Source organism: Opisthocomus hoazin, chromosome 3 (assembly GCF_030867145.1).
Source record: "Opisthocomus hoazin isolate bOpiHoa1 chromosome 3, bOpiHoa1.hap1, whole genome shotgun sequence".
NCBI lineage: Eukaryota > Metazoa > Chordata > Aves > Opisthocomiformes > Opisthocomidae > Opisthocomus > Opisthocomus hoazin.
The window spans coordinates 29,116,866-29,261,044 of NC_134416.1; the positions used below are offsets into that span (position 1 = coordinate 29,116,866).

Below are 144,179 nucleotides of genomic sequence, written 5' to 3' on the forward strand. Positions count from 1 at the left end.
CTGGGTCTTCTTCAAAATCTTTGCTGGCCGGTTCAGATGAGGCTTACTGGCTAGCACTGTCTTGATAGGCTTGATGGTAGTCCCTTCCAGCAACACCCCTTCACACACCTCAGACCTCATTTGGGTGGCAGTGAGTACTACGTGGGGATCTGAATGCTGCTTTTTTGGAGATGTCCTCTCACCACCCACCTGGCTGTATGGGCATGCTGTGCTGGTGTGCTTCCTTGCAGAGCCTCAGCATCTTCTGCCCATCTCCAGCTCCACCAGAAGGTCATTGTGGAAAAGGGAAGTATGGCCCCTTTTTCCTCCACTGCTACCTTGTTGCTTCCTTTTCTCGTGACCTAGTCACTTTGCACTCTCCCACCCGTTTTTCCCAAAGCAATGATGGAGAAACTAAGGCTGCCTTATGGTGGGCGAGTCTCAGCCTTCAGGTCTCTTACGCTCATGGGTCTTGGCCCTGCTACACACAGGGGGGTCCATGAGGCTTGAGGCGAGCGTGGGCCCATGTCAGGGGTGAGACGCTGACCTCCCCACTCAGCACTATCTCTCAGAGGGCTGTGCTGAGCCCTCGGCCACGGGTGTCCGAAAGGCAGGGGTGGGACGCAGACATGCAGTCTCCCTAGCCTGTCCACCGTTGGGTAACCTGTACTTGGTCCCCACCACCAGCTCCAGCAGTCAGATAAGCAACGGGGCTGGAGACCACCACCTGGTGGTTGGGAATGAGGTGGAGAGTGATGGAAGGATGACACCACGCAATAGCTCACAAAGACCCTGCAGAAGCTCCCCTCTGACTGGGCACCCCATGCGGGTCCCTGCTCCCCCTGGCCAATCACCACGTGTGGATCGTTGTGTCATACCGACATCCGCCAAACTGAGTGGTGGCATCCCCATCAGTCACTCGCTGGAACACAAATACCGTCGATTTAACACAGTGTTGTCCCAGGATTGATGTCTCTCAGCTTAGCCCCTGGTGTTTATTTTTGATAAATGCCTCAGTTTCGGCTCACATCCACCCAGCAGCTGGGGACTATTATACCGTGACAACCTTCTATTCCATTGTCACAGTGTCAGATGCCTGAAAAGGATAATAGGTAGATATTTCTGCTCTTTGGATGTTAAGAAATAAGTGGCGTTCCAATTCCTTATTTAGTTACTTCTTAATTTTAATGAATAGCTTTAGTGATAATTACCAGATTCCTATATTGATAAAAACTGGCACATTCTGCATGTTAATAATAGCACAAATTTGATATTTATGAACTGCTGTTCTTTTGCAAATATAGACATTTGGTAATCATCATTATGATGATAAAATTCATTAAAATTTGAGAAACACCTATTATCCCTTCTGCCCATCATCTTTTAATTAAGTAACACAAAGAGATTTTGTAAGACTTTCCTAGTCACACTGTATTGTTTCTGTAAGAGAGTCTCTATGTATTAAAATACCTCCATTTCAGTTTTGATCGACTTAATAGAAAAGACCAAAAGAAGATTGACAGTAGATATTCCAAAATGTATTTATTTCAGACATGTAAAAAAATTTAGCCACACTTAGTTCAGTACAAACTTGAATCTTTTTTGGGTGTAGGCTCAAGTTCGGGTGTAGACTGGAGGCTGTAACAAAGTTAGAGTCTATGTTAGGATTTAGTAGTTTGCAATAGGAGAAAACTTTTGTGGTAATTTATTTTTCAGAAATTTCTAGCAGTGTGAATACTGGAAAATTTGTGAGGTCAGTCACTCACATGAAAAGTTCAGCTGTATCTGAAATAATAAGTAAGTCCTCTTTTGAATTTAGATTTGGCCAAGAATCAAAAACGCATGGGGAAGGGTCAGATTCAAACACATTCAAACAGTTCAGGCATTTGAACAGGTTCAGCCAGAGCTTTCAGTACTTGCCTACTCCTGGTCTGCATTATAACTAAAAATTTTTTTATTTATTTTGAATGGCATAAAGATATAAGCAATACTAAAAATTAGTTTTTACTTTGTATCTCTTAGATGTTCATATCTGGACAGAAAAATTTCTTTAAGTAATATAAGTGTTTTGTTATTATGACCACGACCTTTAGAACTATATACACAATAGGCACAGTTTGTATTATTTGATAATGTCCTAAACTAAAATCTCATCTTGTTGACACACACCTGATTTTGTTTCATTTTTAATGAAATTTTTTTAAAATTTACCCGACTTAACCAAGCATTTATACAAAATTCCTTTGATGTTACCTTTGTCCCCAGTAGAACTGTCAAAAATACTGCTGAGAACTTATTTTAAGAGTGTTATAATATTTCCCTTTTATTCCTGATCACTTTGATGCTGGAGAATACTTGTGGGGTTACCACTCAAAGCACCAGCAATTTTTCCATGGAAAGATGCAGCCTGTGTATATCCTATCTTTGTCTTTCAGTCTTAACTAGGGCCTAATATGCTAACAAATCTAGGCAGATTCTCATGCATACTGTGATATATCATCACTGTGTTCAGCCAAGAGTGAAGGAAGCAATTTTGTGAGGTCGCAGGATGGTCAATGCTCTTCTATTTGAGTTTTTCTTGGGTTCATCTAGATAATTTTCATCTCAAAAGGTTGTTCCCCTTCTTTACTTAGTTAATTTCTTCCTCTACAAATCTGACATAACTCATTTGAGGAAAGCCACATAGGAGTATCTTCTTCCAGACACAGTCTGGTGTCATGCAGAGGCTATGATGACACGATCACAGGGAAACTCATGAAAAAAACCTCATGAAAGAGGAGAATGAAATATTTTCTCTTACTTAGTCCAAACTTCACTCTCAAATTTGTTTGGAAATTACTGGAACTCACTGGGGAACTAAAATCCCCATTAAAAAAAAAAACAAAACAAAAACCAACCACCAAACCATCAAATAAACACCACTAATTTAATAAAAAATAAGTAAAATCTCAAAAACTGAGATAAATTGTCCTAAATGCAAAGATTTAGAGTTGAATACAATGCTGCACTGCTACCGGGGATTTGCTTCCCTTCTATTCCCACCATTCTCTAAGGGTTGACTTTCTCCGGCAAACTGGAGTCTCCAGTGATGCATGCTGAATTTCTTTGCAAACATTTTACACAACTCTTGGTAAATATACCATTTTTTTTCTTAGAAATGACAGATAAAACAAGATATTGTAGCACAGTCTGTTTGCCAATCCTCTGCTCAAGCACTGTCTTTCACTAATAATAATAAAAAAGTGATGGAAATATGATTTATATCCCCAGAAATTTCCAAGGGACTGCCAAATGTTGTTGTGAAGCACCCTGCTCTTAGGCAGCCACTGTAGTGAAAATGTTCCCAACATCTTTCCAACACAGCAAGCAGAAATAATGTAATATTCTTCCTCCAGATGCATTACATTGTTAAGCACTTAATCTCAAGGACCTTTTTGAAGTTCAGATAGTCCTACTTTATTCATCATCTAGTGTTTAGTTTAAAGTAACAAATGATTGAGCTGAAAGTCTTTCAGGAACAAAATTCCTTTTTTCCCCATACATAAACAGAGTTGCAGCCTTTGCATTTTTTGCCATCTGGCCCGCAGTGTGAAATGACATTAGTAGCATGTCAGGTTTATTCTCTTTTCAAAAAAAAAAAGAAAAAGAAAAAGAAAAAGAAAAAGAAAGAAAAAACTTAATCCTAATCTATAGTATGAAGAGTATTAAAATGAAACATCTGCCTCACTGAAATGAGTGGATGAACTCTGAAGTCTGCAAGCTGCTGGAGTTTGTCAAGTACATGTTTACATTGCTGACTCTTGTAAACTTGCAGGATGAAGACAAGAAGTCTACAAACTGAAATATCTTATTCAAACGTTTTTAAACATCTGTTTCAAACAGAAAAGGCCAGAACAATTAAGAGGCATGGTGAATACAGGCAGACTGAGGACACAATAATATTATAACTTCGGTTACATAACAAAAGACAATGGCAACAGAGGTTTATGTTTGGCGTCTAACTGTAGCACCATCCAGAGTAAGGACAAAATATGGTCAAATGTCCCTTAAAAAGTTTGCTTTTACTTCAGCATCTGCTGATTACAAAGTCAAATAAATTCTGTGCTCCAGGGAACAGCTTTGAACACCACCTCCTGGAGTTCAAAGATGGAAGATTTCTCAGGAGCTTTGTATAACCAAGAAGCACGTGACCAACAAGACCGTACTGTTCAGCAAACAGAGTTTATCCTTGCTATCAAAGGCTTTTTGCTTCAGATTCAAGTCCTAGGATATAAAACTTTTTTAATCACCAGTGTCAACTCGAGATGTTGCCACATACCGAATAGAAATCTTGTCACCTTAAAAAAACATCCACAGATGATTAATAAAAAGGTGGCAGATTTTTTTGACTCTTACTTTTTGAGAGGCAGCCAAAAATGAAATATAAAAACACAGTATCTTCCTGGTCAGTATTCTTTTTTAAAAATCTTCTTAATCGTATAATTTCTTGTATCATTACTTGACTTTGTGATACGATATTTTCTTCTGAAAATCATCAAACTGCTTTGGATTCTGCTGGGACCTAAGTACTTCTGCTATAAAGCAGGAGGAATTGTTGGATTTATTTAATTCCTTAGCTTGAGTAAAATTAAAATATTCCACCACTTTAAAATGCCTTTGAGCCAATGAAGCAAAGTCCCAGGAAGCTAAGCAGGGTGGCCATGGCAAAAATACGGCCACAGCACATGTATGGCCAGGGCTGTCCATACCATTTATTGCTAGCACAGTCCCCAGTCCATTATCAGCACATGCAGCTAATATGTAGGTGTGCTGAGGGAGATCAAACAGGACTAGGATTGCTCCCAGCAGGGATTATGTAGGACAAAACCACTTTTGTTTTCTTTTTGGGGAATAGGAGGAGATGAGAATTAAATTTAATGATAAGGATACAGATGTTCCATTTGCTTTGAAAGCTAGCAAATAGTCCTTGGCCCATTTTATTTCTTAGTATCTGTATGATAATTTATTTTAGCTAGCATTATCACAGGAAACAGAATTTGACTGTCTATTTGATTAATTTGAACGATGCAATAATATATTTGCACTGCTTCACCACGTTATCTTGGGAGGATTAATTCCCAGTGACTTAACTTCATGTTTACGCACTAGGGGTAACGATGCTTGCTTGTATTTGCAAATGAATGACACTGTTATGCACTGCATCAGACCAGAGCAGGATGAAGTGTCTACCTGTGAAGGAAGCACGTGTCCCAGGAGCACCGTCTGGGCTGCTCTGCTAGGAATGTCCTGTCTAGGTGCTAATGTATAGACACCCATGAAGTTTATCAGGGCAGTCACATAGCAGCACAACCTAGATTAATGTTGGACTTCCAAGGAGAGGAAGGAAGAGGAAAGCATGAAGGAGAAGAAGGCTGATTTATAAACTAATGATAAAGGAATGAATAAGGCCCCCTCATCCATCGCCCACTACAGGGCAGTACAGGTCTTTGTTCTGTAGACATAACTCAGGATACAGTTTATACCAAAGAATGCAGTTAAGCTTCATAGTTGTGTTCATATTCATCTTTAACATAGTTATGTGATAGGTTTGAGATAGATTTTAGTATCATCTTTTTAATGTTGGTGCCTCATTTAATGTATCTGCATGTTATCTCAGCCTTGCTAAACTCATAGTCAGTATTACTGACTACAAGTCTTACTCTTTATTTTCATGGTGGTTGCCCTAGAATTCCTTTCAGGGGGAGCACCCCAGTAGTAAGTCTTCACCAGACATATGTATGTCAAAGACATGATTTTCCCAGAGACTTTGCATCACTTAGACAACAGCTTGGCTATCCTTTTAAAGTGCATCTTCAGCTTCTTTGTGCTTCCTCATAGCCAGATCCAAGACTAAGGACTGAGCTGCTGTTGCATTTTAGTTCATCTTTTAGGGTCCCTACACAAACTGGGGCTATATCACACAAAGACAGCATATTAAAAGAACAGCCCATACAGGAAAGAACATAAATCTTTGGAGGGCAGTTTAGATAAGGTATGTTTGAAGTAACTTAAATGAAGAGATTACTTACCCAAATAATAATAATAATTGCTTCTGTAAAGCGCCTTTTTGTCTAGGAGGTTCTTAGAGTCTTCATAGACTTTATACCATTACATGTTCCTGTAAATATTTTTTACTCTGAGTTTGAACAGAGAGGTGGTGGTTGTGCATTTTAACAGGGAATTTTGGTGGAAAGCAATCTAGAATCTGATGCAGATACTGGAATGGGTTGTTTATAAAGGTGTCCAGCAGTCAGTTAGGTAACTTGCTTAAAAAAGCCTCCCGCAGCACTAAGAACCACTGGTCACTACTTACTGAAATAAAGGAGCACCATTTTCAACACTTCTGGTTAGCTGCCCTTGGCTCAGGTCTGTTTCTGTTGTAACACCTGGTGAGATCATCGCTCTTGAGCACACGATCCCAACTTAATGTGTAAATATATTTTCTCCATCAAGGTGAAATTTTCTCTATCTCTTTTTTGATTAATGCTTTTAATTTCACTTGAATGTAATACCCTCTTTTGTGTAATTGTTCATTTATTAAGGAAAAGATTGTTATAGCAAACTTACGTACTGGACTTGCCGACTCCTTGGCTGTCAGTGAGTAGTGTTCCTAATTTAGCCCAGAGTCCAGTTCAACTAAACACACTGGAGTGAAATCTTTCAGTCTGAAAATTTAAGAGCTTAAGGGGTATGTGGAGTCCTCATTCACTTAGTAAATCTGTTCCTACCGAAATCACAAAGCTTACACAATTACCAAATGTGCAGGCATGCCTGATGATAGAAGCATGTCTCTTAAACTTAGAAACAAACAATCACACAGTAGTTAATGCTTTAAATGCTGTTTAGATGGGAAAGAGAAGCTAAATACCCACAAAGAACTTTCATTTTCTAACTGTTTCTTGCAGCTAATGCAGTCATATATAAACACAAAGCAGCCTTAACACGTGGAGTACAACTTTCTTTAACATATCTTATGGGTTCTCAGCTCATCAGATTGAATTTCAGACAGAAGGCCAGAACAATTCAGACAGTTTAGAAAATGTACAGTCATAGAATCTTCTTCTGTAGCCATAATTCCAACCAGCAGTAATGTATTGCCTTATTCTACGTAGTGATATAACATGTACATGTAAATATATCTTGTGGAGATATGTGACTATGCCATGTGCAGAACAGGCTTAAGAAAAGGTCATTTATTGGACTGTATATATGCTGAGGGGAAAATACACTGAGAAAGAACCAACAATCCACCTCACTAAAAATATGCTGCCAGCACACTGCCTGGGAGAGGGTATGACAAGCCCCCACGATGCTGGTACACAAAACTGCATTTTGTGGAAGGACTTTCCACAGAGCTGCAGTGATGCTGACAACCAGAGGCAGATTTGTCATTCTGAGCACTCAGGAGCTGTGTCAGCTCCACACGAATGCAAGTGCAGCACAAAGACCACTGGATCCTCCGTTGAAGTCAGTGGAGTTATACAAATATATAATTTATTAAAATCTTTAGCTAGGCACATGGTTTCTGTTGTAGTGAGGATGCAAGAAGCATTGTTACCTTCACTTCACTCTCTGATGAGGTAAAAGGATTGATCAAATACATCACATGCTGTCCTGCCTTGTTATAGAAGAAAGAAAAAAAACATTTCTGAGAAGATAATGTTGTTGGAGAGTTCACTCTTCCTCTGTGGACGGAAAATTATCCCTCATCAATGCTAAAATAATTCAACTGATATTTAATATTAGACCTATATTTTGTGCATGTGTACAATAATCTCCTAGCACAATTTGAATCAATAGAAGTAAATATTAACACTAACGTTCTTTGCTGCAAACAAAACAGAGGAAACCTTTGTACATGTAAAAATAGTGGAAGGAACGGTGAACATCAAGATGAATTAAGTGGGGAAATCTTTCTTTCCTATTCACTGTTTTGGCTGGGAACAGGGAAGACTGAGGAAGGTGTCTACGAAACCCACACTCCAGACTGAGATTTAAAATCCACAGACTTCTCATTTCATCTACTGAATTTTGACTGAAAGAAAGAAAGCTGGTGATATGGCAGCCTTTCAAAAGCACCAATATTTGCAAATAATTGGAAAAGTGAGGCGTGACTAAGGCTTTTGTAAGTTACAGTTTTCTGAATGAACTAGAATTTCATGCAATGGAAAAAATATAACAAAATATTTATAGTATAGCCAAAACATGGTAATTGACTAAAGGCTAAATATTTTTGCAAAGACTTCATTCTATATAAAAATATGGCAAAAGGTGAATAATATAGTGTACCTCAGTGTCTACGGTGCTATTGTTAAGGAAAACATCCAATTAGCCAAACATCTTCTACCGATCACGGCATTCTTCATCTTGACTGTAACTTGACAGAACTCTCTAAGTTCTCCTACAGAGGGCTTAATACTTCCCTGGTGAATTGCTGAGGTCTTCTCAAATGTAAAACATTTCATGAAGAGCCAGGCTTTTCTAATCAGGTTGCTTCTGCTTTCCAGTTTTATCTAAAAGACACATTATTGAAAACATTTTCCTTTCACAGGAATGTTGTCTATTGTTTATATAGGTATCACGGAGAGATATGTTTGATACAAATTGTTTCAGCTGGAAAGAGCTCTGCCAAAGAAAACAGACAGGCAGCTGTTTGCATTGCATATAAAAATTTTGTTAAATACGGCTGCACCTGTGTAAACACAAATTTATTTCCAAGAAGTACCCCTGCAGCTGCAAAAGCTTTCAGACGTTGCCAGACAAGTTATTTTTATTAAACCATGTAACATACTAAATAGTTCTTTCAATGGTTGTCATGCCTTAAGAACATGTAACATAAAAAATCTTGTCCATTTTCAAGGAAGGTATTTTTAATTTTTATTTTCAAAAGCTAACAGAGCAATGGGCCTGCTTTATAATTTAGCATTATGCTGTATTAGTATGAAAATTTAAAGCAATGCATAGATGTATATACTGCATGAACTGTATGTGCACACGTATGTAGCGTGTTAGATTTTGTTAGTGCTTTGGTTTCTGCCTGATCCAGAGTCTGTCAGAGGTGATAGAGAGATTTTTACCGCCTGCAGCAGGCCGTGAATCAGAGTTAACTTAAAATGCCTGTGTCTGGCCGAGGTATTGTGTTTTCCCTGCTTCACCTCCTGAAAGCATAAACAAACCAGACTATTTAAAGACTGGGAGATGCTGGGAAAAATGTGGGGCAGTGCACTGCCTCTTCGCAAAGCCGGAGCCCTTTGTCTCCTCCCAGCCGGCGCAGACACAGATGCAGAGCAGGCAGCATGGCCACCGCCGTCCTCTTCCCATGGCCTGCAGGGATGGAAGCTGGGCAAGGTGCAGGGTCCCTCCCACCCAGCACCCACCGACAGGCTCACGCTTCAGGGAGAAGGGAGCAGAGGGGTGAAAAGTCTTCTGTGCACGCTGGAAGCCTGCTTGGATTGTTAGGAACCTGTAACCAAATGAAATGGCCAAAGAAAGCAGCATGGCCATGCAGTTGGCAAGCAGGACGGACCCAAGTCAGGGCTTTCTGGCTATAAGGCAGAATTTCTTCCCCTGCTCTGGTCACCCTCGAAGACACAAAAACACCTTGCCAAGGCGGGTGCAAACGGGTCTCCGGGGACGGTCTGTGTGACCAGCGGACACAGTCCACATTTACGAGCACACATTCTCCAACCTTTAGGAGCCTCTGGGGTAGGATTAATCGACACTGTGCGCCCGGGCTCTGGGTTTCCCTGTGCAGATGCACATTATGTAATTTGTCTGGTGTATTTGCACTCACTCTGAGGTCCATTCTGCTGCTGTGCCAGACTTGGACTGAAAATACATGTATCATTATTTAAATCTATATGCATACACATTCAGTCTATGTGCAACACATCAAGAGGTCTACCTCTTCTTAATAAGTTCACAGATCTCCCACTGACATTTATTTTAGTTATTTATATCAAATCATTTTCAAGGAGAATAGAAGCTCTTTTATACACTGTAGGCTGTATGAATGGCTTCTCTAGAAAGCTGAAATCAATAGCGCTTAGTGATTCAATTGGTGTTCGGTGCAGCGCCGATTCAGGGTAAGGGAGCCTCGCTGGACAGGGTAATATGGTGCCAATGAGCCTACCCGAGCTTAGCTCTCCTTCCTGTCTCTCGAGGAGGATGCAGAGGCCAGGGTGCTAGGGGCACTGTTTGAATTACAAGTATAAGCTGAACTAATAGCCTGTGTTTTAATTTGGAAAGAGATCCAGCCATACATACTTCTTTTTTAAGGCATATTTCTTGGTGATTAATGTGCAAATGCGAACACACACAGACACACATCTATAAATACACTTTTTAAAGGCGTTTCTCAACCCTACCTGTGCTCCCAATTCCAGCACAAGGGAATGGATCTTCAGTAAATGCCACGGTACCTTTTCTCTGCAGCCTCCATCTCATTTCCCTGTGAAGGTCTTGAAGGCAAAACTAATTGGCAGGTAGGATGTCACGGAGCTGCCACAGCAGCATTCAGGGCGAAATGTAAGCATCAGAGCAGGGTCTTACCAAGTTTAACTGGAACACAACCTGAATCAGCAGCACTATTCTTCACATTTGCAGGAAGAACAAGCCTGAAATACGGAGAAGCAGTCTAGCTGTAGCTGGCGTGTATCTGCTTGACATAAAGCAGTCAGATTTCACACGCTGCTCCGTTCTGACCCTGCAACTCTGAAACTGTGGGGAGGACAGTGAGCCTAGTTAGGAGAGGGAGAAAAATGAAGCCTACAGATGTAGGAAAGAGAAAAGAGCAAAGCAAGTATGATAAAAAGTGATCACCAATGCTTGCTTGAATTCCGAAGGGATGCCGTTTCTATTCTTCATAAGCGAGTCACCTTTGGCTCCCACAAATCTTTGGAGAATGTTTTCTTTGAACATGTCTGCAGTGACAAGGATTTGAATTTGCCATGCTACATCAGACAACTGCTTGCACGTGGCTAGCACCAGATACATAAGAAAAATGTATATGGGGCCTACAGGAGGCAAAGTTAGATATAATTTGACCTTCAGAAGATCTCAGGCAAGTCAAAAAAGCAGGGATTCCCATAAATTTTGCAGGCTGAACTTTCAGGTGCCTGCAAGAATGACGTATTGAAGTACTGTGATTCTGGAGAATCTTGCTATTAAAGTGAGCTGCACGTATGCATAAGAACAAGAAAAATTTGTTGTTCACTACTGAGGAAATCTTTACTATTGTTTCATAATTTCAACAGTTGGTCAACGAGAAGAAACAATTAATGAAACAAGACGAAACAAGAAATAAGAACAATTTTCAAACAAATAAATGTTGAAATATGTTTATGTTAATGTAAATGTTAAAATATTAATTCAGCCACAACTGAGAAGTGAAGATATAAAAATAGTAAATCACACACACACACACAAAATCAAAACACAAAAAAATCAAAACACAAAACCAGCAGGGGAGCAGGGAAGAGAGAAAAAAGCCCTGATCCAAAAAAACACCCTCCCACATTCACATTTCTGCTGGTGGGGGAAAAAATATAAACCTCAGATTTTATGTGCAGCTCTCCTGCCTTGTAACAGATGAGTTTATGCAGTAAGCGTCCATCCCAGAATCAGACTGTAACTACAGAAGCACAAGACTGGATTATAATGTGTCCAGAGCCTGTGAGCACTACGAATGAAGAGTAAACTAGTTTCTCTGACATTTGTGTATGAGTGAAACTTTGACCCATGGTCTGGAATTGGTTTACTCCATACCCATTCTGAATGGCTATAATGTCATGTGTGGGCTTGGCTTTTGTGAACAGCATATTCTTTATTAATTTTTATGAGAGCTGGCTAGTTGGGGGGAAAAAAAAAACAACAAAGAAAGAACAGAAAAATAAAAAGACAAGGTCATTCTGTCTCCAATATTCTTGGTAAGACTTTCACATTCACAAGGAGGGAGGCTTGTCTCCACTCAATGGCACAACATTCTCCTTGGGCAATAAGGATGCAGTCCCATGTCAGAGGGCGGCAGTAGGGTACAATGCGGGACGTACAGTTTCCTCAGTGGGAGGCATGCTGCCATCAGTGATGGAAAAACCCATGGCCATCAGTCTTCCTGCTGAACGGGTAAGGAAACTGATGACAGCGATCAGTTTGTGTTTTTTCCATCCAAACAAGAAAGACCATTTTCCTAACCGTCTGCGGTGTCCAGGATGTACAAGAGTCCTTCTGGTTTCTTATTCCTGGGAGAAAGCACAGCATGACTGCACAGCCAGCCCTGTGCAGAGCAATCATGAAAAGCATTGTCCAAGTGGTAATTCATATTTTATTGAAGAATGCCCTAAAATATAAAGTGTTGGTTGATTATGGGTAACCAAATCATGCTACATGTCCATAAGCAATAGTAATAAAATATTAAGAGTTTTACAGTGTAGCAAAAAAAGGTAAAAATATAGACCCACATACTTTTGATTTAGTGGCTTCAATTTCCCTTTTTGTACATTAAAAATGTATATAGGAGCTGCCATCTCAGTTGCATAGGAAATCAAGCCACTCTATTTTTTGAGAAACACCAACCTAAGTACAGTTGATTTGCCAAGTCACAAAGATTTGCCTGACTAAGCTACGCATAACTGAGTCACGCTCATGATCCTTCCTTAAATAATGAATTTAGAATCCTTATTAGAAAAAGCATTGCTGTCTAGCACCTGGAGATAAACTATCTGTAGAAGTCTCTCGAAAAAGATAGAAATAAGTTGCTTAATAAAGTCTAAATCATTCCTTAGGTTAGCTAATAGAAGCACCCGTGGTTATAAAATTAATCAGTCTCTGCTATTACAGCAAATTGGTGAAGATTGTATTGACACATCTTCATCTGCATGTCTCATCAGAGGTGTCCGTGCCATTTAGCTACAAAACCCTGGAGGCTTTACTCTGCACAGAATCTTATAATACTTCAATTAAGGGACACCAAGCTGCCAGCCAGACAGCAGAGCATTTATTTCTTGATGACTCCTTAAGTTGTGCCACAGGCCTATCATTAAGAGAATATTTTTCACAGCATGTTGCAAAGATCCTCATGCCATTAAAAGGAATTGAAAAAGCATCAATTTGTTGTTTCCACCTAACATAGATATTTTTCATTGCTGGAACAGCCATTAAAAACAATCTGCTTTATTGCGTTCTGAAAAGATCACAGGAAGTACACGTTGTGATTTATTTTAAGTATGACATTAGTATTAAAAGCATAGTGAATCTGAAGTATTTGAAATAAATACTTAAGAAAGCAAAGTATTAAATATGGTTTCTTTAAAAATTTGCTGAAAAACCCTTTGCCATGTTTTCATATGAGACCTTCAAACAGAGATTCTTAAATGCCCTTGAGGGGATATTTGTTTTTTGAGAGAGAATAAGGCCCTTTTTGGCCATGTGATATTCAGAACTAACGAATAAACCCATATAACAGATACAAAACTGAAAAATTAATTTTTGTCCTCATATTGCTCCCATGGCTGTGATCTTTCCTCAAGGTGGGGTAATACAACCTCTAGGTCAGGGCATAGGAAGCTTTACAAGGAATATAATATACATATTGAATAAATTACACTTTCTCTAACAATTGAGGATAAAGCTGCAAAGGCATTGCTCGGCCACTTACAGTACTTAATTTCAGTAGTAGGAAAAACTGAGGGCCTCAAAAGCACCTAAATCCCCAGGTGCCTACCTTTTCCTAGACACCAGGGAATTGCCAACGTGCCTGCCAGTGTGGCAGTCCAAGCTAAACTTCCTGACCTGTTGTGTGCCTCACCCCCGGGTGATCTGGAGACCAGCAAGCCCACACCAATCATTCCTGCAAACTCTCATCTAGGGCTCATTCCCAGACCTGCCTCCTCACTGGACATGACTCGAGACATTACAGTCTATCTGAATGATATGCTCAGTTTTATTGATTTTGTTGGTACTGTATGAGGCTCTCCTCTTTTTTTCTCATCATCACTCTGCCTGCTTTAGAGCAAGAATGCAAGCCCTGGTCTCATACATTTGCAAGGGATCCTCCATCTGCCAGAGCGTGCTCTCCTCTAGGGTAGGTCACCTCTAGTGTCTCCTGTGGGATGTATTTTGCTTTGCATTGCACTATAAAGGCAAATAAGAAAAACAAGAGGCTCGCTCCCTCAGTCACTGTGCAGGGAACTCATATGAGCATCACAAAAATGGGGTTCAATGCTCAAAATCAGGCACTATAGGGATCTGAAGTGAGGTTTCTTGCATCCTGAGTGACTCCTTCAGCCATTGTGCTATCAATGACCATGCTGCATCTCTTTTTTGATCTTCCCACTTTACCAGGCAGTTTCTTAAATTATTTTTTAACCCTGACTGCCTCACATACAGAGGGGTGGATAAGAGCCTCTCAAGACCCCACACAACCCCTTACATTGCCATTTTCTCCTGAATACAACCACTCCTGTCTCTGTGTGCTAGGATATCTTTCCAAGGTACTTAACTCTGTTCCTGCCTGAAGGAAAAGCAACTTCAGTTGTCACTGAGTATTAAGCCTTCCCAATGCTCAGGTCCCGGGTGACCTGATCCCTTCCACACTAATGCTGTAATTTTACTGGAAATTTTGAAGGATGTGATTCCATCATTTTACGTTTTAAGAGGAACATCACCCTCTCCCTGGTGCTGGCACAGCTATTTGTGCAGTCATGAATCATAGAAACATAATCATAGAATGGTTTGGGTTGGAAGGGACCTTCAAATATCATCTAGTTCCAACCCTCCTGCCATGGGCAGAGACACCTTCCACTAGACCAGGTTGCTCAAAGCCCCATCCAACCTGGCCTTGAACACTTCCAGGGAGGGGGCATCCACACCTTCTCTGGGTAACCTGGTCCAACACCTCACCACCCTCATAGTAAATAATTTCTTTCTTGTATCTAGTTAGACCTACCCACTTCTAGTTTAAAGCCATTACCCCTTGTTCTATCACTCCATGCCCTCGTAAAATGTCCCAGCTTTCTTGTAGGTCCCCTTCAAGTGCTGGAAGGCTGCTCTAAGGTGTCCCTGGAGTCGCTCTTCTGCAAGCTGAACAATCCCAACTCTCTGTCATGAACATCAGCTGGGCAAACAGTAAGAGTTAAAGGTAAACTGGCCAAAAAATAATTGGTTAGCTTTCAGCCAGATAAATCCTTGACCTGGTCAAGGTATGGCTCCACAACTTTTTGGGTGGACATAAGCCAGGGTCGGCTGAGAAGGGAGGAACAGGCAACGTGGGGCAGAGCAGAGCAAGAATCCTTTTACAAGGAATAGTGCCAAATGAAACTATTCTCTCCTGGAATTTTACTGCTGGTACACAGTCGAGTTAGAGCTAGGAAAGTATAAAATAACATAACCTGATCTTGCAAAATTTGCCTCTTGAGCATCTCTAACACAGAAATGAAAAGTAGCACTGAAACCCAAGTATTTGTCACTCAAATCTGATTCCTCAAGTGGCTGTTTCAGTGTAAAATGTTTATTTAATATAGACCAAAATGCAATCAATGATATTAGCCACTGGTTTGTCTGGCCTTAATCTTGATCCTGGAATCACAACTCCTGTGAGTAATCCCACAAAATAAAATAAGATTCTTAACATGATTAAAAGCTGCTTCCTCAAGTAAAAATTTCTAGGGTTAAGCCTCTTATTTGTAGTAAGTTGTTTCGGGATGAGCCATTAACAAGAGCCATCTTCATTTTAAATGAGCACTAAACTATCATGTTAATATACTCTTGAGAGAGAGACAGAGATTAAATTATTTGGCTTCCTATCCTTATTCACATATGTGAATTTCTGAAAACATATATATTGAAAGGAGCAGCATTTGCAATTTCATCTCCTCTCCAATTAATTTATTTAAAACCAACATGTATGTCGAGTGTCAATTTTGTGCAAAAAAATACACCGTAGAACGAGGGCCAGACTCCATAGCTCTAATTCATGTGAATAGTCTTGCTTGTGTGAATAGTCCCATTGGTTTCAATGGACTATTCACACCAGTTCAATGGGATTATTCACATACACAATACCCTATGGTATTTGGGATGAAAGGCACTATATAAATGTAAACTATTATAAAAATATTAATAATATGCATTTTTTGTTACAGCAAAATATGCGTTTACCCTGGTAGTCATTATAGGCGATAAGGTAAATCACGCTTGAGCTGAGAAACTCCTACTACACATCCAAAACACTTATTTAACTGTGCTACTAATAAGTAGGTTTTTTGTAAAAATACAAATACACATTTACATGAACGGAAATGCGACATGCATTTATGAAAAAGCTTTTGAGAGCTTTCAGGTAAATACTATGTCTGTTTTCTTATTCCATAAAGGCAATTTACTTTCTTTTTTATTTTTTAGAATAAACAAAATACAAAGGTCCAAATTCGTCTCTGCAGTAGTTCTATTGACTTCAGTTGGGTTTTACCAAAACCAGGAAGGCAATTTCACACAAAGGGTATCACAAAAATCTCTACTGCCAACCATTCAAAGGGCCAATTTGCAACGTGTTGTGTGCAAGCAGACCCTGCAAACCAGCATGGAACCCTTCAGCAGCTTCAGAGAAGCTGAATTGCACATTAGGCAATATTCACGTTTCTAATGCCAAAACCTAGAAATCTATAGTTATCATAGATCCACAGAAATTCATAGATATCATTCATAGACTGCAGTAATAATAATAATTAGAGCAAAATTGACAGACAAGTTACATCTGAAGAACCTTTCCCAAGTAAAATAGTGTATTAAAAAAGCTCTGTGGGGGCACATCCACAGCCCCTGTGACTCTGTGGTCTTCAATTCAAAGTCAGCCAACTCCTAAAGAACAAAAAAAGGGAGAGAAAGCGCGCGAGTGATGTACAATTTTGTGCCTCCCAAACCAATAGCTGTGCAGTGAATTAACATCACATAGTCTAGGAAATCAGTCACTGTCAGGGAAACAGTCTGTTAATTTATTAGTTTGTTATTACTTTATTTTATCTTTTATTTATTTCTTACCAATTGTCAGGATACCCAGTAAAGCAGTGAGTATAACACAAATCCCGGTGGTGGCCCTTCGGGTTGAGAGTCAAGCCTTTTGGGTAACCAGCACAACAACCTAGAGTAATGGAACCCTAAGTTTGTGCTACATGGGGCAGCTCCACAGCCCTTCTGCACCCTCTTCCCACTTCTTACTCACTGCATGGGACAGAAAATTGGTCAGAGATGACGGGGCTGGATCTTCAAACCTGTCCTCCAGGCAGAAAGCTGTGCACTGTTGCTGCCATCGGTGACCGCTTAGGCTCAGCAGTTCTACCAGTGTATTTTGATGTGTTTTTTCTGTTCCTCTGCATTGTGTTCTGACTAATGTATATTTACAAAGACAAGAAAGGTGGGGACACTACGTGTAGGTCTACGTTACCAACTGGTATGACACAAAGAAGTAAGGACAGGGGTTTGACTTACTGGAAACTTGTACGGGTCCTGTATTGTAAGTCCACATTATAACTTCAATGGTGAGGAAGTTTGGACAAGGTACCAGTCCCAGGCATACGCCATCTGTGCACAGAGGACAAACTGGTGGAGGATCCTGCAGCCACACTGTAGGTGGACCACCCAGAAGAGGCCTCAGTGTGTGCCTTCAACTTTGTTTCCAGTAAGAGGGAAACTTCTTCAAGTACAATGGTGTGTCTGAATGTATGTTGCATTACTTGATGTATAGGCATAAGGCAAATTTGCACCCAAAAAAGCCCTCCTGTTTACTACATTGACACACCCAGTGGAGACGTTAAACTTCTCCCTTCTCTATTCCCCACTCCCAGTGTTATGGTGATGGCACCAGGCCATCTTTACATGTTGTGCTGCTCTACTTCTTTCCAAATCCTCCATCACATGTGTCAGACTTGAGAAGACAGAGAGAATGCACAAGGGTGAGAAAGGAGAAGCAGAAGCTTCTCCCTGACAGAAGCCCTGCCATGTAGCCCAGTCCCTTTTACATATCCCTCTACATTTTTCTGGCATTAATTTTCCAAACCCATCCAAACTATGCTGGGCTTCCCAACTGAATAATAAATTAATGTTTACCTGAATTAGAACTACACTGGAATGACTGCAGTCACAGCTGAACCTGAACCAGAAACATGCTGATTCACATCCCTTGATTTGCCTCCTTTCCCTGGCTTGCCTTTGCTTTCTCCTTCCTCAGATGAAGTTCTTCATCTGATCTCTACATGCGTTCTTTCAATTTTCCATCCCATCTCTTCATGTCAGGAAAAAAAACCCAGAGAAGTGCATTATACTAACAAGTATTCCACAGCAAAATTTAGTGGTCCCTGGGACTCCTCTCTCTTCCCTTTCTCCATTCTGCAGTGTGGCCAGATGATTGATCAACTGGAAAGAAGAAAGTTAACACAAGGACCAAAAATGAATGGAGATGACAACCAAGAGCTGCCCAGCCTAGAGAAGAGAAAGCAGGTATGATGTAGTGGCCTGGAACTCACACAGTCTGCCCCCTGGGCTTAGTGACTGGGGAAAGGCAGCTGGATTCCCAAGCCCCATCAGGCCATGGGAAGATATGAGAGGTTAAGAAGGAACTGTGCTTTGCGCTCAAAGTCTGGGCAGGCTTCAGTCTCTTAGAAAGATCAGGCAGACCCATTCCAGTGGTTTCAAAAGGGCCCACGAAAATCTGGTATTTTCATCAGCATCATATAAAGACTGGTATGTTCATCATCTTTACTGACTCTGTTCAGGACTTCGTGCCTTATATCTGAAGGCAGAATAATAAGCAGGTGGTAAGGAAAAGAAAATATAAACCACCATTACTTAGTGGCTTCTTAAGTCAAAAGTCCCTTTGGGTCAGTTACGTTTAATAGGTACTAATTAATCTATCATACATAAAAGTCTAATCTCTTTTTGAAAAAAAAAAGAAAAAAAATCACTTTTTGTCTCCACACTATCTTGTAGCAATGAGTTCCACAGCTGAAACATATTTTGTTTGAAGTCTGCTGCCTGAGCCCCCTCAAGACAGTGACTCAAGAACCAATCTCTTACCCTCTGCTTTTGTTTATCTCATCTTGCTCCTGCCCCTTACTACAAAAAAAACTATTTTCCTATGTTAAAAAAGTTGCCTTTCAACTGCCACCTTATTTCTTTTCTTGCTGCTTCCATTTTGAAAATCTAGAGTTTTTTCTGCTCAAAAATTATTCTGAATCCTCTTCAACCTGACTTCCACACCATTAAAGCTGGCAGATTGCACTTGAGACTCCCATGAGGCTATTCGGACCACTGAGGCACCGTATAAAACAGAAGCAATGGCAGTAATACCTCTTCCAGATGTGTTTTCTCTGGGAACAGCAAATCTTCACAAAGCTGCACCTTATTATTCTCCACACAGCCAGCCTAGAGTTCTCCTTTTCTGTGAAACTTACAGCAAACAATGCAGAGACTGCTGCTTGTTTTAATGTTTCATTTAACTTCCTTACATCCATCTGCCATATCTTCTTTTATCCTCTGAAACTTACTAAAACATGTGTTTTTGTCCCAAGCTTGTGTCTCTCCTTGCACACAGCACTGCTGTGCAGCTGAGATTCCCAGATGCCACCAACCTGCGAGTGGTACTAACAACTCCACTTCTTGCACCCATTTGGTTGAATGTAGAACATGTGCACATTTCCTCTTCATATGCAATGTAAATAAAATTCTGTCACAGGTAGAAGGGCACACTTCAAAAAATCCCAGGTACCTGTTGGTAGGATGCCAGGTATAAATGTTTGCATTTTATCCCATTCAATCACTCGTTTTTACGATATTTTAGCACTCCGTTCATGAAAGGGACAAAGCTGAGACTTCTTTCCCCTCCAATAATAGTTTTGGTGAGACCTAAAGCCATTTTTCATTCTCACTGCAGATTAAGGGCGTGGCCATCGTGACTGCTTGACTGGGGTTACCACCAAACAAGGGACTGAACTAGTGCATGAGATGCTCGTACTTGTTACACCTCCATCACAGAACTGTTGTCCCTTACCATATGCCATTTCTACTCCACAGTGACTGACAAAAAATACAGGTGCTTAAGCCAACAGTGGGTCTCCAGTCCTTCAGCAATTCTTTTCCACTGTTCTGTGGGCAAATATCTTAGTCTCTAGAACGCCTCAGTTTCATTTTTTTGTCTGATGCCTAGTTTAGAAACAAAGGGATATCTGCCTACCTATCCATGTCAGTTGTGATTGTGATAGGCCTTTCTACTTGTAATGCCTTTTTTAGTTTTCTATGAAACATACAAACACAACAGCAATGACCAGCTTTGCCCCCAAACATAGAAATGTATTTTATAAACTATTAAGTATTAGAACCACATTCTTTACACATACAATATGAAACACATGTACTAATCTCTGAAGATCAAATTCTATGTAAGCACAGAATGAGAGTAACAAAATTATACAATGAATAAAATGGGGAAAAGCAAGACATAAGTACAGGTGAGTGTGTGGGAATTTTTGACGCCAAAAGGAGAAAAAACTACGAGTATTGACCCTGATCATGCAGACGTTGATTCGAGCAACATAGGTCCTCTGTGCAGAGATTTGTTTCAGCATCCGAGGTTCTGAAACCAGAAATATGTGAATTTCCAGCTGATTCTTTCCCTTTAAGAAGCCACCATAATTGAGTCATGAAAACTTTTTAATCTCTGCAAAAATGTGCTTGTAAGTAGACTAATACCAGAAACATGGATGCTCCTTCATGCTGGACCTTTAGAAATAGACTTGCAAGTCACTGTCAGATGATTTGTTTCCATAAGATACCTCATTTTTCTTACATAATTTTGGCAGCTCAAGGCATGAGCATTATCTTGACCTAAAAGAAAAAAAAATAATCTTCATATAAAGAGTGTTGTCTTATTCTGGCAAAACTCCCCCACGAAAGAACTGATGTGCTTCAAACACCCCACTAATGGTACAGTAAATTACATTTTCTCATTTGGAACATTGTAACAGATTTCTCTGCAGAGTGATTTATCATGAAACAATTAGGAACCCTAGGGAATTAGATGACCATTTTAAATTTTATCAGCTTGTTTCAATAAACTGTTAATGTGACCCTAATGTTTGGGAAGCACTTTAATATAATCAGATTTCAGTTGTTCAATCTACTGACATTAATGGCTACCTCATTAATCATAGGATTCTCACTGAGACCTCAGAGGCTGTGCTAAGTTCAGTGGACCAGTTCCTACAATAATAAAAACAACAGGCAATTTTCAAAAGGGAAAAATTCTCACTTTAACTGCAAAACTCTGGTTTTTGTTATCCTTCTGGAGGTGACAAGGTCATTTAATAACTGCCCAAAGCCTGGAAAAACAAGATTTTTGTGTAGTTCAGCTTTGGTCAATTAAAAATGATACAGTCAGAAGAACTGCAGTCTTTTGCTGTAAACAAACAATGGCAGCCTAAGATGTAAAATATGAGAGGAAAACTATGTAATAGCCCATCTACAATTGGCTGTAACGGTTCAGAATATCTACCCTATGCGCCCAAGGACCATGGTGTTTCCTCCCTGAAAGCACTTCCATGGTGATGGCTCCCACCTTGCTGAACAATTACTAATAAAGCTTACTAATCTGTAAGGCATTGCAAGAATACTGCAGTGGCTCCCCTGCCACCACCAAAAATGTTGTTATATTCTTTCCAAATATCTTGTTTTTCTGAGTAGCTTAATGGCAGACAATATGAATAATACCAAAGGCTTGCCACCTTATCCTTTGATACATCAGTGACAATTCTGCTGTCACATGCCCTCTTAGACAGTGAAGATACACGGTGCTAGGATTTGCGTCTCAAGGTCCAGGGAAATTTTTATGACTGTCCTTATAAAGGACCTTAGGTGTCCTTATAGAATACATTAGGAAACACACAGTCATATTTCAGTGCAAACCTTGAAGAGGTCTAGGTATGGTTTGAAGGAAAGTTGAGTCCTCTGCGTGGGCAGACAAAAAACCAGCCACTTGAATATTTCTTTTCTTTTGTTCAGAAAGTTAGTATGAAAAAAGGTGTGGGCACAGGATGTGAGGAGATACTAAAACAATTTCTGAGAAATTAAAACAGCCACAAAAATTACTAGTATCATAAAAAGCTGTAAACTGAATTCAGCAGAAGTAGGAGTATTTCTGCTCTAGTTGCACAAGTTGGTTCAGCAGCTGAAGGCTTGTTTGTCAGCCTTTGATGGACAGCAGAATGGTGGAAACTTCCATTGCCTACAAAAGAAAGCACTTTTTCTAATAAATTATATTCTGGAAATGAAGGAGCCAATAATTGCTCATAGCTCTAACACACAGCCTGAGAAAGCAGTCAGCATTGAAACAGTTAATTTTAAAAGTTGATTTTAATAGGTCTTGGTTTCCTTATTGATAATGCAATCTAACTTAGGTATATATAATTGATAAATTATTCACCTGACAGTCAATACAGTTAATGTGTACTTAGTTTATTTGCTGAATTAATCTGTCCAAAACAGGAAAATGGTAGCAAGCCAAAAAGGATTTGTACAGTATTGACAAATTTATCCAATAGGTTTTTGGGGCTTTTATAAAATTAGGTTTAACAAATTAGAGAGTCAGTTCTTTAAGAGATTAACAAGGATCATGCATTTTGATTCCTACTTTGTTTAGCAATGAAGATAATAAAGACCAGTAAATTACATCTGTTTTTCTAAGGCATTTAAAATACAAAAATATTACTTTGATCTTATCAGACAGACATGTTCATTGGAGGAAATGCTAGCAGCATTTTGGGTAGACTGGAAGGCAGCAACGTAAAGCCACACAGCAGAGGTGATTATTTCTACAGCATCCGAGCAAAGGATATCGCATTCTCAGATATGTTTCCAAGGTCAGTGAAAAAAAGCAAGGAACGGTAAAGACTCCTGGATCACTAAGTCCACATCCTGGCTATCACAAGAACCACACCAGGCACTCTCCTTAATGTCTGTCTTAAAAAGGGTTGGATTTCTTGCTACAAATACTTCCATTGAAAGCTACTCCAGTCCTTCTGCTCTCAAATGGTTAGACATCTTCTTAGTAATCAAATAAAAATCATCCATAGTAAGTTTTGTCATTGTACTACTCTTTTTTAAAAGTATTCCCATACTCTTTTTGTTATTTGACTAGCATTATCATCTAGCTGAAATATTTTCCTGCCAGGCATTCCCATTCCCTCAGTATATATCCTACTAGACGCCAAGTCTTCTAATTCAATGCCATATGAAGTATTTCTTATTTACCTGAACATCCAAAGCTTTTCGTTGTCTGTTTCAGATTAATCTAATTCTGCTGGAATATGGCTGATGAGTCTTGCAGAAGTTGTCTCATTAGAAGAAAAGCTAATATTGGGGTGCAGAGAGCTATGATAAACTTATAATGGAGTGGTGGAGTTATAATTAGTATAGAAAAGCAGATTCTGGTATTAAAAGACTGAAGCTGCTGTTCTGAGTCAGCCAGATACACATACATGTGGCTATAGCAGAAACGGTATGGGGATGGCAATTAGAGAAAGATAACTCCCAAGGTAAGTTATTGTATAACAAACTCTCAAAAGATTATCTTCTAGTCCTCTATAGGTTTTTTACTTATGAGAAAAAATCCTATGAACTTCCCCCACCCAATATAATTTAAAAGGGCCAATCTGAGGGAGTCCAGATTAGCAAAAGGGCAGAAGTACTGCAGTGACAGCTGTCATTGGAAGCGAACTAAAAATCTTGAAAGGTTCTGTAGTATAGGACCTGTCTATAATATGTAAGTGCCGGAAAAAAAGGGAGGGAAAGAGCTTCATGGAGGTGACCAAGGCAGGAAAAAAAAAGTAGCTGAGAACGTAGCACAGCTTCAGGCACAGGAGGTCAGAATGAAGGCACAGGAAAATGAATGGCATTACAAGATTTGGAGAGACTGAGTCACTTTAATTTTGACTAAAATCCTTAAAAAAAATTTCAAGCCATAATCTGTTAGTGATTATACATGTGGCCTTGGCTGACGGTCCTGTGCAGGAGTTACCTGATGTATGGCTTTAGTCAGAAAAGTGATATTTTTAGTATGCGTTATAGGCAGTGACCCATCACAGCGCAACACATAAGATTACCCACTGGAACCCAGTCTTTTTGCTCCAGGTGATTTTGTTTATAGTTTGTGCGGGTGCAGATGAGGCAGTGAATCTAGGCTAGCACATGTAGAGTCGAACAAACGGAGCACCCGCCTTCTGGACCATGCTTTGAGACAGAGGGGGAATTGTCAGTCGAGCATCTCACATTGAAAAGCTATGACAGGCTTTAACGGGACACTTCACTCCAGGACACAGCTCCGGCTGTTTGCTCTGGGTTATGGGAGGGAGAACAGTAAGGGTTGGTGTTTCAAGGGAGGATGGTGTTGTTTGGATTTCATTTATTTTGCTATTTCGGGTTGTTGTATGGCAAGGAATGGCTTTGAACTCTTAACTGTATATTTTGTTTTTATCAGAGCACAGATCTGTCTTGTCCTTTCTCACTCCCCCCTCTTTTCTCCTACAGTCCTCACTTTACTGCTTTCTTCCCTCTCTCTTTCCTTTCATCTTCCACCCTGACAATAAACAGTCTGGAGCTGAATCCAGAGAGCAGAAATGGCTCTGATTCCCTCCCCACCCTATAAGGATCCCAATAAAACTTTAAAATGGCATCCAGATCTTAGCCGTGTGGTACAGCGTCTGTCTCTAGCGAAGAAGAAAGCAACCCAGTGTGATTAGTCAAGGAGAAGGATTTTCCTCGAGCAATCCTCCACACTAAAGAAGGTGCTCCCATATTAGCAGGAATGTTTTTGTAAGAGGAAATGAGCACTAGGAATGGAAGAAGCAGCAGCTTGGGAAGAGGTGGAGCCTGTGTAGAAAGGATGATGAAGATGCTAAGGATTAAGAGCCTGGTTGCCTCTTGATGCACCAGGTATTTATGTCAGTAATTCTCATTAGGTTTAATGTGAATAACAGTCACAAATCCCCTGGGGACCGAGAGAAGAACAGATTCCTTAATGTTTCCATGAGGAATACTTTGAAACCTTCATAAAACATTCATATTTGATGGAAAGGAAAACCTACTTTAATAAAACATATTTACCACTATTATACAATCAGCTGTTGGTATTTTATCTACTTGAGTATCTTGTACAACTTGCATTGCCAATGTATATTATAAGGCTTAGATCACTTCATATTATTGGTTTATCTAACATTAACAGTTCATTTTACTGTAACCTCAAAATGGAGTATTTTAACTAAGTACGCCAGAATGAACCGAATTTACAGAACAGTTTCTTTTTTCTTTCTCTAAGACCCTATTTCTGAATGTGGCTTCAAAGGCAGACAACTGTACCACAAAAGTGTTGAGTTTGAAGCAAGTGTTATCTAAGGTTTATTTTAGCACCCTAAAGGAGGTCACAGTTAGGTTGGGGTCCCTTGTGCTGGACACTGAACAAATGCAGCAGACATTCAGAGGGGTAGTTCGTTGACTAAAAAGGGGTGTCACGAAACACCTGACATGCCCTAAGGTATTTCACCTGGCTGCTTCAGCAGGCCAAAACGTCCTGCAGGCTCTGTGCCTTATGTGTCAGTCCTGTGGGGAGGCTCTTAATACCCCATGGCATGCAAAATGGCATTAGATGCCTATGTTCAGGCAACTTCATCCCACCTTTAAAACATCTGCTGCTTGCAGAATGCATCCAGGGACATTCCGCTTGTGACTACACACCCTTAATGTCCTTTGACCACAGATGGCACAGGACATTCATAAAACAAGGCACACAGCTACTGAAAATACTCCGGGTTGCACATACACTGGTACTGAAATAGATACAAACAATTCAGAGGAGAGCAAGAAAAGCAAGCTCTGCTCCACAAAAGCCTTTCTCTGTCCTGGTGTAATTATCTTCATATAATAAGAACATTCCAAGTCAAACTAATGAGTATGTATTGCTCATGAAATTTTACTTACCATAGGTTATTTTTAATTCATGTGCATACATTTTGGAAATCAAGGATAAAATCTGTCCAACTTCCAGTGCAGCTGGGTAAGTACAGGTGTGATCTCCAGTGTTTTATATACCTTTTAATGGCTGCTGGCATTTCACCCTTCGTGAAACGAAGAGTAGCACACACTTAAAGCTCACATATCATGAGTAAAATCTGTCACACTTCTTGAGGAAATGTTAAAATGTTCAACATCCGTGTTCTCAACAAGTAAATAACACATCATAGGGCTACATTATGACCAGATTATATCTATTAGTTACTGCTGTGCACCATGTAAATCTCCAGATTCCCCTGGGAAATGAGAAAATCATTTCAGACTTCAATAACTAACAATCAGTTATTGCTCTGGGCAATAATAAAGCTGAATGCAATTACCTAAAGTGAAGTTAGCAGTGTAACAAATGAAATACAGATTTCTTTCTCTCCTAAAATAAATGTAGCATCTCCTCATCACACACTACTGCATGGTATAATAGGGTCTTCAAAACAATGTATTGTCTGAACAGCCTATTTGAGATTTGAAATATATGTGATTAAAACTTATAAAAGTTACTTTTTATGACATCACTTGCATGATTAGTGCTGGAAAAACACTAACGGCTATGAAACTGCAAAAGTAAAGCACTCATTCTAGGAAAACAGATTTCAAAAGAAAATTCTTTGCTCCCAGTAGTCCTCCTCTTCACACAGTAAAGACAATTTACCCCAAAAGGGAAACAGAAAATTTCTGTTCATAGAATTCCTATGATCAGAGTTTTCTCAAAACAGGTTAGAGTTGTAAATGCAGGACTTCAGTCCTCATACTTCTCCTACCTTCTGTCACATTAATTTATTTATTCTGCTAACATGAAAATGTACAGTCTGTTAAGGGGGAAAAAATGTTTTTATTTTAAGCTGATTTTTAAATGAAGTGTTTAAGAACTGAAATCCCCAGAAGCTAGAACTTTCCTTAACTTAGGACTAGATTGCATAATATAAAGCACATACATAAATGCAGAATGAGGATTTTTGCATATAACTCTGTAATGAATATTTTTTTCAGTAATAATGAAGATACCAGATGAAAGAAAAATATGTCAAAAAAAATTCATAACTAAGAAAAACAAAGTTTTTCAGCTATGCTACCTTTTGCCTTGTTATGTTGGTTAAGTATTAATTCTCCATGCTGAATTACTGCTAATGAATTATTTGCATGTACTGCCTCTTTGTCACTACAGAATTTAATTATCTTGGAACAGATTTCCCAGTAGAAAGTTAATACTAATTCCTGATCTTTTGAGAAATCAGCTTTTTATTTATAAATACAGGTTGGGCTTGAACCAAGAACGTTCCTGTTATTTCCAGCTACTTAAGTCTTGTTTTATGCACGACATTGAAGAAATAGTTTCTTTTTATGATACTGGGTATTTTTTGTACCTTATTTTAAACTGGTGTGGACATTTTTTAACAGCTCCCTGGAAGCTAATGACCCCCTTTTCAAACTGTGTCCACTGTTTTCTTGTTGCAGGGTAGCTCATTAGTGTTACATGAAGCTCATTTTCAGAAATTTTTAGGCAAATAATATCTTTTTGTTGTATATGGTGCATAGCTCAACACATCATTACCAGTATTACTAATAATATATTTATAAAATGTGTTGAAGCAATTCCAGTTGCATTGGGCTGCCCTTCATTTGGGTAAATGTTTTATTGGAATAAAGATATTGAGTCAGTGGATGCTCTAAGCAGATGAAAATTAAAAGATGGCTCACTTTGGCTCTATTAACCCTGGAAATATCCTTTTCAGGTAATTTTAGCTTGTATCTATTTATTTCACCCTGATATAAATCTCATTAACAAAAAATAGAATACACGCAGCCATTAAAGCAGGGCAGCATCAAGCAGAGCCACGATATGCAGCAGTTACGATAAAACATTACAGAGCAAAGCTGCATCATTTCGGTGCAGTATTTTCTCAGTTAACTGGAGCAGTGCCTGGCAATTATTTGTAAGGTTTGAGGAGTTCCAGCTTGTTACTGCTCTACTCTTATTCCACCCCTGCAAAATCAGGAGAATGGAGATGCTCTCCATGAATGCTATCCACCATTATGACCTTAAGATTAAGTGTCCAAACTCTGGATCTGACAAAATTTAAACGGAGCTTTCATAGGGGAGAATGAAACTCACAAAGCCGTACTGCGGTCAAGGGGAATTAAGGAACTAATTACCTTACATCTCTGGACTCGTGGATAGTGTAAGTGGTTTGAAGTGCTGACAGAGAAAGCATCCACATTATCCTTCTGCAGTGTGTCAATCTTTACCGAAGGGAAAAGGTGCTTGGGGAGGCAGCCTCGGCAGACAGAGCGTGCCAACCGCACAGCGAGGGACCCCCCGCTGCCTTTCCTCCTGGCAGCAAAAAAGGACCGACAGCAACTATGGTCCAGAGGACTGCCGTGAGGTCGCTCCCATGCTTCAGTGGCCTGCAGCCGTGATGCACCCCATCAGTTAAGGCTATCAACCTAGAAGACCTGCTTTCTAAACGTGAATTTGTTATCAAGCTAAATAGGAAATTTTGGCAGTCTGCTTGTGTTTGTGGGAAGAAATGGCAAAGCGTGACTTTCCTAATAACAAAACAATAGAGCACGCATAAAGATATTAAGAAATAGATGGTGAACCAAAAAAATAGCTATTATTGAAGATACACTTGTACTGAGGTTTTGCAGGGAATGACAGCAGACCACACATGCATAAAGATTTTTGCCAAAGCTCCAGCTAGACATACAAATTCATTTTGATAAAAAATGAGAACAAAAAGGTTGGCAGGTAGTAAATAACATTGAGGATGGAATTAATACAGAGTAATAAGAATCTGTTGCTAATCTGGGACCACTAAATTTTTGAATGAAGCCGAACAAGGAATTAAAAGCGATACCTACAAAGGTGGGAGGCGTTATCCCCCAAAACAATGATTTGAAGCTACTGTGGTCACTGATTCCAAATGATTCAATGCAGTTTGCCAAAACGAAGCTTTGACAAAGCACATACTCAGTTGTTGGACACAAAATCATGCAATAAAGTAATGGTCAGGGTTAATGACATGCTTTAATTCTGAATTTATCACTGATGGGATCATTTTTGGAATAACTCATGCACCTCTATCATCTGTATTTTTAAAAGCATTTTGAAAAATTAGATAGACTGAAGCACACAGCTGTAAAAATAATGTGAGAGCTGAAGGAAATTCCGAACAGTAAGAAATCTTAGTAAAACTTCCCAAATTTCAGTAAGTACAGTTTATTAAAAGGAGGGTTAAACTGTGGTCTGATTATAGTGTATAAGCACCTTCATGGTGAAAAGATACTGAAGACTTTTCCAACAGCTAAAGACAGAACAAGAGCCAATGGGTGAAAGAGGAAATCAAACAGGTTCAAATGAGAAAACAGGAACAACATTCCTTGGCTGTTATTTGTTGGGTTTTTTTTATCTTAACCATGAAAGATATTAATTGTGGGACAGACTACAGCAGAATAATGACTGATTCCCCTCCTCTGAATTTCCATGACTCCTTTGCAGAATGTACGACGCATTTCCTTCAGACTCCTGTCCCTCTGCTCAGCAAACCTCAGCACAACAGTAAGTGGGCAAGTTCTAACAGCACAGGATGTACACACCATGAAAGCAGATGATCTAACCTTCTCTTCTGACTGTAAACTACGAATGTGCGGAATGTAGGTAACATTGCATAGGTGCCCATGATGAAGTATACTTTGAAATACATGTGACCTGTCACGATGAGTGAGACAAAACTCTGCTGGAGCCATACTTTGTAGTAAGTCATGTAGTAAGCCATACTTACTTACTAGTCTGAATCAGGTATTCATTTAATTGAATAATCTTGTTACCCATCCATAAAATATATGAAATATATAAAAATCTAATATTGCCCAACTAAAACAAATATTAACTGAGAAGAAATATTTTTAAGTAGCGTTAACTACTAACTGTAATATAAATGCTACTTTGATGGTGGTAACCTTAAAATAACACAAAATATTTTTTGAAAAGGAGATGAATGTTGTATTTATCCACTTGAGATGCCATTCTACACCTATACACAGTTTTACCATATGGTAAGGTATGGAATTTCTGGCTAAATTACAAATTCACTGTCAGGAAGGAGCAAAAGCAGGGCTTCCCCACCAGGCAGGTTGGCCAGGAGCTGCCAGCAGCCACAGGGTTGGCACTGCCCTCAACAGCAGGACCCAAACGCACAGCATCTGTATGTGACGGGCAGAGCAAGGGAGATAGCTGGGTCCACTGACCATCCCAGATAAGGCAAAGCAAGGAAGCAAGTCCACGGCCCAGCAAGGACCTCTGTTTTAAACCTACTGCCTGATTTTTTCATTTAGTGTCCTTTTCTTCTTTATTTTCAGGAAGCAGCAAATAATTGCTCCTTATTTACACTCTCTCTGCAAGCCATGACTTTGTGTTGCTTTCTCATGTTATGTCTTTTCCAGGATGAAGAGCTTTAATCAGTTTAATCTTCTCTTGTACAGCAGCCCAATCCTTGTTAGCCACCTCCGTAATGTTTTCTGGTTTTATGTGTCTTTCCTGACACAGGCTGACAAGGCACAGTATTCAAGATGCAAACATGTTGTTGCATATTATGGTACATTGATGACTTTCTTTTGTTCTCTGTTCCTTTCTAAACCACTCTGATTATTCTACTTTGATTTGTGGACTTGTTGTGTGGGTCTGTGCCAGCTAGCTCTCTCCCAAACTATTCCCAAGCACAGTTCAAGCTTCCTGAAGCAAGAGCCGTGGTCTGCCAGGAATAACAGGTAGCCTGTTTGTAGCAACACTGTTTGAGGTTAGAGGGAATATAGCACAATGTTATGGGCCTGTGACATGACCTCAGAGTCAAAGAACAATTCTGCCCGAACCTGACATACAAATGTGTTTAGGAGACTAGGAAAAATGTGGGGCCATTGCTCAGTGAGACAGGGGCCCTGGTTACACGGGACATGGTAAAGGCTGAGGTACTGAAGGCCTTTTTTGCCTCAGTCTTTAGTAGCAAGATGGGCCTTCATGAACCCTGGGTCCCAAAGACCTGGGGAAAAGGCTATAGCAAGGAAGATGTACCGTTGGTGGAAGAGAATTAGGTCAGGGAATACTCAAGCGAACCGGACACACATACGTCCATGGGCTCTGATGGCATACACCCATGAGTGCTGAAGGAGATGTCATCGCAAGAACACTCTCAACTGTCTCTGACTGGCCACGGTAACCGGCAGAAGTGCCTGAAGATTTGTGGAAAGCAAATGTCACTCCTGTCTTCAAGAAGGACAAGAAGAAGGATCCAGGGCACTACAGGCCAGCCAGCCTCACCTCAGTCCCTGCAAAGGTGATGGAGCAGCTTATCCTGGAAAGCATTTTCAGGCACATTAACAACAAGAACATCATCAGGAATAGTCAGCATGACTTCACCAAGGGGAAGTCCAACTTGATAAACTGCTATGGTGAAATGGCTAGCCTGGTAGACTAGGGGAGAGCTGTGGATGTTGTGTACTGGACTACAGTAAGGCCTTTAACACCTTGCCCCATAAGGTCCTTGTCGACAAGCTGTTGATGTATGGGCTGGAAGAGCACTTCAGTGGGTTGAAAACTGGCTGAACGACTGGGCCCGGAGGGTGGTGATCAGTGGCACGAAGTCTAGTTGAAGGCCAGCAACTAGCAGTGTACCCCAAGGGTCAATACTGGGTCCAGTCCTCTTCAGCATCTTCATTAATGTTCTGGATGATGGGGCACAATGTACCCTCAGTAAGTCTACTGATGACAGTGTTATTGTCCATCATTTGTACGGATAGTTATTTTTCCCATGGTGTATGTGTAGTTCTTATTTCTGGATTTCATCAGCCATTTGAAAATCCAGTCCCTGAATATCATGGGATGTTTCTGCTAATCTTTGAATTTTTACTTTTGATTGCTTTTAATTATTTTGTATAATCACAAAATTTTCTTGCTTTAGTACTGAGGCATTTAGGACTGTATTGAACAGCATGGATCCCAGACAGATCATTGAATATGTCACTATTGCACTGGTACAAAAACAGAGCTATTATTTCTATTTTTTTTTTTAGGCTTTAAAAGTAATTGTCATTTTACCTCATAGCAACTCAGCTGTTCTGGCTATCCAGTTATAATATTTCGACCAGTCATCTTTTTAGCCACATTTTTAGGTGACTCTTTCAAAGGACTCTAACAGATGCAGAAGGCATGACGCTCACCTACAAAAATTATGAGTATCTGCCCCCATATATGGCATCAAGCCAGTTCTATTTGCTATTGTCGTTTCAACCGTTTCCCTTGGTACAGAAGTCAGATGTGTTGGTCTGTAGCTCCCAGCTCCTCCCAGCTGCGCTTTGTGCCTCACTTCCCCGTGCTATCACTTTATCTTCTAGGCCTGCAATGAAGTTGAACTAGTTTTTGTTTCTGAATCACTCAGATACGGGTGATATGAAGGACTATAAGGCATTTAAACTATTGAGAGAAGTCTACTAAGTAGCAAAAAAGGGAGACCACAAAATAAACAGCAATAAGAAATGAAATCATTATTTTTAATGTGCTGAATAGAAGCATAGAGTATAAAGCTGAAAGGGATGACTATCACCCCCTAGTTTGCTTTACAGCTGCTCCAAAGCCAGCAGACATCCTCACAGGAAAAGGCCTCCTAGTCTGGGAGGAAAAAAAAACACCTGTTCAGTAAAACAATGGAGATTCCATCTGGAATCCATTTGGAATTGGGAAATGCACATATATATACAAAATTATTACTGAGGTGTGTGTGGATGTTGTAGCGTCCAAAATCAGTTCATAAGAAGAGACAATCTCTACAACACAATAAATCTGTTAACATCGTAGAATATAAATAAGGAGTCTTTTTTGTTCCGCAAAGTTCCCAAACAAATCACAGCTTACCTCTGTCTTGTAATAGGGCCTGTTCCGAAGACCTTTGAAGTTCCCAAATGACTCAACAGATTTTGGGTCTGGCCCTAAAGCAGTAAAACCTTTGCTGAACGGTTATAGATAACCACTTAGTCAGTGCTGGCTTAAGAAAAGAAAAAGGAAATAAATTAAATGCATCTTCCAGTGACATAAGCCTCATGAAGAATTAACTAGGATAAGCACTTATTCTAGTTTGTGCACTGTTGTTCTGAACAATGCAGACAAAAATAATAATTAAAACATAGCTTCATGCTGAGATGAAACTTTCAAGAGTCTCTACTGTGTTAAGCTTATGATTTTTCTGGTTTTGTATCTGCAAGCATAATTATGTCCCAGAGGCAACAGGAGCTACTACTTGTCAGTTCCCATTTCCCCCTCTGATAGGAGATTAATTTCTTTACACAGATATCCAAAAGTTGATGCCAGAGCAATAACAATAATGTAAACAAGTCTTTTATTCTTTTAATCTGGAATGCATAATTTAATGGCATAGTTGTATAAATAATGAAAATACCACATCTACTTTAGACAATTAAGGGTAAACTGAAGGTAACATTTAATGTAGTATTGATTGACTGTATCAACAAAAAGACGGCAGACATCAGTATGGATGATAGCAGTTAGGAAAATGCTACCAAGTCTATCAATACAGATTAAGTAGGGGTAGGATGGAGCAGACTTGATTGCTCGGAGTACTGGTAATGGAATATGGAGCCTTTCACCTCCAGCACACTGACTCGAGCCAGCCTAGGTCAGTCTGTGACTGAAAGTCATTACCATCAGATGGCTCTTCAGTGAAATGAGTTTGTCCTAATGGCAGGCTGTCTGTGTCACAAAATGCACCATCTATCATGACTGACACTGCGTTGAGATTTTCAGCTGAAGGCTGGAAGGAGGGAGGATGGGCTCCACGTCCCTCCCTCCCTATGGGGAGCAGGGGTGAGGACCGTTTTCCGTCGTTTCTCTGCTACAGGCTATGCTGCGCAGGTTTTAGGAACATCTGATCGTGGGGACTGTGGTGCTAAATACTAAACAGGCAAAGAGCAAGGGGAAGGTACCTGTGCTGAAAAGACTGCAATTGAAATATGAGACATGACATCAACTAACAGGCAGAAATGGTAAATATGGGAGAAGCATGGTTAGAGTAGGCTCAGGACAGCAGCGGCCTCAGCACATGTGCTGCTGTGCTTGTGTTGTCGGTTGGATTTGAGAGTAACACTGCTACATGGGCGAAAGCACAACAGGGTTGTTGTTAAAAAAAAACATGAATGTAAGCACAGTGGAAGTATGTATCCCAGGTTAGTCAGAAGTGAGAAGCAACACATTAAAGCTAAGTGAAAACAAGAGAGGATAGGAATAGAGGATTTCAAAAAGAAGGCAAAGTGTGTACAGAGCTGGCGCAGAGATGGGAGACTTTGGAGAGTCGCAAAGTGGGGAGTGACATGGACAAAGGGATGAGCTAAGGGGATTACTTCTTCCAGCAGCAGTCCTGGTTGGATATGAGCAGAGCAAGACTGTATCTGTCAAAGCCACCAGAAATGACATTGTTAGGAAGTGACAGCAGCATAAAGAGAGTTTTAGCTTTGTGATTGAATGGGGAATACTGCACCTCTTAGAAGTTCTGGAGAAAGGTATTACCTGAAAGATTTAACGATAGCCTGAATAGTAGCACCAATTAAATACCTGTTTTATTGGCAACATTCAGGCTGCAGTCCTGGATGAGAGATGGGGCAAAACTCACTCATAGCGATGGCAAAATTAATGTAACAAAAATAATTAAGAACACTCTTTCACATCTTTGAGCTTAATCTGGTGGTTAGACATATATGAGGAGACATCAGGTTAGACAGTCGACAAGTTGTTGCATTTTGGGGAGTTAGTTTTCTGCATGTTAATTTAATCTGGGTTGTCAACTTGGAACAAAGACGTCGAGCATCATTTTCCAAGCTTTTATCTACTGAACTCTAAAAGATCAGGGACTGCTTCTAGGAGCTCTGCAAAAGATAAATAGGAAAAGGAAGCCTATTTTCAGCAAGCTTAACTTCTATTCAAAAATTTTTCATAAATCGTAAAGTTAAAAACCACTGCATAGAAGGAGAACAAAAAAGGACAGATTCTTGTCAAATTGTCAGAGTAAGCTGAAGATCTTGTGAAGAAATGAAAAGTAGGAGCAAAACCAGGAAAAGACTGTCCCTGAAAACAACGGGCAATATATTTTCTTCAAAATTTAGTGAAATAAAACTATGCAAGTTTAAAAAACACTTCTGTTTTTTTAAATTTGTCTGCTCAAGGGATATGGCACCAAACTGATGGGTGTGGCAAGATCAATAAAATATTCCTCTCTGATTGATATGCATATCAGTTGTAGTTACATATTTAGTAATTGCATCCCTTGATCCTTGTGTCTCCCCGTAAAAGACAGATTATAAATACCGTCTGACACATATACTCCACCCAGGCTCCTTGTCCAACAAAACACAGCAAGCTTGTCAGTAGTACTTTCTATCATCTAAATGTCAACTGCCCTTCTGACCATTCCACCAACATGCATGCCTTCTCTGCAGAAGAAACTATCTTCAACCGCAAACTTCTCTGCAATGGGAAACAAACGTTTCTCCCATAAAAGAATTCCTATCAAGAATGAAGAAATTAAAGACAGCGAATCTAAAAATGGTGAAAATTCCTCAGTGGTTGTAGAGCTCCTTATCATGAAGACGGAATTCCTTATCACTTCTTCTTTATGGGTTGAGTATCGAGGCTGCTGGGCATACACAGGTTCACTACTTAGAATAACCTGGTGGTGAAATGAGTATCGCAATCAGGTGAAATCAGGTGAAAATGAACTAGAATTAAACGTATTTTTCTACAAGGACTCACAAGGACAAACTCCTCAGCAGCTGTTCAGACAATGCAAAATATTGTTGAAAATTCTGAACACACAGAAGCTAGAAGAAACAGAGGTGGTGCCCACAGTGGGTGTGAGACCCCCTGTCCCACGGGGTACAAGATACTCTGGGAGGAAAAGGTAAGGTTGTGTCCAGTGAGCTGCCATGTCCAGAGCAGCTAAATACCCTTAGTGTGAGATTTCTTGAAGAAAAGGTACAAATAAAGCTTTGTGTCTCATCACTCGAAATCAGGATTGGCTGCATTTCTAAGCAAGCTGTTTCATTTCAGCCATCCATTAAGCTTGCTACAGAAACGACTGGAGAAAACCCTGTGGTTTGGTACGCATGCCAGACAGAAACTCATCAATCAACTGTTCTGTAGGCTCGTTCTCCACTCTGTATGCGTGTCATCTAGAGAGATGGGAAAGTTCAGCTGGGTACGGCTTTCACTTCCCAAGTTGCAGAGGTAAACAAGTGCAAATATTTCTTTTTTGCGTATCTTCCCTTACAGGGGAGTGTTACACTTGGTTATCAACTGCCACTTTGCAGCAGGCGACGCGTGCACTTGCAATACTAATCAGTAAGCTGTTCCGAGAGCCAGTGTCTGAACTCCTCGCACCGAAGTAAATGACTTGGCTGTTGCAAAGAACCCAGCATCATCTCAAGGTGGTCAAAAGTTACCTGACAGGGTTAATCGTTTCCCATAGGTGTGTTTTTTAGGATCCTAAGCGTAAGTCCCCGCAGAAGCCGGGTTGCAGCGGTGATGATGTGAAGGCGGCTGGCTGCTTTTCATTTTACGCGTCAGGAGCAACATTTCTGACACAAGGTGTCAAAAGAGCGGTACAAACTGAGCGGAGGGTGCGAAGCGCGGATGCTCCAGGGCCGAACTGCCAGCCACCCACAAAGCATCTCCCCCAGAAAACGTCCCGAGAGGCCCGACAGGCGCAGGCCGGCGGCAGCCAGGCCTCCGGGCGGGCGGGCCGGCGCTGCCCGAGGACCTTTCCGACACACCTGCGGGCGCAGGTGCCGTGGGAGGGGCGGGGGCCGGGCAGCGCTCCCGCCGCAGGTGCCGCGGGGCCCGGGGCAATCCCCCCGCCGGCGGGCTCGGTGCCCCGGCTCCGCGCAGGCCGCTGCCCTGGGGGGAGGGCGGGCGAGAGCGGGAGGCGGGGCGGCAGGGGCGCTCGGGCAGGAGGCGGCGGCGGCCCCGCCAGCACAGGAAGTCGCCCCGCCGAGGGAGGAGGGAGGAGGCGGAGCTCTGCCGCTCGGCCCGAGGTACCGCGCCGCTTCCCGGGGTGAGCGAGGGGCTGCGGGCGCCCGGGGCCGGCCGGCACCGCCGGGCCTGCGGTTGTCACAGCAACCGCCCCGCCGCTCCTCCGGCGCCGCCGTTGGCCTACGGGCAGGCGCCCTCCGCACTGGCGGCGCGGGCGGCCGGCCCGCTGCCCGCCGCAGGCCTCCGCTGCCATTGGCCGGGAGAAAGCGCTCGCCTCCGCGATTGGCCGGAGCGCGCTGCCAATCGGGGCGGAGCTGCGGGCGCCCTGGTGCTGCCCTGGGGACGTGGGCGGAGGGTCCGGGAGGGGTCAGCGGCCGGGGCCGCCGCCGCCGCCATGTTGGGTGTGGGCGGGAAAAGCCGCCTCCCGCCGGGGGCGTGCGCTGTGCCTGGGAGGCGAAAGCGGGCCGGTCTCCTCAGGGCTGGGGCACGTCGGCTACGTGGTTCGCTTCCTCTGCGCCTGCAGGCGGCTGGGGCCAGACCAGGCACTTCGCCAGGCCGTCACCGGCCGATCTGGGGGGAGGTACACCCCTTGCCCGGGGATCTCCTCAGAGGGCTGCGTTCGAGGCTTGGCCCCGGGGGCTGCCAGGCTGGCTGAGCTGACAGGAGCCTGCGGTGCCTCCGAGTGAGGGCACGCCGCAGCTTTTCCTCCCGAGCTCAACTCCTCATCTGCTGCCCGGTGTGGCTTGGGGCGTGTGGGAACCCCGTCCGTGTGAGGTTTGCGGGTGTCTGGGAGCTGGACAAACAGCTGCTCTGTGTGTGTGTGTAGGCTGAACCCCCCCACACGCAGAGGGACCAGGAGGTGCTGGAGCCGCGACGCGTGTGGTGTGTGACAGGGCTCTATGTGGTGAGCGGGCTGTGCGTCTGCCGTAAATCTGATGCAGCCTGGGCTTGTTGAGCTGGCTGTGTTTACCTTGCAGGCATGATGTGTTCTGGGTACATTGGACTCCTTTGTGTTTTTGGCTGAGTGCGGTGGTCATGCTTACGCTCAGAAAATCCTGGACAGAAGTACGGGAGCCGCAAGATTTCTAAATGTGAAGTGTTGGCAGGGATTTCCGCCAGTGTGTTCGTGTGGCTCTTAAACTGCTCCGCCTTACGTCAGCCTACATAGTTATTAGGGCAGAGTGTAGTAGCAGAAAGCCTCTTTAAAAGAGCTTGTGGTGTAACTGGGCTGTACGTGTGGCACACACATTCACACACGGTAATTCAATTACATGTCATACAGGGCTTAGATTCTTTGCTGTTGGGGACGAGGCTCGTTCTAAAGAGCTAGTCAGAATGGAAGGGTACCTGTTAATAAAGATATGTTGGCTTTCTTCCAGCCTTTGCTACTGATGTTTGACTTCCATGGTGGAAAACTACAGAAAGCTATGTTCAGGGGATACACAAAAATCTACAAGTATGGGGAAAATGGAATCGTTTCTTAAGTAGTGCCATTTGGCACATCTTACTTGGCTGAATCACTTCAACCTCTTGGTACAAAACAGGCTAGGGACGAACTTTGTTGTTCAGAAAATAGCTTGTCTGCTCACAAAGGAAAAATTTGGCAGATGCTTTTGTTGGCATGATTATCTCTGATCATGAATTAGCACAATTTACCCTTCTAGGACTTGTTTTCTGTCTTCATGGAAGCCGTGAAGATGTAAGCCTGCTTCAGGTCAGTACTCTGAAGTGTAAGCATAGAGAAAATGAAGTGTTGACTTTGAAATAAATTAATCACACCAATACAAACGGTTGACACTTTTTTTTTTAGGAGAGGGCAATTGCTCACTTTTTTCTGTTATTCTTCCTTCAATATGTAATTCCTTTTTGTAAGTTATTTTATAATTTATGTATAGTCTTCTAGCGAAACCTGTGTGAGCAGGGATAGATGAACCCACGTAGGTGATCTCAGGAGGTCCCTTCCAGTATCAATGATCCTGTAAGTCTGTGAATTTGATTTATTAGTTTAACCAAGCAGAGATTACAACAATATTCTACAATTGACTTCTTAGTCTGTCTAAAATAGCATTTTGTATCTGCAAAGGCAATATAGAAAATACTCAGTTGTTTTGAAACAGATCTGGGAGCTCTTCACATATCTAGGTTTTGAAAGATTCCTTCAAAGCAAATTACTAAAACAAAGATTTCTGTTAGCATTGGTAAAACTCCTCTGGTAATTAACTTTAAATCTTGTATTGCTGTGCATACAAACACCTATATCTGTTTCTATAAAGTTCTGTAAAAACAGGACTATCCCTTCCATTTTAGATGCAAGCAGCTGAGTTCCTGAATGCAGTTACTGGGTCACATTGAATGAACAGGATTTCTCCATGCATCTTTCCTTGAAAATAGGCTTTAGCAAAAGGTAATATGCAACAAAATACATTGTTTTCTTTGTAAAATCAAGAATAAAGGGAGTGCTTTTATTACTTTTTAAAAATTTATTTATTTTCATGAACATGAACTGCACAGAGTAAGTTTATACGCATTGGAAGATTCCACATGCACCTCTGCCAGTTCCCTAACTTCCTCATAGCTCTTGCCATTACACTCTGTGGCCTCTTCAGAAAAGGAAGCCAATATGTGTGTGAGTTTTATTGCAGGTGTGAGAAAATCCTTTAACTTGCTATTAGTCACAAATGCAGAATGAAGACTAGTTGTGTAAGCTAATATGTTAAGCTGTGATATTGCCCAGTGTATACGTAGGATTTACTTGGTTCAGATATTTCGGCCAAATCCTGCAGGCCAGTCTTAAAGGACGACTTAAGATCAGTGCACTTGACGGTAGTACCTCTAGGAGGCATCTAATTTTAGTAGACTCTACATGGAGAACAAGATGAGGGGCTTTTTTTACAGTGCAATGAAGACATTTCCCTTAAATTTATCTGTGAAATTTGTTTCTTGATAGGGTGAATTAGTCTTTTTGCTTGGATAGTTTTAAAAATCTTTCATGAGAAACCAGGCAAATCCTGTCAAAATTAGTCATAATGAGTTGCAGTTGGAATTTTAGAGTTTCTGCGAGATTTTTCTGATGACTAAGAAGTTCTTGGTTTTGTTTTCCTTTGGGATATTTCCATATTAATCTAAATTTTTCATTAGGCAAGACAAGCTGTGAATTATAGATGAGGATAGGATACTTTGAACAGTCTTTATATGTTGCTAAAGCAGGCTAATGTTACAAAATGGGGTTACATGTTAAAAAGACCTAAACCTGTTTAATATAATCTTGGAGAGCTGAGTTGCTCTATTAAGTACTTATTCTTCATAAGTAAATTGTTGTGTTTACGTGTTATGAGATACATAAAGAGAACGAAATGTAGTTGCAAGGTGTAGGCAAAGAAGCTAATGATTTTCATTTACAGTAGAAGTCTCCCTCGGTCCTCCGACCTTCTTACGATACTACTGTTGTAATACAGTTATTCCTGGGAAACAGGATTCTGAAAGCTTATGTTTTCTGAGACAAACTCTGCTTCAGATTTTTCTACTCTTGTAGATTTTTTCATTTGCTTGTAGGTTTACTTTTTATTGAAGAAAGACTGTGAAGAGATTTACAGAACACATATAAGCTGATCATTTTTTAAAATAAAAAATGAAGTGCTTTTCAGTGAATGGCTATCCTCATTTCAAATGATGTCTGCAATGATTAAATATTAAAATGATCAATGGTTTAAATTAATATAAAAACTTCTCAAGATATTATTACAAAGATTAACATTTTTAATGTTTTAATACTTCCATAGTTTATCAATCACAGGCACAGTGAAACTGTTTTTAGTTACCAAGATGATGATCTCATATATCATTGCGGTATTATGCACATCATGGTGTCATTGGTAGAGGAGACGAAGAAACACAATTTATGTTATGACTCTTTAATAATCAGTTTTAGTCTTGATGTATTTTTTGACACAGGTAAGATTATTCCTTTTTTTTTTTTTTTACCCTTTGGAAAGAAGGTAAGAAGGAAAGATAGTTCCAGAAAGACTGTGGTGGTTGCCATTTAAGAAAGAACTCTTGCATGTAATGACAAACATAGATGGTCACTGGTACAGAAGAAGAAAAATCACTTGCATGTGTTTTTCCAAGTAGGACTTGCATTAATGCAGCTTTAATATCCAAAAATTATCTGCAGCAGCCTGTGATTCCTGATACGTTTTTATTCATTAGAATTATGTTTGAAGGTCATGGGAAAATGTCTAGGCACCCCAGGTGCTTTTGTATCGCTAGCTGCAGATAGATACCCCTGTAATTCTGAGTAAACACTTACTCCAGGCATTCTTGACATGGACAGTGCTAATCCCTTTGTTTCCCATTTCTTCCACATTGTTTTAGCAACAAGGCTAAAAATCAGCATTAGCAATTTTAAACTTTATTTTTGCCTCTGTAGCCACATATGGCAATGATACAATGGAGCTTTGTACAGCACAGTTTATTGTGTTCCAGGACTTTTTGCAATGTTAAAGATGCTAATTCATACATCAACAAAATATTGCTTATTTGTGTGTTGTTGTTGTTCTTGGCATCGTCCTTCATCCAGTATGTTTTACCATCAAAACCAAGACAGAATTGGAAAGACATGGTGTGATGAATTAGCAAATGTAAACCCAATAGCAGGTGTAAAGAAGGATACGAGGTAGTCAGGAGAGGAGGGGTGAAGTAGAGATCCAGGAATAGATGTTGAGCTGGTGAAGTGAGTAAATAGGGAAAGACTGTTCTGACGGCAGAAGCTTACGGTGGAGAAGTTGCTTACACCAGAAAGGGCAAGTATGAGAGAGGGAAAGAGCAGAGGTTAGTGCGGGGTTAATGTTGAGAACAGTATTGGGAAGTTAAAATCCAGAGGGCAAACTGAAGCACACCATTTTGTACACAAGTTTCTTGTCAGCTACTAATGCTGTTATTTCTATTCTTAAGTAAGACAACAAAATAGAAGATGGGGTTACATTGCCTGTAGTTGGTTGCCTCTAGCCAGAAAGCCAAATTTATCCTTGTGTATTTCCATTGAAATAAAATAAGTAATGGAACAAAATAACCTTTTATGTTATGAACTGTTTTTTTATAGTGGGGAGACAGATTGGGTTGGAAATGTAGTTGATTTCAGAGTTTCATTTGTTTTCTCTATGGCTGTGCTGTGTGGTGTAAATGAAGAAAAGGTTAAGTTTACCCATGATAATTCCCTCTCACATTTACATTATCAATCAGCCTTTGTAGCTTTTTGTGCTTTTATCTATTGTGTTTTCATTGTAATCTTTACATATGAAGTTCTCAATTCTACAAACTCTTATGTTCAAATTTATTCACGAATGGCTCTGACAGATGTGCTCCGGAAGCCTTAGATGCTGTGGTTGAAGATGCTGCCAGCTGGTCGCCTTCTCCCCACCCCTCAGGCTGCAGCCTGTACTGATGAGCCGGCGGTACCTGCACCTCAGTCACTGGAGTTTGCTCCCCTCACCTGAACTCTCATTTCTTTTTTGGGTGGCTTGAGCTGATGCATAGGCTGGGAACGGGGTCCTGGGTCCTGGGGGCAGAACATACCCCCTCTTGTTGCCCTTTCTTGCAGGCTGCCCATCCCTCGCAGAGAGGTGATGAAACACCTGGGGGCTGCACATCTTAAAGCCTCTTGAACACCCAAAGGTTGTTTGTGAGACTCCCTGTAGTTTCAAGTTAAATGTGTTTTAAACTTTCTATTTTAAATCATATATTTTCAACTTGTTAGGGTACCATGTCAATGCGGAGGATATTTCAGTACTTGGCTTTACCATATCACCTTTTCTACATAAACTCTCACATCATGGTTTTGCCTACTCTTAAAAGTGATAGCGCCTAAAAGCTCATATTAAAAAACATACATCTTCCCTGTAGTACTTATGCCATAGGAATTGTTCAGTAGGAAGTTTTAGTGTTGCAGTCGTGTGTAGAGCTGATTACGCTGCTTCCAATTAAGATTACACCACTTACTTCACTGCTAGGCCAGTTTTCTGTTACTTGCATTCTTGACAAAAGGAAGCAGTTAACCTGAAGCAGCATATTACTTGTTTTTGTGTCCTGGCTGTCAAACTGAAAGTACACTATTTATATAGCTAACATTTAAACTTGATTAGGTCCTTGATTTACTGTTTGTCAACTAAAATTAATTTAAAAATTAGGACTGTACAGTAACAATAAAGTGGATAGAGCTCGTGAGCTGCCAGCACTCAGAAGTAATGGCTGGAGGCCACTGTCAACAGATGAGAGGTTGTGGGGACTTTCTCCGGCATTCGTGTGGGGTGTGATGCTTTTTGCTGTTCTAGTCAATTGTCTGGGTGTAAACTTAAAAGCAATAGTGACAAACGACGGATGGCTCAGTGACTGCTGGATTGGTGCAGAAGGGATGAAGTTTAAGTATGGCTGAGATCACGGGAACATGAGTCTCTTAAAATGCAGTTTGTCTGCAAGTGTGTCAAGGAAGGAGGAATGCTGGATGTGTGTGCAGAATGGAAGATTTTTATCTTGTAAAGCTGTGACTGTGGGAAGCTGTGGGGTTTGTGACGAAGCGCCTGTAGCCAACGGGGGTTCGAGTGCAGGGCGGTGGCAGGAAGGATTGGTGCTGCCTGGTGGAGGTGGGAGCAGAGGCAGGAGGATTGTTTAAATCCCTTTAATAAGACCCGTGCTGGAATGTTGCATCTGGTTGCATTTCTGTGAAAAACATGTTGTGAAAAATTTGAAAGCATGATGAAGGTCCTGGAAGATGCAGACTTACTTCTGTTAATGGTATTGCCTTTGGTAGTGGGCTTGAGAGTGGGTTCAAGCTTGCTGTGATGTTTCTGACCACACATCTGCCTTGCCTCACCCTTGTTGGACCTCAGCAAGCTCTCTTGGCTGTCTTTCCCGCCTGGCTGCTGCAGAGGCCCTGCTGCATAGATGGTGTTGGCTGTCCCAGGCGAGGCTGTGCTGCCTCAGTGGGAATTTGTCATTTCTGCCCATTGCAGAGGGTGTGGAAAGCATTGTTTCTTTTTTGCTGTATATATGCCTCATGGAAGGCTTTCTCTAATATGTTTTTTTGAACTTTAGATTTTGATGTGATTAAACTTCAGTGTGTTTTAATGGAACCACAAAGAACTGCGACAACTAGTAATTTGGGAGTTTTTTGATTCTGCCATCATAATATGGTCAGAGCATTCTTAGATTGCTGTTTACTTTTTTATTTTTGAAAGATAGGGTAATGTGAAAGCCTGGATTATTTTGGTATCTTTCTGGGTGTACAAAGCAGCAGACACACAGGCTAAATAGAAAGAGAGTATTCTGGAAAAATTATTATGATAGAGACAAAACCTATTTAAAAAAACTTCAAACTAGTTTCATTTTAATTACACCGGTGGGGCTAAATAATATTAGTAACTTCTGTTAAAGTGACAGGTCATAATAATTTAAAACAAAAGGTCCCAGCACACTTACTAATATTCTTTATTGCTTCAGTGAAATACATCTGAAATGATTTACAAAGCAAAACTTCTGGATGATTTCTTCCAGTTCTACGTGGGAAGAGAGCCTGTTTATCTTCATGCATGTTTATATAGACCCATGGAAATTGTGATCTAAATGTGGTTGCCGTACTAAAACATAGCCATATATGCAGAGTAAAGAATTCAAAGCACTTGCATTCTGTCATTTATTGCACACAAGTAATGTATATTGTATAGGCTCGGTTCAATTCTGTATCCTGACCATAGAAGGACTCTATAGAATGTGTGCTGTATCTTGAGGAGACCTTCAAGGGGAGAGAATGGTGTGTGTAGGAAAAAGCTCAGGGCAATGCCTCTCTGACCAAACTTGTCTCTTGTCTGGTTTTGAGCCTTCAGACTTAAGCGCTGTCAGTACTGGAAATAGTGAAGAGCTGGAAAGATGTTTCCTCTGTACTATATTGGTATAGATTTTCATTAATTCACCTCATTAAAAAAAAAAAAAAAAAAGATTGCAAAACAGTATGGAGACAACTGGGACAGCTGTAAAGCTGAGTGCGTGGGAAAGAGTATTTTGGAGATTAAAAACAGAAGCAACTTAGCTAAAGTCCTTTTCAGAGTTGACCCAGCTCTCCTTAAACCTCTTAAGCTTGATTACAGGGTTGTACAGCTTTTGGTACAGTGGTGGTCGGACTGTGCAGTCATAGCAGGAAGAGAACAGACCCGTAGTTTCTTGTGATGTTGGTGTTGAATCTGTTTGTTTGTTCTTACACAAGCCAGTCTAACCTCATTTTACTGTATGCTCTAGCAGGGTTTTTTTTGTTGTATGCAGTCTACAAGGCTAGATTTCCGGCGGTGTATCCCCCTCCTCCTAATAAAACTTTATGGCAGTGCTGAAGCATGCATTCTCCTTTGACTCTAGCCAAGGGCACGTGCAAACCCCGAGTGCTTAGAGAGATGCGCTCAGGAAATTAGAGCGAGTGGAGCAGATTATCGCTTGCCATTTTGTCTCGGGCTAGGGTTTCTGAAGAGACACTTGCAAGCTCATAGCTACTCATTAAATGATCTCCTTTAGGAGTCTTGTACCTATTCCATTCCTAACTAGTTTAAGGTGTAGAAGTCTTTCGATCAGAGGTATCTTTTAGGCCAGAGAAGGCCAACCTTTCACGTGTCAGAACACAGAATCTTAGAAATGTGCCGTCTCCAAAAGCAGCAACCCATGAAAAAGTGTTCAGTCTTGTATTTCACTAGTATTTTTACAGTAAATAGAATTTCATGTGTACTGCATGACTTGAAACATCCCAAGGATTACTTTTTTGAAGTGTGTTAATCACCGTTAGTGTCATCCTTTTCTTTGTCATTCTCCTGAACAGTGAACTCTGCAGCAAAATTTCTTCCTTGTGACACATGCACACGCTTTGGGAGCAGCGGGGATAGATGGGGATGCAGTCTCATCCTGTCCTGTGTTCTTACAGCGAAAGCAATGAAAGGCACCCAGGCAGACATTTGCACAAATGGTTGCATCCAGGACCTTCAGAAGTTCACATGACTTTCTGCTAGTTCAACTGATACTTTTCTGATGGTTGACAATTTTTCTTTTTGCTGCCTCTTCTTCCGAGCTGCATGCCACACTTGTCTCCGCTGCCTTAAAATGAGGCAAGTAAACAGTTTACTACATTTTCTGATGGCTATCAAAGCTTATTTCTTCATTTGGCGTAATAAAAGTTTTAGCCTGATTTTGGTCCACTCCTTTAATTCAATTTTTGCTCAAGATTCAGAGTTTTGATAGGTATCAATGATGTTATATTCCCTTTTTAGCCAAATAGAACATAAAGCTCCTCAAGAGATGGTATCATGTACACTGTTGCTCTATTCTTTGTCTTAAAAATAATTTCCTTTAGTGGGATCTCTAGGTGAGTTTCAGGAGAGCCAAGTCTTAACCAATTTAGATACAAACTGCAGAGAGTGCACCTGGCCGATTGCTTTGAACTACTTTGGAAACTACTGAGCCGATGTTATTTAAGCCGTATTAAACTCTTCACCCAGTTATGGCCTAATCCTTCAAAACCACTAGAGAAGGACTTGGTTTTGAAAATGCTGCTGCTCGCATCTATGAGTCTGTTCACTAAGCCTGAGTATTAAGCTCATTATTAAGTGCTGTAGGGCTGAACTTTACATTTGATATGTTAACAGTCATCTACTGGTTTTCACCTCAGACAATTTTAAAGAAAAAATACAAAAAATAATACATCACATTAAGGCTGAGGAAATACATGTCAGCTTTATCTTCTGATCTTTATAGGGAAGATCAACAGGTTATTCTGTCTTTAGTCAGTTATTGAAAAAATATAAGAAAACATAGATGCCAAAATGACCAAATTAAAACTCTTTAATGTTTCTTTTGCCTGGTGACTAGAATAGATCTATTTATTTTTTAAGCTGAGTTTCTTTCCTGAATGCCTAGTACAGCATGTAAGACAACAAAAGTGGCATGAAACTATTTTTCTTCCTTCATAGATCAGTCTAATACTTATTGAGCTGCAGTAGATTCAGAGAATGGAAAGAAACCCACATTCATTCTGAAGGCTGGATGGAAAGATTACCTTTTAAGTCCTCTCGAACACCAGGTTTAGTAATGGAACTAATAATTCAGTTCTGCTGAACTGTTACGATTAGGTCTACGTGTACTGAAGTGTTATTTGCTGCTGTCATTTGCAGGCTGCTTTCAACTTTTGCGTGCTTGCTCAAGGTAAGAAGTGAGGCAATCATTAGGCTGTAAACATGGTGACCAATTCTAGCAATTATTATGACTTCAAGTCATGTGTGATGGGACATCATATTACATGACAGCAAGATAGATGACAGAAGGGCACATTTGTCTGCCTCCTGGCTTTGTGCCTGTGTGGCTTATTTGTGGCTGTTTTCTCATCTGGTTTTCAGTGGTTAGGTTGATCGTCAAGCAGGAATGGACTATTTGCTGAGAGCTGTTTTTTTTCTCAAATGATAGACAAAATTCAATCCTAATGGAGTCAGAATAGGTGGGCTATCAATATTAGAATTAATGGGGAAAAAATTAAGCTGAAACTTAGCCTGATGTGCTTTAAAAAGCATTTTTTTAAAAACAGGATGAGTGGAACGGAAAAATTCCAGCAGTTTCAAATTGTCTTGTTTTGATATATTTCTTCAAAGAAACTATTTCAGTTTTTAACTAATTCACTCATAGTTGTGGATTTTTAGTGGTCCAGGATAATGCAAGCAAAAAAAAGGCACAATAGAAACAAAAAAAATGCTCAATATTGAATTATTTGTTGTTCTACATTTTGTGTGTGTGTGTGAATAACTTCAAAAATTACAAGATTTATTCTCGCTGAAGGTCATATCCCATTTTGCAGTATTGAAAAAGTCATGAAATAGACTTTCCATCCTCTGGATGGTTGTGAACTGTAGTTTAAAATAGATATGCTAAAGGAAAGTGTAATTACTCTCCAAATACTTCTTCTCGCTTAAGGAAGAAATAAGAATTTCATTTCCATCAAAAATGAGCCTAAGCTTAAAATCTACAAATGAGGAATTAACAAATGTACATCATTTAAGCACCCAGGCTTATAGCGAGCTATGACTTTTGGCAGTCCCAGGAAAGGAGTAACATCTGGAAAAAATTGAATTTTTGCCACTTCCCAAAACTAAAGAGAAGGGAAAGTAGAGGGGTTATTTCCTGGTTTAAAGAAGGGAAAGAAGAAGTGGCTCCTGCCCTGCTGTAACACCTGGGAGGGCAAAACAAAGTGTGAGGTTTTGGAATAAGACCTCAGTGAAACCACGTGGCACTCTATTAAATTCAAGAATTGTAACTTCCTAACATATTAGAAGTGAAGTGCTTAGGCAGACTGAGCTGATTTGGAAATTTAAGGCCTATGACCTGTAGCTTTATACCTGTTATTTAAATTCCCTACTGCATCAGAGGAAATGAGTGCTGAAGGGGTGTGTGGTGGAGATCAAAGAGGGAATAAAACTGCCTGGGTTTAACTGAACCACAGAATGCTCGCTGCTGCCGCTTCAATTTCAGGGACAGTGCAAATAATTGTTTCTTGTCGTTGCTCTTGACTCAGTGAGCTTTTAACTTGCGACGCAGAGAGCGCATGCGTTGTTGCCATCTCATGCAGGCGTGGTGGTGGCGGTGGTGATGTCCCCCGTGCTTTCCCACAGGCCACAGAGGTGGCTGTACCGCATCTGGGGTTGCCCCTGTGGAGGCTGTGTCCTTCTATGGTGGATGTGCCTCTGGGCATCAGGATGGTCTGGGTGCCCATTTTCTTCCCACTCTATGGTTTCTACCATAGACCAGGAAAAGAAAATTTTAAACAGATTCTGTTATTTAGAAGAATATTATTCTGAAATACTGCGTATGGTGTCATTTATCGTGTAGTTTTCCCTTTAGCAGAGATTACTCTTTCCTCTGGGAAATACTGCATTTTGAACTGTCTGGCAAGGCAGAATTGAACCATATATATGCTTTTTTCCTTCATGAACTTCTTTAAGGATATTTTCTAGACACACCAATGCCATCATATATTCATAAAAATGAAAAAAAAAGTTCATCTTTGTTTGGATTTTTAAATTTGTTCAGATGAAGACTTGTCTTCATATTAAAATGAACAGATGGTGTGGCTCTACTCGTCTCTCAGGTGAGTAGGGAATTTGGTTCTGAAGTCAAATAACAAATCCTGATAATGAAAAGTAAATGTAAGGTGCATAGAATCACTACAAATAGGAATATTCTTTTGTAAAATGTCACATTGTTTTTACAACAAGTATTACACCAATTGTTAAACACATATCTTCTATATAAGTAATGTATTTATAAGTGAGTTTTGGCCTAGTACATTTTGATTCTCCTTCCTGTAGAAGCTCTACTGGGAATGGAGGAAACCTTTCATATTTTTAATAGCCTGTCTTTGCTTAAAAAACCAACTTTAGGTAAGTATGAGTTCTTTTAAAAACATCTTAGTCAATTTTGCAGTCCTTGAAATTTTCACTTTTTTCCTGGCTGTCATGAATACATTTAATGATAATCTTTTCAGCTCTTTAGATATTTAAAAACATTTTACACCTAGCAAAAGTAAGTAGACTTTTTGCTAAAGGAGCAAATGCAAATATTTGGGCCTAAATAATCCCACTGAATTGCTTAGAGGCGGTTTAGGAGCATAGCAAGAAAGCAAGATTGCCAGAGGCGGTTTGGATTCCTCACCATTGCATCTCTCTCTTTGTTCACTGTAAAGGGAGTGGAGGTGGCCTCCCACATAACTTGGGTGTCTCACTTACCTTCCTGAAATTAGGTGGAACTAATCTGGCCTGCTGATGAAATTTCTTTTGCGTAATATGTTGCCTCAGGATTTGGAAACAGTCTGAAGAATACGCTGAGTGTTCATATGGACTATTACCTGTGTACTACATTTGTTAAATAAATTTGGAGCTCATTTCATGGGTTTCGTAGGCGTTGTGTAACTAACAAGCGACGGAGCAGCTCCTTTCCCTGAAGCGCAAAGGGGGCTTGCTGGAATTAACAGTGTGCGCTTTGTTCCTAGTGCTTACATGAATTTATGAAACAGGCTGGTATATGTCAAAATAAAAGCTGCAGTTCCTAGATGGTTTTAATCTTGGGATATTGTACAGTGTTTTTTATTCTTGTGTAGAATGTTAAGATTATTTTATGAATGTTTGTTCCAACTGGAGTTATGGATCCCATTTTTTTGATTCGTTTTCCCTGATTTAACTGAATTTAAATCACCTCTGCTGCTCTCAAGGTTAAATTAAATAAAGAAATGCTAAATTCCTTTTATTAAAAGAAAATGAAGTTAATTCCCAAGGAAAGTAGAGCTACATTCCGCAAGAAGCACCATGGCCAGGTACTTTGAAATAATAATCTCATCCTTTGAGAGAGACTTTCCAGAGGAATGGTGAAGACTACTGTAAGACTTATCAATAGGACATGAACGATTTTTTAAAAATTTTTTTGTTTGTTTGTATTTTTTTCTTAAGTAGCAGTAGTAAAGGTTTTTAAATTCTTTCTCATGGTGTTATGGGTTTGTGTGGCAAGGTTTTGGTAGCGGGGGGGCTATAGGGGTGGCTTCTGTGAGAAGCTGCGAGAAGCTTCCCCCGTGTCTGATAGAGCCAGTGCCAGCCAGCTCTAAGATGGACCCACTGCTGGCCAAGGCCAAGCCAATCAGCGACGGTGGCAGTGCCTCTGTGATAACATAGTTAAGCAGGGGAAGAAAAAAAAACTGCTGGGAAAAATGGCAGTTGAGAGAGAGGAGTGAGACGATGTGAGAGAAACAAGTCTGCAGATACCAAGGTCAGTGAAGAGGGAGGGGGCAGGACGTTCTCAAGATGCTGGAGCAGAGAGTTTTCCCTTGCAGCTTGTGATGAAGACCATGGTGAGGCAGGTTGTCCACTTGTAGTCCATGGAGGTCTACGGTGGAGCAGATCTCCACCTGTAGCCTGTGGAAGGGACCCTATGCCGGAGCAGGTGGATGCCTGAAGGAAGCTGTGACCCCATGGGGAGCCTGTGCTGGAGCAGGCTGCTGCCAGGACCTGCGGACCCACAGAGAGAGGAGCCCATGCTGGAGCAGGTTTGCTGGCAGGGCTTTTGACCCGGTGGGGGACTCATGCTGGAGCAGCCTGTTCCTGAGGGACTGCACCCTGTGGGAAGGACCCACGCTGGGGCAGTCTGTGAAGAGCTGCAGCCTGTGGGAAGGACTCACGCTGGAGAAGTTTGTGGAGAACTGTCTCCCGTGAGAGGGACCTCAGGCTGGAGCAGGGGCAGAGTGTGGAGGAGTCCTCCCTCTGAGGAGGAAGGAGCGGCAGAGACAGCGTGTGATGAACTGACCATAACCCCCATTCCCCATCCCCCTGCGCTACTTGTGGGGAGGAGGGGGAGAAACGGGATTGAAGTTGGTCCCGGGAAGAAGGGAGGGGTGGGGGGAAGGTGTTTGAAGATCTGGTTTTATTTCTCACTATCCTACTCTGATTTGATTGGTGATAAATGAAACTTCCATTTCTCCCCAAGTTCAGTCTGTTTTGTCTGTGACAGTCACTGGTGAGTGATCTCTCCCTGTCCTTGTCTCGACCCTTGAGCCTTTCACCATATTCCCTCTCCCCTGTCCAGCTGAGGAGGGGGAGTGACAGAGAGGTTTTGGTGGGCACCTGGCATTTATCCAGGCCAAACCAAAAGACATGGCTAAAGTAAGGTTAAAGTATTCAGCTGCATTATTATTGCAATTTTGTCTGCAGATTACTTTCACTGCATTTCTTCCGCTGCTGTACAGACAGACCTTAGTTACCTCACTTGAGCAGTACACCAAAAAAAGCCAATAAAAATAACCAACAACAATGATTTCCAGAATACCTACATGCAGACAGCTTCCCAATTTAAAGGCTGTGCTACCAGTTCTTTGAAATAACTTGATGTTCGCAGAGGATCTGATGTGCTCCTTGGATTTTACCAGAGGAGGATAAAAGGCTATTTTTGCTCTCTTGTAGCTAGTAAGGGGTTTAATATCCATTATTTATTAAACTGTAAGCTATTGAATTGACTGGTAAAAGACCAGTTCTTTCACTGATATCAGTAAGCTTTGAATCATATTAAAAAATAATTTTGTTATGAGTTCAAATAATCAGCCTGCATTGCATTCAACAACAACAAAAAAAAAAAGAGGGATTTTTAAGTTAGATACCCATTTGCAATTAAGGATAAGGTACTTCTGCATATATGCAGGTACTCATAGTGCATTCACCTGCATTTTGAATTACAGCTGAAGACCTGGCCCAGTACTTTCACATTCTGTAGTGTTTCTTTTCTGTCCTGAATTTTTACTTGCTTTTCTCTCAACTGACATCAACAGCTATATTTCAGCAACAAAACCAGTCATTTCATTGACTATTTCTATTTCTTTTATTTGCCCTCTATTAATATTCAGGCAGCTTATCTTTGAAGTATACAGACATACTATCAAATATCACTGCTAAAAAAGTTTGTACACGTGCAGGTATGTAGAACTTTGAGAACTCATTAGTTCACACTTTAAGCCTTGTCATTGTTACTAATCATTTATATTGTACCATAAATGCACAAAGTGCAGTCTTTTGCTATATAGTCCATGTACGTATTTCTTACTAGTATTTCTAGTCATTCATAGTATGTTTCTATTTCATGAGAGTGATTGCTTTGAATTTTTTTTGGTTGATACAGGAGGTGTATGCATCAAGGATAGTGAATTGGGATTTAAACATTCCCATGGCCAGACCTTGAATGGACGTTTAGAACTGGTTTTTATCTCACAAAATGCTATTGACAGTTGCAGGTGATAATGGGCAATTTATTGTGTGTATTAATTATTATCAGGCATTGCTCATGAGTAAAAGAGGAGGAAAAGAAAAAATCGTGTGTTCTTCCAAGGGTGTAAGCCTCCAAAGGTGAATTACTAGAGCGGAAGAGGGTGATAAAACAGTGAAGGGAACCACAAAAACAAAGATGTCTTTTGACCTCGTAGTATCTCTGAAACAATAACAAACAAAAAAATCATTCCACTGGGCTTCGCTTAATTTTCTTAAAACCATCTTTTGTAAAAGTTTGAAAGTTGAGGAGGGCTCACGTTGGCTTCAAACGATCTGAAATTACTCTTGGAAGTATTTTTAGTAGCCTGTGAAAAGAGTAGTGACAAGCTCCTTTGTGTGTTTTTGAAATGGTTGTGTAGTCATTGAAATTCTGGGGACCTGAAGGCTGCCCGGGGTGCGCGCGGCACAGTGTGCTGCCTGTCGCCTTGGTTTGGCAAAGAAATAGGGGAAAAGCCACATACTCCACATCGGAGACTGCAGAGTGGCCAGAGACAGCTGGGAGAGACTTGAGTGCAAATTTCATTTACAGTAAAGACTGATTATTCTAGGATGACCATTACTATTTTAAAAGGGAAATGGTGCTTTTTGATTTTTTTTTATGAATCGTAAATGTTCCAGGCTTTTCCTTTATGGGAATTTGATCAGAAAGTTATGTTGGAAACCACTCCTACAGCAAGGTTCATAAATAATAAATATTATCTCTTATTAATCCATATTTTAGTTTAACTCTGGCTCGTGGCAAGTTGCTTCCTCAGGGAATGCAGGATTCTTTACAAGAGAAGGTGATGAGCCACAGCCCCTGAGGAATTAAATTGTGAAAACAATCTCCATTTCGTACATGCTAATATAGATCTGTTATTCCCTTTCCACATCTATCACAACACATTTTAAATTGTGGCTGATCTTTTATGCAAATAGCTGTCTTATTAGACATAGCGGCTGTATGTGCTAATGTCTCCATGGGTTTCTCTGGCCTTTGCTATCTAGCCATCAAAGCGGTGTGAATCAATGATGATTACTGCGTCCCTTTGAAGAACAAAGAGGAGTCGAGGTTCTAGATGTGGGAGTTGGTGACACCAAGCCACGCGGGCGAATGGGAGCATCTCTGTGGCTCATATTACGTTGGGAAATAATTTTTCCCTGTGTTCCCTTGTTGTTTTTTATTGGCACTGCTAAAACTGCAAACATCTTTCACAGCTGACGTTTTGTTACGAAACATTAGTGGGCTATTGGAATTGCAAAAGGCAAGTCAAAACAGTCTCTAACAGTGGCATAAAAGAAGCCAAGAACGAGTTTTGCAGTGTAAAATGTAGCTGTTATCTCCTCAAATAGCTGAAAGTTCAAATGTTACTTTTATTTTCCACTCTTGTTATCATGATGTGAACGTTATGTGAGAAATCTAACTCAGTCGAGAAAATAGCTGGAAAGTGTAATAGAGGGGGAAAAAAAACACAGTGGATCACAGTTCACTGCTTATGTGTTTTGCATAAAATGGGAGTGTTATCTGAATTAAACTAATGTATGGAAACATTAGAACACTATAGCTGAGTTTTCTGTTCAGATTAAAAAGTAACAGTATTCTTTTATACCATATTACTACTCCTAAATAACTTTTAAAAAGCTTGCTGATTTTTGAGCACAAAAGTTCATTCTATGCCCTGTGTCCCACCATTTAAATGAAGGAGCCTTGCTCCATCTGTGGTGTTCTGTTTTTGTCCCTTGGCATTAAATGCCAATAATTCTTATAGAATAAATAAAAAAGTAACTTTGTGGGTTTTCAGTGCGCCAGTCACTGATGGGATCATTCCCGCAGCTATACTTTGAACGTTGTCTGAAACGATGAAGGAAATAATGGTGGGTGTTTAAGGTTATGATGGTGATGGTAGCCCATTCAGCAGTGTCTTGGCATGCTTTTTGGCCCATGGTTTGGCATCACAGTGCCTTCAAGGGCTGCACTTCCCAGACGACGTGCCTTGGCAGAGCCCGAGGAAGCTCGTCGTGCTGTAACGCAGCTGGTTACTCCGAACAGAGGAGTAAAACTCTTGCAGATGCTCCAAGGCCATGTGTGCGCAATCTGCAGACAGTCTGTGGCCACCCGGGACTGTTCAGCGAAAGTTTGCCCTTGGCACTGTGCTCACCAAGGCCAGCTGGGGAAAGGCAAGCGTTGGCTGTTGTGCATCTTCTGCGCTCGAATGATGAATCTGAAAATCTTCTGGAAATTGTCAGTCCTCTTCTGAGCGTGGGGGTTGATGTTGGGACATTTGTGTCATAGAGGCGGTCAAATGGTGGTGCTCATCATAGCTATGGTGGGTGATGTCTTCAGCCCAGCAGAAATGGGTGAAAACCAGAGTTTTGAGCAACAAGCCAGGTATTTGTTTACTATGGAAAATGAGGTGAAATCAGCAAGTTTTTAGAATCTTACTGTATCTTTTGAGCAGCAGCCCTGTGAGGAGATGAATAAGAGACCATAAGGTTTTGCACATTAAATGGATATATTGGGGGTTTGCTGGAACACTACTCAGATGGCATGTGTTCAGGCACACGGATGGTGTGGGAGCACCGAAGTACCAAAAAGAGCATCTTTGGATGAATGCTTGTGCAGTTCCCTGTGCAATCCTGGTGTCACCTGCTTGCACTGTGCCAACTGAGAAGCCTGTTCAGGAGTCAGGATGGTCATTACCTAAATGCAGTGAAGGTGATTCAAATTCGCAGTACTTTGGCCGAGAGCTGTAAAATGGGCACAGCCCCAGCTCTCGTTTTATGCTCTATTTCTATTCGCAGCTCTCTAGAGCTCATAAGGGGAAGGTAGGAGTGCGTGGGGTCGCTGTGTTTTAAGTAGCTTGTTCCTCTTCTCTGCTCGGGGTGGCTGGAGGGCTGTGGCTGCGCGTGGGTTTCCTGAGCAGTTACACCTGTGGATGCGCACGTGCCCCGTTGTTCCTCAGACTCCTGGATGTAACATAAATTTATGTGCCGACGATAGAAGCAGCTCACAATTCTGCATGCACGCTCTGGTTTACTAAATAAAAAAATGATATAGAAATGTAATTCAGTGGTACCAAATGCTGAATTACAGCTCAATCAGTTTAAATACTTTCTTTTTTCTTTTTTTATTGAAACTAACAGGCATTCTGTAATGTTAATAACGCATGCAATGGGGAAAAAAGGTATGTTTAGAATTTAATAATCTTCAGAATAGTGATGATTAACTCCAGTGTCTCATTGTACTCTGGGAAGGCTTATGTTTTTGTGTATAATCATGTAAATGTTACAGTTTTTTCCGATGTTAGAAGCCATTGATTTCCTTAGTAACTTATTTAGCAATAAGACTTTTTTTTTTTTCTGATACTGACAGTGATTTTTGGATTGAAAACCATGGGTAGAAAAGATGCCTCTACAGCAAGGACTCCTGTTGACCAATACAGGAAACAAATAGGTAAGAGATTCGAAGAAAAGTTTGCGTGCTTAAAAACAATCTGTTTTTTGCAGCCAGACCAGCTTGTTTAACAAAATATTATTCCTCTTCAAAAATTCATGTTGCTTGTGAGTGATACAAAATTATGCATGCTCCACAAAAACATTTTTATATGCTATTATATCTATATAATATATATGTATATATAATATATATATGTAATTCATTCTGCAACACTTTTATGCAGCCAGTGTTTCATGTATCTTGGAAAAAGTCTGTCTTCTGTGTTTGGCAATGCTAGTGAAATACTGCAGTGCAGTCGCTACATGGTGTTTCTGAACTGTTGGAACTGGGTGATTTTCCTGTTTGTCTCCAGTGTAAATTATGGGTATTTCTGACAACATGCTGGTTCAGCTTCCTAACACTTTCTGATACGCTGAATGATATAGACCTCTACATTGTATAATGACATTTATTCTCACATTAATGGATTACTTTTAACATTTTAATCATTTATTTTTGTATTTTTTTTTTTCTGGTCTTTCCCATTATAAAGGTAGGTAACTTGTATACAAAGTACGCACATGCGCTCACATGAGCACACGCACATACGCTCACACCAGTACGTACATTAGAGACACAAATCCCTGTTTCTTTGCTTAAATGCAAAGGTAATTGACTTATTTTTGGATTCCATATAATAGGATTCTGTATCTCTAGGTGTTAAACAATATTATAAAACAGACACAATATTTAAAAAGTACAGATATAAAATGAAGTACATTAATCTATACTCAGTTATTTAAGTAAATGACTTTGTTTTACAGTTGCTAAGCACCCACATCTGTGTTTAAATATGCAGAAAAATAGCAAGTGCCTGGGAAAAAAAGGCTCTTTATAATGTACTTTCTCATGGTCGAAGAGCTGGGGTGTGTGAACAATTTTATTTTTATCATCTCTTAATTTTTTTAGTGCTACCTTACCATTTTAATATAGGTGTTTTAATGGTCTTTTCTGCATTTAAAGCTGAAAGTAAGGTACTATGTTGTATTTCATTTGTTTTAGATAGCTGTGGAATGTTCTGTATTTCGTAATGTTGGGCAGTTTGTGTGGTTGGCTTCCTCGGTTAATTCTCTGAGATAGTTAGAAACGTGGCTGAAAACCTCTGAGTACCTTTACAGACAGGATATACTGGAAAAAATTATTAAATAGAAGGGCTCTCCACTTTCGTGCGATTTAGGTTTTGTGTAGAAAACCTTGCAAGGAAACTATTACCCAACAGAAGGTGACACCACAAATATTTCACCCAAGTGGGTTTGGTGAGAGGTGGAAGCCCTGCAGCTCATCTTCGGGGCAGCTCGTCCCGTGTAGCTGGGTGTTTGGAGAGAGGATAATTGCATCAGCTTTCTGGTATTTTTTTTCCACGTGTTTTAAATCATGGTCGCTTCTTTTTCAGCCACCTCCTTTAAGGTTGCTTTGCTTCCTTTTGTGAACACCTTCAGGTGACCACAGTTGGAGTTGTTTTTTTTAAGTTCTCCGCAGGGTGAAAGAGACTGGTGATCTCCAGTGGGATCCCTGGAGAGCAGGTTGGGTTGCTGGAGGACCAGAGGGGTGTAAAGCTGCATCTGAGACTCACAAAATTACCTCCTGCTCTTCCACAGCTTGGGCTGTTTCTTGCACACCACTATTGCAGCACCGTGGTTGCACATCTGACACAGGTGAGATGCCAGAACTGGTCAGCTGTGCCTTGAGCAGGGGAGAGGAAGAGGACGAGAGTATTTGTATCAGGGCCCAGTGCTGAGAGGGATCCTGTTATGTTGCTGACTCTCTGGTTTTGGGCTAGCGTGTTGTCTGAACGATTTGGCACCTTCCCTGTTATATGATGCATCACCGTGATCCATTGGGTACTACAAAACATAGTGGGGCTCTTAATAAGCTCATTTTCCTTAGATGCAATGTGATACTCTTAACTTGGCAAAAGCAAGTGTTAAAAATTATTGTAGGGAAGAATCTCACACCAGCAGACAAATAAACTGTATAACCTAGGAGGTGTTTCTGTGATTGTAGTATTCCTCAGAGGACAGAGAGCAAGAACTAAAATAGACTGTCCACTGCCTTTTGCTCTGGTGATGCTTGTTTCAGCTCCCACTCTGGTCATTCACGGATACAGCCATAGAGTTTGCCAGTGGAAATGAGTTCTCTGATCTCACCAGTGAACTTAATGAATGTGAGAGGTGGGGTGTTGAAAATTTATGGATATAGTTTGATACTTTAATGTTGTGGGTGTGTTTGAGTTTCATATATAAGCGTTTTGGGCTGGCTTTAGGCCTGTGTTGTAGTTTAACCTGGCAGCTGGCAACTAAGCACCAGACAGCCGCTCGCTCACCCCTCCCCTTCCCCCCCAGTGGAACAGGGAGGAGAAATGGACAAAAGGGGAAACTTGTAGGTTGAGATAAAGACAATTTAATAAGACAACAAAGTAAATACTACTACTAAGGATAATAATAATGCTAATAATGATTATGCAAAACAATCTATATACAATGCAGTTTTTCTCACCACCCAGTGACTGATTTGCAGTCAGTCCCTGAGCCGCGATTGTGGAACCCCAGAAATCACTAATTTTGCAAAATTTCCGAATAAGTTCGACCTCCCAGATAAAAGAGGATTCGAACTCTTAGAAACAAAGAAAGATAGATTCCTGTCCCCCGGACAACCCCCATTCATAAACTGAGCGCGACGTCCAAGGTATAGAATATTTCCAGTGGCCAGCATGGCTGTCCATCTGGCTCCACAGAGCTGCACTCCAGCAGCTCCGCCCCAAGCCTGTACTGGTGCATGGGGTTGTTCCTCCCCAGGTGCAGGACCCTGCACTTGCCCTTGTTGAATTTCATCAGGTTCCTCTCTGCCCAACTTTCCAGCCTGTCCAGGTCACGCTGAATGGCAGCACAGCCTTCTGGTGTATCAGCCACTCATCCCAGTTTTGTGTCATCAGCAATCTTGCTGAGGGTACATTCTAACTCTTCATCCAGGTCATTGATGAAGAAGTTCAACAAGACTGGGCCCAGTACTGACCCCTAGGGAACACCACTAGTCACCAGCCTCCAACTAGACTCAGCGCCGCAGATGACAACCCTCTGAGTTCTTCCATTCAGCCAGTTCTCAGTCCACCTCACCGACCACTCATCCAGCCCACACTTCCTGAACTTCCCTGTGAGGATGTTATGGGAGACAGTGTCGAAAGCCTTGCTGAAGTTTAGTGTGAGACTGTTTAGTAGAAAAGATCCCCCCGGAATACAGAATGGCATCATGCCGCAGGATTGTGGAACTTATGGAAGGGCCATTCTTGTTTGCAGGAGAACAGAGACAAGAAGGCTTATCTGTTCTGGAGATGGATGTTTGATCACCCTTTCCCAGATAGGTTATATCTAGAAACAGTGGGCAGTGGGAGGCTGCATGGGGCCCGTCTTCGGAAAATTACTTTATCAAACCTATTGAAAGTTCTAAATCCGTGCTTGGAGTGATTGCCATCCTTCCTTTCTAGGCATTCGGTATCTGTCGATTCTTGACAATACTATGATGGATGTTGGCTGAACAGCTATCTCTGACTGACTAATGGTGTGGGATTATTTTTTAGCTTATGGTTTAATGTTTTCTAGCCTTGCTGGTTAGAAGGTAACCAGATTGAAACGTTTTTAATACCTTTTTTTTTTTTATGGAAAATGGCAGTCTTCAAGGAACAACATGTCACAAAGTCATGTCAACTTCAATACAATTTTCAGTTGGATGTTTAGTGGAGTAATTTGAAATAAAAGCAGATTTTTAATTTCATTTTGTTCCAAGCTTTCTGTTTTGTTCTGAGTTTCCATACGGCACGCCACATGTTTGCCCTGTGCCACGGTTCAAGTTCATGTTGATCACTTCGGTTCCGCCGTTTGCCTTTTTCTCTCCTCTGCGAGTGGGGGATCACTCGTGTCTTGTTTGCCACTGTGCCGCTAGCGGTTGCTGTTTGCTTCAGCAGCATTTTCTGAGGATTCCCCTGGTACAGAGATTGATATTGCTCTTCTCTGTCAGCTGGCTTTCAGCCATCTCTCCTGCCACCAGCCAAAATTTGTCTGTAGTGCCTCTCGTTCAGCGAGTGTTCCGGTATGCGGCAGTGGCACTGCCTTTTCCGCAGGCAGCAGAGGCAGCCTTTTAGTTACCAGACCAAACTGGCGCTGGCTTCATGAAGACTGTCCCCATCCCGAGTGGGACAGGGAACACCAGCAGCAGCCTCTTCAGACGGGCGTAGACGGTGCCTGCAGGAGGGAGGACGGTGCCGAGGGAATCGCTCCCAGTTCAGCTACCTGTGAGCAGCTGAGTCTTTGGAGGAGGCATGGGGAAAAGTAATTTTAACGCTCTTTGTTCAGCTCTCTCTCATGTACCCACATGTATACACCTGTAGTGCAGCAGCAAACAGGGCAGCTCTTCTGTGTCGCGTTTGTGCTGCTGTGCTCAGTTTGCTGGGATTGGAGGAAAGGTGTGAGGCAGTATGCGCCTTTCTGCATTTATGCAGCTTTGCTCTGCAAATGCTGTGAAAATAGCAACAGGTTTTGCACCATATTTGCTTTGTTTACTGTTATGTGTGCTTTAAGTTCCCAGAACAATTCCACATGTATATTTTCCATCCTTCTTCATCTGGTGTGTCGCTTGCTCGGCATGGAAGCTGCAGGATTTGTGGGTAGTGTTCATGACTCATGTGATTGCGGGATCCTAAGCAGGCATACTGAGAGGATTATAGCATAACTAAAACCTGGTCTACAAATCAGGAATAGACATACTTTTGGCTCCCATCACTATTGTGTTGCTGTAGCATGATTTTTCATGAAGAGAGGTTGTTTGCCAATCATTCAACCTCCAATTTGTAGACTCAAAGGTCTGTGTATTGTCTGCTCTGTATCTTCTGACTTGCCGGCTTGATCCTTTACAGGCCAGAGCTTATATAGGCATAGCCCAGAGGATCTCTGGAGTGAACAAGGCTCTTCACATCCTCCGGGAAGGAGTAAAAGCTATGAATGAAAATAAATTATCTTTGTGGTTTGGAAAGCGCAAGGTGCTAGGCTGAGCGCGATGGCTCGGCGGTGGAGGTGGTGCTTGTTGGCCTAGCACACGCAGAGCGATGGGGCAGTGAAGGGAATTGGGTGGGAGTCCTGAGACCCTGGCTGTAGCAGCGCAGGAGGGGAGAGAGAGCTGCCCACCTGAACTAACAGGTAGAACTCTGTGGGTGAAGTCACCCCTTTTTTTAAAATTCCTTGGTGTGGGGAACTGGTGACTCGTCCTGAAGAAGGGCACCTCATCCCAGTGCCTAGGGTTACGGTTCTACTGTAGCCCCACTGAGATGGAGAAGACCATGTCTCTTGGCGTGAGCGTAGTGGGCAGAGCTGGGCTCTGTTGCCTTCCAGCCTCCTGCACAGAGTAGCGAAGCCCTCAGCAGTGTGACTGCGAAGGAAAGCGGTTCCAGTCTTCCAAACCATGAGTCATTTGTGGTAATACTGTTGCACTGACAATGTGGAGGAATAGACTTTGGCAAGATGGATGGATGGGTGGATGGATGGGGACTAGTGGCAGCAAGAACATCTCTGGGATTCCCACCTCCAGCCACCAGCTCAGTCATGAGCACGGACCTGTTGCCTCGCTGTCTCCAGAGAGAAGCCCTTCTTGTGGCAGACTGTCATCCCTACTTGCCCTGCTGCTAAAAGAAGTGTCTTTACTCTCTGCCACCTTACCTTTTTCTCTGTTTTCCATTATTGTTCTCCTTCTCTATTTTGTTAATGTCCCTCTGCCTTCCTTATGCTGAGTAGTACCATTACATATGCAAATCAATCTGGCCACTAACAGTCTTCCTTTTCAGCTCAAAAAAAGGAAAACTGTTACATTTTGATACTTTCTTCTGAAATTCGTTGTGTGCTTTGAAGTGAAATATGATTCTTTTGTTTTGGATGAGGAAATGTTTGTTATCAGCATCAAAATTTTAGATTTCATTTCTGAAACAACAGCAAGAGCAACACCAGCAAAAAAAGTTTGGACGGAATTTGTGCTGAAAATTTCAAAATCGCACCATTTGTCACAAAACAGGAATTCCTGTATCTTTTGCCTGTTAAGAAAAGGCACATGACCAGAAGGCAGCATTTGCATCATTGAGATTGCTCTCTGCTGTCATGAGCAAAGAAGCAGCAGGAATTATGTCAATGGAATGAAAATTCTCCAACCTATTTTTTTAATTATAGTCATCTATTTTTTTGGCCCGTGTTTGATGTCAGTCACCTATTTATTGGGGGAAAGGTAGGGAGAGGAAAAGTACAGGAACAAATACTTGCTGTTCTAAGTTGAGACGAAAAGGGAAGAGACCTTTCCTACTATTTATTTAGGGTGTAAAAACAATCCAAGAAATAGGCAATTCCAGTGCACAGCGGGCCTTTTTTTTTTTTTTTGCATATGGAACATTACATGTACTGTCTTGAATTTTTCTAATAAAAATATACTATTAAGCACATAATAAAGAGAAGTAGGGAAAAAACCCTCCTTTTGCTATTATGTGTGACTGTTGGCAAGTTTTGGAATCTTTTGCTATGCTGAGTTTCATACTTCACAATGATACGCCACAGATACCATGTATAGTCCCTTTTCTTTTGTTTGGGAGGAGGTTTTATGAAGAATGAATTTTTTGTCACAAAAATTGAACGAGATCTTTTGGTTGGTGATTGCTGGTGCTGGTTTGATTTCAGTTTTGTGCCAGTGGCATCACTTCTTGGAAACTAAAGCGGGAGCCGCTGAGGAAAACGCTGCTGTGAAGTGAAGCCTAGTCTGGCTGTACTAATTTAATCCACATTTTGTGACGACTGGGATGTTTTTAAAAATGTTCTGTGAAGGCTGATGATGGATTTTAAGCACATACAGAATATGATCACTTATTTTTAAAGTCCAAAGCAGTAAAGCTATATTTTATTGCCTTGGCTTAGAGCATAAAAGGTGATGGTAGATCTGGATATGTACTTGTGTTTGTGTGGATATTATTTAGTTTTCCTTTGCCGGGCAGCCGCAGCCTGAGCAGGGCTGAGGGGCGGCTGCAGAGCCGGGGACTGCGGAAGTGAGTACGCACACCGTGCAGGCATGCTAAGGAGGAAGGTGGCTGATCCAACTCTCCTGGCTCCCATCCCCTCTCCGTAGCAAAACCCCGTGGTTTCTTTGAACTTGTTTGATTATACTACTTTTACTGTATGCTTATACTACCCTTGTTTAGTACTTCTGTACAGATGGAGACTCATAGTCTGCTCTTATTTTAATCTCATCAACAATATCACCATTTCACTCAGTGGAGCCGCTACGATTGTTTTTATAGGTGTAAATGAGAGTGAAATTTGACACGCAGTTTCCAGTTGCTGAACTGCACTTCAGCATGGTGGTATTTCAAGCACTTGTGATTCCTGTAAGGTATCTGGTGTCTGCAGGGCCCTTGCAATGATACATATTTGGGCTTGTACTTACTCTCAACTTCTGGTCCATTCTTCAGTGGATTCATTCTGCAGTCAAAAAAACCAAGCTAAACCATACCTTTTTTGCATCCACTCCAAAATAAGTAAAAATTTCACTATAGACACAGAAGCATGTACATATTACATTCAGAGGCAGAGCAGTTAACATTTTTAGAAATTCTTGTACCAGGCCTTGAAAAATCTTAGTTCATGTGCATGAAGGATTGACTTCAGAGTCCTCACATCTGAATGTGAATCTGTAAATCTAACTTTAGACACCCATTTCTAAAAAATCTCAGACAGATTTTTTTCTGTGTGTACAGTGCTCATATGTATGCACTCTCTGTGTGTGGTACATGTGCTTATATTTGCAGGTAACATTATGTCAATATAAATGCAAGGAGAGTTAGGCGATGAACTCCTAATCTAGTTTCCTCTTATTTCAGCATAAGGCAGCAGTGCAGAAGGTATAGGAATCAAATGCCCAGTGCACATGCATCTATCAAGGTCTCCAAGGTGGACATAATGCGTAGTTGTAACTGCATTTCTTCAGTTACCAATGCTATGAGATGTAACGCTGTTTTTTTTCTGGAGCAGTCAACTTTTGTCCAGCCATTGTCCCGCGATGGAGAGTGGCACCCTATTAAACTGCTGCTGCTCCTCCGCTCTCTGGGCTGGCAGAAATTAAGGCAGCAAGGAGTCCAGTAAGCATTAAGCACTGGTCTAAGAGAAAAGGCACAGAGTCCCCTTGGCTCAGTTCAAGAGGTTTAAATGAAGAGATTTTTGTATGTCATGTTTCAGGAAGTGACCATGTGCGTTATGTAGTTCAGCAGGTATTGCACCTATTTATGACCTGAAAAAAATGTGTTTAGATGTCTGTGTTCAGGGTAAGCACGGCCATGGAACAGTCATCTGGCTTTTCTTATGAATTTGTTCACATTGGTGATTGCTATCATGCGGTCCATTAATTGCACGTTGTGAGGGATTTCTGTAACTGGTTCTTATTAAAATTATTTTTTCAGTGGAAGCTTTTGCTTCTATTATGCCTTATTTTGGAAGAAAGTTAGAAACTGGCTACATTATGGTTTTCAAGGTCTTGAACTATTTATGGGATTGTCTGCTAGGCCCTACATATTACTTTCAGGCTTTAAGTGTTGGGTGGGAAATGAAGTAACAGGGCAGTGGGAGAATGATCTTAGTAAGCTTGAACTGCTGGAATGAAAATATAAAAAGGCAGTTGCTTAGTCTGAATTACAGTTACAGAAATTGCAAACACCATGTGACTAGCTTTTGCTTTTCCTCGATGATAAAGGTTGATTAAAAATAAGCACTATTGAAAGTATTCACACATTCAAAGTTATTTTGAGATGTTTCATTTGTGTAGCAGTTGGATCAGTACAGCGAAGCACCATGAGGTGAACAAAGAGCTCTACAGTAAGAAGTGGGATGTGGGAAGTCAAATACTCTGCCCTGATTGAGTACTCTGGTTACAGTTAATAAATTTACAGATAGTATAAGGCAAGTCACTAATCTGTTATTTAATCTCTGAAATACTTTGCTTGAAATTTGGTCCTGTCTTCATCCCAGCTGCGTAGATACCCTATTTACCATGGGACCAACTGAGTGAGTTTTGCTCTGCTAAGCTATTGGTACTGTTCTAAAATAACTCATATATTAAATAATAGTGTTTTCAAGAGTTTTGTGTGCCTGTTAAATAGGAAAGGTGGAAAAAAACCTGCCTTTTGCTTAGTTTATTTTCTGTAAATGTCTTATCACCACATCTGCATTAGTGCTGTAAGCTTTGTAGCAATATTGATACCCTTGATTGTGATACATGATTTTTCGTTAACAAAGTAACAGTAATTTTCGAATGCATGGGTTTTTTTGTTAGAATTAATTTTCCTGTGGTATCTTAACCAAATACCTGTGGGCTTTCTTACTCATAAGAATTGGGGTTTGGATGATCGGGGGTGTGATAGGTAAGAGGATGTGACACAGCTTGTCACTAAATCACTTGCTCAGGTTCAGCCTGGGTAATAGTCATGGGAAGATGGTAACTGCCTGGCAGATGTTGGGTGGCATTTATGATGCAATGTTTGTGCATTCAGTTCCTAGTGGAGAAGTGTTGAAAAACATCATTATTTGTTGGCAGTCAAAACAGAGAGGAGCTGGATAATGAACTAGCATATGGAGTGAGACAGTGTCTCAGCATTAGACATGGTCCCTTCAGCTCAAGGTTACGGCATACTGATGAGAGCGTGTCCCAGGTTCACTGAAGCTGTCGTGAGTAAGTCTGAACTCAGAGGGCGCGCTAAATCCCTCAGCTTTAGACCTACCTCTTGAGCACAGTGCTCGTGTTGACCTGCCTCTTAGCAGGCCTTATTAACTTAGCCAAGATGCTATGTACTGTGGCAGTGCGTCTCCTCGTTTGAAGTTGGCTTGCACTTAGCCGGTTCACATCATAGACAGAATGAGTCTGCAGCTGTTTGTGTAGACCTGGCCTGAGGGACCTTCAGTCACTGTCACTGAAGAGGTGGAAGAAGTTTCAGAGTAGAATGCAAGTGGGGCCTCACAGGAGTTTTTCAGGCATTGAGTGGGGATGTGTAAGAATCATCTCTGTAGACTTCTAAGGGGTGAAAGGGCTGAGTTTGGGCTGGTGATTCATGTCTGCACTTGTGCATTAAACAAGCCTGGTACTGCTTTCTGGCACAGAGGCCAGCTGGCATTGAATGACCCTGACCATGCTGTTAAACTCTTTTGTCCCTAAAACAGAGTGTCTGCTTGCAAACTACTGATTGAAAATTGCTCCAGGCCCATGTTAACTCTTGAGCCACCTGTAGGAATTGCTTGGGAGAGGGCTGCTCTGGGCACAAACCGTGCCAGGGACCGTTGTAACAATTGGAGGGTGCAGACCACTGAATTCCAGTTCCTACTGGCATTGTATAATATATCAGTACACCTGCAAACAGCCAGAGGGTACAGTTTGACATTACAAGGTGACCTTTCGCAATACCTACCTCTCTCTACTTGTTCCTGTCCCCACGTCAGTATATGCTGTACCATCCTCTGGGATGACACAGCTGTTTGTGTGCCATTTTGATCCAGCTTGAAGAAAAAGATGTGCTGGGCTGTTTCTCAGTTGAATCAGTTCCCTGATCTGCTTTGTTATCTGGCTGCCCGCACAAACCGAGCTAATATGCATCGCAGAGCAGGATGGCACACTGCAGGGGCTGAAGTGTGTGGCAAAGCTCAGGCCAACAAGTGCCAGAGGCCAGTGTTTCTGTAGAACATACTGCAAAGCCAAGCCACACCTCAAATGAGTCTAGAAAGAGTCTTTATTCCATATAACATGCAGATTGAACAGATTAGGAAGTGTAAAAAGGATTCACTTCCTTTGTAGGCTTCCCCTGACCTCTTAGAATCACTTTTGATTTCAGTCCAGTGGCCTCTGTAGGTCAGATCAGCCCTACTGGCTGAATTACTTTATGAATAATAACTACGATAGTTTAAATCCATGCATTTTTGCAGGTATTTTACACTGTCTGCAGAGAACAATGCTGTGGTCTTCCATACATGTGGAAGGCACAGCAAAACCTGAATGCAGTTCTTGTTTTGGCACAGCCTTTTCCATAATGCTCAGGTGTAGGACAGTGTACTTTCCCTACCGAACATTAGAAAGAAATGGAGTGAAGTGACTAGTTGGATTATCTCTGAAGAAATACTTTTTCAGAAAAGATAGGCTGCAGTCCATTGTGTCTTTTCTGGAATAGATGGGGACTGTGCAAGCTAGAATGAACTGCACAGGGGGAAACATTTAATAAATTGCAAATCAAATAGAACCAAAGGTACAATCCTTAACATACTTCATAGAGTGAAGTGTCTCAGAAAATCGACCTGTTAAGTACAATACCAGATGGAAACCATTGGTAGACTTACAAGAAAATCAGACTCATGTCTGTAACACAGGAGGCTCGGTTTATCTTGATAGGCAGCTTGGAAAACCACAGATCCCATACCGTATATTCCATGGAAGAGTTTCTGTCCAAATGGCTTAATGTAAAAAGCAAATATGACCTGTTGTGTTTGTGCAGAGAAAACTATCAAATTCTAATGAGTAATCATAATGAAAAGGACAGAGAGGGAAGTGCTTTCATGTACTCTTCCGAGAGGGAGAATGAAATATTTTGGCTGTGGCAAAAGAAGAAACAATGTAGTCCACAGAGGATTGTCTTCCCCATGTTATTTCTATCACTGATGCAAAATAGAAATTAAAAAACATAGTTCAGTGTTAATTCTTTTTCTTTATCCAGCTACCTTTCAGGTAATTTTTAGATTTTTAGTCTGAAAAGAAACATTTCCTACAGTCAAGAGGCCATGAGTAGGAAGATTGGATTTTATGGTGGTTGGAGATATGGGACAGGTATCACACTCCTGAATTTAGCAAAGTTATTTCACATGCTTATCCTTGTCACTGGGAGTAAAATCCAATACGTAAGTGTGAAGATAAAATGAGTAACATTTAGATACTGGAAAGGCTTATGTTTCTTCACGATTTGTTTGTTGTCTATTGTCAAAACACTATCAAACAACTGTGCATGTTGCTAACTTAGTAATAACTTTGGAAAAGTTTAATGATAAAGGAGGCTAGACACCAGTACAGGTTGCCCAGAGAAACTGTGGAATTTCCATCTCTGGAGACTTTTTGAAACTGAGTTGTATGAAGACCTGAGCCACGTGATCTAACTTTGAAGTTAGCCTGGCCTAGCTTCTGGTTAGAGTAGGTAACCTCTAGAGGTCCCTTCCATCCTGAATTAATCTGACATTCTCTGCCATTATCCTCATTTGTTTCTGAAATGCTGGGAATATTTGCTTAGAGTGGCAGTGGCGTAGAGTCCTGCCACAGAAAAGGTTCTCAGAGCTGCTCAGTATACTTCTGTGTGGGGGCAGATGAACAGAAAACTGATGATATGGTACTGGTCATACATCGCTAACGGGAATTTCAGGGTGGGTTGCATCAGCCTTTGAAAACATGGCTTGTATCTCTACTTTGATGACCAGCTAGTTCGCTGCCAGTGCTGTCAATTTATCAGCCAGAAATCTTAAAGAAAAGGTCCCCTTGTTTCCTGTGATCACCCATGGTCGTGAAAAAAAGTGTGGTTTATCCTTGTATGTATTTAAAGTAGAGATAAGAAATACTAAAGCTATTAAATAGGTCACTGGAGACAGTGCATGTGAAAGTACTGAGTACTGCTTTGCTCATCCATGTTGAAGGAAGATGAATTGAAAGTGAAAGAAATGCTGAAAGAACTACTAGGGTGACCAAGAGCAGCCTTGTTTAGCACAGCTGAACAGAAAGTGAGACAAATATGGTTCCTCTTGGTGAATGTTTTGGGAGTAAATACTTGGGAAAGACAACTTTCCGTATATATCCTGTCTGCAACTGTGTATAAATTGTCCATAAAGAGACATAGCTGGAAATTAGAAGGCAGTTTCTTGCCAATAGGACTTTGAGCTTCTTGAGTGGTGTCCTACTGGTAGGGCTAAAGACAAAATAAACCCCAAAGCTCTAACTTGTTTTCCAGCTGATCGTTTTCTATGATCAGTTTTGAACAAAACTGAAAGATACGTGTGCCTTCACTAACAGAGTACTGGATTTCAGTAGTTCACCAAGTCCTTCCCAGTCATATGTTCCATATGGACAAAGTTTCACTGTGAAGTGGAGCAGCTTTCCGAGATATTTATAGCTAGAAAATGCATTTGGAGGGATTACCATGACTTTCTGACTGTAGTTTTACTTGTGGAAAAATTAATACTATTTTCACCAAAATCAAGATTTCAGGAGAATTGAAGACATAATCTTGAATTTCACAATTTTTTTCTTTTTTGTTAAACAGAATATGAAATTCATGCTGAAAGTCCAGGCTGAAAGGAAAGAGATGAGGGAAAAGGGGCACATTTTGATCGTAACATTAACCTTTGTTTTTCAGCGCATGTGCTCTCAATGTAATGTGGTGAAACTATCAAAGCATTTGCACAGCATCATCTTTTCCTGTTTGTTTTTGTTTTGTTTTTTAATAAACAGCTGGGTATACATTTGGTGTTGCTGCTCTTTTTGTTCTTTGTGTTATAGAAATGCAGCACTTCACAGTCTAGTAGTAAGTATAGTGAGAAGTTTCTTGGAGGATCCCCAGTTGTACAGCTTTGACAAGACTTTCCTATGTCACCCCTTGGCCCTAGCTTTTGCAGCATGTCCCACTGGTAGGAATAGGATGTACATCGGGCATTCTTGTCATCAAAAAATGTCAATGGGAAACTAAAAAATGGTCCATACCAAATACTTTTAGCAATTAGCTCATCTCCAGGGGACCAGAAAAGAGAAACACATAGTATTTGTAGGTTTTTAAAGAACCTGGGAACATATTTCGTTCGATAAGTAAATAGGAAGAATTTGGAAACAGTTTACAGCAGATGCCAAAGGTTGTGGAATAAGGGCGTGGTAATGTGGGCTGTCTCCACTGCATTCATCTTTGACTGAAGTGCTTTCTTTAGCTGGAGTTTTTCTTCTCCACTTATTTATTGAACAGCATGTGCAAAATCAGTCATTTCCCAAGAATTATTTTAACCTAGCTTAGCACATTTTGAAAGAAATTCATGTGGGTGTGCAGCACTAAGCATTACTGAAATCTTCAGCATAAAATTGCTTGGATCTTGGAAGCGCACGCCAGTATGGGGGACATTGAAAGAGGTTTGTACCCAGTAAGTCTTAGAATAAGTCAATATATTGGATAGAAGGCTATAGTTGGGTGAACACCTGGAGTAGAAATTGCTCAAGGCACATGTATTTATGAAGACTGTTGGTCGCTAACATGTCACAGGGACATATCAGCTAAGGCTGCCATCTGATCGTGGCATGGGATGCTGGTCTTGGAGAAGAATGAGGTAGGACTGTTGCCATGTTTTACCTCACCAGGTCTCTGCGGTTTTCCTAACCCAAAAGAAGGAACATTGTTATCTAGGATTGCTTGCACATTTGATGAATCGTAATGTGAATGTCTTGTCCAAGGTCATACCCAAAACATGTGGCTGAGAGAGGAAAAGATATTCTGGTCCTCGTCTATTACCCTAACCATAAATGCATTCGTCATGTTCAGTTGACGCCTTGCCTCATTTACTGCACTTCTTAGAACTTGATCAATGAGTCTTATCATCTGTATTTACTTAGCTACTGAAAGAGGAAGGGGCTTCTGAGTAGCATACATTATCATAAAATGATCAAAATTAATAAAATTCTGTATTCTGGTATGTATGTTAGGAGCAGACAACTTTATTCAGTGACTTTTCAATGCCTGCCTTTGAACTTGCTAGTATCTGTATCTGTATTAAAAATACAGGTGAGTGTCTAAAGATTATTTCCGATGATATTTCTGTGGATAAAAACAGTAAAAAATAAAGCAGTAACACACCACGGAGTGAACAGTCAGTGAGTCCTTTTGCCACAGTCTGTAGCCCTTTTATCATAAGAAAAAAATTACTGATTAAAACATGAGCATTAAGTTAGCACTGTATTTCTGCCACACCTTTGGATTCTGCACCAGCAGACCTAAGAAGTAACTCAATGTAAATCTTCATTTTGTTCATGTTTCACTCAAATGTTAGTTGCAGTAATTTTGTTTTAATAGTTTAGTGTCCTCTGTTCTGTGTGTGCAAAATCCTTTTGCTGAATTAACATAATCAGATCCACTGTTTTTTTTCTTGGATGTAGGGAAAGTATGTCTCTCATAAGGACTTTGGTGGTACTGAAAGTGAAGTTGTGTCTTCTTCTGAGGAAATGAACTGTTGAAAAACAGGCCATAGGGAGGGGGTGTGGCTTTGTTTTGTTCTGTGTTTCTGTATCTATCTCTCTATCCACGAAATGAGACATTCAGAAAAACAATGCACTCCGAATGTGAGACATACCTCTAGGTTGTGAGGAGCTCAGAAATGACTCTGAAAAAGAAGCGTGTTGACTGTTTTTCTCTCTGCATGCTATGGATAATAAATGTGTCCTTGCTGGTACATTTTAACTACGGAATCAATCAGAGCGAGAAATGTCAATAGAGGACTGTTCGGGTAGTTTACAAATCACCTCTCTCATCTGTCCTGAGCAATGCCTGTGCTGTCTGCTGGGAGCCCACCGCCCTGGGCTCTCTGCTGGTGCTGCACGTCAGGACTCTCCCGCAGGAGAAGCACCAGGGCAGAGTCCCTGTCACCTCATGGTGTGTGGCTGAAGTTGTGTATCCTGCATTGCCTGCTAGACTCCACTCGGGGACTCCAGACAGAGGGACTTCTTCAGCAAGGGAAGAGAGGGGGTGAGTGGGGTTATGTAGGACTGCTGCGATCAGAGCAGCATCCATATAGACAGTTTGTGAGGAAACAAGCATAGCTAAAAGTTAGTTTTCAGTTTAATTGTGTATGCTTTTAATTCCATAAACTGAAATTGCTTTGTGCATGGGTTCATAAATATTTAACATGTGTTTTTAATGAATAAGAAATCGGCTTTGAGGGTCATAGCAGATTCGGTTACTTTTTTGGGTACTTCTTTAAACTGTTTCTCGTTATATTTGTAAATGTAATTTTAAATTCTTTAAAAAGAAATTAATATAGGCAATCAGAAAATCATCTCTAATAGATAACACTCAGGAGTGTTTCTCACGTCTGTTACACCATTAGACCAGGATCTCAGAGTTTTTGATGAGTACCAAAGTCTTGCAAGGAAAAGAGATTTCCCAAGGTCATACAGTATTTTTGTGGAAGATTCAGGAATAGAAAACAGCTCCATGCTTTATCTGCTCTAACTGAGTAGTTTTCCAGATGGTAGACTATTTTCCTCAGCAGTGTCTCCAGCTTTTGTATGTTTCCTACAAGAGGGCAGCTTACTTAAAAGGTCATCCTGTGGAACAGAGTTTCGGAAAAAATGATGCTGGGAGCAATCCTTGTTTCTCTGAATCAATTGCCCTAATACATGCCTTTCACAAGTTCAAAATAAGACTATTACTGAAAACGACTGACTTTATTCATTAAAACATCAACAGAGCACTGTTGCTGGTGCAAATGATGAAATCAAAGCAAAAGGTCTCAGATAAACTTATTACCATCACTGATGGCAAAGTGATTGGAAAAATACAGCATTAAAGTTACTTGACAAGTTTATATGCTTAAAGAGAAGTGTGAAGTAAAGCCTAGCTATTCTTCATTATATATTGAAAATTACAGTATTTGTGAATGATAGCAGACATTTGCCTGTAAGACAGCAAGTCCAGTCCTGAAGTCAGGACTAAGATGCCATTATTTCACATGTTTTAATACAGCACATGCACACACACATAGTTTTCTCTGAGCTTTTTTCTTTTTTTTTTTCCTTTTTTTTCTATGAGCCTTTTTCTTTTTTCTTTTTCATAGTTTTCCATGAGCCTTCAGAAAGGGAAAAGTAGTAAGTCTGGAAAAATAAAGATAAATTTTTAAGTTAGCCAAGCTTCTCTATCCTATTTGCTTAACACAAACACGGATCTAATCACTGACTGTAGCCCGTTTTGGGTTTTGAAGGCAAAACTGTGTCTCCTAATATGCCTTCAAGACTTTATTACACCTTTAGTTCTGAGGTCCATAAACCATTACTCTGGGTTCTCATAAATATGCATTTCCTTTACACTTTTAAGTAAGCTGCTATTGCTGTCATTCACTTTTAGTTAAGACCTGTCAGGTGGTGTTTCTGTTGAAGGAAAGAAATTTAAATTATGGGTGAACTGAAGATACGTAGTTCTTAGGAGTGCTAAAATTATGAGTGAGTTGGAGAGATTATTCCTCACAAGTAATTTTAGGATCCCAAGGGATAACGGTGATGTGTACAAGAGATGTTCCCTTCTCCGCTAATTCCATTAAAAGCCTCTGATTTCTGCGTTGCTGGAGTGAGACTCCAAAAACCTTCTTTTCCATCTTACATAATCATTTTCACAGTATCCTGTAACATCCACCTCTGCTAAGACTGTCAGTGCATTGACTGCTGGAGTGACAGTGATATATAGGTCTGACAAAGCATCCTTTGCAATATGCTTCAGTGAAGTGAGAACTGCAAATGCTGACAGTATTATTGGAAATTTTTTACTTAGGCAGAATTAGTAAATTACAACTTGTATTTTGGAATGGTCTTGTAGTATGCAGCTGGTCCAGAATGATACGACTTACTAGTATGGAATTACTGCATCTTGCAGACAGCATCCAATGTATTTTCAATTCTGAGAAAATCATTATCCACTGGGTAAGACACTGGATCGGGAGTCGAGGCATTCAGGATCATGGTTGTGCCATTCTTCTGGTGCCGGACCTCATGCAAGTCTCCTCACCCAGATGTCTTTTCTTCCTTCTGTTCTTTCCCTTTTCAGACGTGGCTGTGATTGTTCATAGGGTGTCCCCCTCAGCTCTTGCAGCTTCTGTGCTGCTGGGTGAACACCAGGAATCCCATACTTGGACTAAATCCGTAAATTTAGTCCATTACACACGAGTTCTAGCTCCAGTCCAAGCTTTGTTTGGTTCAGACTTGGGAAGCTTTTCTTTAGCAAGTTGTGACCAGTGGCAAGTTAATGGTGGGTGAATCTGAAGCAAAGAATGTTTTTAACCTTGGCAACAAGGGCACAGGCTGTTAAAAGGGATTTTGGCTCAACAAGGCAGGCGTTGGAGAGAAGTGATCCCAGCTTCTCCTGAGCTGCACTCTCTCTGGGGCTCTGTCCCTGATGCATCTCATGACTTTGTCAATGTTCTTTGTTTGCTGCAAGGCTTTTTTTTGTTTTTAATAAAACCAGATATATGTTTTAATGCTGGGTGATGTGGTGATACCGTGCACGTACTGCCAACCTATTGTGTGTGAGAACAGAAAACTGAAACTGTTAGATGCGGTGTGGTATCTGCGGCAGAAGTCTTGTACTCTGTTTCATACGGACTTGTCTGTTCCCCGAGTTGCTCAGGCTTTCCATGCCACCCCCAAGATCTTTCTGTTCCAGCTGGGGAAAAGGAAGCTGTGGGTGACAGGTTGTGTCCTTCCCTTCCTGGACTAGCTGTCACCTTCTCTGAGCGAAGTCCCACAGCAGAATGGCTGGTCGGGGTTGCTTGGGCGGGACTGTGGCTCCTGGGAGGGGGCTCACGGAGGAGCGGGAGCATGGAAGAAGGGGTGACTCCAGATCCGTGTGGTGCCATAGTCCCACTTTGACGTCCCCCAGGAACAGGCCCCGGCCACCTAATAACGTTGGACACATCAGGTAGTGTGGGGTTAATTACAGCAGAGGGAGAGAGATCATCCTCCCCTGAAACACCACCGATCCTTTATCCAGAAGGTTTAATAATATTATTACAGTGCTTGGTGATGTTGTGGTGCTTATTCACCAACCACTGTTGTGAATGACCCAGTGATGTTGTCTGGTAGTAGCATGATGCACAGCAGAGTAATTGGGAATAAATTTCAAATTGCTGGTATTGAAAACATTTTTCAGGCAGCAGTTGGTTTGGTCCTGTTTGTATGTTCAAGAGGTTAAACTTATTGCCAGAGACATGGTCTGGAAGAGTTTCTTGCTGGTTCAGATAGACTAGGGCTGTTGAAGGGGTTTTCTTAAGCATGGGAAGAGGGAATGGGGTACTACTTTCCTTTTAATCACGAGCTTAGAATCATTTATGTGTGTGTTGTTCTTTTTTCCTAAAAAATGCCCAAGTCTGGAATCTTTCACTTCTCCTGTGATGTCAGTTGCTCCTGTTTAAGGTCAAAAGAAAGTAATTTATGTAAGACAATGGGAGAAATTTCTGGCTGTGTAGTTGTGGGGATAAGAACAACAGAGAAGATGTTTAGTGGAACATCTGTTACATGGATATGCTTTATTGTGGGCCACTGAGTTGGATGACCTGGTCATCAGTCTCTATATTTTCCTTTATTGTCTTTAAGTGCTCTCAGTGGAGAACTATTAGTAGTATTTTCCTACCTTCCTGCCCAAGCGCGAGCTAGCTTTTATTTGAGCTAACCTCTAGTAATTATAAAGCAAACATCACAATAGCAAGCAAATAGATGGGACATATAATATTCATAAATTATTGAGTGCAGCTTCCTCATTCTTCACAGTAAGCTCTCCAGGACAGCGACAGGCAGTGTCTTGTAAGCACCTACAGTACAACAAGGCAGTAAGCAATAGCCAATGTGATTTGTCAAATCAAATCTATTTTCTTCTCTGACAGAGTAGCAAACCTTATCAATTGGGAAGAGCAGGAGGTGCCATATGCCTTGACCTTGTCAAGGCTTTTTGACAGTGTGTTCTGGTAAACAAAGAGATGCATGAATATGAAGCTGCTGCAAGATGGGTAGCAAACTAGTACGAAAGCTGTTCTCGGTGGTTATTAGTGGTTTATCCATAGTGGTCTGTCCTGGACCCAACATTTTAATTGCAAGTGGGACGATGAATTTAGTTTGCAAATTATACCTGTATGGGAGGCAGTAAATAGAGAAGAGTTTAAGATTAAAATTTGAGAAATCGATGAAATGGCTTGAAAAAATAGAGTATAATCCAACAAGGAAAAGGGCAAGGTTCTTAAGATTGGTATAAACAGTCAAACTACAGACCGAATATGGGTAAGAAATGCTTAGGCAATAATTTTGGAGTGAGCAGAGTCATAGGCAGACTGGGGTTGAATGTGTAAGGAGAGTATAGACACGAAAGATACCAGTAAGGCCTCAGATGAAGTGCTGTGTTCAAGATCAGAAAAAAAGTCCAGAGGAGAGCACGGAGTCCAGAAAACACAGACCGAAGGACTGGGACGCAAGGACTGGTTGAGTCTGGAGAGCAGAAGACTTTAGAGATGTAATGGCAGTCATTAAATATATAAAAGCCTTATGCAAAGAAGGGAATATATCAACTGTCCTCCAGGTCTGTGGTGGATACCACAAAAAGTAATATGCTAGGAGTTCAATATGGGACATTTGAATTAGATACTGGACATGAGGAAACTTTTGATGATAAACCTAGTGAAGCAGTGGGGGAAAGCTGGTGAGGCTGTGCCATCTCCATTTTTAAGGACCTGTTTTTCTGTGACTCTGTAGTCCTTGTGTGGAACACAGTTGCTGGATGTGTCCTGCAGGTAAGTATCTGTGACAACAATGTAATCATCTCTCCTTCTCTTGTGTTTGCTACTTAGCTTCTGTCTGGCAGATCCCCTCCTGTTCAGCTTTTTCTCCTGTTAAGTGAGCTATGAGTACACCTTCAAATGGGATATATTAAGAAGAGTCTGAGGCCTCTAGGGACAGCGATGGAGAAGACCAGAAGAGCACGCTGAGGACTTGTGCAGCTCTGCACGATGGCACTGCCTGCTACCTCTGTCTTCCTAGAAAGCTCTGACCATGAATCTGTTTCCATTTAGTTTGGGGTATATCAGATTTTCCTCTATTTGCAGCCAACAGAGTTAACAAAATCAGCAAAAGCCAAACTGGATCTGGATGCAGTCTGTCTCAGAAAGACAGAAAGACTCTTTATGTGCTGTACCATGCCTTATGTTGCCTTTTTCACACCTCTCAGCTTCAAAGAAATAGTACGATAGTTTCCGTTGTCCAGAAATCATCTAATCAAATGTTTGATAAAAATATGGCTTTTAATTACATTAATGGTGGGCACTTCACTCCTAAGCAGGAATATTTTTGGTTTACTTATTTTCAGGATTTATACTAAAACACACTTGTTTATATGAAAGTGCAACTGGTAGTAGTTGTTTCAAAGCAAAGTAGGAAAAATGTGCTCAAAACTACGTGTACACATCAATGCATGTGTCTATTATGTAGGTGGAGAAGAAAAGAAGCGAAACACCCACCAAATGATACGTTTCAAAGCAATTGTGTTAATTTATTTTTAAGAAAGGTATTGAATGTTTTCATAGTTGTATGTTTGGGTAGGAAATGTTATGGAGATTGTCAGAAAGGTGAATTGAAGAACTGCCATCATGTGTGTTGAAGATACTCCTTTTACAAGGAACTATTACTTTTTAATGGCTGCAGGCATGCACCTGTTGGGCTTGAGCAAAAGCCTGTAAAAGATGATTTAGCATTGAGAGGCATGAAAAAGGACTGTCCATCAAATAGTGTCTGGTAAACATCAATATTTTTAGTGCTGTTCTGCATATCTTTTATTATGGTCTTGCAGTTAATTGAGTATATTCTACAGATATTGAAAATAATGAAATTACCTGACAAATTAGCTGATTTAAAGTATTGATGTTATTTTTTGTTTTGTACATTACTGATAACTGGTTTTCTGAATTTCTTTTCTTAATTGCTTATATAGATTTTTAAAATATTCCTTAAAAGAAGTATCAGAAAAGGTGCTAATTTAAATATGTTCTTAATTATTCATTACACTCAACGTATGTCTAATACACATTTTAAATGTAAAGCATTTCTTTAGTGAAATGCTGCTCTTCATGGCAACTCATAGCAAATTCTGAGGGATTTTCTAAGGGATTCTGTTTCTACTCAGAATATTATATTTAACAAATATTACCAGACTTCTGTTTTGGAATCAGGGAAATATAGCAATAATTAAATGGGTATATTTTGGTATATTTAAGAATGCTTTATATTTGGGTGGGGTTTTTTTAATCTTGCGTGCAGCATAAAAAGAACTTATTCATTTTAATGCATCCTTCTTGTTGGCTTAAAGCTGAAATATAGTTGCTTCAAAATTAATTTACCCCTCATGAATGACTGGTTGGATTATCTTTGTAGCATTAAATGTCAGCCCTGAGCTCAGAGCACATTGTGTGTATGGTAAAAAGTTGTCCCTGAGCACTTAATGTTGTGTTAAATGATGATGTGTCCTTTGCAAATGTATTATTAGTGTCAAGCTGTTCCGTCTCTCAAGATTGAAAAATGGTCAGTGATTTGAGCTGTCATTAAACCTGAATAAAATAGAGAGAGTCTGTGGGGGGTTTTCATGCCTTTTCTGAGTACAGACATACTCTTGAGTAGGTAAAAGACATATCAAAATGTTTCTGTTAACCTAAGACTCCAAAACCTCCATTTGGAATCACAGCAATTAAAAATAAGAAAATCTCACTTCTGCTTCTCAGCAAAAGAATGGTCATTGGATACATCTGTGTGACACGAAGAGCACAAAAACCAGTAATAAGTATTTGAGAGATTGGTCTTGTTCCCGTAGATGTGAGGTAGAGTTCTGTCGCCAGTTCTCAAACATAGATTATAACACTGTTACTGATGTGGATTTGCTGTCTGTTTTTAACTGAGGTTAGGCCTCAAATTCCTGTGGAATTTTGTTTTTCTGAAGTTCCTCTAACGTCCTAAATAAATAGTTATTTCCAGTTTTAGAGTTACAGTGTTATGGGTGAGGCATGCATGTTTAAGACGTGCTATGTGTGAGTAAAGTTTCACAGAGTTTCACTGGATTGAAATTCTGTTAGAGTATAAAATGACTGGTTTAAAATCTCTCAAACGTATTTAATCATATACTTCTGTACATGCACCTTAGAAGCTAGGTGCCTACGTACCTTTATGGATCTGGGTGATGTTAATGAGCACTTGAGAAAATACTTCTTTCCCCATGCCAGACACCTAACTTGCTGCGTTAATAAAGGTACTTAAAGAAAAATTCTGCTACTGTGTATGAGATGATAGAGCCCAGTTCTGAGGAGTCCCAGGGCATGTAGGAAAAAAAATACTTTTTGTTCCCTCCTGTTAAAAAAGCAAACTACTGTGAAGTTATGTTGAAAGTACAAACTGATTTGAACTTTTTAGTCCCCTGACTTGCTGTTTACAGAACCTGCTGAATTCCTTTGGTGCACTTTTGTTACACTACTATAGTTACATTAAGGTATTTCAGACAATGTGATTTTATGGCCAAATTCTCCCTGAGTTGTCAGCCATTTAGCTGGTTCTAACTAAGTGTTCCCTGATGGACAGAAAATGGCAAATGCCATGCCTATCTTCAAGAAAACTAAAAGGAGGACATGGACATACTAGAGTGAGTCCAGTGAAGAGCTAGGATGACCATCTGGAGCACAGGATGTACAAGGAGAGCGTGAGGGGGCTGTTTTGTTTAGCTCTAAGAAGAGAAAGCTCAGCTGAGATGTTACTGCCATCTACAAATATTTGATAGGAGGCTACAGGCAGGGTGAAGCCTAACTTTTCTCAAAGGTGCACAATGGTAGGACAAGAGGCAAGTTAGAACATGAAAATTCCAATTAGGTAGAAGAAAAATGTTTTTACCTGAAGAGCGGCCAAATATTCAGAAAGGTTGCTCAGAGAGGTTGATGAATCTCCACCTTTGGAGATACTCAAAACTCAGCTAGACAAGCTCAGCTGAGCAACTGGAGCTAACTTTCAGGTTGGGTCTAGTTTAGAAGGTGGCTCTGTTCCGAGTGGAGGGTTGGGCCAGATGACCTCCAGAAATCACTTCTAACCTAAACTGTCTGAGGAGACTGTAGCTTAATGCCCCAGGGATCATAGCTGGTACACAGGAACAGTTTTGAAGAAGCAGTATGATAATTATGGTACTACATCTTCACAACAGTGGCCCTGCAGTATAGACTTAGCTAAATGGCTTGGAAACCACCATGGCATAGCTGAACAAGGGTGTATTCAAGCTGTGATTTTAGATACATTTTACTGTCCCTTCGTGGCTTTGTGATGTTCTCTCTATAGTACTAGTAATATTTAACTACTTCAAAGGTAATTTGGCCATGTTCACAAATGTCCTGAGGGTCCAGATAAAATCACATAGGAAACCGGTTCTCCTTCTCCACTTGTCCTTTAGATCAAGTTTACTTGGCTCGAATTAATTCTGCTTAACCTTAGAGATGAGATCTACCCACCTGATGGGTGCAGAACATCTCTAGGCTCTCCCTGTTGCTGATGACAGTAAAATAGGTGCTGCCAGGGAGCACTTCAGGCTGTCCTAGACTGCTGTCACTCACTCTTTGGAGAAGCGTTTCTGTAGGAAATAGAGATCTAAACAAGCAATCACCTAAAACTGAAGTCAGGTGCAGTGGCTGTGACCTTCTATGACTTGCATGTAAGGAGTTTGTGGAAGACAGTGTGACTGAGCCTTCCTCTGTCTTGGACCTTGACCCTGCCAGTGAGATTTAGCTTTTGCCTCCTTCTTGTTACATCAGGGAAAAGGAGGGGATGCTCGAAGTCAGACTCTGGAACCCCTGAAAGGACCAGAGGACCATTTTCTTGTGCTGTGCTTGTTCTGTGGGGTTTTGTGGAGGGTTCCTGGAACCGTCACTGATTCAGATCAATAATCATAATGAGAACATTGATTTTGGGTACTAGGTGTGTGATTTCACACTTCCAGTTTGACAGTAAAACTTGCCATAGTCTGCCTCTAGTTTCTAATTAGCTATGTATACATTTTAGTATGGGTTTCAGCATCAGTTATGTTAATGTACTTCAGTTAAACTACTAGTAACTAAAATTTACCCAGTAGTTGTAGTTTTATGACACCTTAAACAATACTTTAACATATGTATTGGATTGCTACTGTATGAAAAATGTCTTACTAATGTTTTGGTTATGACTATAATGCCAGCACAGAAAGATTCAGGACAACAGTTTGTTCATTGCTACAAATTATAGTGAAAGTGTTGAAAGGAATTTTAAATCTGTAATGTTGATTAGCAGATTTTACTATCTGTCAGGATTTTTGGCATGCTGTAAATAACTCATCTTCAAATAATTTGTCTGAGTAATTAAATTTAGATTGCACATTTCTCATTTCAAATATTTTGACTCTTATCTATTTGCTTTTCCATTGTGGCTTAATTGGTGTGGTCTATATAAATGGACAATAAATTTATATACCTTTGTTATAAAGATCAGTCAGTGAATAGAACTTGGTATTCATCCCAGACAGAATTATGATTGAATGTATTTGCAAGATTAAAGCACTGAATTTACTTTTTTCTAATTAAAGGCAATTAAAGATTTGCAGACACAAATAAAAGACAATGAAATGAGGAATAAGTGTAGGAGCAAGTCCATTTGCAGGTGAAAAGAAGTGCCTTTGAAGCAGAACCAGCTGTATTTTCATTGAAAGAATAACAGTTTAGGAAGCTTTTCAGCATGTGCTTGCTTGATAGCATAATGTACTCATAAGCAGCTTACGCAGTACAGTATTCAGAAAATAGCAGTGCATTAATTTTTAAAGTAGCAAATGCAGACGAAGAGCAATGCTGCCACATGATGATAATGAAGGTGGATATTGTAAAGTCTACTGAGAGAAAAGAAAGCAGGGAGCTCCCGAAATGTGAACATTTATAAAACAATAACTAGATATTCATATGATAATAAGCTTGGACAGCAGCATCAACAAAGGCCAAAGATGCAGTCCTGTTTCTGCTTAAGCCCGATGAATTGAAAAGCAGAGAGGCAGTCTTTAGTCTGTTAGTCAATTCTAGTAATGAGCTATTGTTAGAATGAAAGACTAAATATGTAGAAGGACTGGGCATCTTGATTTTTTTTCTCTCATGAAGATATTCTATAGATTTGTTTAGGTTTTATCCTAAACGGCAGCATCTTTAAACACAACCTTAAATGTAGTCAGTTTCCTGAAATATAGTGCTCAGCATGTTGCATTCTCAGTTACGTGTGTAACAGAGCTAGGTATGTATGCAAAAATGCAGTGTTATGCATACTACCTGGTAATGTCACAGTGTTTCCATAGACTAAAGAGTCAGTCGTCACTTGGAACTTAATGAATTTGTCTAGCTCATATGTATTATTTAGTTTAAGTTTTGCATTAATTGTGTAGTCATTGGACATGTAGTTAAAAAAAATACTGAATATACAAGATCAGGTCATCTCTTATCTGCTATTAAAATTATTGACTAGAATATATATGGGTTCTCAAATTCTCTTGTGAGGAGACATAAATCACAAAAATTCTTGTGAAATTTTTAATCCTAGTTACATCAGGAGAAACAAACTTATGTTGCATATTGTGTGAATACCTGAGATTCACTCTGAGGAAGGCACTTTGACACTTTTCACAATACAGCTGTGTTTAGTAGCTCAGAAAGTCCTTTTATTTCACCCTTATCTTCACCCTTTTCTAATCCTACAGCTAGCAGAAGATTTTAAATTTCTACATGTAGAAAGTTGTCCGAGCAGGATCTGTAAACAGAGCACAACTCAGTTCAGCTGCTGCTGACGTCACTTTGCCACCAAAGGAGTGGAAAAAATTGTGCAAGAAGGATGGAAGGAAGGGGAAGGATGAAAGGTGAGCTCTGGAGAGCTTCCGAAGGGCAAATGCAGCTTCAGGCACTGAAAAGGAAAGGTGGATGTTTGCATCTGGTCTTGGGAGGGACTGGCAGGAGGCAGGACAAGCAGAGAAGGTGATGGCTGTCGTCAGTAAGAAAAGTTGCCTTACCATGGATTAGTTCTTTGGCCTTAAAAATGGAAAGAAAGCATGACTTGGGAAAGGTTGTTAAGAAAGGAGTGGCAAATTTGTTAAAAAAGTGGCAATTGGGGTAGTTGTGAAAAAAAAAGGAAAGCTGACACTAGAGTTTGAGAGAAGAACTGAGATGACGAATTGATAATAATGAGAAGTAAAAGAGGAAAATATTTTGCCTAAGTAGTATGAAAAGTAAGATTTGGTCTGGCAATTTTCCAGTTCTTTTTGGCTGCTGCTTCTTGCCTTCGTACATTCCCTGAGGAAAAGTCAGGGTCTTGAACAGACATTGGATAAAGCAGACAAATGGGGCTTTGTCTGATGAGTCCGTCTTAACTGGCTTTGACAGTCACGTCCTGGGAAGAAGAAACAGCTTAAACTGATCACTCTGGCAGATAAAGGTACAAGAAAGCTTGCAGGATAAGTGAGATAAAACATTGGGGGTGTGAAGATACGTATTCCAACTGGTTGAATTTGCAGGCCCAGAAGAACATAGGGAGCCTGTATTATTTGTTTCTGCTTGTTTTCCAGGTGGTAATGATCAGTATTCACATGGCAGGGGCTTTGCGTTTCATAGTTCTTTGCAGTCTTGTAGTGCAGATGTCTTTCCCAAGGCCTCGGAAACTTCAGATGTTTCAAGAATCTTTTAGTACAATTGCTGAATCTGGTTTTCATTACAAAGGACTGCACAGATGCCCTTTTTAAACTTTTGCTCTTGGTGGACTTAGACTGTTTCCCTACAATATTTTTTTTTTCTTCTTGGCTATCACATTTAGCAAGGAGAGTGGTAAATTAATGGCAGGTGCATAGATTTGGAGAACTACCAGCTCTAAAGCCATTATTAAAATAGCCTATTTGTTATATAGGGGGGTTAGTTGTTCATAGCAGATTTAATACAAATCTGGAAGCGTTCTCTAGAATCCAGTCTTAGCCATAGCCACGGTACTGGAATAAACAGTAGCAGAGTGCCTGAAACCAAGGGAAGGAACACCAATAACCTTTCCTTTTTCTAGGAATAGGCTTGGTCCTGCTGATAGATGTAGTTCACAGTCTGGGTCTCCTGTGCAGTATTTACCCCTGCTCGTGTCACCTTCAGGGTTGAGCCTTGTAGACAAGGAGGGAGAATGGGCAATGGGACAAAGGGGAGGTGGGTTTCAGTAGCTGACTTGTTTCCCCTTCCTAATGGTCCTTACAAAGCTTTCTAATTTTTGTTATCTAATGCTGTTGCATCACTGGAAGGGAAACTTCTTACTGTCCTGCTTTATTTACCCCTGACCTGACAGCAGCAAACCTGAATTATGAGAACTGAAATTGAACTTAGGCCTTGTCAGTTATAGACATCTAAACAAAGGTATTTTTCATGCTTAAAACATCTCGGATAAATTTCTATAGTTTGTTTGCAAGTAAGTAAGAACAGCTGCATCACTTTATTGAAAGTTGGCTCCCAGCAAACAAACAAAAAAATTCAAGACTGGGGTATATATATGCCAAATTTCAGCCTGGAGTGAATTTTTATGAGTTATAAACTCCTGCCATTTATAATGGAAATTCTGACAGCTCTTTAACTATTTCATAGCAAAAGTATGACTTCAGTACTTTAGGGAGAAGGCACATGTTCTCTTTCTGGCTGGCATCATCTCATGACCTAGCCATTTTGGTGGTTGCTGCAATTCTTTCCTAACGGTTCAAAAAAATTACTGTACTCCTGATGCATCAGGATATCAGATACCATTGACTTCTGAAGAATAATGCTGTAGTGGTCCTGTCCTGCAAATGAGATACATTGACCGGATGAATATATTGGAGCACCAGACATAAATAGTCATTCTGTCATCTCTTGTTCACTCCACCCTCTAAGAAGGTTCCTTGGATATGTACTTTTTTTTTCCTCCAATAGATATGGTTTCAGTTATTTTTCCTTTTGTCATCAAATACTTTCTGAGTTATTTCAGATCTTTTATGAATAACATCTGACCAAAGAATAATATGGAGACCTTCACAATATGTAATCCTAGGGCTGAGGAGAGGTTATACAATGAAAGCAAATTCGTAATGTGAGTTCAGCATCCATAGTATGCTACAGAGAGGAGCTCTGCATTGAATGTGAGCAGTGTGATAGAAAGAGTAGACAAAGGCAGAGGTGCGTTTCCGTGAATCCAGTGTATCACTGGAGAAGACCTATCTTTTCCAATTCATGTTTCCGAATTTCACCACTGCACTACAGTATCCCAGTTTTGAAGGTGACTATAAAATGAGAAGCTTGCACTGTTGATTATGAATGTAATATCACACCTTGTTGCATACACAGAACTACTGGGCACAGTTTTAGAGAAAAGGTTAAATTATTTGAACGTAACAATAATGAAAGCGAACGTACAACTAGGTCAAATTAGTTGTTTAAAAATAGCCAAACATTTCTGCTTTAAGTATTGCAGCTTAGCTTTGGAAATAGACAAAAAGGGACGTATACATTAGGGAGGGAAAAATGGAAAGGACTTTTTTGAAAAGCCAGAGCAGTTGTACTGAGGCCTTACCCCTCTGAGCAGTTTCTTCACAGATTCCTCTTTTCCTCCTCCTCCTTTTGTGACTGTATCTGTACCTTGACTTCTGTCAACTTAAATAAACTATGGTTACTAGTACATAGTACAGCAGTAACAGGCCCTTCAGACAGAAAATACATCCCTGAGAGATATCGTTTTATGCTTTATTATTAAGTTAAATCATTTATGCCATTTCTAAGTACTTGCATGTCCTCCTCTGAACTCAGTTCATATGGGCTCACAATAATCAAGCACTTGGCTGCACTCTTCGTGGCTGCAAGAGAAAGTCCCTGTAACTTTTAAAAAATCCATCTAAGACACTTCTAGAAGATTCTGTATAACAAGTTTCTACAAGCAGATGGTGTGAAGCAGTGGTTTTATTAGCGCTTACTTGGACTGATCTGCATGTGTCGGAGTTCTGATACTTCCAAATAACTATCTGGTTCAGAATTGTGAAACATTTACACTCACCATAATGTCCTGTATTACACATTTATATATGCATTAGAGATGACTAACCAACAAAAATTTTAATGAAAATTTTCTTTTGATTGAAATATGAGGTGAAAACATCATCCACCTTTAATCTACTTATTTGCTGTCTGATGCTCGCTGAACAATTTCATAAACACCGTACTAGTGGACGGCTATCTGTACGTCTGTGTCGATGTCCCTCTGGGGTATTAGGTTCTGCAATGGTTCGTTGGCTCTTGCTTGTTGCTATCGTTGTCTGTGTTAAGGACGTTTGTTCCACGGATCGAGCCCGCGTCTTACAGAGTAGCTCCTGTTTAAAATGCTGGACTGTGGGATGTTTTCAAAATGTTATATCTGACTTTTCAACTGAAATAATCGCTGACATTTTTCATATTCTTTTTGCATAGTTTTCATTAAATGTGCTTTTCTACTCTAGGAAAACAAGATTATAAGAAAACCAGGCCTATGTTAAGAGCTACAAGATTAAAAGCAGAGGCCAAGAAAACTGCACTAGGCGTAAAGGTAGAGATCTGTTTGATAGCTTGTACCACCTTTGTGTATATGTTGTTTCTTTTCCCCATAGATGTACTGTGTGAATATTGATTTCTGAGAGATATTGTTTATGACACTTCAAAATCTAAGTGGAATGCTGGAATCTAAAATATTTATGATGGATTGCTTTTACTTAACCCTAAAAGAACAGGAATAGTTGAAATGCTAAAAGATTTTAAGTGGTCCGTGTCCTTGTTATGATGCATACTTACTTTAAGATCAATAAAGTACTGTATGCTTAGAAAATTGATCTTTTCAGGGAGCCTTTCTACGCACAGAACAAATGCTTTAACGATTTCGTATAGTTATAAAAATATAGTTACAATAAACATCTCCCTTCTTCCTCTTCCTATCCTATACCCAGGACTAATTTAGAGACTGGGTTTGTTAAGTACTGTAAATTCTCCGCATTATTGTCTCAGTCTACATGCTTGTGTACTGTCTCTGACTTGGAAAAAGAAGGCTTAACTAACAGCAAAGCACATGGAAACGTACTGAACTTTGTTTTGGAAATGTCCCTTTTTCAGGCAGGTATGAAGTGTAATGATAACTGTTTGATCAGGGGTGTGAATATGAGCAAGGAGGACGATTAGGAATATTTTGCTCTATTTACTACACAGTGTGTCATCAAAAGAGGGTTTATCTGAACACACATTGTTTTAGTCGCATCTGGTATTTTCCCCTCAAACTTATTTGTGAATAAAATTGATATACAATTAGCTTAGCAGCCAGGGTAAAAACTGAGCAAAATAAGAAAGTGGTTCAAATACCTGAGTATTCTAGTGAAAGAAAGTTCAGAAGTGTTAAAAGAAGAACATTTTCTTGTTTCTGGCAGATGAGAAATCAATTTTTTCAAGTTACAGCTTATAGCAAATGCCAAGGTATTACTACCAAGCTGTAACAGCTGTTGAGCTGCCAGATGATGTATTTGGTTGTCTTCCAGAATTTGCTATTATAATCACGAAACAGTGCTTTCTTTTTGCTCCTGATTGCTGATCTCGATCAAGCATTACCGTGCGATGCAGTATGTTTTCACAACATAATCTGCTCAGTTAGTGCTGTGTGTCAGGTTTTAATGAGAAAAAGTAGATTGCCTTTTTTGTTTAAAGGATAGATTATTAACCTTTTGAGTTCAATGTTTTTTCCTTCCTTTCTTATTAAATTTTACTTTTTCTTTTCATTTTACTTGAAATGACATGACCTTTTAAAAGTGATGTTCTACTCGGAGGCTTTTGCTGTACAGCCTAGTTCTTTTAAAATGTGCAAGTTTTTTGCATGGCTTCCACAATAGAGAAAAATATGAACCTCAGTCCTTCAAAACCTATTTTGTTTCCTTATTTTCTTAAATAATTCTTACTTAAAAATTAGGGAGAATAGGAGAACATATAAGTAGTTACATGTATAATGAAGAATCAAATATGAGTAAAGAACAAGAGCAGTTTATTTTGTACAAATACATTCCTGCATGTTATAGCAGAACACCAGCTGACTTCTAGGTAGGAAGGAGTTTTGCCGTCAAGGCACACACTTACTCTCCAGGTCATGGGATATTGTGTTTCTGGGGTTCTGCTAGTTGCAGCGTGCAGTGTCTCAGGTTTGCAATTCTGTCTCTGCCTTTAAAAAAAAAAAAGGAAAGAAATTCTTTGAAATATTGTCTTCCGGCTGTAATATTTTTTACACGCCTGGACCTTAAAATGTAGCTCTGGATCATGCCCAAACAGATCACAGTCATTTGCTTGGCTTCCTGATGGCTGAGAAAAGCTGAGCGCGCTGAAGCAAAGGGAAGGTGAGTTGGGCACCTTTCCCTCTGGGGATATGCTTGCGGGGGAAGGAAGGCAGGGCCTTTTTGTGCATCCTTCTTGCTGAGCCTGTTTAATGCCAGGCTCATTAAATGTTACAATCCTTCTACCAGAATATGGGCAATCCCTGTAGAATAAAACTCTGCTCTTCTGCTGACAGACCCTGCAGCGCTCAGCATGGAAGCAAGGCATATTTAACGTCTCGGGGTAAAGCTGCACCTCTTCCCATCTCGCCGTGATGGCTCTTCGCCCTGCGCTATCCCTCCAGATCATCAGAACTCAGCCGTGGGCTGTGGATGGGGCTGGGGTGCCTGTGGGGAAGTGGCTCTCCCTGCCCTGGGACAGGTTGCGTAGTTGTGGAGCCCGGGAACTCTCGTCCTCTCTCAGGCAGGGCTTCTTTTGCCCAGTCCCTTCTTAAGTTCACAAGTCCCTTGAGAAGGTCAGCACGAGAAGGACATGGACGTTGCAGCGGGTCCAGAGGAGGCCACAAAAATGATCCAAGGGCTGGAACACCTCTCTTGTGAGGAAAGGCTGAGAGAGTTGGGGCTGTTCAGCCTGGAGAAGAGAAGGCTGCGGGGAGACCTTAGAGCAGCCTTCCAGTGCCCGAAGGGGCCCTGTAGGAAAGATGGGGAAAAATCTTTTTAGCAAGGCCTGTTGTGACAGGACAAGGAGTAATGGCTTTAAATTAAGAGAGGGTCGATTTAGACTGGATATAAGGAAGAATTTTTTTGTGGTGAGGGTGGTGAAACACTGGAACAGGTTCCCCAGAGAAGTAGTGGAGGCCCCAACCCGGGAAACACTTGAGGTCAGGTTGGACGGAGCTTTGAGCAATCTGATGGAGTTGAAGATGTCCCTGCTCACTGCAGGGGGATTGGACTAGATAACCTTTAAAGGTCCCTTCCAACCCAAGGCGTTCTATGATTCTGTGATAAATTCCTCCAGCTGTCCAAGAGCAGTCTTCTGACATTCATCCTCCACACCTATGCCAGATACTCCTCTCTTGTCCTATGGATAAATTTCGAAATGAGAATTTCTTGAAGTCTCCTGCGTAGTGTGACAGCAGGGTGTTGAACCACTCCTCATGTCTGTGGCTGTCAGAAGAGTCAGCAGAGTTGGGGTCCCATCAGGTTATGTACAGTCTTTAAACTATTTTGAGGCTTGAGTGTGGATTCCTTTAACTGTTTCCTAATATTCAGAGCTTTTGATTGTGCCCGAGCTCTTCCTTTGGGAAGGTATCATCACAGTTGTCACTTCAGAACAACAAAGTTTTCTGATGGTGATAAGAGACATGACTCACCTTCCAAAGGCTGGGATTTTAGTCTTTTCATGAGATGTAGGCCCTGATTCTGTGACAGTGGATTAACTTTGGTCTGTGTTGAGGAAAGAAAAGTCATATAGCTACTGTGCAGTGTAATAAGTAGGAAGCACTTTAAATGCAATTGTCCCAAGTTCTTGTAAATCTTTGAGAAAACACATATGTGTGTGTGTTTACCATGCATTTTATTTCTTTATTCAGGTTTCAGTACATGATGCAGTATGCAGCATTTCAAAATATATGAACATTTTCTTATAAAAAGCTAAGTTGCAGTTAATAGAAATACTGTAGTGGAAGAATATCCTTATCATACGTGTAAAAGTACAAGTTCTCTGGGAAAGAGGAATATTTGTATAATTCTGTGAAATACCTAACACAATCCGTACCATACTGCCACTTAAAACAACAGGATTTTTAGGGCTCAGTGATATCTCTAGGGTTGTTTTGCCCTAGTGTCCTGAAGAGCTTATATTCCTGGCTGTAAACTAAGACTCCGTGTAGTATTTACAGGAAAAGAAAAAGAGGACTGGAAAATAATGAAAGTATTTTAGTCCTTAATTCCTGTGAAGATAATGAAATTCAGCTGTTGTGGATTTTACCGTGAGAGCTGACAATATTCGCCTAAAAAAAAAAGGCCCTGTAAATGACATAAAACTTTTTAGAACCAGTCCCCTGGAGATCCTTCACATTTCATCACTGGCATACTAATTAGCTTGCCTTGTCAAACTTTGATTGCCTTGTCATTTTAATGCAAGGTTTAAAGTAACAAAGTTTCTTTCAGTCACTGGCATTTAGTACTTTTTAATTTCCCCAATGAGAGATTTTATCCATGCTGATAATGTCAGAGAAGCAGCTAAGCACTAATAACTATCAAAAGTTAGTTCAAGCAGGGTGACCATGCTAGTATTTGGTACGTAATATTTGTTCTTTAAACATGTTTAAAAATTAAATATTGTAGCAGAGCTATTGCGCCGGCTCTGTTTGTATATGTGACAGAAACGCAGATGCTGCCAAAATATGTGGTGTCTCTTGGAAAAGCAGGACCCCTGTCTTGAGAACACCTCGGAGAGAAAGCAGTGTGCTGTATGTCTCCTGATGTTTGGATAAGACAGAATAGTTTGTAGCAGTGCCGAAAAGGGAGCCTCTGAACCTCCTTTGTGCGGTTGTTGTGTTGTCCCCCCGTGGGGGTCTGGTGCTAGTGGAAGCCCGCCTGCCTGTCCTTCCCGGGTGGAGCAGCAAGGGCTCCTCACTGCTGGTGCTAGCTCTGCTCTCGGTGGGTGAGGAAGAGGTGCCACCAGGAGGGTGGCAAGCAGGAAGAGGTTTGACGAACATCAAAGCTCAGCCCCAAATAGCTGGGGTTTGGTATGCAGAGGCCAAGAGTAATGGGAGTTCTTGGGGAGAGATGTTTTCCACAGGCTACAAGAATGAATCAGCAGTCCATGGGATAGATTATGAAGTTTTCTCTCTTGTTGAAAGATAGATACAAATCTGAACGGTAGTGTTTTACACCCACTTGCAAAGACATAATCAACTGCAGAATACCAATCCAGAGAGAATTATTATCGATGTAGTACATTGATTGAGCCAAGGAAAAAATGTTTCTTAAAAAAGTGAGAGCTTACTGTCTGTCATGCTTTTGCATATCTACTTAATCTACTGTGTAGCTAGCTAGCTCACTATTAAGAGTTTATCTTGTCTGGAACAAGTTGTATATGAATTGATAACAAGACATTCCTAGTGTATTTTGGCAAAGGGTATTCTCTGATTTCACGCTGTTCATAATCTTCTAAGTTAGTGAACTACATTTGCCAAGATAGGTTGGGAATGTAGTTTCATAGTTTTGCAGAAATTAATGCCACAAGGGAATATTAGATCATTTGATCTGGCCTTCTATATGTTACAGATCATAAAATTTCATCAAAGTACTTTCTAGGAAGTCCAAGCACTTTGTAACAGCCAAAATACTGGGTCTTCAAACCAGCTTATGTGCCTCTCATAAAGAGCAGGGCAGCTTCATGTGACACCGGTGAACAAAGTCTGATGTTCCCAGTGATACCGGTAGTCAGACTTTGATCCCTGGCCTTGAAATGGAAGGGATAGGGAAAAACCCATACAAAGAGAAAAACAAAATCATATTGCTCCCATCTGACACTGGCCTGACCTGTACACGTAAGTACAGTAATCATGGTGGTTTCAGCATGTGAACAAGATGCAACAAGCAGGAGTTTAGGAGGATTTTCTCTACTATCTCAGAGCAGTAGCCCATCTTTCTCAGGCTTTGGTCTTTACTTACAACCAGTCTCTAACACTTCAAAGGATAGTTGACAACAACAAAACCTCAAATCCCACAAATGCAACCTATACAATCAGAGGAAAATTTCCTGAAAAAGAAGGAAACTTCTTTTGATCCTGTATAGAAAAGTCTGAAGCACTGAAGCATGAGGTGCCATTACTTTCAACAATCTGACACTTCAGGGGTTCAGAATATATCACAGACCGTGTAATTAATCCTGGGCCCCGAAGGAGGGGAGCATTGTGGAAGGCTGAGTTCGCCAACTCCAAGGCTGGCAGCCAAGGACTTCCTTTTCACACAAGCAGGTTGAAGTGTTCTTCCCAATAGCTAAATTAAAATGTACTTGTTTTGAGAAAACTGACCATAAAAGACTTAAAGCCATGGAAGTCCATATTCTCCCCAAGAGGTGACTGGAATGTTCAGTTACCTCTTGCTCCTAGGAAATGGCATCTTACATCAAGACTGAGCTTTTATCTAGCTGCAGCTGGACATTCAGAGGTTCTTGTAAACAAGATAGAGGGACCACACACTGTGAAGCACCTTACTTAAATACAGGTGTACGGCATATATAGTTATATGCTGTAACCAAGCTACCTCTCATTCTACTCTATGATCAAATAAATACCAGTCATCTCCCTGCTGGAAATCCCTCCACCTTTGCACATCCAGAGATCACTCTGAGGGAGTGGTTACCCCTTAAATCCAAAGACGTTTTAGAGTCACAGTTTTCCAAGGCAGGGTCCTCCACTTTGTAAGTACTATCTACATCCGTGATACTTGTATATATTGTTCTGCGTTTAGCTATATTAAAATGAATCCTGTTGATTTGTGATCGTATAGCCAGGCCTTCTAGATGACCCTGCAATAGTACCTTGTTCTCTTTATTTGAGACAATAATGATCTTTGTTCCATCTGAAATCTTTACAACAAAAAATTTGTAACATAAACACTACCGATAAAAATTAATAAATTACTTTTGTTTGCTTGTATTAGATGTAGAATGTCCTGCATTAAGGAAGTAAACATCCATCTTTAAATATAATTTTCACAGAATCACAGAATCACAGAATAGTAGGGGTTGGAAGGGACCTCTGTGGGTCATCTAGTCCAACCCCCCCGCCGAAGCAGGGTCACCTACAGCAGGCTGCAAAGGACCTTGTCCAGGCGGGTCTTGAATATCTCCAGAGAAGGAGACTCCATAACCTCCCTGGGCAGCCTGTTCCAGTGCTCCGTCACCCTCAGAGAGAAGAAGTTCCTCCTCATGTTCAGACGGAACTTCCTGTGCCTCAGTTTGTGCCCATTGCCCCTTGTCCTGTCACTGGGCACCACAGAATCACAGAATCACAGAATAGTAGGGGTTGGAAGGGACCTCTGTGGGTCATCTAGTCCAACCCCCCCGCCGAAGCAGGGTCACCTACAGCAGGCTGCACAGGACCTTGTCCAGGCGGGTCTTGAATATCTCCAGAGAAGGAGACTCCACAACCTCCCTGGGCAGCCTGTTCCAGTGCTCCGTCACCCTCAGAGGGAAGAAGTTCCTCCTCATGTTCAGACGGAACTTCCTGTGCCTCAGTTTGTGCCCATTGCCCCTTGTCCTGTCACTGGGCACTGCTGAAAAGAGCTTGGCCCCATCCTCCTGACACCCACCCTTCAGATATTTGTAGGCATTTATAAGGTCCCCTCGCAGCCTTCTCTTCTTCAGGCTGAACAAGCCCAGTTCCCTCAACCTCTCCTCGTAGGGGAGATGCTCCAGTCCCCTCACCATCCTTGTAGCCCTCCGCTGGACTCTCTCCAGTAGCTCTTCATCCTTCTTGAACTGGGGAGCCCAGAACTGGACACAGTACTCCAGATGAGGCCTCACCAGGGCAGTGTAGAGGGGAAGGAGAACCTCCCTTGCCCTGCTGGCCACACTCTTCTTGATGCACCCCAGGATCCCATTGGCTTTCTTGGCAGCCAGGGCACACTGCTGGCTCATAGTTAACCTGTCGTCCACCAGGACACCCAGGTCCCTCTCCGCAGAGCTGCTCTCCAGCAGGTCCACCCCAAGCCTGTACTGGTGCATGAGGTTGTTCCTCCCCAGGTGCAGGACCCTGCACTTGCCCTTGTTGAACCTCATCAGGTTCCTCTCTGCCCAGCTTTCCAGCCTATCCAGGTCACGCTGAATGGCAGCACAGCCTTCTGGTGTATCTACCACACCTCCCAGTTTGGTGTCGTCAGCAAACTTGCTGAGGGTACATTCTAACTCTTCATCCAGGTCGTTGATGAAGAAGTTAAACAAGACTGGGCCCAGTACTGACCCCTGAGGGACACCACTTGTCACCAGCCTCCAACTAGACTCAGCGCCGCTGATGACAACCCTCTGAGTTCTGCCATTCAGCCAGTTCTCAATCCACTTCACCGACCACTCATCCAGCCCACACTTCCTCAGCTTCCCCAGGAGCATATCATGGGAGACTGTGTCGAAAGCCTTGCTGAAGTCAAGGTAGATAACATCCACAGCTCTCCCTTCGTCTACCCAGCCAGTCATGTCATCGTAGAAAGCTATCAGATTGGTCAGGCATGATTTCCCCTTGGTGAATCCATGCTGACTACTCCTGATAACCTTCTTTTCTTCCACTTGCTTGATGATGGCCTCCAGGATAAGCTGCTCCATCACCTTTCCCGGGATGGAGGTGAGGCTGACCGGCCTGTAGTTCCCTGGGTCCTCCTTCTTGCCCTTTTTGAAGATTGGAGTGACATTGGCCTTTCTCCAGTCCTCGGGCACCTCTCCTGTCCTCCAGGACCTCTCAAAGATGATGGAGAGTGGCTCAGCAATGACATCTGCCAGCTCCCTCAGAACTCCTGGGTGCATTCCATCGGGGCCCATGGATTTGTGGACGTCCAGATCGCTTAAGCGATCCCTCACACAGTCCTCCTCGACCAAGGGAAAGTCGTTCTCTTTGTAGGCTTCTTCTCTTACCTCCGGGGCCTGGGATTCCTGAGCGCCAGTCTTAGCACTGAAGACTGAAGCAAAGAAGGCATTCAGTAGCTCTGCCTTCTCCGCATCCTCCATCACCAGGACACCTTCCTCATTCAGCAGCGGCCCCACGTTGTCCCTAGCCTTCCTTTTGCTGCTGATGTAGTTGAAGAAGCCCTTCTTGTTGTTTTTGACATCCCTTGCCAGCTTCAATTCCAGGTGAGCCTTGGCCTTCCTCGTCGCATCCCTGCATGCTCTCACTACGTTTCTGTACTCTTCCCAAGTGGCCTGTCCCTCTTTCCACATTCCATGCACCTTTCTCTTCTGCCTGATCTCCGCTAGAAGCTCCTTGTTTAACCATGCAGGTCTCCTGCCTCCTTTGCTAAATTTCTTTCTCAGGGGGATGCATTGCTCCTGTGCATGGAAGAAGTGTTGTTTAAAAAGCGACCAGCACTCATGGACCCCCCTGCCTTCGAGAGCCCTGGCCCACGGGATTCCTCCCAGTAGCTCCTTGAAGAGGGCAAAGTCAGCCCTCCTGAGGTCCAGGGTTTTGATCCTGCTTATCGCCCTGCTTCCTCCACGCAGGATCCTGAACTCGACCATTTCATGGTCACTGCAGCCGAGTCTACCTCCAACCTTCACGTCATCCACCAGTCCCTCCTTGTTTGTTAACACAAGGTCCAGCAGCGCGCCTTTCCTTGTTGGTTCCTCCACCACTTGCATCAGAAAGTTATCATCGATGCTCTGTAGGAACCTCCTGGATTGCGCCTGCCTAGCTGTATGGTCTTCCCAGCTGATGTCAGGGTGGTTGAAGTCCCCCATGAGAACCAGAGCCTGTGACTGTGAGGCTGCTTGCAGCTGCCTGTAGAAGGCTTCATCAACCTCCTCCTCCTGGTCAGGTGGCCTGTAGTATACACCCACCATAATGTCACCCATGTGAGCCTGTCCCTTAATTCTAACCCACAAGCTTTCAACTCCTTCTTCACTTGCCCCCAGGCCAAGCTCAATGCATTCCAGTTGCTCCCTCACATATAGAGCAACTCCCCCACCTCTCCTTGTTGGTCTGTCTTTCCTAAAGAGTCTGTAGCCATCCATGACAGCATGCCAGTCATGCGAGTTGTCCCACCACGTTTCTGTGATGGCGACCAAGTCGTAGCCGTCCTGCTGTATAATGGCTTCCAGCTCCTCCTGTTTATTGGCCATACTACGTGCATTGGTGTAAACACACTTGAGCTGGGCTGTCAATCTCACCCCTGGCCTTGGCACTCCAAGCCTAGGCTCATCCCTAGTGAGCTGGGCAATATCCCCTTCCCCCTTCGAACCTAGTTTAAAGCCCTCTCAATGAGCCCCGCCAGCTCGTGGCCAAGAATTCTTTTCCCCCTTTGTGATAGCTGAGCTCCACTTGTTGCCAGCAGGCCCGGTGCTGTGTATACCTCCCCATGATCAAAAAAGCCAAAATTTGACCGATGGCACCAGTCCCTGAGCCACCTGTTAACCAGGTGAGTTTTCCTGCCCCTTTCAGTGCTGTCCCCTGCCACTGATGGGATGGAGGAAAACACCACCTGCGCCCCTGATCCCTCAACCAGTCGCCCCAGTGCCCTGAAGTCCCTTTTGATGGCCTTGGGACTTCTTTCTGCTACCTCGTCCCCGCCAACCTGCCTTACCAAGAGGGGGCAGTAATCAGAGGGCTGCACCAGACCAGGGAGTTTCTTAGCAACATCCCTAACCCGGGCCCCAGGGAGGCAGCAGACTTCCCTGTGGGATGGGTCCGGTCGGCAGATCGGGCCCTCTGTTCCCCTTAGAAGGGAATCACCTATGACAATGACCCTCCTTTTTTTCTTAGTTGAGGCAGTTGTAATACGTGGGGCTGTCTGACTCGTTCTAGGCAACCCCCTGGATGGAGCTTCACCTTCACCCACATCCTCTGTGGCCAGTCCCTCACATTCCAGAGCCCCATACCTGTTGCTTAAGGGCAACTGAGCAGGTGAGGGAGGCCGGGGGGAAATTCGCTTGCCCCCCCGAGCAGGGACCCGTTTCCATTCCCCCGCATCTCTTAGGCCCCCTCTTTCTGCTCGGTGGCAAGAGGGTTGGGGGTTCTCTGCTTTCTGTGGAGCCGCCTCCTGCTGCCGCTGCCTCAGGGAGGGCAGGGTGCTGCTCCACCAGTCGATCTCCCTCTCACACTCCTGGATGCTCCTCAGCCTCTCCACTTCCTCCTTCAGTTCTGCCACCAAATTTTTAGAGTTTCAATTTTTAGAGTTTCAATTTTGTTGAAACTCTAAAAAATGGTCACAGTGAATGTGATAAAATCTTCCAGTTAGAAATTACATGGGATAAAAAGTTTGATTGTCAAGTCCATTTCTGTTTGTTTTATTTCTACAAGTATCCTTGGCCAGCACAATTTCCTTTTTGTCTCTTCAGAAATAGCTAGGGATAGTTTAGCATTTCAAAGACGGCAATTTGTGGTACTCTTTCATCTAGTTGTAAGCTGGTTTCAGATAAAAAGGGTACAATTCTGTTTGGAGGACAATAAAAAGTATATAAAAAATCCAAAATTTCCTGAAAGTGTGATATTTCTCTATATGTGTAAAATATAATTCTGCCATTCCCAGTGTCCAGATTTGCCTTATTATGGTCAACATTTTTTCCTCAGCCCTATTTTTTCATCTCCGGATTAATCTTGTTTAGATCCCAAGTCTGCAACTTGCTCCATCAGGGTGAATCTGAGGACATTATCCAATATTTTGGCATAAGAGACATAAAGCTGGCAAAAAATGATAGGAGAATTAAGTCTACATTATACTGTAGTCACATTTGTTTCCCTTATGGAAAAGTTTCTGAAAAACTTAAGCAAGCTGAAATCAGTGGGGTTCCACAGACATTATTCTAAATATAAGAGAATATAATAGAAAATTCTCTTCCTTTTGAAGGCTTCTTTGACTGTACGTTGGGATTTGAGAGCAGGGTTGTTATTTCCTAGTGTTCTGTACCATGTTATAAAAGAAAAAAAAGGAGAGAAAGACCTGTGATCATTTTAAGTTTATTTCTATAGGACTTCTTCTGTATTGGTTAATTATTCATGGTGAAATCCTCTGAGTAAATGGATTTTGCAGAGGGATGATGGGGATGATCCATAAAATGCAAGAGAAAGGAAGCTATATATGCCAAGCGGGGAGTATTTTAACATTTCATTTCTGTGCATGGCTTCAACTACAAATAGCAAAGACTGATAAGTATAAAACAAATTAAAAATGACAATATATACTGTTGTTGCAAAGACAGTACAGTGGTGTGGCATCTCATATGCTATTTACCTGGCAAAATTTATGTTTGTAAAAGTTCATAAACTGGATGCAATTCTTAAGAGACTGTGTATCCCTAGCTGAGAGCCAGCTGTCCTTTGTTAGGCCATTTATTTTAGTTGTCTGTTACTCTGCCTTCTTCAGTAACTCAAAATACAGGTTCTTGCGTAATTCTCAAACCTGGAATTTTAATAAGGCTTTTCATTCCTAGGGCTAGTAAATACTGATCCAGCCAGCCAGTTCCTAATGCCTGTCTGAGGAAAGTAGTGTTGTTTTCTCAGTGTTACCCGGTGTAAAACTTTGGCAGAGGACTTAAAGAACTGCTCCCATCAAAGCAGTTACTGGGCAGCCTGATAATAAAAATCAAGATTTTCCCAGTTCCACTTCCTAGAAAACAGAACTGTAATGCAAACATTCCCCAAAATTTTGCTGGTGCTACCACAGTGTTTCGTAAGCGAGACTGGGGAGAAGGGAGGGGAAAGGTGAACCTACTGTAAAGCAGAAAGCGTGGCAACCGTGGCGTCCAAAGAAGGGGAAAAACTTTTTAATACTGGAATGAATTTGCTCTCTGTGTCAAGTGTGAATGGTGCCTGCATTGTACGGTTTTGTTGTCCACTCTCCTGAGCAGATGGAGCTTGCAGTTGTATGTCACTTGTTTATTACATCCTCTTAAGATTAGTAGCTGTGTGGCCAGATGGGTCTGGGAGCACAGCTGTGGATACAAGGAAATAAATGAAACCTGTCTGATGCTGCCATGCCCTTTTGTGAGATACTGACGTGTTGCAACTGCAACAAAGCAAAAATCACTTTCCCTTAATATATTAGTGAATTAGATGTACTTTCTTTTTTTTAATCAAATCATATGAAATCAGGAGGATGAGGTTCAGAGGATGATATAATTCCGAGAGGAAAATGTAGTTGAAATCTGTGTCAGACAGCCTCAGCAAATTTACAGGAGCAATTTTAATGTGGTAAAGTAAATTTAAAGTACATCTCGATTAACCATCCGTATAAAATGTAAAGCAAAGGTTTCTATAGAACAAAGACCCTTATAGAGCATATGACAACTAGGCAGTAGTATTTCAAAGTTTATTAGATGGCATATGTTGAATTATTGATCCAACATTCTGATAAACTATATAATGCCTTCATGTAAATGCAAATGAAATGCTGTTCTATAGAAGAATGCCTGATTATGGGCTAGACTTTAAAAAATGAAGCTAACGCAGCTTTAACTCCTTTGTGGCAGTGGACACACAAAGTTGGTCACAAAGCCACCACCGATCTAGAGATACTGGATGGAATGCATCCTGCAGTACAGGTCTCCACACCAGAGATGTCATCTCCACTCCACTTCTAGTCGAAGGGGAGAAATAGACATTTTTAAGAAGAATTCACCTGACCTCTGCTAGAAGACACAATGAATGCTGCACCAAAGAAGGTCAGATTCTCTCCTTGGACGGCAAAGGGTGTCTGATTGTCTGGTTGCAGTGTAGGCATCTCCTTTTGCTTCCACTGGCAGAGTAGATTTAATGTGGCGTCTTCTGTACCAATTCAGATTAGTTGTTGCAAAGTCACTGAACTGTTTTTCTTCCCCCTTTTTAAGTATACAGCTGGATTGTTCTGATGCAAATGATTTGTAGGTTAACATGAAGCTGAGATTTGGAGGGGAGGTTGTTGCTTCTTTTTGTAGACAGAAAACAGTTTTGGGGGGTGCAGACTAACCTGTTCCTTTTGAGAACCTCAGTGCATGATTTTAAAAATACATCGTGATGATAAGGAATGAAGTAGTGCATGTTGTTAGCGGTGGAAGTGGCACTTTCTGTGAGCTGAAGGAACATAAGGATTTTTCTCAAATTTAGATTTCTTCTTTCATTATCTTGCAGAAGGAGACTGAATACTATAGGAAGTATGCTGTCATTTCCAGGAAAATACAAACTTAAAAATGTGAAATACTGTGTCTTTGAAAGAAATAGCATTATAAAGAGGATCATCATACTATGATTTATTATATCTGAGATCTAAAGTTGGAGCTTAACAGGGTCCAGCCCTAAGACAGGATACGATGATAGGCAGTCACATAATGAGTATGACGTGTAGTACAAAAACATTTTTCTGCTTCCGAAAGCTGCTAGAAATCATGTACACTTTGGAAGACTCTTTTATGTTAATTAAGGAAGATGCAGCAAGTTGCAGTATTTTATGGGAAGAGAGGCAAGTACAAATGCAAATTGTTGTGCTTTTTGCCTTATTGCAGAGGAGAAGGAAAAAAAGTTTTGTCCAATTCTGAAGGATTTTGTAGCTCCATATTGTAATGCACGCCAGGAGGTTGGGAGGTAGAGGTAGCAATTTTCATTGACTTCCACCATACTGTGTTTGCTTCATTAAAAAATTACAAATTTGTTGGCAAGAAGCAGTAACATATTGCTAGAAAACATCAAAATTCACAGTGTAAATTCATAACTTAAATTTGTGTTCAAAACTGTGGTTTGTGAATTCTGTCTTTTCTTTTAAAAAAGAAGGAATAGCATAACAAAAAGATGCAAAGCTCCTAGTTCGAGGTCAGACCAAAGATTTTAAGCCAAATATCCTATTTCTGGCAGTATATCAGACTCACCAAAATCATTATTTAGCGAATGGATTTTATAACATTCTGAAATGGTAATCACAAAGAAGAAACCATTAAAGTATCAATGACTTATGCAAGTATGTATGTCTGATGTCATTTTGATGTGCGTTATAGAATGGAAATAATATTTGTTCCTGATTTAACTGAAAATGTGGTACTACTTCTAACAGGTTTTGTTTTGGTTTTTTTTCTACAGGAAGTTGCCCTTGTCCTTGCAGCTATACTGGTATTTTTGTTGGCTTTCTATGCTTTCTTTTATCTTAACATTTCCAATGAAGTTGACCTTGATCTGGATCCAGATGAAAACTAGCAGATGTGATGAATCTATCATCAAGATTTCTTCAGCTTGAACAAGACTTCGTAGGAACACACAGTCCCGTCACTGTGAGACAGTAAATGATGCCATTTTTTGCAGTCCAAATTCATAAGAGAGTTTTGCAATACGTCAGTCACTTTTACATTCCAGATCTCCAAAAGAAGAGAACACTCATGCCCGGCAAGTGCATTTGGTTAATGCCAAAGCCAGGAGCAGCACTACAATACATGAAGTTTATTGTTTACATTTTTTTTTTCCTCAGACAGAGAACTTTGATGTCAAAAGACAGGTGCTATAATTATCATGGGTATTGATGCTGACTTCACAGGAGGAGAGTCTGCCTTGACTAAATTTAGGAATCAAAGCTTCCTAATAGCCAAACTAGGTTCCTTTTCCTTTCCTGAAAGAAAGCAGAAATACCAAATAAAAAATCTTTTCTTGATTTCTATTTAAAATGTGTCAAAACCCCCTCATCCTTTTTCTCCCTTTTAATCTTTCTTGTGAATGTGTGCATACACACACGCATGAAGATGGAAGAAATTGTAGGAAAAAAAAATACCTTTTTAGAAACAGTCTGTCACCTCCTATATGGACTTAATTTTATGTCGTCCCAGATTCTGCGTGCCCATATATCTGCAGTAATCTTCTTCATTCTTTTGCCAACTGTTCAGCACGCATGTGTTCTGTCAGAAATGGCACCTGGATGACAGAAGCTCTAACATTCTCATATGCCTCTGAAACACAGTTCTTTGCCTCCTGTGCTGTCTGAACTAGTGTAAATAGAAAGTTCAGTCGATGCTGATTTCAATTAGTGTATTGCTCTATTATTGATAGAAAGTCAAAATTGTATTTTAAGTATACTCTTGCTGCTGGTTGTGGTATCAACTTGCTCTACCTGTTAGGGGGATGTTGTAAAAAAATTACTTTCCAGTTATACCGTCATTTTAATCATCAAACTAATGTGAGCAGTTGTAAGTATTGAGAAACCTTTTTTTTCTTGTGTATTAATAATTGGGAGAATCATGGCCCCATGATGTCCTTCAGTTGTTGCAAAGTACCTGTCCGAATATACACTGTAGGTGACGTTTCTGATTGCTTTGATAACCACAAGCCACGTGAAGAGGTCAGTGAGTAAAGCAGCTGCAGGGAGCTGTAAAATTCTGGCTTTACCCTGTTCTGCTTTGGCTTTGGCACATGGCTGAGGCTCTGGTTGTAAATGTTGGGTTTTGATCCTTTTAAAAATGTGATCAGTCTTTCTCTAGTTTGGATTCGTTTTGATACCAAGAAAATATGTTTTTTTCAGCAATGGTGCTGAATGTGGCAAGGGAGTTAGGCAGGCAGACTGACTTCCAGAAAAGTTACTGTAATTCTGAAATTCTGTTAGTGAACTAGCTTGGCTTTATCTTTGATACCAATTTCAGGGCTGAGTGTTAGGTTTAGGTGCAACAGAGAGATTTACTGACTTGTTCCAGAAATGCATGACTAAGATTTCTTACAGTGATTTTGAAGACAAAGGGATACAAATCATAGCAAATATTATAATGGAAAATATATTTATTTTAAAATGACACAGTCCCTTTATCACCACTTAAGGAACTTAAATCAGTACAGTTAATTTTTAAACCATACAGTAACTATGACCATGTACATCATGAGTCTCTAAGGATCCACTTCTTATCTGTCATACTCCTCATTCCCTTTATGCAACACAGAACAACTCCTCTAGAAACTCAGAGTACAACAGTCTTCCGAGAAGAATATGAAAGAGAAGCATAAACACATTCGTGCAAATATTTCTCATTTTCGAATTATGACTGTTACAGACACAAAATCGTAACATTTCTGCATTCGTATGACTTACAGTCGCTAATACTCGCACACGTGACCGAACGCTTAGGAACATGTTGCATTTGTGGTGAAGCATTATCTGACACATGGCCCGACTTTCAGTGGAGGGAAAAACATATCACAAGCTGTCTCCTTGGATGTGATGTGCCTTTCTTTTCACCAGTGCCACACCACATGTCACAGAAGCTACAGACCTCTCCTGTTACTTTGCATGAATGATTTCCGTGTTCCATCAGATGCGGGAAGAATAGCTTTCTTAACGTCTACACGTAGTTCTCTGGGTGATGTGTGGCCTGAGAATGATGTGTAGTTATCCCCTGCATGCAGATTGTCTTGTAACTTGCTTTCTGAATCAGTTATGAAAAAGCAAGCTATTCTTACTGTCTAATTTATGAACACGAAGTTCCCAGAACAGGAAGATTGCATTTCACAGAATTATGACTCATAGACGAAATCCAAAGCGCATATATGTGTGACTGAAGCAGCTTCCCTGATTTGTGGCTTATTAGTCCATATCGCCCACAAGTGCCATGATTTGCAGTTAGTCTGTTGGCTTCGCCTTGGTCAGGCCTTTTCATTTACATGAAAGACATTCTCAAGTAACAAGAAAATTTCCTTTTGCTTAAATAAATTGGATAGAATTCTGTTCAGGGAACATAGAAATACAAGGCAAATATTGCAGCAAATACACTTTTTCTCTTATCAGTACAATAATTTCTAATGGGGCTATGTCAGTAGTTTTCTGAAGCTAAAAGCTCCCACTTTTCATCAAATTATTCATCCTTCATTTTCTAAAAGGCACAAGCACAAGAATATTAGCGATGAGGTCTGATTCTGAGCTTACTAATTTATGATTCCCCTGAGTTCACTGTAATTACAGCTGGTTTACTCCAAGGGAAAATCATAATCTGACCTGAAGTTATTTCTGCTTTCTGGAGCACTACATTGTCCGTTCCTGATATTGTAAATTAGGAACTGATTTTAATCTTGCAAACATATGACTTTTTTTGCCCTTAATTATGTCTGAGATTGAATGCCTCTTGGTTTTTGGACCATCTATCTTTGTATCAGTTGCTCAGTGTCTATTTTAATAATAAATGTATTTTTACTATTTTTGTGCTTTTATTAATGTTGGATGTGTCATACAATTAGATATACTTTTGAAAGGACATTAAAGCAATCTAAACAGCACAATGTTCAAATGTGAGCAGTGATACTCATTAGCTTTAGAATATCTGGATTATTCTAGGCAGTCCTAGCCCCAAATCTCATATTAAAACTGAGCATAGTCTATGAATACTTTAAAGACAATAAAAAGAACTTTCCTTGACATCCTATCCAATGCCAATAGAGCAGATCTCTTTCTACAGACAAAGTTGTTCTGTGTAGCTCCCATCAACTTCAGACATACTGACTTTATTATAAAAGTAGTAGTTTTATACGCTTGTTTCAAAGAAAGATTGCTGATCATACAGTTTACGCAGCAGCCCTGGCTTAACGGGGCAGGTTTTTTCCAGGATATTCACCTATGGGGAAGGGGTAGATGTCGGTATTGTTGTTGCCCTCTGCTTGTGGAGTAAACCGAATTTCTTTCCAGCAGAGGCTGTGGAAGAGATGCCTGTACCAAGTCCTTGTACTGTGGGTGGGAGCAAATGTCCCATCTGGAAGAGTCTCTGGCTGGGAAGGCGTGCCAATCTTCCAGCAGTGATTTTGCTCAGTAAATCTTCCCTCAGCAGTTTTCCCTTTCGCTTTGATCCTACAAAAGCAGAAGCAGCATGTAGACCATCTCAGGACAGAAGCCTCAACATAGTAGTTTTACTAGTGCTGCTGGTGAACGTTGCCAAGGAAGGGCTTTAACTCTATTTCCTGCAGTCCATAAATATATTTTACTGGAAGCTTAGGAGGCATGTTAAGCATTTCCCTAATGGACCCTGGAGATATATTTAAACTTTTCATGAAGAATGCTTTGTTTAAAGTTCGCTGTTGCATATCATATAGACATCATGTGATTCCTTATATCCATAGCTCCTCCCGTGCATCAGACCAGCTGTAGCAGGGAAGACACATGGACTGTGAGATTATGCCACAACACGCACCTGCGAACATACGCAACATGAGCAAGCTCATCTGTTCCAGTGTCATCTAGAGTAGTTGACCTAACAAGTTGTGTTTGAAAACAAACGATTTTTAAACAACCCTACTAAATGAAGGCACAGTGAAAGCCCTACAAAATCGCTCGTCCCATTGCCATGAAAATTACTACCATGGAAGATGCCTATCTGCTGACTTTGGGCCAAGATTTGAATGTTGCCCTTTCAGGGAGGAAAATGTTGCTAGCAGCACCCGGTAGAGTGATGATTCATTTTGCTCTAATACAAGATTGTGCCTATAAGGCAGAGCTGAGCCAGCTGGTGAAGGTCACATGCATTCAGGACAATTCGTAGTAAAGAACTCTACTTGAAATGCAGACTAGGCAAGTTAGCGTGCCAACAAACAGGATACTACAGATCTTGATTGCATTTCAAGTTTTACTTACAGTAGCATAATAATTGGTGGTGCTTATGACTAAGAAAATAACAATATGGCACATCAATAAGACAGCAGAAATGTGACGTTGGAACTGCTTCTTAAAAGATTCTGTAGTGGATTATGCCTGCAGTTTGCGAAATGAATCCATGAGATGAATAAACTGGCAAAGATTGTCTGTGATCTTATGCTTACAATATTTTTCCCTGAAAGAGCCGACAGAGATATTTTGCAACACTTTTCCCCATCATCCTCTTAGTTTGCTGTGATACATTCTGTTGTAGATGTATTTCTACACTTTTCCAAGAGTGGATTTTTTTTTTTTGTAGTTCATCAATGCATTTAATTGACAGAATCCTCTACTCTTCCTTTTATTCCCCCTTAATCACAACCAAATGGGTGGGGAGACAGCCAAAATGTTAGGTACCAGTGTCTCTCAAGCAGATGTCACACCACTATTTTTTAGCTCACTTAAATGAATAAACATGTTAAACTGTGAAGTATTACATTTTAGATTTTTTCATTAAAAAAAAAAATGGGACAATCTGTTTACTGTCCCTAATTGAGACAACAATCCTGGTGGTTGCCAGTTTTGGCAGTTGTAGTGATGAACTATAAATATTGGGACAAATCAACTAACTGGTGATTGTGGAGGACAGTTCAAGTAGAAGCCTCATTCTGCATGAATACTTTTTTCAGTGCTAGATTTTTTCTAACTTCTATAATTGTTATACTGTTTTTGCATGCTAAAACCGCAAATAAATACTTGAACAGTCAAACAATAGTCTTGATTCTGTTGTCTTATTCAGAACCACTAAAAAAGCAGATAAAAGCTGACAGCTCTGCAGCACAGTTCGTGCCTTGCCCAAATTGTCCCTAGAAGGTGTTTTTTCAGGTCAGATATAAATGTGAGGTACAAAGAGCTTCATTTTTTGAGCCTTGGAAAAACTGAGCAGCTTATAGATCTTTGGGAGTTTGCCATTTCACAAAGAGATTGTAGGAATTTTAAAGAGCAAAGCCACAGGAGCCAAGTATGGAATTTGGTTACAAACTGATGTCATTCTCCTATCACAGTTCCTCTGGGAACGAGAGTGGAAGAAATCAAAGTAAAATGGCCAGTTCTTGCAGGAGACAACCACCTCACATCTCACCGTGCTGCTCAAGAAGAAGAGGGTGGAAGAAAAGCTAATTCTGATAGCAAACCAGAGCTACCTCAACTTCTTATTTTTCATAGGGCAAAAAAGAGACCAGGAGGAGATAAAGATTTCTGAAATGAAGCAGCTTCTCATTGGATCAATGGTTCATTTATTTAAGGAAGGAATAAACAGGGTTTGGAGGATTTACACAAAGCATAAGTCAGGCTAATTGCTGTTGCTGTCATGTATTAAAAAAGTGACATTACACCAAACTAGAGTAGGTTTATTTGTCTGTTATTGAGTTAAATCTAAATTATTGATACTGGCAATGTCCCCATTTCTCTAGAGGCACCTTCTCCTCTGGTAACTATCAGCAGAGAGGAGGGACAGGGAGAGAAATGGCAGGGGAGCCCTTTTGCTGATTCTACACTCCTAAAGCATCACCCCTGCTCAGTGGGGAGCTGCTGGTGTTTAGAGTAGGACTGTGGTTCTGGATTGCTTTGGACAGGCTACAAAAAAAACCAGAGCAGAGCTTAACCTACAGGGTGAGTCTCCTACCATCACTGGTGCCTTATTTGTTACCACAAATAAACAGAAGCTGAGATGTTCAGGCTTTTCACTTTTATTTATTAGGTTCTCAGGGAGGTACCAGAAAATTTCTTTTGTTGTCGTTTTGAAGCTAGTTTCTGGATAGTTGTTCCCCTTAGTGTCTGTGGGACTGCTTTCCAATCAAAGAATGCCACACACATGCCTACTGCTTTTGGTAGGAAAGCTGTAGACATTGTTCTTGTGCAAGGAGTGTCTGGGGAGTGACCTGCCGTCTCCCTTCCTCTCACCTGGCTGAAGCTGGAGAGGCCACAAGTAGCTGTTAGTGTGTAATGTAGGAAGCGATTGTGTCAGGCAGTAAGACTTGTTTGGGAAGGACAGCAAATTCTGAATTCAGGACAGCTTTATTTAGCCTTTCCTGCCTGAGAAACCTTCAGAGCGGCCTACACAGTGGAAGTCAGGTTTTTGCTTGCTTCCCTTTTGATGGCTTCCTTCAGCTTCTCCTTTAAAAGATGAGCTAAGTGCTGTGATTGTCTACTTAAGGCAGGGCTGTTTTAACAACTGTGTCAACTGTTGTTCTGTTTAACTGTTCTGTTTAACTGTTTAACAACTGGGTTCTCACTGCCCTAATGAGCTCATGACTGTTCCTTCTTAAAGGGCAGACAGTTGTGTTTATCTGTTCATTAATCGTAGCTGTTCTTGAGCTGCTCTGCTTGGGCAATACTTTACTTTTGAGCCAATGTGTCTCTGCTGATCCAGGAGCAACGGGATGTGCTAAACAGAGAAGAGAGTAGAGCGGCTTCCAGATCATTACCAAAGCCACAAATTCATTTAAAGTTGGGCAATATACATGAGGGAAATTTTCCCAGTACACTGTATAGATTTTTATTTTGAAGAGCAGCCCTTTAAAACCCTTTTTGTGACTGCCATTTGCCAGACTGTGGTGCTGAAAGTCGGTAAATTCTCCATAAAAGTATCATATCTATGACTGTGACAAGAGCAATGCCTTTGAAATTTTTCCTTGTCAATGAGTTTTGCCATCTGTTTTAGGAAATTTTCAGGTTGATATCATGATGGAGCAGGTAACAACCCACTGAATCCACAGGGAAGGAAGGAAGGAAGGAAGGAAGGAAGGAAGGAAGGAAGGAAGGAAGGAAGGAAGGAAGGAAGGAAGGAAGGAAGGAAGGAAGGAAGGAAGGAAGGAAGGAAGGAAGGAAGGAAGGACAACTGAAAAGAACAACACAAATGCTTAAGAGACTCGTCACATGTATTATTCCACCTCTCGTATACACACTGCTGTGACTAGACGATGTCAGTGTTGCGGTGTGAGGAAGACGCCATGTATCTGAGACAATCTGCTTTGCTTGTGATTGTTGTATCCTCAAACTCACGGGGGCAAGTTTCTGCTACACTGTGTTATGCTTTTATACACAGAAGAGATGCCTCTTACTATTATTAAATACTATTTAATATGTATATATTTATATATATTTATATAGTAGATATATATTTATACTGTTATTATTAAAGTATCCTTGTTAAGCGTGGAGTTATTCAATGGCTTTGAAAGGCACTACCACAGGGTATGTACAATAATGTATAACGCAAAGTGATGTAGAATAACAGAAGAAAATTATAACTGACTTTCAGCCAATCTGCTAACTATGGAGCTTGCCTGGGGGCCTTCAGCACTTTCTTGCAAAGCCCTGAGGAACAGATACGTCACATCCACTCATCAACCTTTATCTCAGTTACCATCTCAGTTTTTGTGTCCTTTGTAAAGAATTAAAACTTCAGGGTCATTGGTCTGGAGAAGGCTGTTTTAATCTTTGCACCTAGATCAGGCCTTCCAGCATGCTCAAATCAAGGCTTTTCAGCAGATTCCTTCCAGAGAGCCACGAACAATTCAAAAAGAGGCTGCATACTCTTCCGTCAGGTTAGCAGTGAGATAACACAAGATGAAGACACTGAAAAAGTGACTTAGCCTCCCTTGGAGAGAGAAGTATTTTCTGAGGTTGTCTGGCAGTGGGGTAGCGGATATGTCAAGCTCTGTATGAAGGGAGGAGTGAGCCCAGGCAGACGGATCTCAGGATGTCAGCAGGGACTGGATGCAGACATACTGCCAGATGCTTCCTCTTATGCACTCCCTCCTCCAATGGCACAAACCCAGGAAAACTTGTGAGAGGACCCCAGTGCAATCTTGCTCTTTAGGAGTAAGAGTCGAGATCATGAGAAGTATCTCTCATGCTAAGGATGATGAAAAGTTGGTCAATTCATTAACAACTCAGGATTATAGGAACTGCAGGTGCTAAAATAAACCTTCCTTAACCTAACAGCAGGGATTCATTTGTAAATGAATGTTCGCAAAAGTCTAGGCACATTACAGATAACCAAATAGTTTAATACTTGTAACAGGGAAATCTGTGCAGCTAATATGAGAAAAAGACATTTCAATGAGAAATATGTTAATTCTGTTCAAGAGGAACTACAGAATCACTAGCCCTGATGGGGTCTGAGGAAGGAGTCATGTACACTAATGATGTCTGCCTCCTTTCATCATGTGCTAGTAACAGGGTAACACATCTTTCCATCTAGCCAACAGGAATACTTTAATTAAGTAAAACAGAATTACAAAACACCAGGCTACCTAACTGCCCCAGTTTAGAGAGCTGCAGAAATAAAGGTCTCAGTTCATTAAATTATAGCTTATATAGATACCCCACTATCACGTGCCTCACAGCCAAATATCAAAATCAGATCCACCAGCAACGTCTTCATGTGCTGTCAAGTTCTCCTGTGTCTCAGCAGTCTTGAGGAATACAGAGACTGTCACATGTGTGAGAGATTTTGTCTTATGTTGCTCCTCTCACAAGGTGTTCCTTGACCTTAGCATAGGCTGAGAGCTGAAGTTGGCAGGCTAATAAGGAAAAAGAGGATATTCTGTAAAACCTCTGTGATATGCTAGTCTTAATCATTTAGAGGCACGCATTACAGCCATCCTTGGAGGTGGAACTGGGATAAAGTACTCCAGCAAAGACACTGTTGTTCCTCTTTGGAAAGCACAGTGGAAAAAGCATTGGGCTGTCTATGTGAGCAGACCCTTCTTCCAGAGCCTCAAATCCACAGCAGTGCCATGGCCCAAAGGAGCAGCACTGCCTGTCCATCTGAAGCCCAAGCCTTCGGCCAGCTCACTTGACCTGGGAGCTTCAGAAAAACAAACCTTGCATGACCCTTCAATAGCAATTACACAGGATGTCTCTTCAAAAATGAAAAAAGACCTTGAAAACCTCTGTGCAATATTACCACCCACCAACACCCACTATTTGTGAATTATATCACTGGCTTTCATGCCTCTGAAAAACAAAGTTGATTTGACTAGTACTATAATGCTGCTAATGACTTGTTTTTTGGATATATGGCAGCTGCGTTTAAGAAAAAAAAGTGCCCATGCAGCTAGTGGCCTGATTCACTGCATCTGGCACCGATTGCCCTTGCTCACAGAGATGGGTGGAGCCCCTCTGGCAGGGCAGCTTGCACTGGAGAAGGCAGAAGGCTGCTCGTGGTCGTGCCCTCTCCCAGTGGTATTGCCTGCTCTGGGAGTCCCGAGTGCCTGCGGGGCCGCAGGTGCTCCCTGCTGCTGCGTCAGCCCTCCAAGCAGCTTACACAGGGACAGGGCTTATAGACCTAAGCAAGATATATCCTGGGGGCAAAACCAAGGCAGGAATGCCCATGAGAGGGTGAGCAGAAAGCCCAGGGGGCACAGAGCCTATACGCGAAGTTGTCAGGAGGACGATGTCTAAATCCAATTCCAGTCAGAAATGCAGGGAATTTAGAGGTTGATTTGATTTGGAGTTGATTCTCGGCTGATCCTGAATGTACCGTGAACAACTGCCCACACCAGAAGTCTGTGGAAAGCAGAAGGTGGAATGGAGTTGCAGGTGTGTGACCGTGCCTTCAAAGGGTTGCTGCCATCCAGGCTGTCTGCTCCCTGTCCACAGTGGGACCACAGATGACTTTGGCAACAACCTGTCTGGTAACACACTGACCCCCTTCACACCATGGCAGTACTAAATTTACTTATGAGTGTGCTTGGGTTTGTGGGCCCAGGATCTCCAAAGGGCTGCCCCAGCTGCTCCCAGGATAGCCCATGTTGGTTGCATGTACGAAGGGTGAACACACATGAATATACACAAACATTGCATTGACAAAGGCTCTGTGGGCACATTCAAAGTAATTCAGCACAGGAAAGACATGGACCTGCTGGAATGGGCCCAGAGGAGGCCACAAAAATGATCTGAGGCCTGAAACACCTCGTCTGTGAAGAAAGGCTCAGAGAGTTGGGGTTGTTCAGCGTGGAGAAGAGAAGGCGCCAGGGAGACCCCAGATCAGACTTCCAGTACCTGAAGGGGACTTGTAAGAAAGATGGGGACAGGCTTTTTAGCAGGGCCTGTTGCGATAGGACAAGGAGTAATGGTTTTAAACTAAAGAGGACATATTTAGACTAGATGCAAGTAAGAAATTTTTTTCAGTGAGGGTGGTGAAACACTGGAACAGGTTGCCCAGAGAGGTGGTCGACGCCCCATCCCTGGAAACATTCAAGACCAGGTTGGATGGGGCTCTGAGCAACCTGGTCTAGCTGAAGATGTTGCTGCTCAGTGCAGGGGGGTTGGACTAGATGACCTCTAGAGGTCCCTTCTGACCAGAACTATTCTACGATTCTATGAATTCAACTTTTGGTTCAAAGGTTCTAAATTTGCTCTGGTATAATTATATCCTTTTTGTTTATGACTTGTGACTTTTGTTTTTTTTCTGATGTTTTTCACACAGCTGTATCTCTAACCACCACTGAGATTTTAGCAGAACTTTAGGAGACGGTATCACTTTCTGTCTCCCACAGACGTGTGTTTTCTTGGGCTGCATGAAATAAGATGTTCTGCACTCACTATATTTTGCAGAAGGCCAGTATGGCAGAGTTGCAACTTCTGAATAGTTCTGAATCGAAAATACAGGGAAAAGAATAAACCTAGACCCTCATTTAAAAAAAAAAAATTGAATAGTTGCATATATTATTCAGTCACAGATTAAAATACTTATTTCTAATTATTAAATCATTAATAATTTAAATACTTTTAAATATTTTAATTAAATCCACCATGCTGAATAATACTAAATTCATTAAGATGAAAGAGATAGGCTGGGATGAATCTAGGCATCTTAAAAAGCGGTTCACATAGCTTGCTGTGTGGTGCCAGCAGGCTTCATCCCAAGACTTGCTCAGAACACGTTTCACGGCCACTGGGAAGCTGCAGTGCTGGCCCATCACTGGCAGGTTTTCCCTTCCTCCAGCAAGGTGTTACGATAGCTGTACAGCTTCAGATTCTACCATTAGGATCAGGCAAATCTCAAAAACCTAATAATTTGTAAACACCCCATAGAACTTTTCTCCAAAGCTAGGGCTTTTTAGCTGTGGTTTTCCTACAAACCTCAGCTCAGCTAATTTCCCTTTCATTGTGACTTGGTTATAGTACTTCTCACTTCTCCTCATCCTAATCTATCACACAGCATTTCATATTCATGTTTAAGCAGATATTGTGATTCGCTCCAGCAGTGGCTGCTTTTCAGTAACTGAATAAAGTGGTCCCACCGCATCATTTTGCAAAGTTTGTAGAATGATTTGGGAGGAAACATTCTATTTAAATGTAAATTATTTTACTATTATCATTATTATCATCATCATTGTCAACTACTAGGAGTAAATAATAGGAATTTATTTATCCACAATTGGAGTAGAGGGGGAATACAGCAAAGGTATTTGTCTACCTATTGCTTAATGTGAATGGATTCATAGTTTATTATCAGTGTTGTATTTTTTGCCTTGGCTCAGCTAACACTAAATGTAATGAAAACCATTTGGAGATATTTATCTGAATTCAGCAAACAAATTGTTTTAAACAATTTGAACATGATTTTCACATTATGACTTCATTTTCCTGGCAGGCTTTATTATTGAGTTGTAGGACGTTATTACACTGACTGTGTGAAGAAGTGGTTTACAGGTGCATGTGACCTGTTGCTCACTGTGACAAGATTGATACCATTTAAAGAATGGCTGCAAAAGGCTCCATATGGAAATCTGTTACCTGATTATCTAAACAAGGTGCATACTATTAATTCCTAATAAAATCTGGTTCCATCTTTGTTAACATAGCTTGTTCTCCAGCAGTGGGGAAAAAAAATCTGTCCTTTGTACCTCTGAAACGTGCTGGCTGATGGCAGAAAACTATTTGGAAGTTCCCAAATACAAACCCCGGGATTTAAGAGGACTCAAGACCAATGAATGTTGTACACATTGCGACACTCTGGCACTGCAGTATGCAATTTCTCAGTCCCTGATCCTTGGTTGGGTACCCAGGGTTCATGAACAGCACATGCAGGTGCACAAGGATGGAGCGTGCTGCCTTAATTGGTCAGAGAACAGAGAGATGCGGATGCCAGGAGCCCATCTGAAATCCCATGACCTTCCCGCTTTTGAATGGCTTTTTAGTAGGCTTTTGAGTCTACGTGCCATCATGGAGACTTGTCCCTTTCCCCACCATCTGAATGCTCTCCTGATGGCAGGTGCCTAAACCATCTCTGTCAAAGGTGGAGAGGCCGGCACATCTCTAAATCATGGTTGTGTTGGAAATTACCACTCCTTTTCTATGAGAAGGGATGAGAAAATCTCACACCGACTCCCAGGGAGACCAGGGCTCTTGACTAGAGTGTATTGCAGGAGGAATGAGCTCTGGCTGGGCAAAATGAGGCATTGAACTGTCTCTCTTGCATCCCATTCAAATACAGCTGTAGACTGGAAAAGAGGAGTTCCAGTGGTCATATCTCAAAAGAAATTGATAGCTGTAATTGTGTTTTATGTAAAATCCAATTTCAGAACTTGTTTGGTAGGAATTTTGCAGAGTGCTCAAACCCGTCCTGGAGGAAGACAAACAGAGGAACAAATTTTTTGGGTCCCAACTAAGCTGGTGTCTCAACTGCATGTCAGGCAACTTGGGCTTTTTAAGACTGAAAAGCTTTTGGGCATCACCAGGATTCAAGAAGTCTGGGGAGCTTTTGTACCAGAAGCTGAACTCAGGGAGAGTTTGGAAACCTCCTGGAGCAGCCGCAGAATCTCAGTTTTGGATGTCAGCACATAAATTCCACCTCTGCCAGGTTTTAAGCACCTACATCCTTTTATGACTACAAAGATGTGACAGATATATGGCCACCCTTCAATCTGAACTCCGAGTGGCTTTTTCATTCTTATTGCACAGCTCAGGAAACTTTTATACCTTAATTTCTGTGCAATGTATATTGAACAGCACTTTTTAGCCTGAGCTTTCCGTCCACCCTTTCTTGCTAAACTAGCGTGCAGTGTGCATGAAAATGCACAAGAGGTTTCTATAACAACACTGTGAAATAATAAATACCACAAAGCAACTCTGCAATCTCCAAATAATGTAAATGTTTTTTTCATTTAATTACTATCCACATTTCTGTCCAGCTTCAGAATAATACAGCTGCAAAAGTAATTAATTAATATAGAAATGCAGTTTAATAACAGCACAAGGGTTCTGTGTTCACCCATTGGTTATGGGCACTAGCTGGCATGCTGATAACAGGTTGTTGCCATTGTTGTCACCTCATTAGAAAATTAGCATTTAATTAACTTAGGAAGATATGGAACAATTTTGATATGGGAAATATTTGTACACATTGTCTATCGGAATTAAAAGCTCCCATCCAGCAAAAAGCACAGCAGCATCTACAGCTGGTGGCTGTTGGCCCACAGAAACTAAACAGACTTGCCGGCCTGTGCAGCTGCAGTCGCTGCCTTTGATTTGGAAGGGAAAGGGAAGCTGTGAGCCGCGCTCTGATCTGAGGCATCAGATGAAAGGAGTGATCCAGCCGCGGCATCGGCGCCCGCCTGGCAGGCACTGGAGCAAGTCCCCAGAAGTCTTAATGTGTGGCCAGCGCCGGCCTATGCACTTGTCAAGTAGAAGTTTTGAAGGAAAGATGGCTGTGCTTCAACCTGGGCCCGGTGCAGCGTCCCCTGAAGTCAGTGGGAGTCTTTCCACTGACGTCAGTGGGCTTTGGATGGCCCCGCTGGGGTTTCCTGGCCCGAGAGCCCTGGTGCTGCTGAGAGCCAGATGCAGGGAGAGGCAGGTCAAGCTGCGCTGGGCTTGGGGCAGAGAAGGGGACAGCAAGAAAGGGAAGGGGCTCCTGAAAGGCAGCTGGATTTTCTCACTGTTACTTTCTTGTGTTGACACTGGCTGAATGGTCTGAGGTTTGATTTAGATGGTCTTGTGGATGAAAAGATCCCCTTTAAACTGCAGTGTTGAAAAACAACCTTAAATCTGCTGCTAGCAAACACAAAATAGAAAAAAATCTCTGGTTCCTGGTGTGATTTGTTATTCTGACTGGATACTTTCCTTTAGGTTGATGCAAAACCAGAGGAGCAGTCAGACGACGTTGAGCCTTGCTCCTGCAGGGTGAGGAATTCACACCTATGTGTGCCAGCACTGCCGCGCGCATCCATGGGGGATTCCTCCAAGCAGGGGTAAATGGTTGTATCACCTCTGTCATCCCTCGGGCTCGGAAGCAGATACAGCAAACCCTCTGCACGTGTTTAATGTTGCACATGTGAAGCCGTGGAGTCATGCCAACATCCCACAAGCTTCTCCCACTGACGTCCCCGCAGCTGCAGCTGCGGCAGCAGGGTCCGTCCTAACCCCGGGCTGAACCAGCAGTCAGCTGGCCTCGACTGCGCTCACAGCCCTGCTCCAGCATCTCCAGGTACTGCTGACAGAGATGTCACTGCCCTTGCCAGGGAAGGCAGAGCTCCCAGCTCCTTGCTCGACCTTCCCCAGCCCTGCTGAGCAGACTGCCGCCTGCCAGGAGGGCTGCAGCGGGACATTAGGGTCTCACTGAACGGGATGGGTGGGCTGCATTGTGTAAGGCTGTCTCCCGGGGCGAGGGGATCTCACTCCTGTCAGTGCGATGGGCTGACAGGTAGGGACCGACAGCACCCATCAATCACACCTCTAACAGCCTGAAATGCTGCCCTTTCTCTTGCGGAGAGCAGCAGCCGAGCCGACAGGCTGTGTGGGCTGTCAACGAGGCGAACGTCCTCGGTGATGGAGCTGCTCCCGAGGGGATCTCCCGCAATCGTTTGTGTTTATCCCGAGCAACTGGCCCCTATTCTTCCTCCTGGCGTGAGGTGAACAAGTATCAGAGCTGGAGGGATTAAGAATAATTGTGTTGTGATCAACACAGATGCCTTTTAAGGCAAGCACTGAAGTGCGTGATGCTGCTGTGCACTGTGTGTCAGGGTGTGAGGCGGGCAGATAAAATGCGGTGGTGTGCCTTCAGCAAAGGACAGCCAGACCTGGTACCGCGGGGACGAGGTGTGTGTGCCTGCTTTAGATGCCTTTAATTGGCGGCAGCAATTAAATGCTGTTTGTGTGCGTGAAGCAAGCCTTGTAGAGGAACGTAAGCACTGAGGTTTTGCCGTTCCTTGAGAGGGAAATCATCCCAACCCCGAGACCTGAAGCAGCACTTAATCACCCAAAAACCAGCCGGTGTGTTCAGAGTAACATCCGTGCTGAAGGTCAAAGGTGGAAATAATGTAGCTCAAAGTCCTTTCAATGCCCAGCAGCAGTGGTTAAACACATGAAAGGAGAGACAAATAAATGAGGAAGCAAAGCAAAAAGCAGCAAACAAACAAAAGTTCTCATTAAAATCTCGCTCTTTGTGTCAGTCTTATCTTCTCCCACAACAGGTTCAGAAGAACTGGCTGCTTCTAGCTCCCAAATAATCCCACAAGCCTGTCGTAAGGAGCACAGGTTGGGCCCTCATTAACAAGTGAATCTGTTGTTTGCGTGGGTGGCTCTGTAGGAAGACATAAGGACAGATGTCTGTCTGGTGGGGCCTGATGAGCCGTTGTATAACACAGACTGGCTTGGGGCAGGGCCTGTAGGAGAAAACACCATGCAGTCGTACAGTTTTACATTCGCCTTTCCATTTACATTTTCCTATGTTTACACATTGCTCTCACTGCCAGTAATTTATCTTTGGTGAGATTCAGACCACCTACTTTAGTGCTAAAATCCAGGAATATGATTTAGAAACGTACAGACCATCGCAGCTTAACCCTTGCAGCACCTATATCCATTTTAGACCCCAGAGCTCCTAGAAGCAAACACCTCCTGTTCTCAGAAACCTTTGGGCATTTAAGAGGAAGAATCAGAGCACAAAGCCATCATTTTGTGCTTGCTTGTGGCAGCCAAGAGGCAACTGAAACATGGCTGGGCTCCGACTCGCGAGCCTGTGTCTGCTCGGGGCCCAGCGGCAGCATCAGGGTGGTTGCGTGCGTCCCTGCTCCATGTACTTTTCTCCCCTCAGGTTGTCCCACACTCTGGAGGAGAGCTGTGGGACACATCTGTACTAGCAAATCACAGCAGGCCAGAACACGATTGTGTCTCCCGCAGTTGTCTGAAGTGCGTTGTTGGCAGGTTTCTCCTCAGCAAGATTTGGGCCTGAGCCCAAGTGCCATGGCCGGTGAAGGTCTGGTCAAGATCTGGGATGTCATGTCCATGTCTGCCCATTCTTTATGTAACAGCCACTTCTGCCGTCTCTGGGCACAGAAGTGCAGTAGTTGAATCCTTACAGCCCATCCAGTCCCTGCTCGCAGAAAATGTAAGGAGAATTACGCTGTTGAACACTGATGATATTTCAGGTAGCACCAAGTTCTGCCCCCTCCATGCTACCTACATTCTGGCGTTTCACTAATTTGAATTGCTGATCTATTTAAAATGTAAATTGCTGATCTATTTAAAAGGCTACAGCAGGAGCACAGTTTACATGGAGATCCAGCTGGGATGGAGGGTCAACATTCAAGTTCAGTGTTTTCTTTCTAAATAACTTGGCTGCTGGAACAACACCTCAAGGATTTGAATTTAGTAGATCAAATTTTCTTCTCAGTACATCCCCACTGACACCACTTAGGTCAATGGACCAGCTTGTTATCTCAGTTAAATCAGCATGTATTGGGAGTAACATTACAGACACTAGTGGAACTATTCCAGATTTATATTGGTGCTAATGAGACCAAAATCTGGTCCAACGTGTTTGCAGAGATAGAACTGAAAGCAAAGTGTTCATTTCATTCCTCAGGTAAAATATACCATCCTGCAGACTTTTTAAAATCTTTGAACACAAGTCTGTGTATAACAATAAGTATAAACAGAGTGAATACTCAGTGTTAATAGAATAACAGATTAAAATTTACCCACTAGCCTATACCAAAACAGAAAAACCTGGGAGTATTCCTGGGTAGATGCAAAAAAAATATTGATCATGTCAGATAAGCTACATGAATGCTAAAGTTATGAGTTAGCAATTATTTTTAAAATGTTTTAGTTTAACACAATATTTTGAAATGAGAAGAATAATTCAAAGTTCCAGCCTTGCAGAGACTGGGGTACACTACTTTCGTTAGTGGTACCAACATCCCATTAACTTTATTCATGTTTTTTAATCACCCATATGATGCTTTGTACTTGTGTTTGTAAATAACTGCAAATTCCTTTCTTTTTACTATTTCTACCGTAGCTTCTTTGTGATGTCAGCTTTTTCAGAGAATATTTGCGAAAAAAAAACTTTTCTTTCATTACATACATGGAGAACGGTATGAAAGTTTTATAGTTGATATAAGAATGATTACCAAAATTAGAAAAAGATTGGTTCAAGTTCTTCTTGAATGCTTATTATGATAGAAGGACCTGCTCCTTGTCGGGAACATCTGAATTCTTCCTGTCTGGACGATGAAAAGTGATAACTAGCACTCTGGTTGCCAAGCTCCCAGTGTCAATACACGTGCAGTGCAGTTGTGGAAACCAATGGGCCATCAAAAATAAAAGTATGAACTGGACAATGACCAGAACAGCTCCAGCTCCTCCAGAATTAGCAAAACCTGACAGTCAGTAGTTCAAAAGGCCCCACCCATTGGGACAGGGTAGCAGAAAACCTCCATAAATTGCCTTCCACCAAGTTGCCTCCTTCTTCCAGGTGTGCAGAATGCTGGTCTGGAAGTGTGGGAGGAAAAGCAGCAGGAAAGAGTTTTCATAAAATGAAAAACAGAGAGAGAGAGAGAGAGAGAGATAGCAAACATATATCTAAGCTGTGCTTTCCTTTCAAATTAGATGAGAACAAGGGAAGGGCTGGGGGCAGGGAAAAGGACAGTAGGGCAGGGGAATAGGTGAAAGCTAAAGAAAGATTTTAACCCCTCAGGGCTCCCACTGAAGGAGGGTGTTTTCTGTTTCCCTGCTCTGGGACTCCCATTCTTTTTTTTTTTTTTCCTTCTTCCTTTCTTTTACAGTTATATGTATATGGACTGGGATTCAGTACAGTAGAATGTATGCTGGAGACTCAGCTGTGTAAACCACTACGGCTTTATGGGAAGCAGTGGAGCTCTGCTGATTTACATGAGAAGAGGATCACACCTTCCTACCTGCTATTTAAAATGAAATAGCAAACTACTGGTGGCATAATTTGTCCAGGGTATGAGTTTCTGTTTTAGCCAGTTTCTGATATGGATGAAGGAAAAAAAGCCCGCAGAGATCTTTATTATCATCTCTAATAAGAATCTGAGCTCCAAACTTGATAGTGTGTGACTGTGCATAAAATTAACTCACTGTGTCTGTTAGCAGATCTGGCTGAAGTTGTCCGTGATTATGTTCTGCATCCGTATTTGTTTTCAGTCACATTTACAGGGGTGCCTCTATCCTGATGCTTCAGTTAACTGTTACTTTGAGGAAATAAACAGAGGTGAGGGTCCAGTCACCTTCAGCTGTTGGAAGCTAAGAAGGTGTTAATGAAACATTGGCAAATAGCAGCAGTTTAGCACTCAGCTGACACTTGATTTTTAAAAGAGACAGAGTGTAAATAAGCTGTGTTTGCAGTGAAAATTAAAATAGTGGGAGGTGGAGGAACAAATAACACTCTCACAGCTTATTGGTTTTAAGCAGGAAACACTTGATAGACCACATCAGGGAGAGTAACTTGCATGCCGCAGTCGCTGGCAGCAAGCAATGCAGGATGGCAAAGGGGTCTGTTTTCATGCATGCCTTTTGAAGACACTCTTCTAATAGAAGGCCAGCTGATACCCATAGCCTGTGTAACAGGACGCTTGGCACCCCTGCCTCCCACCCCTGGAAGCGCGCTGGGGGCCCACAAATCCTATGGAGCCTTGTGGTTGTCACGAGGGGCGGGCAATCCCTTTCTGCAGGGCACCTCCAGCTGTCGAGGAGCGTAAGCTCTGTTGTTCCTGCTGTGTTAGGGACAACAAACTACACCTTTAGAAACGGTAGCACTCTGAAGATTTATGAACTTCTGAGTCCTGTGGCAGGGCTGTGGAAGTGATCTCTGTGATGCAGGGAGCAAGTAATTTAGTCTTGAGACGTATCAGGCAGCACTACATAAGACAGTACAACATCATCCTGAGTGAATCTTTCCTTTTTTCACCACTCACAGTACAGAAGTGGGTCCTGGAGATGGTATAGCCAAACTATACCTGGTGTCCAGCTTCTAGCTCTGAAGGAAGAGGAGAATGGTGATGGAGCAGGAGCTTCCCTAGCACGAGAGTGGAGTTAAACAAAAGCAGCTTAGCAGGCTAGTACTTCTGAGAGATCTGGGAAGAGTATTAGCAACTTTGTTTCAGAGTGGCTTCTTGGAATAGGGAGCAGTGACATCAACACCTAGAATAGATCAAGACTTGATAGGAAGGTGCACATTTGTAACTGATGCACTGAGGATTTTCTGTTTATGCGATATATCTAGGAAGATTCTGTGATAAAATATGCTACAGCAGAAGAGCTAATGCCAAGGCAATTAAAAGAGGGAGATACCCTCGGGACATCACTTTTTCTGCATGGTTACAGACATTGTTTGTTTTGCAGGTGAGTAGTGTGCGAGTGAAGTTTCCTTGCCAGCTTGGAGAGACTGGTGGGTTCTAGCAGATTATCAGCCACACCTGAAATTACTTTAGCTGTATAGAGTTGTTATAGTTAGTAACCTGAGTTACTTGATTTATTTTTTCCCCCATTCTCATGTGTCACATTCATTCACAGCAATCCTTACTGTAGTGTACCTTACCAGCATAAGGCAGCTCCTTTGGCACACATACTGTATAATAATCTCTTACAGTACATTACAATTGCAAATTATAGTTAGCTTTAATTTAAAATGTAAAAATTTCATTTTCCTGAGGTAAGGATTGTCAGAGGAATAAACCTGTGGGTGTAATATACCCATGGGTATTAGCAATTCTGAAGTGTTGAATAAATGAAAGACACAAAGCCTATATTTTTGTGTAGGATAAATAATGCCACACATAAATATTGAAGTATTGAACATAAAATACTCTATGCAAAAATATGGACTTTGTTTGCTTGAGTCTCCCCGATGTGTTAGAAAAGCTTTAACCCAAGGGGGACTGTAAGTGCAGTCTTTAAAATGAATTCAAGTGTTGTATGTTGTCTATAAATTTCTCTATTGAATTACTGTCTTATTTTCAGTTGGAGGCAATATATTGTTTTGTTTATGAAGACTGCGGTGTAGTGGGTATCTTTTTTGTATCAACACAGTGCGAGATAAACATCTTGCAATATGTTTGAAAGAATCTGCAAATTCACACTTCCCAAATGAGACAGAATCCCACATTCTTCAGTGTGCTTCCCGGTAGCACTGGAGTATGGCCGCAGTCACAGCCAGGATGTTGGGCAGGGTGCAGGGGCTGTGCCAAGCTGACTGTGAAGCGGCTTGGGTACCGGCCACTCACACACTGGGGAGCTGGGGTCAGGATTTCCTCTGGTCAGGCTGGCATAGAACATTGAGAGCCCATTTTCTGCCTTTGTAGTATGTGGTTCATTTCCTAGGATAATCCATTTTTTCACTAGCTGCTATTATGAGGACATAAGACACCAGTAGGTGCCCTTTGACCTCTCCTGTTCTCTTCTGTCATACACAGAGTATTTGAAGCTTTTGGCCTTTTGTACTAAAGGTCCAGTTTTGTTGTAGGATGTCAAAGCTCCTTTTGTAAGGGGCACAGAGCATAATTCCTATGATGCTTTTGTCACAACAGTGTATTTGTTTTAATGACAACTAAGCCACCTTTAGCAAAAGCAATTGACCCTTGGTGATGGACTGACTTTCTTGCCATCAGAGCATGGAACATTTGTTTTGACATTAATGCAATAATACCAGTACTGTTGTTTTCTCCAAGTATTGTGCTCTGACTATATAGCCAAAATTTGTGAATGCAAAAACTCATGTTCAGTAGCTAGAATATAGAATTCTGAGTGAAGAATCTTGTGCAAATAGAATTTTCATCCATTTTGTCCTTGTTTAGCATTTAAAATATAGAATACAAGGTCCGTTTTCTTCAGATCCACGTCAGTGCAGCAGAAGATTGTGTAACCACCTATAAAAGGAGGCACTTGATGCTATGAAACAAGGAGAGAGAGCAGATAAAGAAAAAACGCTATCATTTATGGTGTAGCAGAAAGTAGAGTGGACTGAGATGAATAGAAAGAATGAAGGAAAGAACACTAATATTTCTAGAAAGAAATTATTTCCTTCAGGATATTTTAAAGGAAAATCAACAAGTGATTGGAGTTTAATACCTGAGGAAGATCTGCTCTGTGATTGTGATGTGAGTTGCTCTATGCTCATGAAGGCTGAAAGTCTGAAAATGACCAATTTGGATTAGTCAGGAGCTAAAAAATTAACGCACAAACTTCTGCTTGATTGCAGATCTTGGGGAAGATTTTTCCAGGTGTAACTTCTCCTCAACTCATGAAGACAATATTTTCCTAGGCTGGGCTAGAAGTTCAGGGCAGTCTTCAGTTTAAGACATGCATATTTGGGTACCTAAATGTAAGTGTCATAATCTAAAACAAGTCTAAACAGTCTGACACTTCATGGCTACTCCAGAGTAATGTTTAATTTCTGTTTATGCTCACTGAACAGGATCAGTCATCTCCAGAGGAATGGATGTCCCAGCCTGTGGTCAGGACTGCAAGCTAAGTGGGACAAATCTCCTAGATATGCTCAGGTGACTAATTTGGATTAGACACCTAAGTAAATTTGATTAAGGTGCTTTCCACCTCTAGTCTTTAAAATTCACTTTGCAGCTATTTCAGATTCCTGTCAGCTCTCGGGTGAGCACCTTTGATAAACAGGTTGTCCTCTGTTACCAGACATGGTTTTCGTATCACAAGGGCGCCGGTGGTTTACAGAAGCATTTGATGGGCAGGATGGCACACTGTCCCAGGGACAGATATCAGCTTGTGATCAATAGTGCGCTGGACATGCCAGAATCTCAGCTTCTGGTCTGGGTCACTCTGGGAGAACTTATGGCCTCACCTTGCTGAACTGCTACCAGTTGGTTTGCAGTGTGCAACGGAGAGCGGTTGTTTTCTGTGCTCTGAGAGGGACATTTTGTGGAACAGTATCTAGAATGCATTGCTTATTTTGCAGCCCTTCTACACTCGCTGCTCTTGGGGTAGTGTGTTTGTACATTAAGGTCATTGTAGCTGTGGCGTGTGGGTTGCAGATCATAGAGTCATAAAATGGTTCAGATTGGAAGGGACCTTAAAGATCATCTGATTCCAACCCCCCTGCCATGAGCAGGGACATTTTCCACTAGACCAAGTTGCTCAGAGCTCCATCCAACCTGGCCTTGAGCACTTCCAGGGATAGCTTGCATTCAGGTTGCAAAGTGCCAAGAATCGATTATAGGCTACTAGCCTCTTTGGGTAGCTTGTTTTGGGCTTATAATCATCTTGCACAGGCCCAGCATACTCGTGCATAATTCCTCATCACAAATGAGGAGAGGAAGGAAGGCAGATATGGACAAATGGGCCAAGTTCCTAAACCGATATTGAAGCAAAGGATGTCGAGACCTTTCTCCCACACACAATAATACCTTGTGATTTCTCTCACCATGGCCAGTTTGAAATCTACACAGGTGATGTTCTGATGGATAACTCTTAGGGTGCTCACATCCCAAGCAGCTGGACCACTAAAGTTGGAAGGTCTGTTTAACTGCACTCTCCATGTCCAGATCAATAGTCATTCTGTTATGAAGCAACAAGCATGACCATGCACAAAATGTCGAGTCCTTTTTAATTAAATGCTCCCATGATGATTGTTTTCCTGGCATACAAAAAAGGAAAACTAACCTATGCGTATTTTGCCTCCAAGCACTCTTCAAGGGTTTCATTTAATTTGTCAGTGATACAGAAAGAGGAGCAATTTTTCAGTAGATATTTATCTGAAGAGAAGAAGGTGGTAAATAGTTACCCAGGCCTGTGAAGTGCAGGTGTTCGTTAAGTGTACTCTGACATAAATCTCTTCCTCTTTTCTTTTGTCTCTTCTGTTTGTTTGCTCTCTCCTGTTTTATTCAGGAGCAGCCGAGTGTTACCCAGCAGGGATATCCACCTGTGGTCACTGGGATAGACATGTCATAAACGTTCCTGGAAGCTCATTAAAATAAATCCAACTCCCAAGCAACTTTTGTTTGCTTTTGAGCATTCTCTTAAGAAATTCTGCAGCCAACATTTGATTACAACAAGATATGACTTTTTTTCATGGACTTGTCTTTTATATCACTTTAAAAATAACTGCTTGAGCTCTTTTTTAGCAGTAACTGTTGGAATTTCATCCATAATAACAGCAAGCTCATACTTCCTTAATACGTTGCAATTGTAGCCTTAAAAATCCCCAACAGCCAAAACCCAAAACTTCAAAAAGCTTGAAACTTTGCTCTGTAATTTTCATTACTAACTTATTGGTCATTCGACACACTAGCCATATAAAACACCTCTTTTACTCTCTATTTTTTTTTCTCAGTCTGACTGCCTAGTTGTGTTTTTCTGGGACACAGAATTGCATTTCTATACAATTCAAAGTATATTTTAGGAATCCTGATAGACACATGGAAATTTACGAAAAAGGGTTTGATTTGTTAAAAATCAAAGATATTATATAGTAAAAAAATAATTTTTCTGTTTTATTAAAATTGTTGTCATGTGCAATACAGTAAGAAAATCCAAACTATTCAGTCTGAAAGCTCAAAGTGTTTCTTTGTCATGTTCAATTTTGCAGAAAAGTGTTATTCAGGGATTGAATGCCATGAATTTTAAAACTTTTTGGCATTTGGTCAAAAGAGAATAATGATGATTTGTTTAAATATCTATGGTTGTGTCTGTATTTCATTGAGAAATAATACCAAAGGGAATAGAAGCAGTATCCATTAAAACTCAGGGCAGAGTTGTGACCAGCTCTAAGAGAAGTTGCTCAAGGTGGGTCTCAAAGGCAAGTAAAGAAGACCACAGAGACCAAGAGGGTGGCAACAGTAAAGGTCTGGGCATGACAAACTTTATCAAACACAGCTTGGAGATAGGATTCTGCAAGGCCTGGAGTCCCAGTGAGTTCTGGAGGTGGACTTTGCCTTTCCAGCTAGAGAACCCTAGGCAATGATGTCGAATGGAAATCAGCTGCTATTGCAGTTATATACTCTGGAGGGTTTCTGTACTCAGGCCATGACAGCATGCAACACATAGTGCAGATCTGGCCATCTGACCAGTCCATATCATAAGTTAGTCTTTGACTGTGTTGTGTCATTGCTTTTTTCTTCCTTCAACAGGCAACTTCCCTAGCCATGCTTAATTCATAATGGAAAGTTCGGTCAGCAAACAGATATTGGAAAAGAATATTTGTCATTTAGATATTCAAATAATTAATTTTCAGCATATGTTATATTCCAGTGGAGAATAACAGGCTGGTGTGTTTGGGGATGAATGCATAAACCATTCAGGAACCATTTGAAAATAATTAAGGAAATAAGATGCCTAGAGTATATAAAGTGGGCTTTTAATTAGAATAGAAAAGGAATTCTTCAGAAATCATTTGTAACATAACTTGTTTCTCAAGTGTGTTTTGGCAGGGTTTCAAATAATATATCCGATAGCGATCGCATATTGTATGTCAGGATTACAGCTAACCCAACACATCGTACAGGTCCAGCTACTGCAGCTCAGCTTCCATTCAAATTTAATGGTGTGCTGAGAAGGTTTCGGAAGGATTCATTCTGCATTCAGGTACTTTTGTGTGCAAGATCTTACGATATTGCATCAGAGGTACTGTTACATTGAACCAAGTGTACTGTTACATTGAACCAAATCCTGACCAAAGCAGGCTGACAGGACGGCCTCCTGGGGAATGTGAGAAGCACGTACTCCCCTTTGCAGGAAGACGGTGGCTACATGGTGCAGGATCCGATCTGCTCAGTCTAGGTTTGGTCAGGATCAAAAATGAGTATGTGGAGATTTCTGTTGAATTAGACAATGTATGCAATAAAGTGTTTAGATTTCATGTTTTTATGCTGGCTTTACTCTTCCTCTGGCAGGACAAAGAATATGGCAACAAGGTTGTCAGAAAGTTTTGATGGAACTTTTGAATGAATTTGGACTGGGAAAGTGAAGTCGCAGCTGGATTAGTTCTTTGTATCATAAGGCTACTGCAGTCTTTGCCGCACCAGGATTTACTGAAAAAAAGTTTGTCCATTTTCTGTTTAGTGAGCTCTGGTCCGGTGGAGAAGCTTGTGCTGTCACCAATGCTCATGCCTATGGGGAGAGCTGGTGCTGCTGTTTTCTTTACTCAGGGTGTCAGCAACTGGAGTACAGCCTTAAGGGAAGAGGGTCTTGGGTTTATCTTCCTCCTTATTCATTTGCAGGGATATGACACTCCACCAGAAATCTCCAGAGAGACAACTAGAAGTGCCAGGCCGTATGGGATATGGAGGTGACATGTTAGCAGTTACTGGGCTGAAAGAAGAAGTAGGGTCAGTGGTCCTGGCATCATCCAGGGAAAAAACACTAAATTCCCAGAGTTCCAGCCATGTTGCAGTGAATATTCTGGTATTTCATATGATATCATAGTTGTAGCAAAAGCAAGTGTTTCTGTGTCTGGGCTTTCTACTGAGCACAGGAGGCCCATGCTCTGTATTTCTGTTCTCTTACTATGAATATTGCACTAATGCTTAAAAAGAAGATAGGAGTAATTCAGAAAGTGTCACCTTAGATTGCAAGCTGCTGATTAAGGTGTTTTCTCAGGAAGATGACGGTGAAAGGGAAGATATCCTGGATTTGGTATGTGAGCTACCACTCCCATGACTGTGAGAAGGCAGAAGGTTGTGTACCATAGCTGGTTGTATGTCATAATTGTGTGCCCACCACTTGAAGGCTCATGTTACTTATTACAGAATCGCAGTGTAGCTGAGATTGGAAGGTGTCTCTGGAGATCATCTAATCCACCCTGCCCCAATTCCAATTTTGGGAATATTTCTACAAAGTGGGCAGTGACTCACACCTAACATAAAGACTTTATGGTTTTGAAACCCCTAAACCTGTGATAGTCTTGACAGTATGACCTTTGCATGTAATAATTGAAAGCAATGACACTAAAATTTCCCTCTTGAAAGACATATGATTCTTTTCAGTTCTCGGTCTAGCTTAGAAACTAGTGTAATATTTGGAGTTTCTGTGAACTGCCCTTTGCAAACAGCTTCTTTTCTTCAACTGTGAATCCCAAGCTGTATACAAAACCAAGGGTGTAGCCCATAGTTTGCATTAAGTAACATTTGATTAGGTGGTAATAACATTAATTGACACCCAGAATCAGTCGGCTGTAGGTGATCTGAAGCGATAATGCACTAGAGCTTCTAACATTCTGTTTTAAGTCAAAATGCTCCCTCAGCCTGGGGAAAGATGCAGGTGTTTGGGATAAAAGAGTGTTTTGTAAATGAAGGATTTGAACACTGTGATTCCACTTCATTACTCTTCTGCTGTTGTTTAATGTAAAATGATTACTCTATTGCCACTTTTCTTCTGTGTTTTAGAAGTATTAGCAAATTAAGCAACAAAGCTTAAACATAAAATCTCACCCAAATACTTTTTTGGGAAAAAAAAGTCGAAGCAAAGAAGAAGGATATTGAATAACTAAGAAATAATTTAGAAACATTCCTGATTTGAAACAGTGTGTCTATTACTAAAAATTTTATTATAAGTGACTAGTTCTTGATTATCTTGCTTGCCTTTGTAACGATGAACCCCTCAAAACATTGGCCTTTCCTGAAAGATTGTTTCAGCTTTGTGGATTAAGGTCTTCACGGAGAGAGAATATATGTGTGCAGCTGGCAAGGCAAGTGTCTTAGTGAATGGTAATTGTTCCCCAATTCCCAGAAATCTTTTCATAAACTGTAGCCCTCATTCTCTTTTTAGGAGTCTTTCTTGCATTACATTAACAACTGAGCCATTGCTGAATAATACTTCATAAACTTAGGAGTTAGCCTTTAGCAAAGGTAGTACTCAGCAATGCCAGCTGAAGGAGTCTTAGTGCTCTAGTAATTTTGCACCCTTGGGAAAAGGAAAAAACATGAGCAAAACCCAATGAAAGCCGCTAAAATTGGTGTACACTATACATTGCCATGTAAAATATAGGCATAAAATACAATTTGACTTTGCTGTGAAATTACAGATGTGCATTTCACGTCTTATTACCTTCTCGGAAAACTCTCTTGATCTGTATTTTTCAAGGCCCCAGGACCACAAGGCTGTGGGAAATGCCCTGTTATCAGCGTGATAACACAGTAAAAGAGCCAGAGCAACCCTGGCAGGATGAGAGGGGTCTTCCGCAGCTAGAGACCACAGCATTTAGCCCCTGCCCCAAGAGCTTGTCTTCTGGCCTCAGGCAGAGTGTGGCACGGGATGGTCAGGCAGTAAAGCAGGGGAGACTACTGCAGAGCCTCCGACCGGCTTGGGCGGGAGCGTAGTTTGCAGCTTGTGCTATACCAATGGACAATGCTGCTCGTGTAAGGTGGAGGAGAGCTGCATGATCTGTGGGAATAAACATATTCCTCCTCTTTTAAACATGTGCACTGTATTTGTCTATGGTCAAAATGATTCTCGTGGAAAATTCTAAGCAAGCCTTTGGTGTCCTCAGTTGCACCCGAGAATAAAATTGTTTTTCTTTATTTTTAAATAACAGGGAAGAACAAGCATAATTAATGAAGATACGTACAGTGGGTAAAGCAGCTTTTAGACATGTAGACCAATATTTCTTCAGTTATGCTATTGGAACATCCATGCGGTTTCTATGGGCAAATCATTTGCATAAAACATGGGAGAGAATTGTGTAGCATAAACACAACAAAGATCTGATTCTTTTCTTAAAAACTATTGTGCAGTTTACATAGCTTGCTATTCCCAAACAAAGAGAGGTTTTGTCAGTTGGGAACAATGTGCATTGCTGCAGGCATGAGAAAGGAGAGCTGCATTTGGAAAGTATTACAATTATAATGGGAGTAGATTACGAAGCAGATAATTAATGGTAGGGATACAGGATCTTCCCTTCCCACTGGGATTCATTCTCACTCTCTTGGTGTAACTGATAGCCCTGAGGAACACTCTTTTTAGTTTCAAGGCTCTCCTTTCTAATCTCTAGGTCTTTTAGTGTTTTATTGCATTGGTCACAAAGGTTCAAGGAGGTCACTGAAGAAGATATTCTCTCCAAGGGATTAAATTGACTCAGAGGAACAAAGTAATTTGGAAGAGTTTTTGCAGAAGCCAGCTTCCACCTTTAAACTACAAAAAGTCTTTTCCACCCCTGCAAGACCGTTTCTGAAGTGCTTCACTCATCTGATTTGTATCATTCTTCCTTCAGGAAGATCAAAAAAGAGTATGCAAATTTAACTTGACTTCATAGTTACATCTAAACAATGGAAATGGTATAGTAAAAATTGTATGTGCTTGGAAGATTATTTTGAATGTATAAATTAGTTGTTTATGTTATTATTGATAAATATAACATTGCTATTCCTTTTCAATTGCATTAAATAATGTAATTTTGTCTTCTGAATTATCTCTTGTTATAAAAAACAAGATTTTGGATGGAGAAAATGAATCTACGAAGGTTGATGCTTCCATCAATGTTTTTTTAAGTCATTCCAGTAGAACAGGGTAGGTCAGAGGGTTAGCGTGAGATTTATTCCTGACACATTTTGAAAAGTTGTTGAGCATAACTACTCACAAAGACTTAAGAAAGCAATACAAATATTGCAAGCAGAGAAATAGTTCTTACATTTCATGTAATTAAGCTGACTGGTCAGCTATGAACAATGAATAAGAAGCATAGGTTAATATATTCTTTAGACTGTCCGATATAGATTGTTGTTTACTTAGTGTCAGACCTGCAAATAGAAATCTTCCGATTCGTATGCTAAGCACATATATAAGAACAAGAGAGGACTTGTAAGTGGGATGCAGCATCACCTTGAAATTCTTCAAAGTTGTACAGAGTCATCAAAACAGTAACTCAAAGTACCATCAAAGCAGTAATCATCATAGCCTTCCTATAGCAATATGTAAATAATTAGAGGAGAGCCATCTGTAATGCATTATGAACAAGTGTGTTCTGGATATTGATCTATTAATGCACATACAGTAAGTTATTAAATGTTTTGAGATATGCCATGCTGTACATACTGCTAAAGGAAAACTATTTTTAATTTGGTTCTTTTCTATATGCACTCAAGCATTTCTGCATCAATTTTTGTCTTTAATAACAGTATTCAGTTTAGCCTTTACTGATTTTATTTATGTGAAGAGAAGAAAGTCAGTCGGCCAACTGACTGCTATTTATAGGTAAAAAAGGCTTTTATCTAGTCACTCAACACCTTTTGGTCTAACACACATGCACATTGTTGATTCAATTAATGTATTTTAGTGTAGAGTAAAAAAAATTGGAAAAGTTTTATAATTACTGAGGTTGCTGGAAGAAAAAGTATATATTAATCAAGTGGGCCCTGAAGTTTGATGTTCTGCATAATAGAAGCCCTAGAACATCATCAAAAGATAGCCCTGCTTAGACAAAATTGTTGACTATATTCTTTAATAAGAAAATATAAAACACTATTGATTTTATAGCAAAATTATATATGCTGACTTATTTAAGATCGAGTCATGTTTAATTCATATCTGTTTCTATTTTGCAGAAGGTTTTGTGCAGTTCGATATTACTGAAAAAACAGTACTTCTACAAAGTCAAGCTTATGATATGGTAAGGCTGAGTAGTGTTGAAATATATCATTAATATCTTAATACGTGTACCATTTGTAGTTTATGATTAGCAGATAGATACATTGAATCCTCAAATAGTTAGTGTTTTTCTTTAGTAATGGTAATAGATCTTTTTGAAACAATATTATTGTAAAATTTTGCATTCCAGGTGTCCTTAACCTACACCTGTGCGATTTGTTTTTATGAAATAGAAATGAAACTCGATTTTGATAATGATAGATACAGAAAATCCCTAGTAAGATAGAAACTCTGTGTAACAGGCATTTAAGAGTGAGCAACTCCTGTTCCAGTGCTTCCATGGATGAAGGCGAGAAAAAAGGGCAGGGACACGGGAAGAGAAACAAGTATAAGTGTCATCAAGTCATATATAGGAAAATGACACAGAAGAGAAATTGGCCAATACAAAGTTATTCAGGGAGACTTCAACATAGCCAAGAAGCAAATCACTTGTCTGGTCCCAAGTCCTATTACAGGTTCGTAACCACAAGACTAGTCTTCCTTCTTCAATTTCAGATTAATAATAACATTCTGAAATTATAATTTCATTCATCTTTGTTTCCTGTTGCGCTGGCTGGTGGCTTTCAGTGTATCTGGTATCTTGCCTCTTATTTTTCATTAATTGGTTGGCATTTGATTAGCCACCAGTCTCCTGAACAACGGGGAATTTTGTATTTGAGCAAGCTGAGGTGAGAATTGACTCCAATATAAGTTATTTGATTGCAGCAGAGCTGGAGATTCAAGGTGTTAAATAGTTACTGAAGACTGTTCTTATAAATCAGCTCAGTATGTGTATATCTATGTAATCTGAATTAATACACTTACGCATGTTCCATATTTTAATAGAGCTTTACAAAGGAGGTACAGTAAGAAATTGACTCAGTGAAAACCTAACTGCCCTAATGCCAAGGGGACAAAAATATCTTCATGTTTACCCACAGTGGAGCCAGTCTGCTTTTTTTTTGTCTTTGCACGTTCGTCTACCCTGGATGTGAAAATGAAGAAGTGGGCTGAAGTGGGACATCTGGTTTGTTGCTGTGTCCTCGCTTCTGTTCAGCGACTATCATCTTGCTTCTCTCCCTCAGCCAAAATAGAGCTGAGGATATCTTATGAGAAAAGAAGTTCTACAAATGCCTGGTGTGTTCCCTAAGGGGAGATTTTTGGAAAGACTTTTCATTATATATAGTAGAGCAAAGTGCTCCGGTTCACTTCTGGCTAGTGTTGAAAAGGGCTTGTTATGGTCTGTCTCTTTTTATGTTTTGCACCCTCTGCAGTGCCCTTTTACCACCTGAAAATTTACTGCATGGCAGAGGAACACGGATCTTGTAAATGTGAAACACAAGGTTTGCAACGTTTCGGAATCAAAATACTTCAGCACAAAAGCTTCCTGTTTTTCTAGCATTACAGGAATGAGAAGGGTCCATAAATTTGTAAGGCGAGTCATTAGCTTAAATGTCGTATGTGCTGTACTTGTCATGCAAATTTTAAACCTGATTTACAGGCTTAAAATGTTGTCAATTGAGCTAGAGCATTATGTAATACCTGAAGTAACTGCTCACCCTGCATTATTCAGAAGCACATATTTATTAAATAAAAACAAATTGAGCTCAAGTTTTTTTGTGTTAAATTTAAAAAGGGGAGCAACTTGACAACTAATCAGCCATAGCTTGTAAAAATGATTTGTGACTACAAAAGGGAAGGGAGGAAAAAAAGAAGAGGAGGAGTGAGAGGTAAACATTGCACTGTGCAGATTTGGTTGTCCTTTATTCTGGAGCAAACTTGTCCAAATGAATTATAAATGTGGTAGCTCAATAATAAATGGGGAGCAGGAGGGTACAAGCAATAAAATTAGGTGAATGCATAGAGTGCTCTGTATTTAGTTAAGTGGATGGTGTAATGTGGTGATAGAAATCCGTTACCTACATACCCTGTTATAATGAACATTGCTTCGTTATACTGCTGGAGCGAATGTTTCTCATTTCCAAGAAGTTAAGAGGGTACGTTACTATGGGAAAAATATATACTCATTAAACTGCAAAGTTGCCAGCATGCCATTCTTGATATATACACACACACACAAATACATATGTATATAAAGCACAAAAAGATTAAATGTTCCTGAACCCATGTATACAATTTCATTTTTGCAATATTCATTTCATCTATTGCAGAGAAATGCTGTTTAATTTGAATGAGAATGTGAATTTTGCAAAATGAGGAGGTAATAGCGTTTTACTTAAACTTACGGCATCTCTGTTCATATTGTATGGTTCAGGAACAGTTCCTTCATAATTAAAGTGTCAAAACCCCACATTTCAATCAAGAATGATGAAATTCATTTGGGATGATTTGCCAAAGAATAATAACTTTAAACTTTCTCCCTTTAAACAGAATTGTTTAAGGCTTTCTCATCAATTGTCCGAGGTCCTCCTACTTACTTTTCTTGTTACCCTTGGAAATGAAGATTTCTCTTACAGTATTTCCTTTATTTCCATTGCTCTGCATATTATGTATATTTTGTGGGTCAATTATTGGAGACTCTTACCAGTGTTTTATGTCAACATTGGTAAATATTTTTTAAAACTTCCCTGAGTCAATAAGAAAATGTAAGATATTACACCTCCAGTACAAAGGACATGATCTGTGGAAGTCCAGATTTTTACAGTGGTTGGAGACTTTCAGGATTCCAAGTTGAGAAATGTAAATTTGTCAGCATGTAGAGCTGAATCCATAGTATTTGGCTTATTACTTCACTGCTGAGCAAAGAATGATACCTTTGGCCTTGATTCAACAGTCTTTAAATAAATTGATAAGTGCTCTGCTGAATCGGGGCCAGACGGGTGGAATGCTTATACAGGGCATATGGGGTGAAAGCAAATGTTGACCACAGGGGCTTGATTTCTTCTTCCTTATAGGGGAACAAATCTGAAATAAATCAGGAGAATTAGGTAGATACAGAAACAGTATCAAGAAAGAAGATGGACCAAAATGTCCTACCTAAAAATAACTTTAAGTTGTGTGTTTAGGACAATAGTGCTTTTTCTGTGAGATGGAAAAGATTTGTTTGATCTTCATTATTTTTCTAGCTTTTTATTTTGATGACTCACTGGGGTCATACATAATAAGGGTGGGATTTTCTGCACCTTAATGTCTATCTGAAAACTGTCTAGTCTGAGCTTCTTTACGTGGAAAGATTCAGGCTCTCTCTAGGAGCTGATTTAACCCATCCTAGGGTATGTGTGCTGAACTACCCCCAGAGATGCTGCTGTGTGGAGGGAGACTACTGGACTCTCTCAGGTCAGACAGAAGTTAGGTGAGATGAAGATGATGCTACCTGACTAACTGTAAAGAAAACTTGTTACATAGGTGTCTGTCTTGCCTCTTTCCCAGCAGAATTAAGACATGAAATGAAAGGAAGAAATTAAGTTTATGATTTACCCCTGTGCCTGCATGAAACAGGTGTCTGAATGCCAGCCAAATAGCCAGCCCTTAGATCCAGCTGAATTTCTGGAGAATGACTGCTGTAGAAAAAGCTCCCAGTATTCCTCACATTGACCTAGTTTTCAGTGTTATCTAGTGACTCTGTGCTAATGTGACCCAGTATTTCTTTGCTGTTATCTGCCTGGTGCATTTAGGGTTTTTCCTTCTTGTTTACCATTGGCGTGTGAACTCGCCAGGCATCTAATTCTGCAAAGTGCTGAGTCCCACCCGGGAGGTATGGGCTACTCCCCTTTCTCGTCTAGCAGGAGTCAGGCTGCCCCATTTCTCCCAAGGTTAGGCTGGATAAGAGACAGGTAACCATAAACAGCATTGTAGCTGGCTTTAGGATTGTACCCCCGGCAAAGGTCAAGCATAATGGTGCAGTGAAAATAAAGCATTTCGAGTCATTTATTCCTTTAAAAAGGTTTGTATCATCCATGCAGCTGCAAAGCCATAATGCTCTCATTAAAAGTCACATCTGTGCTGAATTAAAACAGGAGCCTTTTCCAGCCAAGGAGTATTTGTCAGGTTGAAAGTTTTTCTCTTAGCTCCTGAAGCTTTTTTCCAAAATCCAAGGGCTAAGACAGAGAGCAGACCTTGTCACGAGCTGGTACCGAGGTTTAAGTACATTCCTGCTATGTTATTCACCGTCTGGCTCCAATTTGGAGGTACATCTCCCTTGTGTTCACTTTAGTAACCTACATATGACTGGCTCTTTTGTTTAATGTGGAAATGAAAAAATAGGCGCTGGGCCCAAGAAAAGTAGTCTGAAAACATCTTTTTCCAGATTTTCTGCTCCTTGTGGCACATTAACCACTTGCATGGAAAATTTGGTGGATAAAATATCTTTTAAAAGATGTTTTTTGAGAGTTGGCATTTTGTCTTTATGTGAAAAGACTTAAGCAATCATGAAATCTTAGTCCTCCCCCCCCCCAACTTTTTAAGCCTGTTTACCAATTTCTACCAAAACTGACTTCAAAGATACCAATGTACCAAATCTATGAAAATCATCAAGCAGATAGGAGAGAATAGCCAAAATTAATATTTTCACTGAAAGTGCTTCTGGAGCAGGAGCCCAGCAGCTGTGTGCCACGTAGCTGACCAGCCAAATAACAGATGTGTGTTCCTCAACTAATTGCTGGATGCCTATTTCATAAAAAGCCACCACATAGGCTGCTTCTGGTTCATCTATCTGATGGGTATGGGACCTGGCAGTACGTGGGAGGACTTGAACGAGAAACTGGAGGTATTGTGGGAAGGTCTGTGGGGGTTATCAGTGCAAGTGTGGGTTGTTGGACATGTGTGTGTAGGACAAAAGGCTTTGCTAGTTCTGCTACTCAAGGGCCAGCTCATTTAGAGAAATGTTTACTTCAGAAGGGGTAGAAAGCTTCAATATTTGTCTTTGTTCTATCTTCAGTTTGACCACTTTGGGTAGAAAGGCAGAATAAGCATCTGTCTGTATGACAACCATAAGCGGGGCACCCAAGTTGGGTTTCTGAAGCACTGAAAATTAACTTTATGATGGTAATGAAAGTATTTTATTTATATAGAAGAGCAGCAAAGCTTAGAGAAGTAACTAGCAAGAAAAAGATGAGAAAGCCTTTACAAATGTAAGTGACAGGAAAAACTGTAGTGGGACAGGAAGAGTAAACTATGTTTCATAACACTGCACTGCCCAGGAGTCCCTGGTATTATCCAGTACTCCTTGGGCTAAACTTTGTATGACTGAGAAGAAAATGCCTTCCCCTCAAGGATCTTAGTCTAGTTTTCCCATGTAAAATAAACAAACTCCCACAATTATTTAGGCTTTTAATGCCTACCATTCCAAATATATTTGTATAAATTATCTGTCTATCTGTGTGTCGGTATCTATCTATATACACATGTGTGTACAGAAAAAACCTGAGTGCTGCTTCAGTTCGTTTTAGAAAGGCCAACAACCAGAAATCAATTTTTGTGTTGGAAACTAAGTATTTCCCTTCACCACTCTGACATCCCACATCACCTATGTCAAGGTCTTTCCCAGTCACAGAATTAACACTCTTATTTTTCCAGTAAGGACTGTCCTCTCAGAAGGAAAGCTGTACCGGGGTGTCCTGCAGGTTTTTGGCTGAGATGCTTTATGGGGGAAATGTTTTGTTTGAAGAAGATGTTTGGGTGTATTATAAACAGTGCAAAGAGCTTCCCTCCACTGCATAGGAGAAGGGGGAGACCACCTCCAGTTTATTTTTTGTGAGAAGCAGCAGATTTTCAGGATGTGTTTAACAGTGTCATATTGGATCTCATATGCTGGGAAGAAGTTCTGGCTCTGTGGAAGCTCACATTGAGGCTCCTGCCAGGTCCTGTGAAACCAAGCAGAGGCAAGACTCACTGGAGCAAGAGGGGGCTCATTTCTTCCTCAGGAGTGAGGGTTAGGGGGGGTTCCCTCTGGAGCCTGCATCGTGCCAGGTCTCTGAGCTCATACAGCTCTCCTTTCCTTTCTGTTGTGGAATAGGTATCTTGTTTCCATGGTATATATTTATGGACACAAGGAAAATACCTGTGAATGTAACCTTTGATTTAGGTGTTCCCTCAGGGCTGAATATTTAACCTTCTCCTTCCTGCAGTTATTTAAAAGGGGAAGAGGATGGAGATAAGTGTGAGGGAACTGGAAAAAAATGTTGTTGAAAGAGAATTTCTGGCACAGTCCAAGCTGTCTTTGCAATCCTGCACTTTCCCTTGTGCTGTAAGGTTTCACTGCTCCACATTGCTCAGGAGCAGGGGAGGAGATGGGCAGAGTTTGCCTGTGTTTATTCCAATAGATGTTCTCGGGGCGGTGATGGATATCGATGTCGAAGCACACTTTGATATTTCCAGGTTCCAGCATTTGAGAGTTTCTGAATATCACTGTCAGCTGCATACACTAAAGAGGATGAAGGGATTTCATTATTGCCAGGTTGCAATATTGTTCAGAACCCACTGTCTCTGGAGGATGACTGGGCTCTTGTTCCTGCTTCCTCGCAAATTAAAGGAAAGAGGACTTCGGCAGTTTTCCCCACCACCTGAATTTTGCCAGCTGAGAACAGGCATGTAGAAAATTAAAGAGAAGTAACAGGAGTTAAACACTCTGACATCTGTAAACTCATAGCAGTAGAAATTTATGTGCTGAAAAGCTGTTAATTCAGTGTTTGTCTTATCTTAATGTTTATTGGTTTGTTTTGATTTTCAACATATTTAACCTTCTGAGCCTCTTGACCCGGGAAGAGGTCATTATTTATTTAAGAAGAAAATTATTTTGTTTATGGTCATCTTTCTCCTTGTGCCTCTTATCACAAAAGAGGGGAGGGATGGTGGGGCAGGGGTGTCACTAGAACCATTGATTCACTGGGTAGGAAATGCAGATGATCTCCTGGAGCTATTCATCGTTACTCATTGCCTTGACTTCTTAGCCATTGAAAATAGATGTAGGGTGGATGCTGGCGTCTGATGCAATATTAGATGGTGGAATAAAGTGTGGTGGTGAAGACGTGCGTGAAATGTCTTCCTCCCTGGAAAGCTCACCATGAGGAAAGCACTGGGTGAAAAGCTACATGGGGCTTTCCGTGTGGGTGTTTAAGCAACAAGGCATTTCCCTACTTACACCCATGGAAGGGAGAGATCTGAGAGCCTCTAGCACATGCACATGGGTTTAGATACAAAGATATCTTTATGTGTTTGCAGGACCACAAGTACGGCACCTAAAGGATCTGGAAGGTGGAGACAGAGGGTCCTTGCAGCCCCAACCCTGGGCACTCGGCACCTCTGTGGGGACAGGGACATGCTGAGGCTGGGCCAGGACATAGGCCAGGCAGGGCAGGGCTGTGGGGAGCTGCAGATCATCCCTGCTGTGGCATTTCTGGGGCAGGGACTGAAATGGGGTCCTGGGCCATGGGCAGGGTGGCAGGAGACCCAGGGGGCTGGGCAGCGGCAAGGAAGCCCATTAGTGACCAGGACACTGGCAGTGATGGGTTAGCTAGCTAGGAGGTCAAGCAGAAAGGGGAACCTATGAGCTTGAACCCCAACTTTCCTTTAGGTGGGGATGTTGGTTCAGGTCTCTTTCTTGTGCCAAGTCACCAACTTCTGGTTGGAACTTCATATATTTGAGACTATTGGTTGTCAGTTAAAGCTGGTTGAAATTGATGTGTGTGTCAGACAGCTGTGTTGCATGATCAGAGTTTACATTTCTAGACAGTACTCAGGACACAGAGAGGTGATGTTCTCTGTAGGTTTCCATATCTGTAGGCTGTACTTTACCACTGCTTTTCTCATGAGAATGTTTTTGATCCACATTGAGTTTTCCTTGCGATGAATTTTTGTCTCAAATTACGGTATAACTAACAGTTTCCAGAAGCCTGCTTTAAAAAAGAAAACCACAAAATACCCCAACCTAAAGAAAAGTAACTGCAACAATAATAATAAAAACCCCTGTTCGTACTAGATTGCAGTCTCAAAGCAATCCACTTTGACTGTAGCCATGGCAAATTGCAGTCTGAAAATCACTGCCCTATTCATCTGTTAATATTGTTAGAAAGAAAGCTACAACTGTACCTATCAGTGTAACTAAATTAGAGCAGGTTCACATAAGGCAGGCACACATAAAAATGTACTTATGAAACAGATGTATCCCTCAACAGGAAAATGACAGCAATTCTGATAAAATGCTTTTATTATTTACTTTCAGCAAGTATCTATAGCTGCAGCTTGACTATTGTTGAATCATTTCAATAATCTTGTTACAGACCCGGCAATAAAAGGAAAAGCACTTCAGCGCGGTGAAATGGCCTAGCTTCTGACATGTTCAGCGGCATGTCAGCGATACGGTGATATTTTTTTAAGCTGTGGAAACAAACAGCAGCATTGTTTATCTGCTTCGAAGCAGAGCACATCCCCTGCGTGGAAGGCGGCAGCTGGCGCAGGTTGAGCCCTGCCGGTGGGTATGGACGGCCGCTGTGCCAGGGAAGCCTCGGCGCTGCTGGGTGCTGGGGCTGCACTCCAGTCTCTGGGAGGTAAACACGGCAGCGTGAAGGATTACACTCGGAAATTAACAAAGAATTTTGACCTTAAACTAAGCAAGTGCAGGTATCTCCAGCCTTCTGCTTGTTGTATATCATAAAGTTTATGGTCCACTTACAAGTTCTTCTAAAACTAGTGCCCAGAGCATCTCCTGTTTCAAATTTGAAGTTTTCTGGACATGGATTGAGGGCATTTTGAAAATGGATGCAAAAGGAAAAGAATGGTTAACATTTCTGTATTCACTGCCTTTCCAGATTTGCATAGATTTTGGAAGAACTGTGAGATGATAACTAACTATGTGCACAAAACACTGCAGTTGGCAAGTATGGAGTGTCTTTTGCTATCTATAGGAACACAAAAAAATAGACTCAGTGACTTGATTATAGTCATGTAGGGTGTTTGTGGCAAAGTAAGGAGTATCTTTAGAGTATTTAATTTTAATCTACTACAAAATAACAGTGATTCCACTTCAGAAATGTGGAACAACTTCTTTTTATTTGTTCTCAATCTTCCAGAAATATTCACATCTCAGCAGAGAATGAAGCTTAGAGCATTTCAGAACGGGAGCTGAAAATGTCTAAAAATGTTAAATAGTGGACAGTATCTACAAGAAGTTGTATGAAATGCAAAATCTAATGTTGCAAAATTGTACCGATACTTCTGATAATTGTTGCAGGGGAATATAAAAACACTCTTTCGCAGAATATGTTAAATGGCAAGCTCTGATAATGAAAGAGTTAAGGTTTCTGTAGCAGCATTGCTTTACTCTTGTATATATTATTCTATGTAGTTAAACCTTTGTTTCAAAGTTTCTGAATGTTCAGTGTAAGAACATTCTGTGACTGAACTCTTAAATTTTTTAATCTTTATTATATTTTGGGGAACTTGCAGTGAAATTGGCTACATGAGTCTTGCTTTTTATAATTGTTTAAATTTAGAATTTCTCTGTTATGTTCATATCTATTTTAAATAGCTCTTTCTTTTTACAGTTTGTTTTAATATCTATTGATTGAGAGACAAATAACTATATTTGAAAACTACTTCTGGTTAGAATTCAAAAGTTTCTGAAACTCTCTACCCTTGCTCTGAAACACACAGTGATTGGATTCCACCCAAAGAAACATAAATATTCTGAAGATTTAAAAGAAATCCCATACTCCTTTTTGGTTTTTTTTCTTTTCATTTCAGACAATAGGAAGCACAAAAGTGCCCCATATATTAAAAATGTAAAATTTTAATCTCTGCTGTTCCAAGAAACAAGATAAATTGTTGAATTTTGAGCTGTTGACTACTTGGATAGTTTGAGCAGAAGTTAATAATTACAAGCATCTCAGGCAGTAGACTAGTCTCTTCCCATGCATGCTCAATGAGTTTCTGCCAAAATATGGCAGGCAGCAAATGAAACTGCTGCTCTTTTGAGAGCTCCCATTGCTGGTTGCCCTGCTCAAGCTGAGAGCCCCAAAGGGGTGGTCTGAATGGGGAGATTATAAATATCTCAGCAGAACAGACATAACACAGAGTGAAAAGATGGTGGTAGAAGGAAGGAGAGAGATGGGAAATTGGGAATTTTGTGGGGAAAGGTGTTTTTTCCACAGGGAACTTCCTTTGAGCAGGTGCCCGACTGGTCCTGACTCAGCTTAACCAATGTTTCCATCTAGATCTCTTTTTCTAAATCCCATGTAAACTTCATCTTCAATTTTACCTGACAGATAGTTCAAAATACTTTGAGTGCTATAAAGATGTTTTCTTTTAGTGACATGAAAATTGATTTCTGGTCAGACCAAATACTCTGAAATGCCTGTCTAAAGTGCATAAGTAGAGAAGCCAATATTGTATCAGTGAAGGCTGGCAAGCGTGGGCAAAAAGGTTTATTCATTCTACCTACAAGAGCTGTGTAAACAAAAACAAAACATTCTTTCAGGAGAGAACGTGAAGAACTGGCAAGGAAACAAAAGTGTAATGGAGAAGTTTTCTAGGCCACCCAGCTGCCTAATTACTGGCAGCATCTCTGGATTTTTACAGCGTGCCTCTCTACCACAGGCCTTTGGAAAACAAATTGCCATATTATTACAAAATGGTTACAAATCTAAAGCATTTTGTGTCCTGTAGACTTCAACTTTTACTTACAGTGGGATTTTTAAGAGACTTGTTCTGCACATTGAGCTAAATAGAGCAACCTACTGTTATCTTTTCATAACATATTAAAATTTAATTTTATAAGATGAGCAAACTGAAAGTCTAGTTTCATGTTCCAACTTGAACTGGAGGACAGTGTGGCATTATTCACAACTTCTTAGGAACACTAATGAAAACCTGGGTTTCTGTACAGCCTTGCACTCAGTGTCCATACTGTGGAATAAGTTCGCCATTCCCATGAGTATTCTCAGCAATGTTTTGTATCTGATCCTTTAACAGTATTATTAAGACTTGATGGGATGGAACTAGGCTATTTTTGAGGTCCGTTAGCAAACTGTATTGAGATGAAATGCCAGCATTTAAAAAACAAAACAAAACAAAACCCTAAAAAACAAACCTGCAGGGACAATAAATAGGTTTTATTCAGTTTCCCGAGACTGTGGCCCCACTTGCTTATAGCTAGAAAAGACTGTTGCTTGTTCTAATAATGCATTCCTAATCATAAGCATCTGTATAAGATAATGCAGATGTATGTCATTATAAAAGTATTTAAGGCTTATTTAAAATTTCTGTTTTTGAGTCTTTTCAGTCTTTCTGGGTTTAGAAAACAATGTTGAAAATACATTTCTTTATTAGGAAAAATCTTTTATTTCCAGATCTGAAGAAAAAAGCATTACTTTATTTTTCCTCAAGTTACAGCTCTCCCATAATGCATCATTGATGCTGATAATACTTTTTCTATGTATTAAACTTTGTTATCACAGTATTACTGGGGGAGTAATTGCAATCCATTTAGCACAAGCAAAAAAAAAAAATAGGTGAGTGAGTTACTGCTGTCTCCAGTGACTAGCATTAATTAACTCACTCTGGCTTCATCTGCACAATAAAAATGAGCACTTTTTAAATGGTTGTGAAATAATCTTGTGGCGCAACTATATTTATAAACTGTATTTCCACTTTTAATCCAAGAAACTATCCAGCAGTTTGGACATCTTGCAGATCACACCAGTTAAGAAAAAAAATCACATTAGTCAGGTATGTTACATATAATTCTGTTTACAAGAAAGTATCGATATCCTGTGCCACAAACACAGGAGGATCAAATGTCTCCAGATTGTTTGGGAGGTTTAGTTTGTCTTCTCTTACTCGCTTTAAGCCTGTCCCAGACAGCACCTTCTGCCCTAGATGGGCTTTTCTGCAGACCCTCACTGCAATCCTCATCGTGGCTCTAACCAAAACTGCCTCCTCTGCCTCCAAGCATGTTCTTGATCTGTCTCTATCCTCATCCACTCCTACACGCAGGGGTCAGCAAAGCTTTGGCATCCACAAATTCCTGAGGGGATTTGCATATTTCTGTATATTGAGTCAGAAAGCCGTTTCAGTCATTACCTGTTTGCCCAAGTACATTTTTTGCCTCCTCCCAAGCATCTGAACATCAGGTCAGTAGTAACATATGTCTGTCTTAATAATGCTTAATCCAAACTCTAATGGGTTTGGGTTTTTTCCTCTGTTCATTGACAGACAATTTTTATTACTGCTTATAAAACCATATTTAAATCTTTTTAGATGTCTGGTTTCTGTGCATAGCCACTATATGTCAGAGTTTGCAAAATGGTTGTCATCTGGTCCCCATCCAACGCAACTAAGTTAGTTCAGCATGGGGAAAAAAAATCTCTAGTA

The 144,179-nt window shown here is 41.0% G+C and overlaps 1 protein-coding gene across 2 annotated transcripts; it reads left to right on the forward strand.

The window, feature by feature from the left end:
* Nucleotides 1-37,151: 37,151 nt before the first annotated feature.
* TRIQK (triple QxxK/R motif containing) lies at nt 37,152-106,691 on the forward strand. Of its 2 annotated transcripts, XR_012763407.1 has the most exons (5): nt 37,152-37,232; nt 56,366-56,446; nt 86,847-86,932; nt 99,871-100,062; nt 101,447-101,532. XR_012763407.1 is itself a non-coding variant. In XM_075415868.1 (4 exons), exons 2-4 carry the CDS (start codon nt 56,386-56,388, stop codon nt 101,558-101,560), a joined length of 261 nt encoding a protein of 86 aa, XP_075271983.1. In that variant the 5' UTR covers nt 37,152-37,232; nt 56,366-56,385; the 3' UTR covers nt 101,561-106,691. The 2 variants fall into 2 exon arrangements, 1 of the variants encoding a protein (XP_075271983.1); XM_075415868.1 differs by lacking the exon at nt 99,871-100,062 and having other exon boundaries at nt 101,447-106,691.
* Nucleotides 106,692-144,179: the final 37,488 nt, after the last annotated feature.

Bases quoted from the DNA above. Each gene is read 5' to 3' on its own strand.
- TRIQK (XM_075415868.1), top strand. From the start codon at position 56,386: ATGGGTAGAAAAGATGCCTCTACAGCAAGGACTCCTGTTGACCAATAC. The intron at 56,447-86,846 runs GTAAGAGATTCG...TTTCTACTCTAG, and splicing joins CCAATACAGGAAACAAATAG to GAAAACAAGATTATAAGAAA. The intron at 86,933-101,446 runs GTAGAGATCTGT...TTTTTTCTACAG, and splicing joins AAACTGCACTAGGCGTAAAG to GAAGTTGCCCTTGTCCTTGC.